Below are 144,179 nucleotides of genomic sequence, written 5' to 3' on the forward strand. Positions count from 1 at the left end.
CGTATTGGGATCAGTCAGATTCTAAGAAACTATATTGGGAAAATAGTGACAAATATTTCTTATGTTTTGTTGTAGTCATAGGTACTTAGGTAATTTTGGAAACTAAGCAAATGTTTTATAAGTTTGTATTTTTCTCTTTTTCTTTTATTCTTAAAGCTTTTACTTTGAGACATCATGGGAGAACCTTCCAGGTCCACATGGATAAGTTATGATCAGAGTGATCAGAGTGATGGCACTCAAAAACCTTGATGCCCATCAGATAATGTTCATTCTGAGGTTCTGGGAGTGTGACATGCTAGAGTTGAGTAATGAACAATTATTACTCCTCTCCGTTCTCACCCCCTTCTTCAACAGAATCTACTCCAACATTCCCATAATCCTTCTCTTGGGCAGCATGTCCTTCTGGGCCTCAGAAAACTCTCTCCTCCATATCCTCACCCATATACCAGTGCACAAAAGGCATGTTTGTCATACATCAGGTCAAACTTGTGGTCTAGGTGAATCTAGGCCTCTGCAATGGCCATGGGTGTTACTCAGTATGCATGCAGTTTGCTGTACCTTGGCCAGATCTCCATCAGATATCAGAGTGGGAGGCTGATAGTCAATGGCAGCCTTGAAGGCAGTGGGGTACCAGTCCACAAACTGGTTGCTATATTTGGTCTTGATGGTGGTAATGGCAGCCTTGATATCTTTGTAAACCACATCACCACAATATAGCAGGCAGCAAGGCATGTATTTACCATGGCAAGGGTGACATTTCAACATCTGGTTGGCTAGCTCAAAGCAGGCATTGGTGTGTTTTGCTACAGAAAGCTGCTCATGGTAGGCTTTCTCAGTGAAGATGACACACATGTGTCACATGTGGATGGCCACATGTGGCCAGAGGTAAGTGGATGCGGGGGTAGGGCACCATACTGGTACGGAATTCTGTCAGATCAACATTCAGGCCTTCATCAAACCTAAGGGAAGTGATGGAAGACACTATCTGGCTAATAAGGCAATTCAGGTTAATGTACATTGGATGCTCAATGTGTAGGTTTCTATGAGAGATGTCATACATAGCCTCATTGTCTACCATAAATACACAATCAGAGTGCTCCAGGGTGGTGTGAGTGGTGAGGATGGAGTTGTAGGGATCAACTACAGCAGTGGAAACCTGGGGGTCTGGGTAAATGGAGAACTCCAGCTTGGACTTCTTGCCATAATCAACAGAGAACCATTCCATTAGCAGGGAGGTGAATCCAGAGCCAGTCTCCCAAACAAGGCTTTGGAAAACCAAGAAGCCCAGAAGGACTGTGCACTGTTCAGCCAGCTTGAAATTTTGGTCCAAGCAAAGGTCAATGATTTCCTTGACAATGGTGCAGTGGCCATGGGCACAGTTATTGGTAGCATTTTCCTTGCCAGTGATGAACTGCTCAGTGTGGAACAGCTGGCGGTAGGTGCCAGTAAGAACTTCATCAATACCCATGGGTTCCAAGTATACAAACACTGCACATGGGCCTTAGTTAAAAGAGTTTTCAGTAGCATGAAAGCCACACTTTGTTTATTTACTTTATTATTATTTTTCAATTAAAAACATACTTTGTATGGATACATCATGTGTTAGTTCCATCTTCTTACTCTTCCCTGCCTCAGTTCTGCAGGGTACCCCCCTCAGTGGGGTTGCTGGTATTCCTCATGGGGTTGTGCATTGTGGGAGCAGCAGTCAGTTATAGGGGGAGGGCATGTCTCTGGGCATGGTATCCCATTATGTGGCTTTTACAATCTTTCTGTTCCTTCTTCTGCAAAATTCTCTGAGACTTAGGGGATGAGCTTTAAATCTACTTCAGTGATGAGATCTTAGAAGCCTCTGGATCTCTGCTTTAGTAGGTGTGAAATATCCTCAGGGTCTGACTCCACCCTGGCACTGGTTGGCAAGCTCACTATGGAAGCAGCATCCCTAAAGCCGCACTCAGAAGATATATTCCACATATGCAACTAATAAAGGATTTAAAGAACCACATCAAAGAAATACAAAAAGTAAATACCAAAGGATAATACCAAAGGTAAATACCACTGGTAAAGTATTGGCTGGCTAATAAATATATGGAAAGACATTTTTCTTCAGTAACAATTAGGATAATACAAAGTAGTAAAGTCTTTTCACTGAGGTGTATAATATCAATCATTAAGTGAGGAAAGGGGCAAATGGCTACTGAGTGCATTAGCCACTGCAGAGCATGAGCAATGCACAGTGAAGCAGCTGCAACTCTGCAGGATGTATAATACGTGCCCTAAGAAGGAGTGCCTACATGTGCTCAATGTAAATCACATCTCTTGAAGTATCCTTTTGCAAGTCCTGCATATACACTTTAAATCAAAAGAAAGAAAGTATAAATACCATTCTGGTTTAAATCAGAAATGTCTCCCTGAAGCACATATTTTCAAGGCTTGGTCCCCTGATACATGTGGGGCTAACAGTGATTGGATTAAGAAAGCTCTGACATATTAAATAAATTAATCTGCTGATTAATTCATAGCTGAATGGCTATTGGAAATGTCTAGAAATCGAACCCAATTAGAAGGCAGAAGTTATACTATTAGGTAAGTGCCTTAAAGGGCATATTTTGTCATTCTTATCTCCTCTTTCTCTCTTTCTCTCTTTCTGTCTCTATCCCTTCCCTGTTGGCCATGAAGTTAGGAGTTTTCTCTGCAAAACCTTATGTTTGTACTGCCTCCTCTTGGGTCCAAAAGAAACCAGGTCAGATGGCCATGACTGAACTTTTTGAAACTGTGAACCACAATTAATCTTTTACCCTTTGATTTTTTCAGGTACTTTGCTACTATAATGGAAAGATGACAAATGCATATGCATCATTTTATAAAGAAAATATGATACATGCACAGAAACAAGTCCCACGTTGTTTATAGTAGTATTTTGGAGGGGGGTGGAAATTGCTTTCAGTGGCTTATTAATAACAAATCAATTAACCAGTTGCTCATGAAATTAATTTGTTTAATATTTTCAAAAAATGAAATGAAGTAGATTTCAACACATTCATAGCCAAACCTCAGAAACAAAAATTTCATTGAAGAAACTTGTAAAAAATTATTTTTATGTAAATATTTGCAGTCCAATAAGATACATTTAAGAGATATATAAACATGCACACTAAAGATATAAGTGGACATACAAATACTTGTGATACTGATTTTCAACAAAGGGAGAAAAAGGTATTTATTAAGAAGGCTTTAAACTAGACACAAAACATTTCTTTTTTTAATTTTTTTTTGTTCATTTTTATTTTACTTGAGAATGACAGAGACAGAAAGAGGGAGAGAGAGAGAGAATGAATGGGTGCGCAAGGGCTTCCAGCCACTGCAAATGAACTCCAAACGGGTGTGCCTGCCTGTGCATCTGGCTAACGTGGGTACTGGAGAATTGAGCCTTGAACCGGGGTCCTTAGGCTTCACAGGCAAGCACTTAACTGCTAAGACATCTCTTCAGCCCAAAACATTTCTTTTTATATAATTATTTGAAACAAATACAGCAAAACTATTAATGGCAGAATGAAAGATAGGATATTTCATATTTGAACTTTTTAACTGAAATATTTTATAAAATAGAAAGAGTGAGAGAGAATGGATGCACCAGGACCTCTAGTCACTGCAAACAAAGTCCAGATACATGCGTCACACTGTACATGTGTCTTACGTGGGTACTGAGGAATAAAATCGGGGTCTTCAGGCTTCACAGGCAAGTGCCTTCACTGCTAAGCCATCTCTCCAGCCCCAGTGGTATGTATTTTTAATGTTAATTTTAGGATTCAGTTATGATATTGAATAGCGTAGCTACTACCTAGTTGTTACAGACGTTAACTACTTTATATGAGACATTACTAAATTGAATTAAATACATTTAATGCATCATAATAATCAAAATAATTGTTATAAAGTGTTGTGGTTGGTATATGAAATGTCTTTATTAGTCTTGTGTACTGAAGGCTTGATCATCCATAAGACAATGTTCACAAGTGTAGCCAAGAAGTAATTGGATTATAAGGGAACTGATTTCATGAATGGGTTAATTTGTTGAAGAGTGCACAGTGAGTGGGCTATTAGGAGATAGGGCCTCATTGGAGAATGTAGCCTATTGACTTGATTCCTGTGAATGACATATCTTGTCTGTGTCCTCTTGGTCTTATTCTCTGATTTCTGGCTGTGTCTATGTCTTTCTTTACCATGTGCCCAGGGCAATGGAGGAAGTCAACTATAGACTAAACCACTGAAATCATGAGCCCAAAATATCTTCCCTCCCTGTAGTTTGTTTTCTTTTTCAGGTATTTCATAACAAGGAAAAATCTTAGTGCACAATGGTATTTTGAAGTATATGTAACCCTGTTTGTGTGTGTGTACATGCATTTAGATATTCATCTTAGTATTTAACTACTATTTAATGTCTTGAAAATTAACTGTAAATGGATATTTGATAGGCAATTTAAATGATTTTTAATGAGATTAAATTTTATTATCATGTTAGTTTCAAATGATAAACAAATTTTAGTTCTATTTCCATTTCCCTATGAGCTACTGTGTTCTTCAGGGATTAAATATGAATGAGAATTGCTCTATGGCTTTCTCTCAGAGCACTTTAAGAGGCATGGAGCTGCAGAGCTCCTTTTACATCTGACATTGCTTAATGTGCTTTCAGTGTTAAGTAAGTGCTGGCACAGCAATGAAACACTAACTTGTTACATAGAAGTTATTTATGCTGATTTTTATTTTCTTGATATCATTGCCTTTCCTATGCTGCTTCATTGTGAAGTTCAATAGAGTCTATAAAATATTTTTTAAATTGAAGTGTTTTAAAGCACTATTTTTTTTTTTAAATTAAGACCATACTTTGTATAGATAAATCATGTGTTGGTACCATCTTTTCCCTTGTTCCACCTCCATTCTGATGAGGCCTTCCTCAGTGGGGTTGTAAAGCAACATTTCTTCTTATTAGTTATGTACACAGTGTGTATACAGACATGTTAGTACCATCATTATCCTCCTCCCAATTCTCCCCACTCCACAGGGACCTTCCTCGTTGGGGAATGTGGGTTATGTATTGTGAGGTTAGCCATAAGTTATGGGTAAGAGGCAATGTCTCTGAACATAATGACACAACATGTGGCTCTAACGATCTTTCTGTCCCGTCTTCCACAAATTTCCCTGAGCCATGAAGGGTTTGTTTTGGGTCTACTTCAGTGATGAGGTCTTGGGAGCCTCTGTGTCTCTGGATATCTGGTTTGGTAGGAAATGTGTGCAACATTTTGTTTGCTGAATATTTTTTCTTTTTAAATTTTAGTTGAGAATATCCTAAAACTTCTGTCTGTACTTCACAGTTTTTTTATTTTTTATTTTTAACTTAGAGACATAGCAATTTCATAGAATGAATCTGGTACCACTAGTATATTGGGCAATGCAGTAAAATCCCCTGTGGGAATTTGTTTAAAAAATGTAGGTTTCTAGATGATGATGATATCAGTTCTAATTCACTCTATATTAGGAAGGATCCAGAGTGCCATTTTTTACCCCAGTGTTGCCAGGATACAGTGGAAGTTATCTTCCATGGGAGGAAGCTCAGGGATCCCAGAGGGCCTAGGGGCAAATAACAAATGTTGCATGGCCACTCTGTTCTCACTCAAGGCCTCAGTCACTCTCTTACAGCCAATGCAGACTAAAACAGTTCCTTCTGTTGATTCTGTATCTCAATACCTTCCAGCCCACTGAACAAGAAGACCACTGAGCGGTGAGGAAGCTTGAGACTAGAGAGCATCAAGGATGACTCCACCTGCTTCACACAAGGTCCAGCTGCATCTGTCTGGGAAGGAGGGAAATAAGCTTCCTTTCTTTACCAGAGGCCATGCACCTGCATGCACATTGTTAGAAAAGACTTGGGTATCTTATGCTTCTTATCTCTTGACAGTTTCACTGCTGCCATTTGCCCCCCAGCTTATTCACATCACAGGAACTACTGTACTACCCTTGTGAAGTCTAGAAGCTTTTCCACTTTGGGTTTTTGAAGACAAGAATATGCAGAAAGGGGCAAAAAGTATGCTGCAGTTTCATGGGTTACAAGTGTCTCGTCCCTGACTTCTTAGTAAAGTAAATCCAGTTTAAGTCAAAGTATATGTAATTTGTCACACTCTCCACGCATCCTAATTCTGTGTACCGGATCATTACAAAATACTCTGCTATGTGCTAGACAAGGTATCAGCACACTGAGAACACCAACAAATGCCAGCATCATTGCAACATTATTCAGTAACATTTGCTAATGATTACTTACATTGTATTTAGCAAAAGCTGATGTATACATGCTGCAGGCACTTGACAAGCCAAACCTCATTAACATCATCAAAGTGGTCCTTTGAGACCCAGAAGAGTGGTTACTTGTACTCAGGAGCCTGAAGCCAGAGTATCATTGCAAGTTTGAGGCCAGCCTGAGATAGATAGTGAGTTTCTGGCTAGCTCTCATCTACAGAGTGAGGCTCTGTCTCAAAACAGACAAAACATAGTGATTATTCTATGAAGTAGGTTCAATGCTGCTGTACGTCAATTCAGGTATTTCTATCAGAAATTAGATCTGTTATAGATTAGTATTATTCCCATGTTACTAGTGGGGTAATGGAAGTTTGTATTAATTGTTTTCCCATCCCTTCTACTGCTGAACTGCTCTGATTAAATAGAAGACACACCTACTGCTTATGCACACATAAATATGACTACCAAAGGATTGCTTCTGGGTGACGGTCTGGAGGTACTAAATCAAAATGTTAACTGTGAACAAATTTTAATTTGCCATGGGTAAAGTAATAAAGGAATGGCTTGGATTAACTGAGAAACAAATTTATTATCTATACCAACAGTACCCTTTGCTCTACTTTGAAAATAATTTGGCTCCCTTTTAAACCACAGCATAGCCCTTTGATCTAGTTAGGGAGCCTGAGGGGGACAGGTATCAGGAAGAAATTCTGCCCCTTCAGTGGATGAAATTGTGCAAACAAATAGGAGAAAGGTACATCCCCAGTGGAGGAAAATAGCCCTAGAGAATGATGTATTCTAAGGAATATTGGATATATTTTGGATTCATTAAAATGTATATATATTCTGCCTTCTCAGATCTGAGGTGTGACATACCCCAGAGCTGTTGGACCACAGAGAATTTTCCCCACAAATTAGGCTGCTATTGTTCTCTGATACAGCAGAGATTTTAAATGAGTTTTAGTTGGATTAATTACTTTACTGCTTTGAGATATTCTTGTCAGGTTCTAAGAGTCTCTGTTCATCAGCTCAGACATGAATAAATATGTCATGGCCCTGTAATTATTGTACCAGAGACATTCTTCAGGGACAGAAAGATAAACTCTGCTTAGATTCTCCTCTCCTTTCTCCATTCTGCCCTCCCTTCCTCTCTTTTGGTTGTCTTTCCCAGGAGCTATTAGAATAACTTTTTCTAAGGTGAAATCATGCCAGAACATTATTGTTATCCTCATGTGTTCTGCCCATTCATCCTTAACACAAGTAGTTGAAAATTTACTACTGCGTCTATACTGATGAAATATTTTAAACCAGAATGGAGAATATAAAATAAAAACCCCAAAATTACTGTTAGTAGCAATATTCCCAGAAAATTGTCATACTTACAGAATCAATTGTACTCCTCACTATGGCTCTACATACTCTATGATCAGAGTAGTTGCACATGGAGGACACAGGATTCTCTTTTGCTCACCTGGGACAATAAATTACCTAATCCAGTTCAGCATATGCAATTAAGGGAGTGGGAGACCCAGTGGAGGAAATGGGGTTAATCAGGTTGCCTTGGAATATTGGAGGACAAATTTGGTAATGGCTGTCAAGCATATAGAAATGGTGACCTCCATCTCCCCTGAGGTTAAAGAGGAAAGAGGAGCCTTAAACCACAGCCTAAGAGGATTATGTTGGATATGTAATCACCACAGAGCAGATGTAGAAAAGGCTGTACAGTCATTTAGTTTAACTCTCTTTTTCCAAGGAAGAAATTGAACCCCACAAAGGGAAGGTCACAGTGTAAGTTTAAGAAAACCTGCTGGACTTGTCTCCTTCAGAGGAGGTAACTAGATTTGAGGACGTGTTGCTAAGACAGATGGGCTTTTCTTCTGGTAGTGACAAGACTTTACACTCCACAGAATAAGTTATTTATGTTTTGTGCTAATCAGCACACAGCACTTAAATATTTTTCAAATGGTCCCCATTTAAGGGAAAAAGTTAATATTTGTCTGATTTTTTTTCTTTAGGGGATGGATATTTGTTTGGATCATATAAACATTCAGTAAATATTTCTTGAGTATTATGTGCAACAGTCTGCTAAGGAGAAAAACCACAGTGAACATTCTCTAATACACATACAGGTTAGAGTAATGATTGGCAAAGCATCATAGAACCATTTGCTTAAGAAAAAGAATAATTATGGAGAAATAATAGTGTAACATAAAATTCATTGTATAAAATGAAGTCATCTTTATTATTTAATTAAATTTTTGTTTTGTTTTGTTTTCATTGTATTTTTCTTCTTATATAACCCAGGCTGGCCTTGAATTCACTATGTAACCAAGGCTGATCCACCCTTCGGCACATTCCAAGCCCAGTGACTACAGGCATGTCCTTCCACACCCAGCTCTTCTTCATGTTTTAAATTCTTATTTATTTCAGTGATTAAAAAGCCCAAAGTCAAATTAATCAGTAATAATTATGAAAAATATATAGTGAGAGCATTGTGGCAAGCCTAACAAAACTGTATGAAATTGAGCTACTTTGGGCAGAAAAGGCAGTTTGGAACAAAAGAGCTGTTTGGCTTTCCCAGTTTCAGCCAAGTTCCTGGCAATAAGAAGTAGGAATTGAAGAAGGGCATAACCCCTACCTGTAAGGGACATTATCCTGGAGTCATTGCATAAATAAGCTTGTAGTCCTAAGTTATTAAAGGTTGGTTCCAAACCAAACTCTTTTCTTAAGCAGCTAAATATACAACGAAAAAAGTGAAGATTAAATATAAGGATTTAGAATAGAAGAGGTAATGAGAGGCAGTCTTGATCTCTACTTTAGCAGTGATTCTACTAGAGCTCATGAACAAAAGTGTCCTATGGTGCAGCTGTGTATAAAGGCTGAAGACAAAGTTGTCAGAAACAACAATGATAGGAAACAAGAGAAAATAATGTTTCAGGAAGAATTTATTTTTAAAACATATTCATTGATGTATTTTGAAAGAGTGAGAACGAATAGGTACACTAGGGCCTCCTATCCCTGCAAACTCCAGACATATGCACTACTTTGTGCATCTGGCTTTATGTGGTACTGGGGAACTGAACCCTAGCCATCAGGCTTTGTAAGAAAGCACCTTTAACCGTTGAGCAATTTCTCCAGCTCTCCCCCTCAGGAAGATTTTAGATAGGATCTATTACTATTAGTAAAAATAGTAACAACATATGGTTTAAAAGAATTAGGATGAAAGAGGATGAGGGATAAACAGTTTAGATAATTGCTTTGAGAGCATCAGGAGAGCACCAAATCCTAACTACTAGACAACCCAGGAGTCCCAATTTCTTTGAATACTTCAAGAATTTCAGAACGTTTTCATAGCCTTAAGTATTCTTTAAAGGTTTTAAGCATATCAGTGATGGATGCTGTGGTCTCCTAATGACTTAGAAGGATCATTTTAGCTATTTCTTGCAGACTTGATGGACAGGACTGAAATCAGAACAATGGGCCATTAATCAATAATAATAATAAGCTTTCATGGATTAATCTAGAAAAATTGTTGCAATGGATCTAGCTGGTTGAAAGCAAAGTCCAGCTATTCAGACAACCAATTTGCCTTTTGACATACAATTAGATGTGGTGAATAAGAGATAGAGAATATGAAAAGGTAATACCTTACATTCTATTGAAGGTGACTAGATGAATAGGAGAAAGATTCTTTCAGGAAATATAAACACAATTGTAGGAGACACCAATTTCATTTTAGACTCACAATTTTAGAAACATAATAGATTTCTAATAGTCAAGTGAATATATCTAGTAGATTTGTATAAATGGAATATGGGCCCATGGTAGCGACTTGCATGGAGGTTTTATCTTTTTTTTTTTTTTTTTTTTTTGAGGTAGAGTCTTCTTGCTCTAGGCCAAGCTGGCTTGGAATTCACTACATAGTCCCAGCCTGGCCTTGAACTCACAGTGATCCTCATACCTCTGCCTCCCAAGTGCTGGGACTAAAGGTATGTGCCTCTACACCCAACATGTGGTTTTTATCTTGTATCTTACCACCTCCATATGGTAGTTGACACCTTTGAATAAGGAGTAGCGCATGCAAAGACAAAGCAGAATAAATATTAGAATTAAAATTTCAAGAAACATCAAAAAATTTCAAAATGGAGATAAGTAGGAATTAACGCATTAGATAATAAAAATAATGATTCATTTATGGGAGGCTAAAGTATGATTGGAAAAAAATAATATTTTAAGAAATTATTCCAAAGATCTTTTTGAACTAAAATGTACAATTTGCTCATAGACCTTACCAAGCAGCTCTTGTCAATTTGGTTAGAGCATGTCAGTAGAGTGTGGGGGTAGAATTCTCACTGGAATGAGTGAAGTTAATGAGTGTGCAAGCATGATAAGTATGTGTAAGCAAGTCAGAAGGACTATTATAGGAAAAGCAAAAACAGTGTGGGTAAGGAAAATATCAGGGGTATGGAATTGAGACAGGGTGTTAAAAAAAAGCCACTACAGAAAGAGTTTGAAGTTACAAGGGAAGAAATATAAACAGAGTAGAATTTCTGAAGATGTGGGAAGAGAAAAGATCCAGAGTACAAGTGGAAGAAACATTCTTTCATTTTAATTGAAAAGGAAAAATCATGTGTTCAATATGGATAAATTGTCATCTGGTGAGAAAATCGAGTGAGCTTGTCTATAATGTTCCTGTCTTCTGAAATGAAAATGAAAGTGAACTTGTGAGACAAAAGGCTTATTATAGGAAATAAATTTTGGGTGATATTTCAACATGCTTTTTAATCCCATTTATAATGACTTAAAATTAAATAATAAAACTGATTGATTTAATATTCCAATTTTGTGACTGGCATTTAGAAATGCCTCACTCCATACTTGCCTTTGCTTTCTTTGTTTCCTTTGCTTATATGAAAATTCATTTGAATCATATGTACACAACCTAAATTTATTGTAATAGGATGTTCACATTAGGGTAATTTGATGGTATCAGGTGGATTCCACAATTATAAAAATTGTATATCTAGATCCTCCATAATATCAGTAATTCTTTTGCAATCAATGGTAAGTATATATAAACAACTGTTAACATTGTGTGTGCATGTGTGTGAGAGAGAGAGGGAGACAGAGAATTAGTGTGTGAATTCCTCTGCTTGGGTTTTACATTCATAGTTCTAATACAGTAAACTGAATCTATGAATAACACAGTGTGGTAAGCTTCCAAGCTCTGACTTTGATCTCATGTTATGGGTCATTCAGATTACTTAAAGGTGAAATAGCAGTGAAGAAAGAGTCATTTTGTTTAAACTCCTCCACCTTTCTGTTTTTAGAGCATGACATACCTCCTCTGTCTTGCTTTGAGAGTAAATGCAGTTTGAAAGGCAGATCTATGTTTGGATTTCCTGCTGTAGCCAAAGGTTTACAAATGACTGCCACATAGAAAATTCAGCTTGTTGAAAAGTAACAAATAGCCATTGATTGTGAGATGAATAAAATATCATTTTTAGCCAGGTATTTACTACAGTAGAAAAAAAAAATTACAGTTTTAAAGATGTTTCCACACATGATTGCACAATTGTACATTCTTTAAGGATGATCTTTTTGTAACACTGCTATCTAATAGTTTGAATTTGAAAAAAAAATACTATATTTGAATAAGAGCTTACAAGTATTAAGAGCAATTTTAGAAGTTTTATTGATTTTATTTACTTATTTTTATTTGAAAGAGGAGAAAGAGGCAGATAGATGATGATGATGATGATAGATAGATAGATAGATAGATAGATAGATAGATAGATAGATAGATGAGAGAGAGAGAGAGAGAGAGAGAGAGAGAGAGAGGGAGAGAGGGAGAGAGAGAGAGAATGTATGTACCAGGGCCTCCAGCTACTCCAAATGAACTCCAGGTGCATGTGCCTCTTTGTGCATCTGGCTTATGTGGGCACTGGGGAATCAAATGGTTCCTTAGGCTTCACAGGTAGGCACCTTATTCACTAAGCCATTTTTCGAGCCTAAGAGCAATTTTTATTCAGTAATAAATACATATGATTGGAAAGAAAAACTGTAAAATATTCACAATAGGCCCTGTCTTGTACCTAAGTATTATCCACTTTATTCCTCCCATATTGTTTCATATTAACGTTTCTTACATAAGTCTTAGATGTTTCATAATATTTTACATAAAATGAAACGTCCACACCTCTTTTTATTTTTTAAGGGACAAGGTCTCAATTATGTAGGTCAGGCCAGCCTCAAACTTGCTATAATTCTTTTGCCTCTGTCTTCTGTGTACCAGAGTTTCAGACATGCACCATTATGTCCTTGATATTTTTCCTGAAGATAGTGTTTCTTTAATTCTTCAGGACTCAGCTCGTTGGCTGAGCTGTCCTCAGAAAAACTGATGGGACTATTCCATCCTCCCCAGTTTCACAGCACTGATTTCTGGCCAACTTGGTGTGAAAGAAGCAACTCCAGGTGAAGAGATTAATGCCACTTAGAAAAGAGCTCTCAGATGTGGGTTCACTCCCTTCTGCCTTGAGAGGACATATCACTCTTTCTCTGTGGAGAACGAGACAATAAAGCATCTTCTTGAAACCAGACAAGGAATCTTTCCTTAATCTTGGACTTCTTACTATCCTTAACTCTGAGAACAAAATTGTATTTGTTTTTATTGGTTACCTAGTTGTTGAGTGATGTTTCCTGTGGAGACATAAGCCAACATTCATTTTACACAGAGCAATTAAGACAGACAATAATGATTACAAATGTAGCTTGATGAACCCATCAGTTTAGTATCGCAACTTATGGGAACATTGATGACTTTCAAAGGCAAGTGCATTACTAAGAAGCCCATCCCAGCATGGTGTTACTTTGTAAAAGCTGTGTTTATGGATCTCCTTGTAGGCAGTTCCCATGGAAGTTTCTCCTCAGCAATTGTTTAATGTCTATATAACCTTATGCTGGGACTTTGTGACTCCTATAATTTTCTGAGCTTCCTTAGCCTTGTAAGCATGGTTAATTAGTTAAGTCTTATGAGTCTCTTTTTTCCCTCTTAAAGGGAATGTTACATTTTGCAGGAAGTAGCTATTCAATACCAGTCTCTTATATTCTGTTATAGCACCATAAGATGGACTACAATAGAGGAATCAAATTTTACTTTCTACTGAAAAAAATTCATTTGAAGCATTAAAGAATCATATACTTTATGTTTAATATTTAATTTTGTGTTATTTCTTAAATTCATACCATTGTGTCTTGTCTTTTTATTACTTGGTGAACACAGATAGAACTATAAAAGGATTTATCTTCTAAGCCTCAAGGACCATTGCAGAAGAGGTGGCAGAAAGAATATAAGAGCCAAAGGAAGGGTAGGACTCTTTACAATGTGCTCCTCCAAACACAAAATGCACTGGATATCCATGACCTCACAGTGCCTGATACTACCTACACAAGACCATCATACTAGGAGGAAAAGATCATGACATCAAAATAAAAGAGATTGAGAGTGGAAGGGGACATAAGGGAGAGTAGGATTTCAAAAGGGAAAGTAGGGGGAGGGAGGGAATTACCATGGGATATTGTTTACAATTATGGAAGTTGCCAATAAAAAAATAAAAATTAAGAATGAAGTAAAAAATGTTTATTATTAGACATTATTAAAGTTTTCCATTTAAACTTAATGACATGTTTTTAACATGGTTTTTAAGTTAATCCAAAGGAGGAAATGAAACTGGTATTAAGTGAATAAGAGTAAATTTTAGAACACTGAGTAAAGATAAAAATTAAGAGTAGACTTCAAAAGTATTACTGAAATGCTAATGAAAAGGTGTGTAAATGCTCTAAGTGGAAGATGGAGACAGAGTAGTGATAACTGTAATTTTCTTTTATGCATGCATTTTTTTTTTAAATTGTAGTTTCACATTTTCCAGCAGGCAGGTCTAACCATAGCACTGAAACCAAGTTTTCCCGTGTGCAATTGAATTATATCTACTTTAAATATCTCTTGTGTTGTGGGACATGACCTGGTCAGTGACCTTAGACTTTCACGGTGGGGACAGGACTACCTTGTAACACTGTCCAGCAGCCACTCCAGACCTCATGACAGTTTTTTTCTTCTTTCATTCCTTTGTTCTTTACTTTCTTCCTTTTGAATAACAAAGCAAAACAAAAAGAAATCTTGATAAATACTAACAACCCATACAAGATTGTCACAGGAAACCTTTTCCTGGGGAGACATGAACATGCATCTTTTCCTCAGAGAGGGCACAAACAACAGACCAAAGGATAATTACACCAAAGCCAGTTTTGATGAACCAGTGAACTTTTTGGGGTTACTTACAGAGCAAGGTAAGGTATTCCTTAGAGGAGCAATAGATAACTCAAACACAGCTGTACCCCGAAAGTCTAATTTCATCACGAATAATGGCCTCCCTATAACTTCTTTAACTCAAAGGCAGATGCATCCCAAGAAAGCTCACCTCAGCACAGGTGATGACTTATGGAACCTTTATCTCTGGAGCTCACTGAACAACCTGCAGGCAGCTCCACCAGAGATTCTCTTGAGCACACTCTCACTGGCAGGCAGCTTATTCAGAGTCTTTCCTGCCCAAGCGGCCTTTATATAGATTTAAGGTGATGTCTTGCAACCCTTTCCCAGACTTATTGACTGTGGAGCTTCCACCCTGATGTTTCAATTTCTCCTTCTTCTCTTCAAGAAAAAAAATATTTCAGTTTGAAGGAATCTGCTATGCAACAAGGATGCATACCTAAAATAATTAGTGTACTGAAAATCGTAGAACTTATTTTCAGTGTAGAAAATGGTACAAAATATTGTACATGTTGAATATTATTTGTAAAAAAAAAAGTAGTGGAGGTTGGGGAGACGGCTAAGTGGTTAAAGATACTTGCTTGCAAAATATGTCAGTCTGGGCTCAAACCTCAAGTAACCACAGTAAGACACTCATGGGCCAAACACATTTGCAACAGCAAGAGACCCTGGCTCAAAGAAAGTTAGGGTGGTTTGAATGCAAATGTATGTTCCCAGAGCCTCAGGTCTTTTCATTATTATTATTAAGATTAAGCTTCCTATTTAGTCTTCAACATGTAAAGGAGGGTTGTCACTGGAGGGCAGATCTTAATTCCAGCCCTAAAAGGTATGTAGAGAGCCAGTTTGAGCTTTGGCTATTCCATTTGCTGATGTTGATTCTCTCTGTCTGCTATGGATGTATAAGGAAGTGAGTTACCTTCTTCTGTGATGAAGCTTCCCACGGAATCTGAAGGCCTGGCATGAATCTTTCCTCCATATGCTACTTCTTTTTGGGTGTTTTTTTCCCCAGCAACTAAAATGTAAGTGCAACAGAAAATTGGTGGCAAGAACGGAGTCAATGCTGTGAATCTAACCATGCTGTTTTGGTCTTATGAAACATAGTTGCAGGAATAATATGGAAGAGTTTTGAACTTTGATTTGGAGAGATTTTTGGATGGTGAAGTCCGGCTTATTAACTTTTGAGGAAGGAGAGAATTTTGTTAGAACTGAGCTAGTGGCAGAAAGGCTGACTGCATTCTTCTGTTTGTGAATTTTATTAAAGTTGAGTTTAAAAGTGATAGACTGATGTGCTTGGAACAAGATATATATTAGGAAGATATAAAAGATGTTCAATTTTTCACAGGAAAAATTGAATAAAGTTTAAAGATTCAGGCACAGAGGCTAGTCTTAGGTCACTTAGGCTACAATTGTTATGAAGATTACCACCATCAAGGGTGGGCCAACTCATTCATTGCAACAATGAATGAAAACAATGCTCTGAGGGTAAACCATGGGTTTGGGGGTCACAGATAGAATGTAGTGGATTGAATGCAAATGTATATAGGCAGAACCCTGCTGGTCAAATTATGTCACTGTGGATGGGGAGGGGATAGATCATCTTTTTTTTTTTTTTTTTAATACCTTTTTTTGAGGTAGGGTCTTGCTGTGGATCAGGCTGACCTGGAATTAACTAGGTAGTCTTAGGCTGGCCTCAACCTCATGATGATTCTCCTACCTCAGTTTACTAAGTGTTGGGATTAAGGGTTTGAGCCACCACACCGGGCTAGGGGGACAGATCTTGAATCTAGACCTACTAGGTATGTAGACAGATAGCTTGAGCTCTGGCTGCTTGTGCTTGCTGGTGTTGATTCTGTCTCCTTGCTATGGATGTATGCTGATGTATGCTGAAGTAAGTCAGCTTCTTTTGCCATGATGAAACTTCCCCTGGGATCTGTAAGCCTGAATAAACCTTTTTCTCCCATAAACTGCTAATGGTTAGGTGTTTATTCCAGCAGCCAGAAGGAAACTACAGTAAAGACAGAGTACTGATAATCACTTGTGCACTGTAGCATGCATGTGACCATATACTATTGGCAGAAGTCTATGTTTTTGCATCCATTTCCCTCAAAATATTAGGAAAACTCCTATGAGAGGCATTTCATCTCAGTGTGTTGTGCAAATAACTGATGAATGAAAATCATGGCATCTATATAAAATGTTTTATGCTTTGCTGCAAGTTAATTTTACTACTTATCACAAGCCTTTATATTGCTTATGCTTTTTTGTGTGTGAAACTGTGCTTATTACTACTTTGTTTTTGCTAAGAGTTCAAGTAATTAGAACTTGAGCCCATTGAATATTGCCTGTGTAAATTGCTGCAAGACTACCTTTTAAATTTTATTTCTCTTTGTATGTGTAGTGGGGGTAAAAGAAGGAGACACACACACACACACACAGAGAGAGAGAGAGAGAGAGAGAGAGAGAGAGAGAGAGAGAGAGAGAGACACGAAGCGCGCGCAAATAGGCAGGCTAGGATGTCGTGTTGCTTCAAATGAACTCCAAATGCATACAGAACCTTGTGCATCTGGGTTTAGGTGAATACTGGGGAATCCACTTTAGGCTAGCCAATTTTGCAAACAATCATGTTTAATTGCTGAACCATCTCTCCAACCAAGACTGCTTTCTTGCTTTAATCTGCCTTGTTTTATTTTTATCCATCCACAGCCCCCTGTGATTATTATTCTTACTTGAACATTTTCTTTTTGTGTTTCTGCACATCTATATTAGTTAGTTATAGAAAATACACACTAATTTTCCATTATTTTCTCATATATATTTATATATTTCCATATTTTCTCATATATATTTATGCTCCTGTCATTATTTATTTCCTTATCACATCACATTTCATAATATACAGCTTTAAGTTTTATCTTTCATTTCTGTTGCACTTACTTGTTGCTAGCAGAAAGCACCTTATCAAAAGCTGCTGATGAGAGGAAAATTGTTTATATTCGCTTACAGAATTGGTGGTAAGCTCCATGATGGCAGAATAGACCATGGCATGAGCAGAGAGTGGACATCACCTTCTGGCTAAAATCAGGTGGACAACAGTAGCAACAGAGTGTTCCAAACACTGACAAGAGAAAGGTGGCTATAACACCCAGAAATCCAACCCCAATGACACACCTCCAGCAAGGTTCCAATTCCCAAATTACCATCAGATCAGGATCCAGCATTTGGAACACATATGTTTATAGGAGATACCTGAATTAAACCACCACACTTTCTTTAGTAATTTCCTCTATGTGCATCCAGCTTTCACAACCACCATTACCATGAAAACTTGCACAAGTCCCTATGTGAATCCAAGTGAGAATTTTGTTATCATTTTTCCAGCTTCTAGCATTCTCACCTTGTGGATTTCAGAAGTTCCATGGATAAATCACTGCTATGCATTTCATATTCTACCACCTTTGAGAGGAGGATGTTAATTGTGGCTCTCCTGATTTTGATCCACCAGAACTTATTGTTGGTGTGGGTGGTAATGTTTATGTAGGCTGTGCATCACTAGATTGAAAGGAAATACACCTGGCCCCAATGCAGTTACTACCCTATCTATGCTTGCTGTTCTGACTAGATGAGACATTTGGATAAAATGTAACTTGCCTCTAAACAGCAGAGTTGCTAAATGACTAGAAGAACAAACTATGGCCATCATTAATTAATATGGCTCCTGAAATAACTCTGGCTTTCTGACTTTTTCAGAAAGTGATGGTATGGGACTATTTGACAGAGGTGACCAGTGTCTTTTCTGGCTCAGTCACTAAATTGATGATGTGACAGTATCTGGAATATAATTTACACAATCACCAGCAATATGATTGGTCATTTTGGGCAGTGTATGTGTAGCTGTGAGGAAGTATAAAGATTTTTCTTTTTTTGTAAATTGTCTTTTAATAGTTTTTAATATTGTGATTATATTTTTTAACTTATTATAGTATCATAGTTGCTATTGTTTACCAAGAGGAAAATCATTAATCTTAGTAGGATGATCTGCTGCCTGTCACCATTTGTGAGTGTTCATTAATTATTTATGGAGTGGATCCTTTCCATGTAGGTGATAATAACATTACTGGTTCTCTTCTCTAATGTACACATTTGCCATTTTCTTGTGCTATTATGCAAATATAGCAGTTACTCAGTTCCCTATATTTAATGAGAATGATTATAAATGTTGTACATTAGGGATAATGATTATTTTAAGTAAAATTGACATGTTTCATTCCCATTTTTGGTAGTCATTTTAAATTTAAAATTAAGTGCTAATAATCTTCTTTCTCTAAATTCATTTATTAATATGATAAATTATATCTACAGAATTTAAGATGATATTGAAAATGTGTTTATGTAGTAAATTCTACCTACTTAAAGATAATAAATTATTTCTAAGATACTGTTGAACTTAATTATAGTTTTTTATCTAAAATTTCATTATCTACATTCCTAACTAAAAAGAACCCATCATTTTCTAATCTTACCTTTACAGTTTCATATAAGAGTTAAATTAGGTTCAAAATTTCTTAAACAAGGCATGGTGGCTATTGTAGTCGGCTCCAATGTTGCTGGGATGAACCTTCAAACCAGAGACAGTTTATAGGAGAAAGGGTTTATATGAAGCTTAGAGATCCAGGGAAAGTTCCATAATGGCAAAAGGAGCAGCCACCTTTCTCAGATCCACACACAGAGGGAAGAAACCACCCACCTCCATACCACAAAAAGCAAGCATACACCAGGAACCCCAAGCAGAGCTGACACACTCTGCATACCTTCAGGCTGGAATTCAGATCCATCCCCAGTAACACCTTAGGGTTGGTCCCTAGGATCTACCCACAATGACACCTCTTCCAGTCAGGTGGCTAGAAATCCATGTTACAGCTTTAATAAGACATTTGAGTCTATTGGGAGACATAAATTCAAACTACCACCTGCCTTTCATCCCAGCACTTGGAAGACAGAGGTTGGAGGATGTTGCAGTCCGGTTCGCATTGCTGGTAGAAATCACCCAAGAGCAGCTTCTGGGAAAAAGAGGTTTATTTGGCTTACAGTCTGGAGGGGAAGCTCCACGATGGCAGGGGAAAATGATGGCATGAGCAGAGGGTGGACATCACCCCCTGGCCAACAGAAGATGGACCACAGCAACAGGAGGGTGTGCCAAACACTGGGATGGGGAAACTGGCTATAAAGCCCATAAGCCCACCTCCAACAATACACTCCCTCCAGGAGGCATTAATTCCCAAATATCCATCAGCTGGGAACCTAGCATTCAGAACACCTAGGTTTATGGGGGACACCTGAATCAAACCACCACAGAGTATCATGGTGAGTTCAAGGCCAGCCTAGGACTAGAGTGAATTCTTGGTCAGCCTGGACTTGGGTGAGATTCTACCTTAAAAGAAAAAGTGTGTTAAATTGCTTTTGTTTTTTCTACAGCTCTTCATAATATCTGAATATGTTGGAAACAATTTGCCTATTAAATTACTGAAAAAACTCATTTGTAATATGTCAGTTATGGAGCCTTCTTTAAACTTAATTTTAACATTTTCTAAAGGATATTTGTCTACTCAAATTTCCCCTATTTATTGTGTTATATTGTATTTTCACATTTTCTAGGATTCTACTTATATGATATAGATTCTTGAATTTATTTGCATCCAATTGTTTTATATTATTCTGAAGCATTTTACTACCTAGTCTCTAAAGATATATTTTTCCCTTTTGCCATGTTGCTTATAGGCTTGGATCATCTGTGTTTAAAATTGTATTATTGGGCTGGAGAGATGGCTTAGCGGTTAAGCGCTTGCCTGTGAAGCCTAAGGACCCTGGTTCAAGGCTTGGTTCCCCAGGTCCCATGTTAGCCAGATGCACAAGGGGGCGCACGCATCTGGAGTTCGTTTGCAGAGGCTGGAAGCCTTGGCGTGCCCATTCTCTCTCTCTCCCTCTATCTGTGTCTTTCTCTCTGTGTCTATCGCTCTCAAATAAATAAATAAAATTAAAAAAAATTGTATTATTATTGCTATATGTTTATACTTATCTTTTTCTTAGTCTTGCCATATATTTCTTTTGTTCCTTATCTTTGTTTTCTCCTTTCTTCCTCCCTCCCTCCCTCCCTCCCTCCCTCCCTCCCTCTCTCCCTCCCTTCCTCCCTCCCTATCTCTCTCTATCCATTTATTCTTCCCTTTCTTTCTTTCTTGCCTGCTTTCTTCAAGTAGTATCACACTGCATAGTTCAGGCTATTCTTGAACTATGCATTCCAACCCAGACTATAATTTCTAATCTCATGCCTCTGCTTCTCAATCACTAGGTTTTCAGGCATGGACTATCCATCAAGCTTGATCCTTATCTTTAATTTTGTTTGTTTCTATAATTCTACTACCTTCTACCATGAACTACTCAATTTGAATGACTAAGATTTTGGAATTTGTTTGAGTTTTCAGATTTTTGACATACATTTATAAAATTATAAAAATCACATTTATTTATTTGATAGTGAGAGCAAAAGAAACTCAGATAGAGAGAGAATGGGCATGCCAAGACCTCTAGCCATTGCAAATGAACTCCAGATGCATGTGCCACCTTGTACATCTGGCTTTACATGGGTACTGGAGAATCGAACCCAGGTCCCTAGGCTTTGCAAGCAAGATCTCTAACTGCAGAGTCAACTCTCCAGGTCCTAAAATTCTAAGTATTGTTTAAAGCGTTTCTTTAGTGATACTCCACAATTTTGGTGAAAAATTTCTTTTGGATTATTTTGAACTATTTTCAAATTAATAATTTTCTTTTTAAGTAAAAATAAGTAGTATTTTATTTCTATAATGAACTTGTATAAGGTACTTGAAATACACACACACACACACACACACACACACACACACACATATGTATGTATGTATAAAAATTTCCTGAGTGTCCACTCTAATCTAGGACTGAAGTACACATGATGCATAAATCTGATGAAATACCAGTTTTCATAATGCTTACATTCATGTGTGAAATATAGAAAAACATCATCATTAAGTGTGGTGGTTTGATTCAGGTGTCCCCCATAAACTTAGTTGTTCTGAATTCTAGGTTTTCAGCTGACGGAGATTTGGGAACTAATGCCTCTTTGGAGGCAGTATATTTGGGGGTTTGTGCTTATGGGCATTATAGCCAGTTTCCGCTTGCCAGTGTTGTCATGCTCTTCTGTTGCTGTTGTCCATCTGATGTTGGTCAGGAGGTGATGTCCATCCTCAGCTCATGCCATCATTTCCCCCTGTCATCAGGGAGCTTCCCCTCAAGCCTGTAAGCCATAATAAGCACCTCCCCCAACCTGCTCTTGGTCAGGGGATTTCTGCCAGCATTGTGAACTTGACTGCAACATTAACATGATGTAGGCGTGTCTGAACACCAAGTACTGTTTTCTTGCTAGAGTAAGAAACCTTTTTCTCTGTCCTTGTGAGATTGAAGGACTGCATTACCTGTAAAGCTGACATAGCACATAAGTCACTAGAGAGAAATAGAAGTCCCTCATGTTTTGACATGTGGCAAGCTTTAGGACAACCAGGTTGTTGCTGAAAATAGCCTTCTAATGGGCTATCAAGTCTCATAGTTACAGGATCATTCTTCGAGAGTTGCATGAAGATGAAGAACTCAGATGAAGAAATGTGGCTGGTAGTCAGGGGGAGGGCAAAGGAAGAACTTATTGGGCCTCAGTTTTTTTTTTTTTGTTGTTGTTGTTTATTTTTATTTATTTATTTATTTGAGAGCAAAAGACAAAGAGGCAGATAGAGAGAGAGAGAGAATGGACGCACCAGGGCCTCCAGCTACTGAAAATGAACTCCAGATGCATGCACTCCCCTTGTGCCTCTGCTTAACCTGGGTCCTGGGGAATTGAGCCTCCACCCAGGGTCCCTAGGTTTCACAGGCAAGCACTTAACTGCCAAGCCTAGGCCTCAGTTTTGAGATGGTCCTTTAAGTGGTGGCAGGGCTTGCAGTCCAGGAGTTGTGCTGCACCTGGTGGCTAACTTCAGAGCTGCTGGCAGAGTCAGAAACAGATGAATAGGAAGATCTGTTGATTTTTAAAAATTTATTTACTTGACAGAAAAGAGGGAGTGGGGAGAGAGAGAAAGAGAGAGAGAGTGAGAGAGAGAATGGGTGAACCAGGGCTTCCAGCCACTGCAAACAAACTCCAGATGCTTGCACCCCTTTGTGTATCTGGCTAAGGTGGGTCGTGGGGAATTGAACCTGAGTCCTTTGGCTTTGCAGGCAAACACCTTAATTGCTAAGCCATCCCTCCAGCCCAGATCTGTTGATTTTTCTGAGCTATATCCATCTAGCATATGAATCAATTCCTCATTCTATTTCACTTCAAGACTGCCCATGGCAAATGATAATCATATTAGAGCACCTACCTAAAATTTTCTCAGGTATTAATTATCTCCAGAATACCATTAGATACTAATACTTATCATATATTTGCTGAAAAAGACACATAAATGTTATGTCAGGGGTTTTCTAAATTTTGGGATAGATTAAAATATGCTAAAGTGTAAAAATATATACACAGCAATGTTATAATATGAATTCATTCAGGTTCTATGATGTAATGTGAGTTCATTCAGGCTAGCATTTTACAGTTATAGTTTTTCTTGTTTTTAGTGTAACTTTTTTTTTAACTTTTGTGGAGATAATACTTCTTTCATAAAGCCTAACCATCTTTTAAATATTTTATTTTTATTTATGAGAGAGAGAGAGAGAGAGAGGGAGGGAGAGGGAGGAAGAATGGGTACACCAGGGCCTCTAGCGATTAGGAATGAACTTCAGACGTATGTGCCACCATGTGCACCTGGCTTGTATGGGTTTTGGTGAATTGAAACTGGGTCCTTAGGCTTCACAGGCAAGAGTCTTAGACACTAAGCCGTCTCTCCAGCCTTTATAAAGCCTATCCATCTTTAAAAAAATTGATTCCTGTCTTTGTGTGACCTAACACAAGGTTATCATTATTCTCTTAATGTACAGAAAAATGGCATATTGAGCTGTGCTTTTTTCCTAGTTTATCTGCTTAATGGATGCTATCTACATGATGATGATTCCTGCTTGTGAATAATACAATCTTTAATTTAAACCTGCAGAGAGCACATTTCATTTCAATATTTGCTTGCATTTTCTATACAATTTTGTCATGATGCATTTCTAAGATTTATTTACAGTAAATTTTGTTTTATATAATTAACAAAGACTATCTCTGTAGTTCATATCCATGTTAATTGCTTATATTTAGAATTGATTTGTATATATACAAATTTTAAGAAATATACAAATGATGAGTTTCATCTCATTTATGGTAGTTAATGGTGCTAAAGTGCCATCCATTTCTTTATATTATTGAAGAATATACCACACATACAGTTTGTTGATTACCAAGCAAGAAACCAAATATGGTCTTTGAGCAGATGTGACATATGAAAAACCATCAAACAATTTCATATCTCTATTATTAAGATACAGCTGTCCAAATGATGTTTGAATTCCCTTTTCTAGTAGACTATAATTGAGATGAAAACTAATTGGCATAATTTTAACATGTTCCAATTTTGCAAAACTAATTTCCAGTTATAGTAATAACCACTCATAAGCCTAGCCCATTAAATCCTTCTGCTTTATGATGGAGTTTAAGAATTTTTCTTAAGTTAAAATGTTACATGTAGCACTTAGAATATTATGGGTGTCAAAAGTGTAATTGTAAGCCAGGCATGGTGGCACATGCCTTTAATCCCAGCACTTGGGAGGCAGAGGTAGGAGGATCACGGTGAGTTTGAGGCCACCCTGAGAATGCAGAGTGAATTCCAGGTCAGCCTGAGCTAGAGTGAGACCCTACCTTGAAAAACCAAAAAAAAAAAAAAAAAAAAAAAAAAAAAAAAAAGTGTACTTGTAGGCTGGAGAGATGGCTTAGTGGTTAAGGTGCATGCCTGTGGAAGCCTAAGGACTCAGGTTTGATTCTCTAGGTCCCACGTAAACCAGATTCACATGGTAGCACATACATCTGGAATTCGTTTGCAGTGGCTAGAGTCCTTAGTGTGTCCATTCTCAGTCTCTCTCTCTGTCTCTAATAAATAAATAAATGAAAATAAAATCTTAAAAAAAGTAAAATTGCAAAAATACCTGTGAATTTCTCAACCTTTATTTTTGTCGAAAGATGCAAAATACTCAAGTGAATATTAGATGAAAAGTTTAGCATTGGAGTCATATTGATCCATAAAATCTTTTGTAGTTTAATTTTCATATCCTTTTTTAGAACAACTCAGCAAAATAAAATTCCAGTTTATTGGTGGACATTGTTTCACACTTATATTAAAGAGGCCAAAAATGAATAAGTAAACAAACAAACAAATTAATAAACAATAGCAACTACATAGACAAAAAGGAAAGAAGAAACCTTTTTTTTTTTTTTTAATTTGAGAGCAACAGAGAGAAGGAGGCAGAGAGAGAGAGAGAGACAGAGACAGAATGGGCGCGCCAGAGCTTCCAGCCTCTGTAAACGAACTCCAGATGTGTGCGCCCCCTCGTGCATCTGGCTAACGTGGGTCCTGGGGAATTGAGCCTCGAACCGGGGTCCTTAGGCTTCTTAGGCAAGCGCTGCACCGCTAAGCCATCTCTCCAGCCTAGAAGAAACCTTTTATCTTTGGACTTTTTAACCATTTTATACAAATCAACTACTTATAGTACAGCTGGGTACATATATACAAAAAAAGTACTGGAATGCTCAGAATAAGATTCTTCTTGTTATTTTTACAATTTTTTTTTTCCTCCTGTGAGATGATAATGACCATGATCTCACCACAAAGTCAGAAGTAGGACAGAGAATGCTGATCACCCTGACATCATTAAAAATGGTTGACCCCTATCAATATGTATAAAAATATAAAATGTAAATAAAAATGCAAACAACTGTCCCTTTTAAAGTACTTTTTGTTTGTTTGTTTGTTTTTCAAACAGGGTCTTGCTCTAGCCCAGGTTGACCTGGAATTCATTATGTAGTCTCAGGGTGGATTGAAACTCATGGTGATCCTCCTACCTCTGCCTCCCAAGGGCTTGGATTAAAGGCGTGCGCCACCATGCCTGTCTTCTTTTAAAGTGCTTTTAAGAAAAAAAAAAAAAAAAAAAAAATCAGGGCCTTGGAAGTTTGGTTTTCTCCTCATTGTTGCAAATTCTCCCTGTGGTTTTGGTGGAGTGGTGAAAAGGTGTGTCATCTGGTGGCAGTGCCCGTGGTGGTGGCCTGCCTCTCTACTCAAAATCGACCATGGTTAGATTCTAAGACTGAAGTGGAAGGTGAATAGGTCACAGTGGTCTTTTTTCAATAACTTTTTTTATTTTCTTCTGTCTTGTCCTCAATTGTCTTCTGCTTCTTGGTATCAATACCATAATCCTCTTCGTCAGCGGCATGCCTCCCCATAGCTGTCTCAGCCTCCTCGTCTTCATCTCCATCCTTCTCCTCCCCATCACCTTCTTCCTCTTTTCCCTCCCCACCTTCTTCTTCATCATCTACCTCATTGTCAGCCTTTTGTTCCCTAATTTCCTCATTAGCATTCCCATGCTCAGGGGCTTCTCTTTCATTTTCTGCCTCCTCAACAACTTCCTGTTTTTCCTGTAGATCCATTGTGGTAGTATCAGAGCTGGTGTCCACACCAGGCCTGATGAGGTGGTGGCTACGATGCCGATGCAGGAGGCGGCGGGTGAAAGAGATGGGAGAATTCCAGGACCCCACGGAATCTGAGGCCGGTGGAGCAGAAAGCAAGAGGCAAGGTGGCTGTGGCGAGTGGAGAGAAGAACCCAGAACGGTGTAAAGATGGTTTTCCCAAGCATCCTATGGGGTTATCTAATTTGCATATTTTAATTAGGAGAAATGATGTACCTAAACTTTTCTGGAGTGTTGATATAAGTGATGATATAAGCATCTTTAATGCTTAAACTGCAAACACAATATTATATGTATGTGTATATATATATATGTATATATGTGTATAATATGTATATATATTTCATATGTTAATTCTTTAGGACTTATATATGATTTAAAAAATTATCTTGTTTAAAAAAATTACAATATTTAAAATAATGTAAAATAATGGTCAATTTTCTCAAATTAAATTCTTTTTTTTTTATTTTTATTTTTTTAAATTTTTATTAACATTTTCCATGATTATAAAATATATCCCATGGTAATTCCCTCCCTCCCCACACTTTCCCATTTGAAATTCCATTCTCCATCATATTACCTCCCCATTACAATCATTGTAATTACATATATACAATATCAACCTATTAAGTATTCTCCTCCCTTCCTTTCTCCACCCTTTATGTCTCCTTTTCAACTTACTGGCCTCTGCTACTAAGTATTTTCATTCTCACACAGAAGCCCAGTCATCTGTAGCTAGGATCCACATATGAGAGAGAACATGTGGCGCTTGGCTTTCTGGGCCTGGGTTACCTCACTTAGTATAATACTTTCCAGGTCCATCCATTTTTCTGCAAATTTCATAACTTCATTTTTCTTTACCGCTGAGTAGAACTCCATTGTATAAATGTACCACATCTTCATTATCCACTCATCTGTTGAGGGACATCTAGGCTGGTTCCATTTCCCAGCTATTATAAATTGAGCAGCAATAAACATGGTTGAGCATGTACTTCTAAAGAAATGAGATGAGTCCTTTGGATATATGCCTAGGAGTGCTATAGCTGGGTCATATGGTAGATCAATCTCTAGCTGTTTTAGGTACCTCCACACTGTTTTCCACAATGGCTGGACCAGATTACATTCCCACCAGCAGTGCAGAAGGGTTCCTTTTTTTCCACATCCCCGCCAACATTTATGATCATTTGTTTTCATGATGGTGGCCAATCTGACAGGAGTGAGATGGAATCTCAATGTAGTTTTAATCTGCATTTCCCTGATGACTAGTGACGTAGAACATTTTTTTAGATGCTTATATGCCATTCGTATTTCTTCCTTTGAGAACTCTCTATTTATGTCCATAGCCCATTTTTTGATTGGCTTGTTTGATTCCTTATTATTTAACTTTTTGAGTTCTTTGTGTATCCTAGATATTAATCCTCTATCAGATATATAGCTGGCGAAGATTTTTTCCCATTCTGTAGGTTGCCTCCTTGCTTTTTTCACTGTGTCCTTTGCGGTGCAAAATCTTTGTAATTTCATTAGGTCCCAGTGGTTAATCTGTGGTTACAATATTTAAAATAATGTAAAATAATGGTCAATTTTCTCAAATTAAATTCTTTATAGCTTTTTTTTTTTTTTTTTTCTTTTTGGAGGTAGGATCTTGCTCTAGCCCAGGCTCTGACCTGGAATTCACTGTGTAGTCTTAGAGTGGCCTCAAACTAATGGATATCCTCCCAGCTCTGCCTCCTGAATTAAAGGAGTGTACCACTGAAACCAGCTCTTTTCAGCTCTTCTAGGGTAAATATAGCCCCATATTTTAGACTTCTAAATGGAAGTTTTCTTAACTTAGTACACTGAATAACAATATTTATAACATATCACAAGTGAGAACCAGAAGGATCCAAGGGACAGGATGACTTATTTGAAACTGATTCTTTTTTGACATTAGTCTTTAGTTTTTCATAACCCTTAGAATAAACATATAGAGACACCAATGCATTTTTGCATCTTGCATTGAATTTCTTACATCTGTATACATGAAATTCTACCATGACTGAATTGAGGTGAATTTCCCAGTCACAGTATATATCTTACAGGTTGCTCAGTATTGTACATGAGATAGTATATTACTTTCCCAGGGACAGAATAACAAGTTACTGTAAAGCAGGTGGCTTGGAACAATGGTAATGTACTGTCTCATAATTCAGGAGGCCAGCAGTACAAAACCAAGGTCTTGGCAAATTTCTTCACAGGACTTCAGGGGAAAAACATGCCATGATTGTTTATAGCTTCTGGTGTGGCCAGTCATGGTTAGCACTCTTTGGTTTGTAGACATTTTACTGTAATCCCTGCTTCCATATTCACATTGCTTTTTTCTTTGTGCCCTTGGATAAGGTCATTCCCATTGGTTTTATAGCTGCTTTAATCCAGTGTAATTGCCACTCTATCCTTGCCTTAATTCTATCAACAAAAAGATGCATTTAAATAACATGACATTCTCAGGCCCTTGATGGATATGATTTTCAAAGAGAGACACTATTCAACATGTAATAGATGATGGCAAATAATTTGTTACAGGGAATTCTTGCCACTTAAGACTTGAGATTATCTAAAATTTAAAGCCCTTACTACAGATCAGACAGTGCCTACATTATGCTTGGAAAGCCCTATGAGTTACTGATGATATTGTCATCTTAATTTGTAGTTGAACTCACTAAAGCATAAGTTGAAAATATTGCAAGTTAGTACAATGGTTAAATGCCAGAAGCATACTTAAATCCAAATTTTCTAACCCAGAAAATTGTCTTATTTTTAGTAAGGCTATATTCTTATATCCCTTCTCCCCATCCCCATTCCAATGAGGCCCCTCCTTGGTAGGGTTATTGGTATTCACTGTGGGCTCATTAAGGCTTCTGTGCATGTGTGTCATGGGGGTATGCTAAGGATTCCTTCCTACCCTGTGACTCTTAACAATCCATTCCTCTTCAGCAATGTTCTTGAGCCTTGATAGATGTGTTAGTAGTCTGATTTAGTGTTGAGCTCTCTGATGCCTCTAGATTTCTGTTTTGATGAGTTTTGAGTTATACTTGTTACCATCTCGCCTGAGCTGCATGTCAGGCTAGCAGTGAGAGAAGTGCTGTTTCCTTTTCCATTTTCCCAGGGTCCAGGCAGCTTGATAGAATAACATGTGTCTGTAAGTGTATGGCTATTTTTTCTTGGCATACTGATTATCCTTGAATCTTCTCATCTTCTCAGTATTCTGTGCCATCTGTAAAATAGAGCAGATCATACAACCCCAAGTGAAAGCATCTTAATTAAAAAGGATAATTGTAGTTATTTGAGAGGCTTCCCTGCCCCCCCCCAGAGGTAGTTTAATCTAGCTCAGGCGGACCTAGAATTCACTATGTAGTCTCAGGGTAGCCTTGAACTCAAAGCAATCCTCTTACTTCTGCCTCCTGAATGCTGGGATTAAAGGCATGTGCCACCACGCCTGGCTCTTGAGAGACATTTTGATGTGTGTGCCAACTCTTCGTAGCCAAAAAGCAGTGGAGGTTCCATCTGGAGTCTATGAGTTTCCTGTCTATGGGATTTGGACTTGGTTTCAAGCACCAGGTATGAGTTTTCAGAATGGCCTCATGTCCATTCTGAAAGCAGTTGGTTACCTGTGTGCTGTGTGCTGCTATTGCACAGGTTTGTTTTCTTGCCAGAATAGATGCTTTCATAGCTTGCAGGATCCTTTGCTTAATTATACCATTGTGACTATTATCTCCCAGCAGACCCATAACATTTTCCAGTGCTATGGGAGCTAGCTAGGGAGAAAGTTAACTCCCTCTCAGTCTCCCAGTGTTCTAACCTAGAACTTTTAACCACTAATACAATAGTAACCAGGGAAAAGGAGAAAGCAAAGAGAATACAAATAAAAATAAAAACAGACTTATAATTATGAATGACTCAATTGGCCAGGTGCATATGTTATGATTTTTAAACTTAGTAACAAATTCCTCTGGTATGTTTTTTTAATCATTATTGCCCATAATAATGTTCTTGATAAACAATGGCAGATAGGAAATTTCCACAAGCTTGCATAACTCAGAACGTGCAAATCTTGCTGTAGCTGTTTCCAGAACTTAGCCTTCTTTCTGTGTGTGTTGCTGTGTGTTCTATGAATAATAGAATTCACCAGCTTTCTCAGCAATAGTAAGGTATTTTTAGATGAGTCATCTTCCAAGTCCCTGAAAGTAATCTGTTGTGCAATTATTAAAATAGTTAACTTACTTTCCCCTTACTTGACAAAGAATTAATCCTATCTTCAAAAATGTGCCTGGCCATTAAACTTTATTGAAAAATACTGCAATGTAATTCTACTAATAATAGTAAGTAGAAAAGAAAAAAATAGCATTTGATACCTGTTGGAGAATACATAGTTATTAGAAATAAATGGATTTGGGAAAGTATGTATATGTATCAAATTTCAATGTTTTGATAATGTTCTCATTGCATATATACATACAGAGTCACTTTCCCTATCATCTATCTATATTGTTAAAGCATGGAGACATGTGTGGCTCAATTATAAAATTTTAAAGTAAGGATTTATATTTTTCAGTAGTGCAAAAAATTAATATGCAATGAAGCCAATTTCTACTTCCATTCCCATATGCTTAAATTTTTAAATAAGCATTCAAAGATATTTCCAGATTGACTATTTTAAAAGAGTTATGGAAAGTAAAACATATGACTTTTTGTAATGAGCTTTTTATTAGGGAAACATTGAAAACTAAAATAAAAATCCAATAATTTTTTTCTTTTAATTATTTGCACCTGTAATTTAGAAACAAAACCTTCCATCTTCTAAATTAGCCTGAAAGTTTTTTTTTTTTTTAATCCAGTTGACAGCATTACCATACAACATATAATCTTATCTTTGTATTCTTGGCATAAAAATACCATTCATATATTTTGTGGAGAATGGTTTAGTAGAAGCAGTGCAATTAATTTGAAAAAAGTTGGCCATTAATTTTGATTTGAAATTTCCCAGAGTTATGCCAATTACTACAAAAAGGAATGAGTAAAAAAACTAAATTTATGGAAATTGGAATAGCATATAAATAGTGCCTACTTTAATTTGGATATTTTCAAAGTAATGCATACTTGCATTACATGTTCCTGAATAAAACAAACACTTTGCCTTATAATCATTTCAATATTCAAAGGAATTAATAAAGCTATATGTAGTATTGTGGTCATTTATAGAAATAATGCAACCACTCAAAGTCTGTAGGGCATACTTCTACATAAAATTTAGTGCGCTTACTGAGAAGACCCTAATAAATTTAGAAGTGAATCCTCCTTGGTTATTTAATTGTTTTTAAAAGTCAGTGCTCTTCAAAGATTCATGTTACTATCACACTACCAAAATAAAACCAGACCTTCCCTGGTATTTTTCTGACTCATCCACTTCATTTTTCTCTTCAAATGTATTTACTTGGCAATGCCACTCTTCATTCTATTGGATATTTTTGAGCAATTTGGCCAGTGTTACAGTAAAAAATTATTCCTCAGAACAATACAGCCGTCACTAATTCATGCAAATTTAACCCCAATATAGAGTGAATATGCAAAATTAAATAGTATCTGGAATTAAATTAGACAAAATATAATTGATACAATAAATTCATGTGCTAAAATAGTAATTAATATTTATTCATAATCATGTTGTTTTTGATTTTCTGAGAAAATCAAGTTAAAAATTTGAAATTTGATTGCAATTTCATTCTACTTGTGAATGTTGATATTTAGATAGCTTACATTTTCCCCCATGCAAACAGAAATAAAATTAGAGGAAGTTTTGATTGCATTCACTTGAAGGCAGACTCTAGAAATTAGTCTATGGTATACTTGTTAAGAAGTTTCTGCAAGAGAAGCAGCAAGTTAGATCTGAATGACACAGGAGATGATGTTGTGCAGCCAGCCATCTATGTTTCTTGGCTGCTCCTGCAAAAAGCTCTGAGCGAAAATCAGCCTATTGATGTGGCCTAAGCTGGGCCTCCATTTTATTATTTTTCTTCCTTACATTGACATTCACATACACCTTCATTTGGCAGCTACAGAAGGAGAATAACCTTGAGGGAAGTGTTCTGGTTCAATGGAGGCAATCCTAAGAACAGTTTACCACACAGCTATGTGCCTGACCTCTTTGAACAAAGAGATGAAGTGTTCAAACCACTGATCATCAGGGAAATGCAAATTAAAACCAAGAGATGCCATCCCATCTGAGTGAGAATGGCCTTTATAAAACATGACCAAAGACCAGGATGTGAGATGTGGATGTGGCTGAAATGTGGATGAAAGGAGCTACTGTATACTACTGGTGGGAATGTATTTATATTTAATAAATTAGCTGCTAGAGTTCAATTAGTCACTATTTCTATCCCATTCTAGGAAAGCATTTCAATTTCAGACCTTACTGACACTTTTGGCTACATGACTGCTTTCCATGTGAAATTTTGCTGACCTATTTTGGTTTTCAGAAACAATGGCTGATTTGCCACACCCCCAAGCTTCATCAGCCTGAAGTAATAATAGCACACAGCAGCAGAGTCTCAGCAGCCTGTGATGCATATGGACAGTGAACAACAGTCAAATGTTGCTCCTGGAAATAACTGATTTTCAAATACTTAGTTATGATAGCATATCTTTATTCTTAAAAATGTCAAATATTTATGACACAAAACTAAATTATCTATATCATCAGAATGCCTGATTTTTTTGGCACTAGTTATCCCTTTCCATTATAGTTAATAGTGAATTTGTTCTCCAGTTGAACATGGTATTAGACAGCTTTTGGCTTGATAATGTCCTCTGCAGAAAAGCATACTGTGACCTTGCTCTAAGTCTTTTTATTTATTTATTTTTTGCCAAGTCAATCATTTTGTGCATCACGTGAATTTAATGTGTCTGAATATACAAAAACACACAAATATGTACAATTAGAGTAATAATATAAATCATTTTCATGAATAACACAAGTATGTCCTATCATTACTATGTAATGTTTTGTTGTAAATGTTAAATTGTTAACATATATGCAATCACAAACAACTCGTAAATACTAGAAAGTAAGAAGAAAAAGTCAATGTTTACAGTAGCTCTACAAATAAATTATAAGATTTATTAAAACCAGTATGAGATAACTAATGTTTGATATATAAAATCCTTTTTTAAAAAATTAATTAATTAATTTATTTGAGAGCGACAGACACAGAGAGAAAGACAGATAGAGGGAGAGAGAGAGAATGGGCGCGCCAGGGCTTCCAGCCTCTGCAAACGAGCTCCAGACGCGTGCGCCCCCTTGGGCATCTGGCTAACGTGGGTCCTGGGGAACCGAGCCTCGAACCGGGGTCCTTAGGCTTCACAGGAAGCGCTTAACCACTAAGCCATCTCTCCAGCCCCTGTGTCTTTCTCTCTGTGTCTGTCGCTCTCAAATAAATAAATTAATTAATTAAAAAAAATAAATCTATAAAGAAAAATATTATACTGGGAAGAGTACACAGGAAGTGGAATGGAGAGTGAAAGGTTAATATGGCTCATCTGGATAGGAGGAAAATCTAATATCCCATAGCTCTGTAGAATAACTGGTTGATAAAAAGTACATATTTCATGGTAGCTAATCAAGATAATTTTGATTATTTCCAAAGAAAGAATAAATCTTTAAAGAAATGTATGTGGCAAGTATCCTTACAGATCACTAGCTATTACATACATGTATTGGAATATCACATTGTACCCACAAATATGTACACTAATATGCCAAAAGTAAAAGGGAATTTTAGTGAAAAAGAAAGATAATTTTAAAGTAATACTATTCAAAATTCTTAAAGGAAACATTCAAAGACAATATACAGAATCTCTGTGAAGTACTCTAAAATAACACTGGGGATAATGAAAAACACACAAGATGTGCTATATTCTTCAAATAGTAAAGTTCTCTACAGTGAAGATCCTAATTAGCTGATTTATATATTTAACATAACTAAAATAAAGTCCAAATATTATTTAGGGGAATCATAAAATGATTTAAAATTTTTACAAAGTTCCATGATAATTCACCATGAAAGAACAGCCAGGAATGTTTTGAAGAGATAAAAAGACACTAAAGTCTGGCAAAGATAGGTAATCAAGTGAATGTGGTTTTATATTAGAAGATAAAACCATTAAACAAAAGAGAGATTCATACAAACTGGGGAATTTAACATCTTTTTAGTTGAGGATTTTTTTTTTTTTTAACAATGAACAAAGTGAGAAGTTTAGTATGATTTTTACATTCCCTGAGTTCCCTGAGAAAAAGAATTTGCAGGATGGAATCCATTACTTAATGTAAAATCAGGATCTGGGGCGATGGTTCGGTAATTACAGATGCTTGTTTGTGAAAGACTGCCTGCCTGGAGCCATTTGCCAAGCTATCCATGTAAAGCCAGACTGGTATCAGTTTGTAGCGGCTAGAGACCCTGGTGTCACCATAAATACACACTGAAAACGAACAAACAAACAAATATGTAGAAAATATGTAAAATCATCAAAACCTTATGACCAAATGCTATAACCACAGTTAAAAGAACAATGTTAATAAGATAGTATTCCTACTAAAGTACTCAAGTTTTCAATGTTAAGCATGAATAAAATAAATGAAAATAATGCACTCACAAAGAAAAATGATTGCAGTTCTGAGAAATCTCTCAGTATCTTTTAAAAAAACAAATTAACTGTTATGAAAGGGAGCCCATACTTGTTCATTTAACTGTATCTGCATAGCTGGATTGACTGGTTTAAATTACCACATTTGAAATTTTATCTCTCCATTCTGCTTCCTAATTTGTTGGCTTTATTTTCAGAAAAAGTCTCTTTCTCAAGGTGGTAAGGGTCTTGTGGCCAATTTCAGGAATGCATCACAGCCTTCTGCAAAGAAGCATGGCTTCCCAGCAGCATAATGTGATAAGCTCTAATTTGCTTTCACTAGATAATGCCCTCATTTTGGACCCATCACAGAAATGAGAGATGGTTTCTCTGACTAAGTTTTGGTTACAACCAAAGTGTACAGAATATGGCAGGAAGCGTCATTTCTCAAAGAAAATTAGAGTTGTGTTCTTAGGAAAATAAATGGTAGGCTAGACTACAAAGGACTCACCCTTGCACAAATGTGGGCAGGACTGATAACTTAGCAGAAATTTTCTTCATTTTAATTTATAACAAAACAACTCTAATTTTTCAAAGAACAATGGAGCTACCTAAAGCCTGCCTTGTTCCTTGTAGAGGCATGCTTGAAGTTTTATGTATAATGTTTCATTTGTGGCAATCTGCCAGAGCAAAGATTGTGAGTTTTAGGTCCAATATGAAAATTAAATTACTATTCTGATGCAGAAGACACCTGTGCATCCTTGGTACTACCGACTACTCTGTAAGGGAACTTTTGCTGCCTTACAGTTTCATACTCTGTGTTCTGTTTCTCAGTATGTCCTTTCTCTACCTTCAATATCAGCTGGATGCTGGGTATAAAAAGTATGTCATCTAACATAGAATAAAGAAAAGAAGAAAATATAAACAGATGAAAAATAATATTCATTAGTGCTTTTCATCAGTACTTTTAGGCTAATGAAATACTGAAGTATTTCCTCTTCTATTGTAATGATTTAAAAATTGATAAAGTTCTAATTGGCTGTGGATAGAGAAAAAATACCCTCAACTATAATTGCTTAAGTACTATAAATGGTTGATATTGTATAGGACAATTTGGCATGAAGTCACAAAACTTTTCAAAAACATGTGAATGCATGTTCATGTGTGTGAGTGTGTATGCCCATGTTCCATTGAACACAAGTGCAAGTCAGAGACAATTCTAGTGTAGTTCATTGCTTTCCACTTTGAGGCAAGATCTTTTGTTGATGAGCGCTGCATATGCCAGGAGCTAGCTTGCTAAAGGCTTCTTGGATTCTCCTCTCCATCTCCCATCTCATAATAGAATGGCCTGGATTAAAGATGCCCACTGCTGTGTCAGGCTCTCTGTGGGTCCTCTGGATCAGAAACCTAGTTGTCAAACTTGAATAGCAGATGCTATACACACTGAGCCATCTTTCTAATTCCAGAGTTTTAAGAGTAATTTTTCCTTAAAATATTAATATCTATTTCACAAAATGTCATTTTATTTAGAAAATTGAAGTCTTTAGAATCTTTGTATATGAATGTGCATCTATGCTTGAAAAAAATACTTGTACCAAAAATCTAGCAATTGATGAGAAGAATTAAATAAAGACATATTAAATACTTGATTGATCTTTTATATTTCCATGGCAGAGATTCTACTGGATTCTGAATTTTGAATATTTACATTTTGACTGTTGATATTTAGAGTTCTCTTTTGAGAATATTTGTCTGCAATTTTACTTTGATTTTGCCAAAAGTAGATCTTTTTAATATTCAAAATCTAGTCACTATTCAATTACAACTAGGATATTTTAAGAAAAACTACATTATCAAAAGGTTTTAAATGCATACTAAAAGAAGTGTGTTGCTAGGGGATTTCTTAATTTTGATAAAAAGGGACTCTATGTAAAGTAACATGTTCTACTTTTTAGGTCATAATATTGGAAATATAATTCATATTGAGGCCCATAAAATGTTGTAGTCATAGCTGGGTGTGGTAGCACACACCTTTAAGCTCAGCACTTGAGAAGCAGAGAGAGGAGGATTGCTCTGAGTTCAAGGCCACCCTGAGACTAGCATAGTGAATTCCAAATCAGCCTGAACTAGAGTGAGACCCTATCTTGAAACAACTCCAAAAACAAAACAAAACAAGGCTTCAGTCACCTATGTATTAATGAAACACATGTAAGACAGTTCATGTATATTTACAACTGGGTACCCATATGGTAGCCCCAAACCAACATTTTGTTTAGTATATTGAAAGGAAAATTTGAATTATACCAAGTTATTACAGAAGTATTAACCTATAAAACCATAATTTATAACATCCTAAATATTCCTGTATAACCAATGAACTGACAAACAAAAAACAAAAAAACTGAAAAATTAACAGATTCATACTGCATGCTTTTAGCTGATACTTAAAGCTGAAAACTTATAAATTTAAAATTAGTATGAAATCTATGGTATTTTCTATTTGACAAAATTTTCTTCCATGAATCTGAGAATCCTGACATATATTTTTTTTTCCTGGTGTATATGCAACTTCCTTTTTGTTCTAGGAGAACTAAAACATTTCATATCAACTTTAATTTAAAATATTTAAAATTATTTTAAAATAACCAGTTTTTCCAATCTGTACTTTAGAAATCTGATTACTATTAACATATATAGATTTTTTTTTTTTTTACATTTTCAGTGTCTTGACTGCTAAATAGTTGTTTTTGATCTAGTTGAGTTGTAGGATATGTTTTATATACAGTGTTCATTTAAATACATGAAAACCTCTGAAGAAAAAAAAAAAGGATTAACCTTATTCTTTGAAACAGTTTAGAAGAAATTGTTTATAAATACATATTTCCCTGTTCCCTCTCTAGTTTGTTTTTGTAATCTTTTCTAATTTCCTCCCTCCCATCTTCCTTTCTCCCTCCCTTCCATTCTGTCATAGGGATAGAACCTAGGGCCTCATGTGTGATAAGAAAGTGCTCCACTGTTGAGTTATAACTCACCTTTAGAATTTAGTATAAAAACAAATGCACTGCTCACCATGCACCAAATATTTTAAAAGAGCAATGATTTCTTAGGATAGCATTCTAGGATAGTTAAAATTTAACTTATGAATAGTAAGCCAGGGTATTTCAATATAAATGTGTATTATGAAGAATGATACAAGTGTATTTCACAAAGCATAATCAACAAAGAAAAATAAATTTTGTTTGTGGTAGGCTGTTATGGTTATTGGTTTTGCTTTCTCTGTCCTTGGGAATTAAAGTATCTGACGTACTTGTGGGTAACATTAATACCTAAGAATTACAATGTAACTTGAAAATCTAGAGTAAGTATGTTAAAAAGCAAGCAACCTTACCAAGAGAAGAAGCATTAACTCTTCCTTTAGGGTACTGAGGCATTTTGCAGATGTGTGGATATTTGGTTATTTCACTGCAGAATATTGGGAAAATGTGAGCCTCCTCAGGCATGCAGGTTAGGAACCTTTTAGATGGAGAGAATGCTTAAAAGTATCTCATGTGTTTGGGCCATTTGACATCTATTGGGTGGGAAGAGATGAAGATTGTCAGGTGGAATGCTATGGTAAGAAGCCCAGTGTTTGTGGAAGTAACATCAGATTAAATTTTAGAAGCTGTGAAAATGGGATTTGTGAGGTGATCGTTACAGTGGAGGAGGGAAGACAACTAGCTAACTATTCACTTGGTAGTGTAGAAGTGAGGTGGTGAATCGTTATTTTGCATGGGACTGAAGGAACTTGAAGCTGAGGGATGCCTGGACAGGGGAAAGTCTGGTTTCTATCCCAAATATGGAGAATGTAGTGTAAGCTCTGGCTGGGGTCCTGTTTGCTGCTAGTTTTTGTGTTTGCTGCTTCTGGTGTTTGCTGGCTGCAGGTGGTTTTTCTCTCTGCTTGGATTTATGAATGGGAGCCAGTTTCTTCCACCATCGTTGGAACTTCCCCCTGGATATGTAGCTGAAATAATCCCTTTCCTCCTAAATTACCTGGATTGTATGGTCATCCTAGCAACATAAAGCTGTCTGCCACACTTGGTTAAAGTTTATCCTAATGTAGCCTTAACTTGTTTAAAAATAGCCATAATCATTTTTTTTTCTCTCTGTGTTTGGTCCTGTGAAAGAAGGCTACTGTATTAGTCAGGGTTCTCTAGAGGAACAGAATTGCTCGAATGAATTATTTTAAAAAGGGAATTTATTGGATTAGTTTACAGTAGTCCAATAGCAGTTGCAGGCCCGAGAATCACCGAACCTGGTAGCTGCTCAGTCCACGTGGCCAGATGCCTCAGCAGTTCCGACCCGGCGCTGCAGATGGTGCCGGAAAGCCTGGAGGCTTCCTGAGGAGCCACTGGTTTCGATCCACGTGGGCCTTTAGTTGATGTTGGTCTTTAGTCCGTACTGGTCTTCAATCCATGCTAGAAGGTAGGGAGCAGCTCCTGCAGCCAAGTGGAAGGAAGGAAGGAAAAGGGAACTCTTCTACCCAGAGCTTCCTTATATCAAGTCCCTCTCTGAGCGGGGATGCCCATTCTGGGGGAAGGGCTCACCCTGGGAGAAAGTCCTCCTCCTTTAGTTGATCCTTCCTAGAAGCAGCCTGTGGGTTACTAAACAGATCAAGTTGACAACACCTTAACTATAACAGCTACCTTCTTCTGCCATTATGGAACTTCTCCTGGACCTGTAAGCTTCAATAAATCTTTTCCTTCCATAACTGTGCCTGGTCTGGAAGTTCATCACAGTGAACCTGAAGTTGTCTGCTAAAGAAAATGGTACCAGAATGGGGGGTGAGATGAAACTGACCATGCGGATTTTGATCTTTTGGAACTTTTGTTTTGGAGCAATGGGAATGGACTGTGTGCTTGCAACTGAAGATGCCTTCTGGAATGGTAAGTCCAGTAGTATGAGCTATTCTTGGGAGAGTTTGAAAATGCTAAGTGCAAAGAGTATTGAATTTCAAGGCTTGGCTTATGAGCTTTCTAAGGGGAAGAAAAGACTGCAGAAGACTTTGATGGAACTGGACTATTGGCATAAGGACTGGCTGTATCCTGCTGCCCAGGTCCAGAGAGTGTGATCAAGGTTAAATTTGTAATGGACTGATGTGATTAGCTAAAGATATTACACTGAGAGATTTAAGGTTTTAAGTTGGAAAACCTCAAGCAAGTTAAAATTACAGGCACTGAGATGGGTTTTAGGTTGTTGAAGCCACTATTATGAAACACATTAGCAATGTTAAGGAAGAAGGCCCAACTGCTTTACATTAAAACAATGGAGATGATGCTTGAGGAAAGACTATGATAGAAATGCAGTCTTTTTGGAAAGAGTTGACTGGAGAAGGAACCACTTTTGAAGGTTATGATTTATTTGGTCCCTGAGTTAAGAATATGGCTGTGTCCTACACACCCGACACTGGTTTTTGAAGCATGAAAAATGCATGGAGTGGTAGTGAATTTCACTTGGTTCCAGGAGCTGCTACAGAGATGCAGCATGAGGCAGGGCATGATGACCCTGATAGGTTGGAAGAGCCTTTGGAAGATGGACAGTGGTTTCCATGGAGACCCAAAGATGTTTTGGATACACCAGGACTTTGCAAGGCCTACCATGGAGTACACTGTTAGCCTGAGATGGAAGTGTTCCCTGGCTACTCTGCCCAGCTGGAAGAGTGGAATTGGAAAATCTGGAGTATATCAGTTTCTGATTATATTAGATTTGAACTGCAGAAGTTTAATGTTTGCTTGATGATAGTTAAGTTTACATTGTTCTAGTCTCTCCTTGCTATGTCATATACCAGTTGAAAATGTGCTTTACTATGTTAAAAGTATTTAACTTGTTTGATTTTACAGGACTCACAGCTAAGAGAAAATCCTAAATCTCAGAGGAGACTTGGTATTTTGGAACTATCTTAAGTTGATCTAGACTGTGTAAGGCTCAGGAATGACCAAGATCACAAAAACCACTCTGAGGCAAAGATGGAAGCTTTTACTCAGGAAAAGCACAAGCTGCCAGGACTGCCTCTCAAGAGTGGAACACAGCCATCTTGAGATTCCAGATAGTGGGCTACACAGGGCTCTTCAGTTGTGGGGAAGGTGAGTAATGGAAAAGAACTCCTTTGTTCTTTATTTTTTTTTTAAATTATTTATTTATTTATTTGAGAGCGACAAACACAGAGAGAGACAGATAGAGGGAGAGAGAGGGAATGGGTGCACCAGGGCTTCCAGCCTCTGCAAATGGACTCCAGATGCGTGCGCCCCCTTGTGCATCTGGCTAACGTGGGACCTGGGGAACCGAGCCTTGAACCAGGGTCCTTAGGCTTCACAGGCAAGAGCTTAACCACTAAGCCATCTCTCCAGCCCTCCTTTGTTCTTTATATTAGCCATTTCAAATAGTTAGGGTGTGAAACCAGAAGTGACCAGGTGACCTGGGAGATAGGGGGCAGGAAACTTAGACCTGGGACATTGTTAGGCAAGGAAGGGGTAATGGCTGGGTGGTTTCTTGAGGAATGTGGATAGCCTACTTCCTGTGTCTCTGTCACCCTCCTGCTGTCCTTGGTGACTCCATTTTGGGAGCCTGCCGACCTAACATACCAGCCTTTTGTTAATGATAAGAAATGACAGTTATTTTTGTTCATGCTGACCCTAGGGGTGATGAATTCTTATGAGTGGTTGGATAATGAAGTCAATGGGTCTCCCTTCAGGGCAGTTGATGAGGAGGCAGTTTTAGAGTGGGTAAAGGTGGCAGAGTGGTGAGATTGATTGCCAGTGTAGCATGTTGTTATGACTTTGTCCTGAATGAAACAGAGACTTCTTTTGTATCATTCCTGTATTGGGTTGGCATCAGGGAAGTCACTGGCAGACACCTGCTATAGAGAAAGTGGGGGCGGTGGCTCTGTGCACCCCATGAGAAGACAGAAGTAAGAATAAAGGAGTTTGTTATGACAGCTATGATATCAAAATGCCAGGTGTAAAGGGAGGATGAGCATTCAGAGGTGAGGGAAAGAGGGCTTGGGGAAAGAGAGAGGAGGAGGCAGAGGGTCATTTTAGGATCAGGAGAAGAAGAGAAACACAAGAGACTTTAAGTTTTTTACTTATTCTTTGGGGTGGCAATATAATTATCCCTGAATGAGATAGGGCTAAGGAAGGAGGCTGCATGAATAATGACACTGATTTTGGCTGAAGCAAGTGTGAGGAGCTGGGGTCAGGGTAGGTGAAGTTAACCAGGGACAGGCAGAGGCAGAAGGCATGAGTTAGTGTTAGAGTTTAGTATTATAAGTCAGCATCAGACAGGGGAGCCTATTAGTGTGACTCATTATATATATTGTAGTTATTTTGTAGTTATAGTTTTCTCACTGGGTGATTAAGACCATGTAGGATGCCAGAATTAACTGAATATTTTTGAAGTCCATAATGGTGTTGTAAGATGGGCCTATGAGGAGTTCTATGACTCTTGGCTTGGTCAGCTGCTAGGATAAATCAAGGCCATGCTGACCAAGTGGACCTCCTTCTTTTGGGAAGCCTGGAAGACTGATTTTCCTCCAGTGTGACTCTCTATTCCAGGTACACATCTCTAGGTCTCCATATCCTCTTTGATCAAGAAGACAGGTAACTTAACAGAAGCTAGAAGCTAGTACATTCCATCATCTCCTATGGCTTTCTGACCCAGGAGGATGAACCAAAATATTGGTTATCCTTTTTAACTCCAGTGTTTCCAGTTGATTTTGGCTTTTGTGTATGGTTATTAATCACTCAGAGGGACTGTACATACCTGATTAGAAAAACAGATTAGAAAATGACATAATAGTTTAAAATCATTTTGATTAAAGTTTAGTTGTTAGGTGACAACTAACTAGTGTTAGTATAAGCTATATTTGGAACATATAAAGCATATACATCCTATCTTTAAGTATCTGTCAGTTATAAGTATAGGCAGAACATTTTAGTAGCACTGAAAAAAATATTTTGTCAATAACTCTAAGGCAATTGATTTTAATCTAGAAATTGCATGCCAGGGAAAGCAGACAGTGGAAAAACTTAGCTTCTGTGTTTGAAAACAACTTTGGCTTGTCTGTATATCAATGTAAGTAGTAATTACTCACCCAAACTGGAAGAACAGCAATTTAAGATTATTTTTCTAGGGCAGGAAACATGTCTTCAGTAGCAATATCTCTACAAGCAATGAACTTAAGATACCAGAAATAAGACAGTTAATTAAATGAAATCTTCTCTGAGAATGATTTTACATTGCCCAAGAATAAAATAAAACTTGGCCATTGTTAAGTTACATTAGATACAATATGAGAGGCACAAAATAATTTCCTAAATAAGTACCTTTTACCATTGAACAATTTTAAGGTTTAACTAAAATATTTATGACTGTTACATTAAACATAGACAAACTATATTAACATTTTATACAGTGGATTTTCCTAAGACATGGGAAGATTTTTCATTTTTCCTAAGAACAAAATTGCAATAAGTCACCTTTCATAACACTTAGATTATAATTTCAGTGATAATCATCCAGCAAGACCCACATGAACAAGACAAGAACCACCGTAAAATTACAGAGTTTTAGCCAGGCATGGCGATGCATGCTTATTGAAAGCCAAATATTATGTACTTTCTATAAACCAAATTACAATATTCTGATATCTGGAAATGTCCAATATTAACAAAAAGTACAGTTTACATATTTAAGGTGCACGAGGTAACAGAGAGTAAAGTATGAACAAAAGATCTGTTGGCAGAATTTAAAATAAAAAAGAAATCTATTTTATGTAGTAACATGAAAAATTGTATAATTTTTAAGTTCATAAGTTGGATACCTTTACATAATATATACACCTATTTTTTTTTTCAATAGGAGAGTTAGCACTTTTAAAAGCTAAACAAGATGTCCCATCCAATCTATAAGCAAGTTTCAGAAATTAATTTAGGTCTACTTAACATACCCAAAGAACAGAGGAACTGGATTAAACTGCCATGATCTAATGAAAAATGGGGACAAGTCTCATGGAAAAGAGACGGAATGAGCAGCCAGGGCCACTTGCCACTGCAAACAAATTCCAAATGTGTGCTCCACTAATATGTATCTGCCTTTGCAAAGAAACACCTTTAACTGCTGAGCCAAAAAGAAATATTTTCAATCTCTCCAAATCAAGTTTATAGAACTATATTGAATTCCAAACATACATAAAATTTCATGGCACAATCTATAACTACTCAAACCTTAACCAACTATAATTCTGCCTGTGATATTTTGGTAAACTTGTTTGTAATGACATAAGTTAAAACTAAAGATTGATTGTTGGAAGAATTGAGGAATTGCATCTTAAATCACAATCTTACTTTGTTTAGAATTTCCTTTTACTGTTCACCATGAAGAAAATAGTTTTCAAGTGTGTGACAGATGAACACTGTTTAGTGTTTCAAATGTGGTCTATTTACACTATAAAATATATATGGGAGGAAAGAGTAAATAGTTCCTCTGTGAGAGGTTTTTTTTTTTTTTTTTTTTTTTTTTTTTTTTTTTTTTTTTTTTTTAGACAGGGCTTTAGGTATAATAACCTTAGGAGAAAATTTACTATTAATGAGTCAATTTTAACCTCAAGATTTAGTTAAAAGGTTGACAAACAGGAATCTAGTTAACTTGGATGGTACTCTAAATTCAGTCTTTTATGACCATTATTATGACCACATTAACATCAATGAGTTAAAGTTAAGCTTACAACCTGAATACCATAGCAATCTGCTACCAGCCAGGACCATACTTTGTTAGTCTGATGTCAACCCTAGGCTAATAGTCATTTTATACCTCAAGAAGTCTGTAATCTGATTAAAAACTTTGTCTTTAACCTTCTTTTTAAGCTTACTCATACCTTCATTTACATACTTTTGCTTTACAATCTATGTAACCACTCTGAAACAACCTTTTTCATCAAGAATTTAACATCCAATATTTACAGTTTCTTCTCCAGTTTATCTTCTTTAACATTTCATCTCATAACTACCAACAAAATCTTTTATTGTCCTTACCATAAGACTTTTAATGTGATCATTTAATTTTTTTTTCTCAAAAGGCTATTTGAAATAACTTTTGTGAAAGAGTAGACCAGATTTAACTTATACTATTTACCCAGAATACACATACAAATTTTAGAACTTAGTTTTTTAAAATTAATTAATTAATTAATTTTTTATTAAATAGTTTTGTATTCAGTAATTACAGTCAGTTTTGGTACCATTATTAGGCTCACCCGTGACCTATCTCCTCTCCTTGGCCCCTCCTTGTTGAGGTATATGGGTCATGCACTGTTATGGGTAAGATAAATGTCTCTGCATATCATGACCCAACATGTAGCTCTGGCATTCTTTAGTTTCTTATAACTTTCCTGTAACACGTTTAAAAATATATGAAAGCAGATTCTAATATTATTAGAAATTTTTTTATAAATTCAGTATTGAGTACTTCTGACCCCCTGCCTGCTAACAAAGTTTGATTTTAGTCTCCAGAGTTGTAAATAGAATAGAAATTTTTAAATGGGAATGCATAACTTCTGCATAAATAAATGAATGGATGAATGTACAAAGGGGAAATGGTTATCTAATGTCTAAATGAAAAGTTCACTTAAAATGAATGTGTGTATATGAGTATGTATGTGGCTCACAGCCCTAAAGCTACAGAATAATTTCTGTTCTGAGCAGTGCCATTGCATTGTGAAAGCTGGTACCAGGTAGAGATGCTCTGAAGCCTTCAGAGTGTCAAATGGCAGCTCAGTAATTTGGTCAGGGGAAAAGGAGGTCTGGCCACCCAAGAGGGCAACCAGGAGCCTCCGCTGAGTCATGGACACCAGATGTAAGGTTCAGGAGTGATCAAGATCATGGAAACCACTCTGAGGCAAAGATAGAAGCTTTTATTCAGGAAAAGCACAAGCTGCCAGGACTGACTCTCAAGAGAGGAGCACAGCCAAATTGAGATTCCAGATAGTGAGCTACATAGGGCTCTTCAGTTGGGGGAAGGTGAGGGAGGGAAAAGAACGCCTTTGTGCTTTACATTAGCCATTTCAAATAGCTAGGGTGTGAGACCAGAAGTGACCAGGTGACCTGGGAGATAAGGGGGCAGGAAACCTAGACCTGGGGCATTGTTAGGCAAGGAAGGGGTAATGGCTGGTCAGTTCCTTGAGGAATGTGGATGACCTATTTCCTTTTGTCTCTTTCTTTCACTCCTGCTGTCCTCAGTGATGCCATTTTGGGAGCCTGCCTGACATAACAGGCTGTGGGGACCTTTGTGATTGGACTGAATACAATTTACATGGTTTTGAATCTGTTGGAGGCCAGGGTGGAATGTGGTAGTTTGAATAGATGGCCCCCAATATATTCAGTGTTTTATTAGCTTGTAATTTGACATCTACTATTACTCTCTGACATTGCCAAAGAAAGTATTTACATAAAACCATTTCTAGTTTCTGAAGAATTATACTTTTTTATAAAATTTAGTTCAAAGTCAGAAAATGAGCTTGTTTGTAATTTCTTCCTTAAAAATAGAAATTGCTGCTAAGGTAAATCTTTTTTTAAAATTTTTATTAACATTTTCCATGATTATAAAAAAAATCCCATGATAATACCCCCCCTCTTTCCCCTTTGAAATTCCATTCTCCATCATATTACCTCCGTGTCTCAATCATTGTGCTTACATATATACAATACCAACCTATTAAGTACCCTCCTCCCTTTCTCTTCCCTTTATATCTCCTTTCTTACTTACTGGCCTCTGCTACTAAGTATTTTTAAGGTAAATCTTAAGTGGTTTGATTTCATCTCACTGCATTACTAAGGCAGTAGAAGTTATTTTTTTTTTAATTTTCTTCAAAACATGTTGAAATCTAATTAAAATAAAATTTTAATTTTCATTAAAAGTGAGACAAAGATAGACATGGGTTGAGCTGGGGAGATGGCTTAGGAGTTGAAGGCACTTGCTTGCAAAACCTGTTAGGCCTTGGTTTGAATTTCCATTACCCTTGTAAATCCAGATACATAAATTGTTGCATGAATCTGGAGCTCCTTTGCACTGGAAGGAGGCCCTATTGTACCCGTTCATTCTCTCTCTCCCCTTGCAAATAAATAGATTACTTTTTAAAAGTAGATTTGGATAAGAGTCCATGCATAATGTTTTCTATAAGGTTAATTATTTGATTGGATTCTGATTGCAGTTCATATTAAAAGGTTACGTTTCTCCCAGAAAATAATGTATACCTAAAATTTATTCTAGCTGTGTCAGAAGAGGATGGCATAATTTTCATTGATTTAGCACACAGAGAAAGCCCACTAGAACATAAAATATCTTATTTAAATAAAGAATAGAAGACTCACACTGAATATCTGTCCACTGGGATTCTGAAATCCCACTGAGATACTGCAAAAGTCTCCAACCACACACATGGGAGCTTGGATGTACTTGTACTAAACTCTAAGTTATTTCCTTTAATAAGTGATTGTATGTATACAATTTCTACTAAGGGTCCTTTAATTCATAACCTATAATCCCTCCCTCATCATTTGTTCTCCTTGGCCAAAACTGGATAGTATTAGAACAAATGTATTCTGTGGGCTGAAGAACCTTCTCCTTCATGCTGCTGGGAAATTGAGTTTTCTAGATTTAATATTATTAGTAGTTTAGTTGCTTTAGATCTGAAATACTTAAAGGCTAATTTAATTCAACTTTCTGTTTTTTTGATTGCTGACTTATTTTATTCTACTGTGCATGTACCAGTAGTCACATACTCTAAGTTCTTGGCCAGATGTAGCTCTGCCTCTTTGTTATTTCATTGCGTTTCACCAACTTGTTTCTTTTTATATGTAATAGTGAAAGCTGTTTAGTAAAGTGAGTGGAAAGGTCACACATACCCTTACTGATTTTGGCTTTGATTTATTATGTTTGTTGGAGACATTTCTGTATTCAATCCTTTTTTTTTTTTAAATTTAATTTATTAGTTTTCATTTCAGTGAATACAGGCAGTTTGGTACCATTATTTAGGCTCATCTGTGATCTACCCCCTCCCATTAGACCCTCCTTGTTAATGAAAATGGGTCGTGCATTGTGGAGATAGCCCCCAGTTATTAGTATGATAAATGTCTCTGCAAATCATGACCCAACATGTAACTCTGACATTCTTTCCACCCCCTCTTCCGCAAGATTTCCCTGAGCCATGTTGGGTTCATTTTGGTCTGCTTCAGTGCTGAGGTGTTGGGGACCTCTGAGGCTTTGGCTCTCTGATTTGCTAGGAGTTGATTTTTCTCTGCGTTGATCTCCTTCCCCTTTGTGCTGGTATCCAGTTCATAGGAAAACATCACCCTTGCTTATTTCACCAGTTGTCCTTAGTTTCAGTTGGGCCCCTTTTGAGGTATGTTGGGGCAGCTCTCTTCTTAGGATCTGCATCTATCTGGAAAAGAGAAGCAGATTCTCCAACGGAGAGTAAGTTAGCACCCGGAAAATTGAGATAACACTTACTTTTTTGATAGACAGTTTGATAGGTGTAGGCCCTCTTATACCCCGTGATTGATGGTAGCTTGATATTGTAGAGTGGGCTTGTGTTTGGGTATGGTTCTGACTTGTTTCCCAGCTCCAGCTAAGGGTCTAGTACCACTGAGTGGATCAGTTAGACAAATCAAGAGCAATTGATTCCTCACCATGGCTGTGTACCACTATTGCACTTGTGTGGGCATCACATCCGGTTATTTGTTGCTAATTAGGTTAAACAATGAGTTGCTTGGACAGATCTTGGTCATTTCCCCCAGTCGCCTATGTAGCGCCTTCTGGCACTAGACATGCTGACTGTCTGGGGACTGACTCTCTCCTGGCTTCCAGCCATGTCATTCCATTTTACGCGTCAGCTGTGTATGGAGTCTTCAGCAATAGGGTCTTATCACTGGCCTTTGGTGGGTCATCAAGTACTCTGACAGAAATCTGTCACTGTTTTGGGAAACCTTGTAGGTTTCTCTGATCAAAAGCTCATTGTGGATGGTAGGCCCAAGCTGGAAGTGGGGGTTACAGGTCAGTGTCCAGTAAGAAATTGAGGAAAAAGATAACTAATATACAAGAGTTAGAGAGGAGAGAGATAGAGGGGAGAGGGGGAGAGGGAGGGAGGGAAGATGTAGGAGATTTAGGTCAGTCTTGATCCTACCCTCTCCAGTGTCTTGTGGTTCAGGTGTTTCCTGTAAGGGTCTAGTGAAGGTTCAGCCATTTGGTCTGTCTTTTAGGAAGTAGAATTTTATGGTACCATTGCCGTTTGTGTCCAGATTACTGTTTTCCACTCTTTGATTCCCTACCCGCCCTCCCATCCATCTTATTGTCTAGTCCATGAGGTGCTTGCTGGGTATGTAAGGCATCTTGGGCAGATTCAGTTTAGGTGTGGCAGATGAGTGAGACTATGTGTCGATTTTTTTTCTGTGATTGGGTAAGTTCGCTGAGAATGATCTGTTCCAGGTTCAACCATTTTTCCTCAAATTTCTTTATGTCGTTTTTTCTTACTGCTGTATAGAATTCCATTGTGTAGATATACCACATCTTTGTTATCCATTCTTCTAATGATGGACATCTGGGTTGATTCCAGCTTTTAGCTATTACGAATTGAGCTGTTACAAACATGGTTGAGCAAATCTCTCTGGCTTTTGGTTTGAAGGTTTTAGGGTACATGCCCAGTAATGGTATAACTGGGTCTGTTGGTATTTCTATAGTCAGCTTTTTCAGGAGTCTCCATATTGCTTTCCAAAGTGGTTGTACCATCCTGCATTCCCACCAACAGTGAATGAGTGTCCCTGCTTCTCCACTTCCTCGCCAGCATTTATTTTCATTTGACCTTTTGATGTTGGCCATCCTTATTGGGGTAAGGTGGAATCTCATCGTTGTTTTAATTTGCATTTCTCTGATGATTAGGGAAGATGAACATTTTCTTAGGTGTGTGTTTGCCATTTGTATTCCTTCCTCTGTGAATTGCCTGTTTAACTCTGTGCCCCATTTTGTGAGTGGGGTATTTGTCTTCTTATTGTTTAGACTTTTGAGTTCTTTGTAAATTCTAGAGATAAGGCCTCTATCAGTTGGATAACCTACAAATATTTTCTCCCATTCTGTGGGTATTCTATTGGCTTTGCTTATTATATGCTTGTCTGTAAAGAAACTCTTCAGCTTCATATGATCCCAATGATTGAGTGACTGTTTAAGAACTTGAGCCACTGGGGTTTTATTCAGGAAGTCTTTTTCCATTCCTATATCATGGAAGGTACTTACTAAATTTTCTTCCAGTAGTTTTTCAGTTTCTGGTCTTATGTTGAGGTCTTTCATCCATTTGGATTTGAGTGTTGTGCATGGTGAAATGTGTGGATCAAGTTTTAGTTTCCTGCATGTGGTTATCCAGTTTGTCCAGCACCATTTGTTGAAGATGCTATCTTTTTTCCAGTCTATATTGTTTGGGCCTTTGTCGAATATCAAGTAGCTATAGTTGCTTGGCCCAAAATCCAGGTCCTCAAGTCTATTCCATTAGTCTATACTCCTGTTTTTATGCCAGTACCATGCTGTTTTTATTACTATGGCTTTGTAGTATAACTTTATATCGGGTATGGTGATGCCACCAGAGGTATTTCTTTTGCTGAGGATATGTTTGGATATGCGAGGCCTTCTGCCTTTCCATATGAAATTTGAGATCATTTTCTCTATGTCTGTGAAGAACACTGTAGGGATTTTAATTGGAATTGCGTTAAATCTATATATTGCCTTTGGTAAGATTGTCATCTTCACAATGTTAATTCTGCCTATCCAGGAGCATGGGAGGTCTTTCCATCGTTTCAAGTCCTCCTCAATTTCTTTTTTGAGAGTTTTTATATTTTCGTTGTATAGATCTTTTACTTCCTTGGTTAACCTTATTCCAAGGTATTTTATTTTTTTTGTTGCTATTGAAAATGGGACTATGTCCTTTATTTCTTTTTCTGTGTCTTTGTCATTTGCATACAGAAATGCTTCCGATTTTTGTGCATTGATTTTGTATCCTGCTACTTTGCTATAGGAGTTAATCACCTTCAGGAGTTTTGGGATGGAGTCTCTCGGGTCTCTTACATATACAATCATGTCATCGGCGAATAGCGCTAACTTAACTTCTTCCTTTCCAAATTGTATCCCTTTTATTTCCTTCTCCTGCCTTATTGCTTGGGCTAGGACTTCCAGAACTATATTGAAAAGCAGAGGTGAGAGAGGACATCCCTGTCTTGTTCCTTATCTCAATGGGAATTCCTCCAGTCTCTCTCCATTAAGTATTATTTGGGCCTTTGGAGCTTTGTATATTGCCTTTATTATATTAAGATGTGAACCAGCCATGCCGATTCTCTCCAATGTTTTGATCATGAAGTGATGTTGTATCTTGTCAAAGGCCTTTTCTGCATCTATCGAAATGATCATGTGATTTTTATGTTTAAGGTTGTTTATGTGGTGTATTACATTGACAGATTTTTGTATGTTGAACCACCCTTGTGTTCCTGGGTTAAATCCCACTTGGTCAAGGTGGATAATGCTTTTGATGTGTTGTTGGATTCGGTTTGCGAGAATTTTGTTGAGGATCTTTGCGTCTATGTTCATTAGGGAAATAGGCCGATAGTTTTCTTTTCTTGTGGCATCTCTGCCTGGTTTTGGGATTAGGGTGATACTAGCTTCATAGAAGGAGTTGGGTAGTTTTCCCTGTTCTTCAATTGTGTGGCACAGTTTTAGGAAGATTGGTTTGAGTTCTTCCTTGAAGGTTTGATAAAATTCGGCTGGGAATCCATCTGGTCCTGGACTCTTCTTTTTTGGGAGGTTTTTTATTACTTTTTCAATCTCCATGAGCGTGATGGGTTCATTGAGGTGATTGATCTGCTCTGAGTTTAGCTTTGATAGATGATATGCATCCAGGAATTTATCCATCTCCTCCACATTTTCCAGTTTTGTGGAGTAGAGGTTTTTGAAATAAGTCCTGATGATTCTGCCGATTTCACTGATGTCTGTTGTGATCTCTCCTTTTTCATTTTGAATTTTGTTAATTTGGAGTCTTTCTTTTTTTTGCTTGATCAAATTGGCCAGAGGTTTGTCAATCTTGTTTATTTTTTCAAAGAACCAGCTCTTTGTTTTGTCAATTGCCTTAATTGTTTCCTTGGTTTCCAATTCATTAATTTCTGCTCTGATTTTAATTATTTCTTTCCTTCTGGAGCTCTTTGGGTTGGATTTTTCTTGTTTTTCCAATGCCTTTAGGTGGATGGTTAGACTATTGATTTGGGATCTTTCTGTTTTTTTTTAATGAAGGCATTGAGTGCTATGAATTTTCCCCTGAGGACTGCCTTCATTGTGTCCCACAAGTTTTGGTATGATGTGTTCTCATTGTCATTCAATTCCAGGAATTTTGTGATTTCATTTTTTATTTCATCCACTATCCATTTATTGTTTAAGAGTGTGCTATTCAGTTTCCAGTTGCCATTGGGGCTCTTGTTGGTTTTTTTGTTGTTGATTTCTAGGACTATAGCATTATGATCTGATATTATGCAGTGAATTATGTAGATTTTCCTAAATATGTGGAGGCTGTCTTTGTGACCCAGTATATGGTCTATTTTAGAGAATGTTCCATGGGCTGCTGAGAAGAATGTGTAGTCTTTGGATTTGGGATGGAAAGTTCTGTAGATGTCTGTTAGGTCTAAGTGCTCTATGGTTTTGTTCAGCTCTCTTACTTCCCTGTTGAGCTTCTGTTTGGATGATCTGTCTATTACTGATAATGGTGTGTTAAAGTCCCCAGCTATTATGGTGTTGGTGGTTATTTCTGTTTTATTGTCAAGTAGGTTTTGTTTTATGAACTGCGGTGCCCCTGTGTTTGGTGCATACAGATTTATGATTGTAATATCCTCTTGATGCATTGTTCCCTTTACAAGTAGGAAGTAGCCTTCTTTGTCTTCTTTGATTGTTTTTGGTTTGAAGTCAACTTTATCTGATATTAATATAGCTAACCTGCTTGTTTCTTATTCCCATTTGCTTGGAATATTGTTTTCCACCCTTTCACCCTGAGGAGGTTTCTGTCTTTAGTGGTAAGGTGGGTTTCTTGAAGGCAGCAGATTGAGGGGTCTAATTTTTTGATCCACCCTGTTAGCCTGTGTCTCTTGATGGGTGAATTAAGGCCATTAATGTTTAGGGTGATGACTGTGAGATTTGATTTGATCCCTGTCATGTTGTGGTGGTAGAGGTGTGTTGGCATTTTCATGGGATTTAATTTTTTTTTTTTTTCTATCTACTCTGGGTTTGGTTGCTGTGATCTTCTTCTTGTAGGCATTTGTGTTTGGTTATTTGTTTCTTCTCTGTGGAGAATTTCCTGGAGTACTTTCTGTAGGTTTGGTTTTGTGTTCATATAATTGTAAAGCTGAGTTTTGTCATGGAAAGTTTTCCTTTCACCATCTATTATAAGGGAGACTTTTGCCGGGTAGAGTAGTTTGGGTTGAAAGCCCTAGTTTCTTAGAGTTTGGAGAGTTTCATTCCAGGCCCTTCTAGCTTTCAGGGTTTCCATTGAGAAGTCTGAAGTAATTCTGATGGGGTTTCCTTTGAAAGTGGTGTGCTGTTTTTCCCTAGCTGCTTTTAGGATTTTTTCCTTGGTGTCAATGTTTAGAGTCTTAATGATAATATGCCTAGGGGAGTTTCTCCTTTGGTCTAGTCGGTTAGGAGTTCTGTTTGCTTCTTTAATCTTGATGGGCCTTTCTTTTAAGAGATGGGGGAAGTTTTCTTCAATTATTGTGTTAAATAAGTTCTCCATGCCTTTGGTCTGAAATTCTTCTCCTTCTGGTATTCCAATGATTCTGATATTAGGATGCTTAAGTGTATCCCACAATTCTCTCATGTTCTGTTCACAGGAACTTTTGAACTTACTGAAATTTTTGGATTCTCGAACTGTTTCTTCCATCCTGTCTTCCAGATCAGAATTTCTATCTTCCACTTCGCTGACTGTATTCTTGAGAGCCTCTAGTGAGTTTTGGACTTGTTCAATTAAGTTTGCATTTTCTACTACTTTCCTATGTATCACTTCCATTGCTCTGTCCAGCTCCCTTTTTGTCTCATTTTCTGATTTTCTTGATGATTCTTGGAAATCATCCTTGCATTTCTTTATGTTTTCATTTAGTGTGGCCAGCTGATTTTTAAGGTCCTCTTTTTTTTCACTCTCCCTCAACTCTCTTAGCTCTCTTTTAATTCCTTCCAGTGTCTTATCATATTGCTCTAGCTTAGTGATGGTAGCATCCATACGATTATCTATCCTTTGTAGCTTTCCTGTCAGTTCTAGCAGTAGTTTGGTCAGGGTTGCATTGTTCATTGCTTCCACTTGATGTTTTGATCCTAAACACTCTTCTATGTTTTGATTAGTTGTGATCCTTGTTGGACTGGGTGATCTGTCTGGATTTTCTTCCATTTTATTTTTTGTGTTATTTCTTTTGCGCTGTGGTCTACCCATGTCAGTGTATGGGCAGGTAAGTGGGTGGAGCAGCCTGGGATCTAGCTTAATGCGAATCCAAGGCAGCCTGGGGCAGTTGTAAGCAGCCTGGGTTTTTGCTCAGTCTTGCTAAAGCCGCCTACCTATAGCCTGGCAGGGGCACCAAAGTTGCCTGAATTCTCACCCAGTAATGCACCTAAGCTGCCTGCCTTTGAACTTGAAAGGGGACTGAGGTAGCAAGCCCTGAAGGTGCCTAGATTCGGGCTGGGTACACTGGGGTCTGTAAACAGTCTGTGCTCTTCCGCCTCAGGGGAGTGGGGGCTGGGTGACGATGTACAGGTAGGGGATGGCAGCTGCGCTGGCACTAGTGACTCAGTGTGGACTTATATGGCTCTTGCTGTGGGGTGGGTCCGCTGCACGTGCAATTATAGTGCAGAGGCAGATGATGTGGGTACGTAATCAGGACACAGCAGAAGCTGACCGGCGTCAAGTGATGTGAGCACAGCAGCAGGGGATCTGTCAGCCACCTATTCACGGCAGGGGTGGCCCCCACAGGCCTGTGAACCGAGCACCACGTGGCTGGTCTATTCGAGGATCAGAGAACAAGGGCGAGGTAGGAGGTCTCAGCTTCAGTGCAGCAGGGTGGCAGGTGTGACTGGTGGGTGCCCGATCAGAGCACAGCCACGCGGGATGTGCAGAGGGTGTGTGGGCGGGTGGGCAGAAGGGGGCACGGGGTGCGATGGTGTGTATGGAGCGAGTGGGGCACGCGGCGGGGAGGGGGTCGGGGTGTGCCGGGGCACCGGGCAATCAGGGTGGGTTGTGCGGGAGGTGGCAGGGCTCAGGGGGTGCGGGGTGGTGTGCCCTGGAGGGGCGGGGGGCGTGGTGCACTCTGATCAGTTAGGGGGCAAGGGGCGCGCTGTTGGTGCGGGGGGGTGCGCATGTAGGGGGGGTGTGCGGGGCACGGCACGGTGCAGGGCACCTGGGGGGCGTGAGGGGGGAGCGCGGGGCACGCGGAGGGTCATGGGGTGCGCAGGGGGGCGCGGAGGAGCTTGCGGGAGGCGCGGGGGGCTAGGGACACAGGGCACGTGGGGGGTGCGCAGGGTGCGCGTGTGGGGAGGGGGTGCGGGGCACACCGGGGTGCGGGTTGCCAAGGGACACCGCAGGGTGCTCTGGACGCGCGGGGCTTGTGGGGGGGTTGAGGGGGTCGCACGTGGGGCGTGGGACGTGGAGGGGGGGGCGGGGTAGAGGCACTCTGGGGCACAGGACTCGTGGGGGTGGGGCACAGGGGGCACGGGGCACGCCTGGGCACGCAGGGGCGCCCGGGCCGCCTGCGGTGGGGGGGGACGAGGGGCCTGCGGGGTGGGGGGAGGGAGGCGCCGGGGCGGGGTGCAGGGGGGGGCAGGGAGCACTTTAGGGCGCACCGGGCTCAGGGCGCCGATGCTCCAGGGCACGTGGGGGTGGGGGCGCAGAGCGCGTGGGGAGGGTGGACGGCTAGGAGCGGGGGGGGGGGGGGCGCTGAAGCCGCAGGGTGCTCTAGCCTTGGGGGGGAGGGGCGGGTCGTGTGGGGGAGGGGGTCAAGGGAGTCGCGGGTCTTGCAGGGGGTGTGGAGCACGCTGAGGTAAGATGGAGCGTGGGACGCTGGGGGACGCTGCAAGACACCGCGGGGCACTCTGGACGCGCGGCGGGGGTGGGGCGCACGGGGGGCAGGGTCTCGAGGAGCTCGGGGGTGGGGCGCGGGGGTGTCAGGGCACGCGGGGGACGCGGGGCGCACCTGGGCGCCCAGGGCACGGGATGCTCAGGGGCGCTTGGAGCACGCCTGTCGTGAGTGGGTAGGGAGCGTTGGGCGCACGGGGGGGGGAGGGGCTCGAGGCGCATGGGGGTGGGGCGCGGGGTCTCGGGGTGCATGGCTGCGGGGCACACCTGGGCGCCCGGGGCGTGGGGCGCTTGGGGCGCGCCTGCTGAGTGTGGATAGGGAGCGTGGGTCGCGCGGGGGCGTGGGGTGGGCGGGGTGGGGGGGTGTCTCGAGGCGCATGGGGCTGGAGCGCGGGGGGTCTGGGGCTTGCGGGGGGTGGGTGTGGGGGCGCGGGAAGCTTAGGTTCACTCCGGCTGCGCCTCTGCGTGTGGATAGGGAGCGTGGGGTGCGCTGGGGGGGAGGGGCGCGCTTGGGGGGGCGGGGGTGCGCGGGTGTGGGGCGCAGGGGTTGTGGGGCGCTCGCGGGTCGCCGGGCCGCGTGGGGCTTGGTGCGCACGGGGCGCCGGGTGGCTGAGGCGCCGGGCCGAGCCCAATGCGGCGATTCGCGGCGGGCGGGGTGGCGGGGCGTGGGTTGCGGGGTGTGTGCTTCCCTCTTTTACCCAGATCTGTGCCCTCCCTCTTCAGAAAGTTCCTAATTTCCCTTGAATACTTACCGTTTTTTCCCCTTGTTGTTTGTAGTGCAGCTAGGCGGTCGCCATCTTGACCGGAAGTCCTGTATTCAATCCTTTTAACATTCTGGCACTAGTTTATTAGAGCCTTTAAGCAGCTAGCTTTCACGGCTCTGGAAGGCTGGGACTTCAGTACTCTAGTCCATTTTACTTCTGTTGGAAATGGTCTATTTATTCCTTAGTTACTTTCTTTGATGTCTATTCTTTGCTAAAATGATCAATAATTTTAAGTGCATGCAATATAAACACATGAAAAATGTGACAATTCTTGGAATGAGACTGTTGGGGAGATAATTTAGCCCTGACAGGAGAGTCCTTAGGAATGCATCAGTGCCTTTGTAAGAATTCAGAGATCTAGCTTGCTCCTTTTCTACCATTTGAGGATACAAACAACATGTTTAGAGTCTGCAGCCCTGAAGAAGTCTCTCCCCATGATGTTGGTACAATGATCTGTTTTCTATCATGTAGAAGTATGAGACATATTCTCTTGGGTATAAACAACTTAGCCCATGGTACATTGTTGGAACAGCCTAAAGTTCTTATAATGCTTTATGTTCAAGCAAGTACTTTAGAGATTCACTCTCAAAGAGTATCCTGAAGAGGATAGAAAATACATCTTTTATTTGTTTAAAAGATTTTATTTACTTATTCCAAAGAGATAATGAAAATAGGCATGCCAAAGACTCCAGCTACTGCAAATGAACTCCAGATGCATGTGCCACTTTGTTCATCTGGCTATACAAGGCTGCTGGGGATTTGAACCCTGGTAGTTAGGCTTTGTAGGCAAGCACCTTAACTATGAACTATTTCTCCAAACCTACATCTTTTATTTTCACCCACTTCTGCTGGTTGGAACAAGAAACATGTATTCAACCAAGCTTCATGGCTGCTATCATTTCTGGAAAAAGAATTTGATGCACCTAATGTCTACTTAACATGCAACAAATTGCCTACTCTTATATTTCAATATAATAATAAAGATATCTAAACACATAGTGTGGAAAAATATTTATTCACTACCATTACATTATTATATTTTGGAAAATAGTCCTCTTTTTTTTTGTCCACATGTTTTTATTGAAATGGTGTCATTCTCTTCCAGTTTTCTAAAAGGGAGGCTTTTTTTCTTCTGACAACAATTTTAATAGTTTGTTTTTCTCTTTTTAAACTTATCGTCTTGTATATTTATAATGGTCTTATTGTCTAATTAATTACATTTCATCTTAGGAGAAAATATTCTATTATATTCTTTTCAATTAAATTTGAGTCTTTGCAATAAAAAAATTTCCCAAGAATGGTTGCAAAAATAAATTCACCTTCCCAAATATTAAATCCTATGGCCTCATGATTCTTTCATTTCATTATAGGAATGATAAACTTTAGAATAGCATAGCAGTGATCATAATTATTCCAATTTTCTAAATCTAAAACACCTACTGGACAACATTGAGGCTCCAAGGTTTAGAGAAATATGAGAAGATCGTGAAGATATGAGAGTTGGGTTTATCTTGCTTCCAATAGTCTGTGGTCTGGGAAATGACAATCCACTGGTTGTCAATTAGTCAAATTATTAATATGAGGACATGAATGCTTATCAATTCTATGGAATCCCAAAAGTCACCTGGACAAGTTTGGTGCTCTTAGTTGCAAGTTACTAATGTACCTGTAGTGCAGGGCCCCAGATAGGCTCACAACTGGGGGAATTATTTTGGCTTTGACTGTGCACAAGCTTTTGGGTTCCAGGTTCAACCATTTTATAAACACTCATACTTCTAGATTCTGGCTTTTGAAAGAGAGTGTCCATGCATTTCTGATCTTCTGGTAGCCATTCCTTGAAGCCAGCAGGGCTAAACCTGCCTACTTGCAGATCTCAGGTAAGAGCCAGGTGATCAGATTTCCGCCACTGACACAGGTCAGAGAATTAGAACAGTTGTAGCTGTATTTTTTTTTCCCTTCCCAAAGCACTCTGCTTATACAACACTACTACTACAATATTGGTCTGAAAGATAATCTCGTTTGATTTTGTACAGATAATGTATTGATGCCATTAATCCACAGCTCATAATTTTGATTTTTTTTCTTTTTTGAAGTTGACACAATCTGCACACATACGTTTACATTATTTTTTTGCTAGTTTCATAACTGTAACTTTAATGTCAACCAATTTCTCTTTGCTGTTTTAACATTATTCCTATAATCACAATAACTCATTATTTTAACCATATACACACATACATTTATATGTACACATTTCTCAAAAATATTGAAAATCATAGTAAAAGCATACTCAGCTTAGATCTGAAGTTTTCATTTAATCTTACACATAATATTAGACATGAAATCCTAGATAATGCCAATATATAAGAAAATAATTATTTTAAAAGTGAAATAAATATATGAATACAGTCACAAATCAAGGATCTCTGTTATTTAGTTTTAACTTAATAAAATATTAACAATAAATTCAACAGTGGTCATCTTTAATCCTATTTGTTAAAAAAAAAGTGATAAATGGGGCTGGAGGGTTGGCTCATGCTTAAAAGCACTTGCTTGTGGTTAACATTCACAATGAGCTATTGATCAGAGAGACCTAAAAGGTTTCCCAAAAGAATACAGATTTCTGTCAGAGTACTTGATGAGCCACCAAAGGTTAGTGTTAAGACCCTACTGCCAAAGACACCATATACTATTGGTAGGGAACATGGAGTGACCTGGCTAGAATCTAGAAGAGAGTCAGTCCCCAGACAGCTTGTCTAGTGCCAGAAGGTGCTATGTGAGTAACTGGGGAAAACAGCCAACATCTGTCCAAGCAACTCATGGTCTAAGCTACTCAGCAGGAAACAACCTGATGTGTTGTGGGTCTTCCCACACATCCGCATCCCAAGTCATAGGGTTCCACTCTTCTAATCAGTGCTCTCATTTTAACTTCTTATAGCCTGTGAGGCTGGGAATTGAGCTTACATTGCAAGTTAGCCAACCTTATAATGAGAGCTTGGGTACATCTATGATATACATATATCTCATGGAGTTCTTTAAATAGTTCACACCATGGATTATTAGTGGCCTCCTTATTATCAGTAAATGCACTCTCCTTATTACCAGTAGAGCCTGTAGTGGCACCAAAGTTGGAGAACCAGCTCCAGAGAGCACCAAGCCCAGTAGGAAAGTCCATCCTTATAATTCTGTTTGTCTAGAACCACTTCTGGTATCGCAGATTTGTATGAGTCAGTGTCCTCTAGAGGAACAGAACCTATAGAATGAATTGTATTAAAAGGGAGATTATTGGATTAGTTTATGACAGTCCAACAACAGCAGATTATAGGCCTGAGAGTCAAGGAACCTGGTAGCTGCTCAGTCCATGAGGCTGGATGCTTCAGCAGTCCCAATCTGGTACTGAAGGCCTGGAGGTGTCCTGGAGAGACATGGCTCTTCAGTCCAAGCTAGTCTTAGAACCACACTTGAATGCAGCAAAACAGCAAAAAGCAAGCAACAAGCAGCACCTGCAGCTAGGTGGGAGGGGAGGAGAATACCTTTCTTCTCAGAGCTTCTTTTGACAAAGTCTCTCCTCTGAGAGGGGCTGCCCACTCTGGGGGAAGGGCTTACCCTGGGGGAAGGATTCTTCCTTTAGGTAATCCTTCCTGAAAGCAATTTCAGAGTCCCACTTATGAGGAATGTTTGTGGATTCCTATACAGATCAAGTTGACACAAACTTAACCATCACAGTGAGTAACCAACTGATCTTGATTTAGCTAATGGATCTGCTCAGTGGAATGGAACCCATGGCTGGTTCTGGGAAACATAGAACCATGTGCAAAAAGAGTGCATTCTCTGTTATCAAGATCCCACCAATCATGGGCTACAGGAGCGCCTATACTTATTAAATTCTCTCTAAAATAATAATGGGTATTCCATTTATCTAGTGCTAACTTCACTCTCCATTAGAGAATGTGCTTCTCTGTCAGATGGACACAGATCCTGAGGAGAGAATTAGCCCATCACACTTCACCAGGGCCCCAGCTGAAACCATATAATAATTGGTGAAATGAGCAAGAGTGCTGCTTTCTTGGTGAACCTAGTACCAGCACAAAGGTGAAGGAGACAGACACAGAAAATTCACCTCTTACTAAACCAGATATCCAGAGACACAGAGGCTCCCAAGACCTCATCACTGATTTAGACCTAAAATGAGCCCAACATTGCTCAGGGAAATTTGCGGAAGAGGGAGCAGAAAGATTGTTAGAGCCACATGTTGGAACATTATGCACGGAGACACTGCCTCTTACCCATAACTGATGACTAACCCCACAATGCACAACCCAATGAGGAGGGTTCCTGGAGAGGGGAGGACAGGGAGGAGGAAACAATGGTACCAACATGGCTGTATACACACTGTGTATACACACTGTGTACATAACTACTACTAATAAAAATAATTTTTTAAAAAGCACTTGCTTGCAAAACCTGACATCTGGGATTTGATTCCCAATGCCCACATAAAGCCAGATACGAATAGTGGCACATGTATCTGGAATTTGTTTGTAGTTGCTAAAGGCCCTGGTGGGCCCATACTCACTCTTTTTCTTTCTTCATTTTTTTTTTTTTTAACTCTCTATCTGCCTTTTTATGTTTCTCAAAGAAATAAATAAGTAATTTGTTTTAAAGAGGTGGTTAATGGAAAATCTCTACTAACTGGAGTCTTAAAGAATGAAAGCAGACACATTGTGTTTTTGGATATATAATTATTTCCTTTTCAAAGCTAGAATGTTTTTATGCATTAAGGCAAGGGTATTTTTCTTTCCCATTTTCACTTTTATAATGCTTAAATCATGTTATACACTTTAACCACATCACCTTACAGTGCATAATTGAGAAAAATGTTTGGGAACTATAAGGACTTTTAAGCATAATTTAAAAAATATTATATATATATTATATATATATATACATATATATATATATATATATATATATATATATATATATATAATATATATATACACATACACACACATACTTGCCATGAAAGAGAGAAAGAGGGAAAGAGAAAATATGAGAATGGGAACGCCAGAGCCTCTAGCCTCAAACTCCAAATGCCTGTGTCACTTTGTGCATCTGTCTTTACATGGGTATTGAGAAATCAAACCCAGGTTATTAGGATTTGAAACCACTTTAACTGCTGAGTCATCTCCCCAGCCTTCAAACCTACTTTTATTAGTGATCTTAATTCTTTAGTGATCAAGAATAGTATATAAGAAATAAAATTGCTGCAAATGGTGGCTTGTTCCTGTAATCCCAGAACTCACGAGGATGAGGCAGGAGGACTTCTATGACTTAGAGGATAGCCTGGGGAACAGAGTGAGTTCCAGTTCAGCCTGGGCTAGAGTGAGACCCTAGTTCAACAAAACCCTAAGCCTTCCCTATTTTTTTAAAATAGCAAGGTATACAGTAATTGCATGTATCATTTTATCTATTAAAAACAGATAGAAGGGCTGGAGAGATGGCTTAGCGGTTAAGCGCTTACCTGTGAAGCCTAAGGACCCTGGTTCGAGGCTCGGTTCCCCAGGTCCCACGTTAGCCAGATGCACAAGGGGGCGCATGCGTCTGGAGTTCGTTTGCAGAGGCTGGAAGCCCTGGCGCGCCCATTCTCTCTCTCCTTCTATCTGTCTTTCTCTCTGTGTCTATCACCCTTAAATAAATAAAAATAAAAAATTAAAAAAAAACAGGTTGAAAACAATAGTATGACATTCTACTGTTAATATCTTGCCAGATTAGTGAGAAGTGAAAGTGCAAGAAACAGTGTCACCATAGTCAGAGATAGTGGAGATCTTCTACATCTATGAATGCAGTGGTCACCATCAACAGCCCGTCTTTACACAAGCCCTCCTTCCATAGCATAAATTTAACAGTAGCTTCTCTTTAATACCATTAAATCTAATTATAGCAAAGGTGATTTTCATTGGTCACATATACTGCATTTTAGAAGAATAGTGATGTTGAAAGCAATGTATTCACTAAGGAAGCACCTTTCACTGGGCAAGTGTGGGCATGGCATAAGAGTTAATGTTAATATTTTTCTTTTGAGTCTTTCTAACTTATATAAACATGACTTTTTATTGACCCTTTTGAGAGTGGAAATCTAGTTCATGCTACAATAACTGATCTTTAGGGATTCAAGTGGGCAGTTATTCAACTAAATAAAGTGATTGCTTTTCTAATCTGTTCTTATATTGTTTAGTTAACTTGTTCAAAAGAAAGCACATGGTGACACTAAGGCTAGTTTCCTTTTCCTTATAAGTCATGTGGGACTATCAGTGAATTCCTGCAGTGCCATTCTAAGTTGGATCTTAGAACTACATTATATTTGAAGATCTGTGCAAATATCACAATGTGAATAAAAGAACAAAATTGGAAAACATTATTTTAATATTCCAATTGGCAGACCACTGTTTTTTGAGACTGAGAAGGAACATATTTCCCTCACAATCTGAGTTATAACTACAAGCTAGGCTTTCCCTCCTATACCAAGAAAGTATATAATACTCAATTAGGTAACTAACCCATTTCAGATATTATTCACAGATAATCGAGAAAATGACATATTCTTAAGACTACAAGCATTATTAGTATTGAGTGTGGATTTTTAAAAAATTCTGCTTCATCTGTTTTACTCTTTTTCCATGGTTTTGTGATTATCCATGTATAGCAGAAACCAACAGTACCCTTACTCATTCTTCCATTCTAGAAGTTCTTATTTACTCTACTGGCTTGGAAACATTCACCTTATATTGATTTATCTGTGATTCAGATCCTTCTTCTAAGCCAGTCCACTTTTCCCTCATATTTCATCAGAACCCTTTGTTATTATAGGTGTATCTGATCATACTAGTGCCTTCATTTTTCCAATTTCTGTTTCTCTCCCTACTTATTTCACAATATCCATTTCTTCCTTTTCTTTGATCCCATCATCGTAAGCATACTAATGTTCCTCTTCTAGTCTTTTGTATATATATATAATATCCCTTCTCCATTGGCATCATGAGTACCGATATTGATGTTTACTTCTCTATCAAAACTCAGAATAATGGTTAGTTCTTAGAAAAGTTATATTACCTGCTTAGTCAAACATCATCAAAGCTTCTATTATATTTTATATTCTTTTACAACTGTGTTTTCTTAGCCCATGTTGTTACACACTTACTAAGTAAAAAGGCAGGTACAACCTCTGTCATGTTTACAATTATAGCTTTAGTGTCTGTCCTATAGTGAATTTTCAGTACTGAATACTTAATAAATAAATAATCAAAAAAAAGATGGCATGCTATAAACATAAAGTTAATTAAATGACATTACTACATGTTTAGAAGTTGAGTTATGGGAATATTCCATAATGGAACAGCTGATAACCAAAATCACAGAAGGGTCAGGAAGCATTCATAAGTATAGGTGACACCCATGACTGTAACACACCCTTGTCAGTACATGTGCAGTTTCTTTTCCTGAAATCCAGTTTCTTTTACTGTCATTTTTCATTGGTAATACAAAAAAAAAAAAATCACAAGAGAATAGTAAGAAAAACAATCCTATTAAAATGACTGTTTTGTATCTCTTTTCTCTTTATCTCTGTGTCTTCTGCCGACCTCAGCTACACAAAATCAGCTACCCTGCTCTTTAGCTGTGTTTGCCCTACTTAATTGATGACATTTATTTGGAACTTACTGGAGCTTTCAAGTCCAGTTTATTTTATATAAATTACTATTTATTGGCCACTTAAAATATAATTGGATAAAATATGAATTTATACTAAAAAGCAGAGATTTTAAAACATTCAAAATAATTCAGTTCTACTTTTTCTAATATTATAATGCATTTTAATCAATTCTGGAGGTGTTTTCTGTAGCATTTATTAATAAGAAATATAGTTTTAATTATTATTTATTCTAATTTTGAGTGTTAAAATTTAAAATGTATAGTTGTAGCTTCCCATAATTTAACCAATTTGATCTTAATTAAAGCCACATAGGATAAATAGGGCTAAAATTCATACATATTCCAGTGGTTTTGACATACAGATGATAAAATTTCCTGATATTCTATGGAGGTGAACAAATTGTCTCCATTAATTAACACAGTTATAAGAAGAAAAATCCTTCATCTTCAAATAAAATAATGAAACACAGTGAAATGTGTGTGACCAAAACAGAAAGACTTTAGAATGCCAAATTAAATGCACATTTAGTTATGACCACTAATTTTGTATTATTGCTAGCCCATAAGGATCATTTTAAAGTCCTCTTAAGTACAAGCTATAATGACTCATGACTCACCGAAGAAAACTTTCTGAAAAATATCAAACTCAGTTCTTGAAAGAGAGCAAATGAAAAATAAGAGAGCGTTTTCCTTTCTCTCATTGCATCTTTCCCTTTTTAAGAAGTAGTTTTAAAATAAGGAGTGAATTTAGGAGAAAAAGCTAACTTGAGCATAAAAAGACATTTAGGCTGAAACATTTTCAACCTGCTTCAAAAGTTTTCTAATTTACATTCTTTTCCCTTATTTGGTGACTTTCCTATTTAACTACTAAAGAAAAATCTTTCACAAGTGTAATAAGCAATAAGAAACTATGACTAAACCCTTCAAAAGCTATTAGAACCTCTTTGTTTCCCTTTTGAAGTTGTGGTATTGTTTGATTTTTCACAAAGTATTTTCTGTTGGTTCTATAAGTAGTGTAAATAGGGGTTTCCTTTTTTTTCCTCTCATTTTTCTCATTGCTTTTCTTCCTCCTCACTTCTGCTGTTCTTATTTTTTCCTCACCCTCATGAACAGTGCAGCATATGCCTATTTCCACACCACATGCTGGTTCTTTGTGAGGATATTAACATCACAAGCTATAGTTGCCCACTCTGCAATCCCCATGGATAGACCATGACAACTTCATCCCCGAATTTCTGACTCCATAGTCTTCCACTTCTGAGATTGCTAGAGATTCCCCAACACCTTATATCATGAGTTTCACCTGTGTAATTAAACAACATACAGTCTCCTAGATTTGTTTCTTATTTTCTTTGATCTTATTAAAGTTTGTAGACAGAGAGAGGGGGAGAGAAACACCATGAAGATGGGAGTCTAGGAAAACACAAGAAATCCTCTCAAACCAGCACATGCTCATGGCTACTTTTGGAGAGCAATCTTCATGAAGGACAAGCAAACTGAATCCTGGTAGATCCCATGACTACACTTGGGAGGATTTCTGCAGTGCTGGAGGTCAGTGAGAGTAGTTTTATCTTCAAATTGGTACTCTTAACTAGCAAAATCATTCTGCCAGGTTGTCTGGGAAGCAGACAGTCTCCTATCAGTGTAAGCAAATAAGAACAAAAGAAATATAGGTGATGGGAACTCACCAACTGACTTGAATTGAGAATGACTTTCAGTGGTTGAGGGTGACTGAAGAATTTTATGCAATTAATTTTACTTTCTAGTTCAGATTATGGCTAATCAACAAAATATGTAGGGAGAAGGGGCAATGACAAAAGTTCATCTGTGCCATCTAACTGATGGTAATCACTTTCTTTATAGTCATATGGACAAGCCTTCTTACTGTGACTATTTGTAACTGGAAAGCAATAGAACTTTATGTGAGAATGATTGCTTGTAGATACTTGAGATGATAATATTTATTCTAATCTATGTGAAATGCTTCCAAACACTGCTCACTGAATAAATTTGCACCAATATGGGTATCCATATAACCTGATATTTTATTTTTTTTTGAAGTTCTGATTAGAGAACATATGTTCATATATTTTAATCTACCGATACCTGGACATGGAAATTAACTGAAGATTATAATTATCATTTTGATGCCCTCATAGCCTATACTAATAAATAAGTCCTGTTCTAATGTCCTACATTAAATCACAACAGTATATTCACATCTTCTGGCTATTCATAGATTCAATTTTTTAAAATAGTTTTGTACTCAGTGAATATGATCAAGTTTGTACTCCTTGTTGAGGTATATGGGTCATGCATTGTGGAGTTAGCCCACAGTTATGGGTAGGAAAAATATCTCTGCATATCATGTCCCAACATATGGCACTGACATTCTTTCTGCCCCCTCTTCCATAAAATTTCCCTGAGCTATGTTGGGTTCATTTTGCGTCTGCTTCAGTGATGAGGTGCTGGGGGCCTCTGGGTCTCTGGATATCTGATTTGGGAGGAGTTGTTTGTTCTCTGTGTCAAACTCCTTCACCCATGTGCTGGTGCCCATTTCACCAAGAGAACAGCACCCTTGCTTGTTTCACCCATTGTTCTTAATTTCCTCTGGTGCTCTTTTGAGGTATGATGGGATGGTTCTTTCCATAGGATCTATATCCATCTGAAAAAGAGAAGCAGATTCTCCAATGGAGAGTAAAGTTAGCACCAAACAAATGGGATAATCCTTTTTTTTTGAATATACAGAGAATGTAATAGGTGTAGGCCTGCTTGTAGTCTACAGTTGGTGGTAGTTTGATAATGGAGAGTGGACTCATGTTTGGATATGGTTGTGACTTGTTTCCCAGCTCCAGCTATGGGTCCTGTATCACTTAGAGGATCAGTTAGCCAAGTCAATAGTGGCTGTAAACCACTATTGCACTTGTTTGAGCATCACAACAGGTTATTTGCTACTAAGTCAGTTAGACCATGAATTGCTTGGACAGATATTGGTCATTTTCCCCCAGTTGCCCATGTAGCACCTTCTGGCACTAGATGAACTGCCTGAGGAGTGAATCTCTTAGAGCTTCCAGCCATGGCATCCCATTTTATGTGTCAACTGCATATGGTGTCTTCAGCAGTAAGGTCTTACCACTAACCGTTGGTGGGTCATCAAGTACTCTGACAGAAATCTGTCTTTCTTTTAGGAAAACTTGTAGGACTCTCTGACTAAAAGCTCATTGTGGATAAAAGCCATATGCTGGTACTGGGAGTTACAGGTCAGTGCCCACTGAGAAAAGGAAGAAAAAGATTAATAATATAAAAGAGTTACCGAGAAAAGAGAGAGAGAGAGAAAGAGAGAGAGAGAGAGAGAGAGAGAGAAAGGGAGAGAAGCTGTAGAATATTAAGGTTAGTCTTCATCATAGCCTCTCCAGTGTCTTGTGGCTCAGGTGTTCCTGCTAAGGGACTGGTGAAGGTTCAACCATTTGGTCTGCCTTTTAGGATGTAGACTTTTATGGTACCATTGCTGTTTGGGTCTACCCTTACCCTCACCTCCCTGCCCACCCACCCTATTGTGTACTCCTTGAGATGCTTGCTGGGTATGTCAGCATATTGGGTAGATTCAGTTTAGGTACTATAGATGAGTCAGACTATGTGGTGATTTTCTTTCTGTGATTGGGTGAGTTCACTGAGAGTGATCTGTTCCAGGTTCAACCATTTTCCCTCTAATTTCATTGTGTCATTCTTCTTACTGGTGTGTAGAATTCCATTGTGTAGATATACCACATCTTAGTTATCCATTCTTCTAGCAATGGACATCTGGGTTGATTCCAGCTCTTTGCTAATATGAACTGAGCTGCTACAAACATGGTTGAACATATCTCTCTGGACTGTGATTTAAAGGTTTTAGGGCACATGCCCTGTAAGGGAATAACTGGGTCTGTTGGTAATTCCATAGTCAGCTTTTTCAGGAGTTTCCATATTGATTTCCAAAGAGGTTGTACCATGTTACATTCCCACCAACAGTGGATGAGGGTTCCTAATTCCCCACATCCTCACCAGCATTTATTTTCATGTGATTTTTTTGATGTTTGCTATCCTTACTGGGGTAAGGTAGAACCTCATAGTTGTTTTAATTTGCATTTCTCTGATGACTAAGTGTGTGTTTGCCATTTGTATTTCTTCATCTGTGAACTCCCTATCCAGCTCTTGCCCCATTTTGAGAGTGGGCTGTTTGACTTTTTATTCATTAGGTTTTTGAGTTCTTTGTATATTGTAGAGATTAGGCCCCTGTTAGTTGGATATTCAGCAAATATTTTCTCCCACTCTGTGGGAAATCTATTGGCTTTGCTTCTTGTATGCTTGTCTGTAAAGAAACTCTTCAACATTATGTGATCCCATTGGTTGAGTGACTGTGTAAGATCCTGTGGTGCTGGGGTTTTGTTTAGGAAGTCTTTTTCCATTCCATATCATGGAAGCTTCTTCCTATATTTTCTTCAGTAGTAGCTGAGTTTCTGGTCTTATATTGAGGTCTTTGATCCATTTGGACTTGAGTGTCATGCATGGTGAGATGTGTGGATCAAGTTTCAATTTCCTGCATATGGTTATCCCATTTGTCCAGCACCATTTGTTGAAGATGTTGTCTTTTTTCCCGATTATATTGTTATGGCCTTTGTCAAATATCAAGTACCTGTAGTTGCTTGACCCAAAGTCTGGGTCCTCAAGTCTATTCCATTGGTTTATACTTCTTTTTTTATGCCAGTACCATGCTGTTTTTATTACTATGGCTTTGTAATATAGCTTTAGATCATGCATGGTGACGCTTCCTGATGTATTTCTTTTGCTGAGGATATGCTTGGATATCCGAATCCTTCTGCCTTTCTATATGAAATTTGAGATCATTTTTCTATCTCTGTGAAGAACGCTATAGGGATTTTAATTGGAATTGCATTAAATTTGTATATTGCCTTTGGTAGGATTGCCATCTTCACAATGTTAATTCTGCCTATCCAGGAGCAAGGGAGGACATTCCATTTTCTCAAGTCCTCCTCGATTTCTTTTTTGAGTGTTTTCATTGTATAGATCTTTCACTTCCTTCATTAACATTATCCCAAGGTATTTTATTTTTTTGTTGTTGTTGCTATTGAAAATGGCACCATGTCCCTTATTTGTTTATCTGTATCTTTGTCATTTGCATATAAAAAGGCTACTGATTTTTGTGCATTGATTTTGTGTCCTGCTACTTTGCTATAGGTGTTAATCACCTTCAGGAGTTTTGGGATGGATTCTCTCAGGACTCTTACACATATAATCATGTCATCAGCAAATAGAGCTAAGTTAACTTCTTCCTTTCCATATTGTTTCCCTTTTATTTCTTTCTCCTGACTTATTGCTTGAGCTAGGACTTCCAGTACTATACTGAAGAGCAGAGATGAGAGTGGACAATTCTGTCTTGTTCCTGATCTAATGGGAATTCCTCCAGTCTCTCTCCATTAAGTATTATTTGGGCCTTAGGAGCTTTGTATATTGCCTTTATTATGTTAAGATATGAACCAACCATGCCAATTCTCTCCAGTGTTTTGAACATAAAGTGATATTGTATTTTGTCAAAGGCCTTTTCTGCATCTATCAAAATGATCATGTGGTTTTGTGTCTAACTTTGGTTATGTGGTGTATTACATTGACAGATTTCCATATGTTGAACCATCCCTGCTTTTATGGGGTGAATCCCACTTGATCAAGGTGGATAATGCTTTTGCTGTGTTGTTGGATTCAGTTTGTGAGGATTTTTTTCAGGATCTTCATCTAAGTTCATCAGGGAAATAGTCTGGTAGTTTTCTTTTTTTATGGCACCTCAGCCTGGTTTTAGAATTAGGGTAATACTAGCTTCATAGAAAGAGTTGGGTAGCATTTCCTGTTCTGCAATTGTGTGGCACAGTTTGAGGAAGATTGGTTTGAGTTCTTCCATGAAGTTTTGATAGAATTCAGCTGTGAAGCCATCTGGTCCTGGACTCTTCTTTTAGGGGAAGTTTTTTTTTTTTTTTATTAATTTTTCAATCTCAATGAGTGTAATAGGTTTGTTTAGGAGATTAATCTGCTCTGAGTTTAGCTTTGACAGATGGTATGTGTCCAGGAATTTATACATCTCCTCCAGATTATCCTGTTTTGTGGAGTAGAGGTTTTTGAATTCAGTCCTGATGATTCTCCCAATCTCATTTATGTCTGTTGTGATCTCTCCTTTTTCATTTCAAATTTTTGTTAATTTGATGCATCTCTTTTTTTTTCTTGATTAAATTGGCCAGGGGTTGGTCAATCTTGTTTAATTTTTCAAAGAGCCAGCTCTTTATTTTGTCAATTGTCTTAATTGTTTTCTTAGTTTCCAATTCATTGATTTATGCTCTGATCTTAATTATTTCTTTCCTTCTGGAACTTTTTGGGTTGGATTTTTCTTGCTTTTCCAGTACCTTTAGGTGGATGGTTAAGTTATTGATTTGGGATTTCTCTGTCTTTGTTATGAAGGCATTTAGTGCTATGAACTTTCCCCTGAGGACCACCTTCATTGTGTCCCATATGTTTTGGTACAATATGTTTTCATCGTCATTCATTTCTAAAAATTTTGCAGTTTCATCTTTTATTTTGACCACTATCTATTCATTGTTTAAAAGTGTGCTGTTCAGCTTCCAAGAGCCCATGGGATTCTTGGTGGGTCTTTTGTAGTTGATTTCTAGCAATATAGCACTGTGATCTGATATCATGCAAGGAATTATGTCAATCTTCCTGACTATATGGAGGCAGGCTTTGTGACCTAGTATATGATCTATTTTGGAGAATGTTCCATGGGCTGCTGAGAAGAATGTGCAGACTGTGGATTTAGGATGGAGTGTTCTGTAGATGTCCATTAGGTCCAAGTGATTTATGGTTTTGTTGAGCTCTCTTACTTCCCTGTTGAGTTTCTGTTCGGATGATCTGTCTATCACTGATTATGGTGTATTGAAGTCCCCAGCTATGATGGTGTTGGTTAATTGTGTTTCATTGTTAAGTAGGTTTTGCTTTATGAACTGTGGTACCCCTGTCTTTGTCACATACAGATTTATGATTGTAATGCCCTCTTGATGGATCATTACCTTGATGATTAGGAAGTGCCCTTCTTTGCCTTTTTTGATTATTTGTGGTTTGAAGCCTATTTTATCCGATATTAATATAGCTACGCCTGCTTCATTTTGGTGGTCTGATCCTAATTACTCTTCTGTTTTTTGTTGTTGTTGTTGTTGTTTGTTTGTTTTTATTTTTATTTATTTGAGGGAAAGTGGCAGAGAGAGAGAGAGAGAGAGAGAGAATGGGCATACCAGGGCCTCCAGCCACTGCAAACAAACTCCAGACACGTGTGCCCTCTTTTGCATCTTGCTAACGTGGGTCCTGGGGAATTGAGCCTCAGTCCAGGGTCCTTAGGCTTCACAAGCAAGTGCTTAACTGCTAAGCCTTCTCCCCAGTCCTCTTCTATGTTTTGATTAGAGATGTTCATTGTAGAACTGGGTTATCTAAGTGGATTTTCTTGCATTTGATTTGTCATGTTATTTCTTTGGCTCTGTGGTTGCCCCATCACAGTTTATGGGCACGGAGAGTAGGACTGTGGTCTTGATGGGCAGGAGAAGTGGTGCCTCTTGGGGAGCTTTCCTGGGCTAGCTTGCCGGCAAGCATAAGGGCTATATGGTCTTGAGCTAGCACCTAGGTGGGTGGATCAGCCTGAGCTGATGTGCAGTAGGAAGCTGAAGCCACCTGAAGTGGATGCCAAGCCATCTGAGCTTGCACTTAGTAGGATGCAAAAGCAACCTGAGCTCTCTCGCAGTGATGTACCCAAGTTGTCTACACTGGCAGTTGGAGGGACACTGAAGCACCAAGCACAGCAGACTAAACTCATGCATGTGGCTGAACACTGGGATCTAGAAGCAGTCTGAGCTCGCCTGTAACAGGACAGTGGCAGTCAACTGGCATGGCAGATGGGGAGGGGCTTGCACCTGAGCTGGCGCAGGGGCACAGGCAGAGTGAGTGGGTGGAATGGGTCTGGGTTGGCATGTGAATTGCTGGTGGCCAGAGTTGTAAGTGAGCAAATGGGCAGAGAGAGCAGGCTAAGCTTGCATAAGTGGGTATCAGTGGTGTGCCTATGGTGGGGAAATGGAGCCTGAGCTCCAGCAGGCCAACAGGCAAAGCCTGCCCAAGGTCATGCATGGGCCAGGGGGAGTGGGGGAGAAGGCAGATCACCTCTGTGCAGAGAGACAAGTGGAACTATGCAGGCCTGGGTCCCCTTTCCTACAGTAATGTAGGGGTATTCCGAAGCCGGGACTGTGGGTACTGTGGCTGCTTGGGGTTTTGCGGGACTTGGGCTAGCTGTGAGCAAGGATATCAGCGATTCCCTGTTTTATGTCCCCCTCTGTGTCCTCCCACTGGCAATCTATGAGAGATTGCTCTCCCGTAAAAGACCCAGTGAACCCTTAATGCCTTGCCTTTCTTTCCCGGGGATGTGTGGTGCAGTTAGGTAGTCGCCATCCGGCCGGAAGTCCATAGATTCAATTTTATTTCAAAATTACTCTATATTTATCACTGTTAAAAGAAAATAACATCATATTAATGTTAATAAGTGTTGCCTATGATACCCAAAACTGTCACATAAAGTACCTCACTCACTGCAGATCTTCTGTTTACTGAGAGGAAACAAATTCAGTATTTATAGTGGCATACTGTCAGGTATGTGAAGACAATGTTTAGTGAATGTTGGGGATCCATATTTGTTGAGGCTCAGATAAAGCCTGAAGTTCCGAGTAAGAAATGGATTCAGTAGCCTTGGCTGGTTGTGAGGTGATTACTGGGCAAAGAAGACTAGGATGTGAGTCTGAAGACAGAGCAAAATAGGATGGTGGTACGCTTGGATGAAAGCTATGGAGTAGATTCAGAAAGAGATATAGATGCTTTTATTTAAAGAGGATTAAATGTGCCCACATGGTTACTAAATAGTGAATGCTTATATATAACATAATGGGGTATTAGGCCCTATTCAGATGCTTCATATAGATTTAGCCTTCTTTGTTTTTAGTTATTAGTCATAATAATCCTATAAATTAGAAAATGTATTTCCATTATATGGAGGAGGAAGCTGAAGATGATGAGGTAAAATAGCTTGCTCCATATCACTCAGCAACCTTTGCACAGCAAAGAATAGAAAGCTGCTTTCTTGGGTTGGTGAGCCTGACTCAGGTGCTGTGTTAGGCTTTATTTTGAAAAAAGAGGAGATGTTTTTGATCCTGCTGTAAGGTTGGCACATGATGAAAACAGAGAGTTCTCTCAGCATACCTTGTGTCAAGGGCATATTCACACAAAGGGGAGATCCAGACAGGAGATCTTTGAGCTTAGTTTTGTGCCAGATAGTTTGCTATAGACTCAAAAACAATCAACACATTGTTTCTTCTAAAACAATTTTAAACTTGCCATTGGTTTCATCATGTTATATGTTTGAAAAAACTCATGTTATATCTGCAGCAAGCTTCTGAGCACATATAGCTTTCAAACAGTGGATTACATTGTAAGAGTTGGAACCTGACCCTTCTTGGTACATTTCTCTTTATTATTGAATTAACTTATATTTGGAGGAAAGCACATTAAGGGCTAATTACTTTTAGGGGATACTTATGGCCATGATATTTACTTATAATATGTGGCTGTGATCATTTTAGTCTTTATGATAGAAATCTGAGAATACACTATAATTATCTCCTGGGATTTAATATACAAACATGTGTTTATATGTACTTCTTAGATTCCCTAGGGATCATAATTACAGACAATTCTCAACAATCCTTCTTTCTTACAAACAAATACCAGACTTTCAAAGCTGTTCTCACAGATATGTATTTTGGTAGATTAGACTGTTAAATAAGTACACTACAGAATTCTATAATTGTTCTAGGTTGGTTTCTGGGGTTATTTTTATATGCTGTTTCCTCTTATTTTTTCTTGATCCCTTCCTTTTTCTATTGGTTAACTCACTAAATATGATATGATGTAGACAAGTTAATTTTTTCTCTTGGGAAACAAACTTTCTCTTTCCCAATCTGAAGGGATGTTTCAAAAATCACTAGCACTGGAGAACAAACCCAGAGGAAACACCATTCTAAATGGCTGCTAAATGGATTCAATGTAATTGGCTAGCAGATGTTGGGAGTAAATCATTGAGATATATTCCATCAGCCACCTGAGTATTTTTTCATTTGGCAATGAAGAGCCATAAATTAGCAAGAGTGCTGACAAGTCTGTCAAGCATATCACATGCCTATAGTGACCAGGCTTTCATCTTTTCTAAGACAAAGTAAAGAACAATCTTAACATGATCAATAGTTTATAAGGGCTACTTCATTTTTTAACATGCAAAGTAAATGGGGGCTGGTTTTATCAAAATATTATAATTAAATATCCTAAGTCTGCTAAAATGATATCAGCCTTATACAAAATAATATATAAATGAATGAAATAATTGTAATTGTTTAAATGTCAGATTACTGGCCAAGGTAAATTTATCCAGTAGAGAAAAAACAGCATACATTTGTAAACTTTATGCTTTAATTATGAAAATCTAAAATGTAAACTGGGTTTTTAAGATAAGAAAACACAATGAAGACTGATGTTGCTACCTAATTCTTATTCAACCTTCTAAGGGGTTCCAGACCTTAGCTGCAATTCCAGCATACAATAGCAAAAGGTGTTATTTTCATTCTTTTACCTCCTTGGACAGGTAGGAGTTTGTTTTTTAATTTTTATAGCTCAAGGCATACTTATACTGCTCCTCATATAAGTAACCTTAACATATTATGGTCATAAAATGAGTCTGTTGGGACCCAGTTATTCCCTGACTGGGCAACTACCCTAAAACCTTCAAACCACAAGCCACAGAGATTGTCTCAACCATATTTGTAGTGGCTCAATTCGTAATAGCTAAGAGCTGGAATCAATTCAGATGTCCATCACTAGAAGAATGGATAACTAAGATGTGGTATATCTACACAATGGAATTCTATACAGCAGTAAGAAAAAATGACACAAAGAAATTTGATGAAAAATGGTTCAACCTGGAACAGATCATTCTCAGGGAACTTACCCAATCACAGAAAAAAATCGCCACATAGTCTCACTTATCTACAGCACCTAACCTGAATCTACCCAAGATACCTTACATACCCAGCAAGCATCTCATGGACTAGACACTAAGATGGATGAGGAGGGAGAGGAGGGCATCGAAGGGGTGGGAAACACTAATCTAGATCCAGACAGCAATGGTACTATAAAATTCTACTTCCTAAAAGGCAGACCAAATGGCTGAACCTTCACCAGGCCCTTACAGGAAACACATGAACCACAAGACACTGGAGGGGGTAAGATCAAGTGTAACCTGAATCTTCTACATCTTCCCTCCCTCCCACCCTCTCCCTCTCCCTCTGTCTCTCTTATCTCTCTAACTCTAGTATATTAGTTATCTTTTTCTTCATTTTCTTAGGGGGCACTGACCTGTAACTCCCAGTACCAGCATGGAGCTGTCACCCACAATGAGCTTTTGATCAGAGAAACCCACAAGGTTTCCTAAAAGAATGACAGATTTCTGCCAGAGTACTTGATGACCCGCCAAAGGTTAGTGGTAAGACCCTATTGCTGAAGACTCCATGTAAAATGGAACGGCATGGCTGGAAGCCAGGAGAGAGTCAGTTCCCAGACAGTCAGCGTGTCTAGTGCCAGAAGGTGCTACATGGCGACTAGGGGAAACAACCAATATCTGTCCAAGCAACCCATGGTCTAACCTACATAGCAGCAAATAACCTGATGTGATGCCCACACAAGTGCAATAGTGGCACACAGCCATGGTGGGGAACCAACAGCTCTTGATTTGGCTAACTGATCCCCTCAGTGGTACGGGACCCATAGCTGGAACCGGGAAACAAGTCAGAATCATATCCAAACATAAGCCCACTCTCCAATATCAAGCTACCATCAGTCATGGGCTACAAGAGGGCCTACACCTATTAAACCCTCTATAGAAAAAGTAAGGGCTATCTCATTTGTCCTGGTGCTAACTTACTCTCTGTTGGAGAATCTGCTTCTTTTTTTCAGATAGATACAGATCCTCAGGGGAAAGCCACCCCATCATACCTCAAAAGGGCCCTGGCTGAAACTAAGGAAAATTGTTGAAACAAGCAAGGGTGCTCTTTTCCTGATGAACTGGATACCAGCACAAGGGGGAAGGAGACCAACACAGAGAAAAATCAACTCCTACCAAATCAGAGCCAGAGCCCCAGAGGCCCACAACACCTCTTCACTGAAGCAGACCAAAAATGAACCGAACATGGCTCAGGGAAATTTTGTGGAAGAGGGGGTAGAAAGAATGTCAGAGCCACAAGTTGGGTCATGATATGCAAAGACATTTATCATACCAATAAATGTGGGCTAACTCCACAATGCATGACCCATTTACCTCAACAAGGTGGGGCCAATGAGGAGGTGGTAGGTCATAGATGAGCCTAATAATGGTGCCAGACTACCTGTATTTGCTGAATAGAAAACAAAACAAAAAAAAAAAAAAAAAGAAGAAGAAAAAAAAAATGAGTCTGTTGGTTGGAATTTGGTTCCTGAGACTATCTAAATACTAAGTTTCAGAGTTTGCTGAGTAGGAGTGTAGGTGCTCCTTTACCTCCATTTCTTTCCTCTCTTTCACTCCCTTTCTGCTCCTCTAATAGCTTTGTGGGAATAATCTCAAAGGCCCAATAATGGCATTAAGGGACAGAAAAATATTTCAGCCATCACATTTGCTTATGATAGGCTTGATTCTGTTTAGTGTTCTTGATGGCTGCCCTGTCCACGAAAAATTCCCGCTGGGCCAGGAAAATGCTCTTTAGGTAGCATAATTCATTGTTCTGTTTCTAGCTGCTGTTTATGTGCTGAGATTTGCTTGGCATTGAACTCCATTCCACTCCCCACAGTGTTTTACTCATGTTCCCCTTGCAGCTCTTACCTGACCTTTGCCTTGTTCTTGTACTTGTTAAAGTCACACAAAGAAAATAGCAAATTTCACTGCATCTCTAATTTCTGTACATTCATTCCATGAACAAAATGTTTGTGACTTCATTCAAGTCTTGCTTTGGCTGTTAAGTGCAATTTTTATAATTCCAATTTATGTATTCATTGATTTTTACTGATTTTTGATTACTGGCTTATTTTCTTTCCTTGTACCCCTTTACAACACTATTACTTGATTCCCCAATTTTGAGGTTAATATTTTGTAAAAACAACCTGGTAAAAGTGTATTCCAAGGTTTAATACATGGTCTACATGTGAAAGTGACCTTACATCATGCTACTCCTACTTTAAAGGATAGTATAATGATTTTTTTCCCAACAATCTTGCAATAACCAAGATTATGTGTTGTGGGACAGAGTAAGGAACACTGCAGAGTCAGAAGTGTAGCAGGATTCTTACACTTCATAGGAGATTAGACATGAAGAACTAGTCTGTCCTCATATAGAACTCACATGCAATTAGCCCCTGAGAGAGCCATCTTGGTTATGTGGAATGCTGAGCCCTGTTGGCAAACAGAACTTCCCTTCAGCAAGTACAGTAAGGGAGAGTAAAAGCATCCTCTTTCTCTTCTACACAAATTACTATAATGGTAAATACCTGAGGCAAATGATGGTACCAACATATGATGTGTCCATACAAAGTTTTTACTTAATAATAATAAAACATATTATTGTAAGAATTCAAGAAGAATGATTGTTTCAAGCATTGATTGAGATTCTATCACATGGTAGGCTCCATTTGGATCATTATCAAAACCATTGTTACCAGTTATCAGTTAAACTTGGAACAGAAACAAATAAGAAAGTAGAGACAAGTAAAGATAATAGAGTATCCACTGATAAAAGCTCTGAAAACAGCTCTGATAAAATCAGTTGTTTAAAGGTGTGCTAGTTATTGTTTGGCTAGTTCCTAGTTTTGGTGGATTAGAATCCTCTTTTCTGGTTAATAAATATTCATTATAAGAAAGGTCTTCACAATAATAGGAGATGTCCAGGAAAGAGTACATAGATGGATAAGTATCTATGTATTGCTAATATAACAGATATAGAATGTTACAAAATGAGGAAAAGAATTTTAAAATGAAAGTTTTTATGTGTATATTTGGTACACACACAGTTTTCAATAACAACAACAAACTTCTAATTCTCCCTGGACCAAGTGGGTTCCAATAACTTAATTCAGTTGTGATGCTAAATATTCAGAGTTAGCAGAGACCTCAGAAATTAAAGTCTCTGTTCTCAAGATATTTTAACTTCAGATGTCTGTTTCCAAACTTCTCTGTCCTCCAGTACTTCTCACAACTGGTTATAAACCACCACACAATCCTCAGGCTCAAGTTGTTAGAACATCTCACACAATGCAAGAACACACAATGCTCATTATTCCTGGTGTATTATGATGACTACCACTCATGAACAACCAAACCAAATAGATCCCCAGTGCAAGTAGGTGGCGGTGTGGGCGGCGGGGGCGAGGCGGGGACAGAGAGAGAAGTGCATTGCTTCCATGCTGCCCCTATGTGCCATATGCAGCATCTTGTTCTCAACCCAGAAGCTCTAACACTATTCTTAGGAGGTTATATCAAAGTTATGTGTTATAGGTATGATTAATTATTAACTCAACTTTAAGCTCCGTTTGTCTCCCTGAGGTTTGGAAGGATGGAAACAATGATAACTGATGCTGAAAGTCACAAGCTTTCTTGAAGGTTAACTAGCCACATCCTAAAACAATCTAGGGGCCTAGGATGATGTTTCTTGGAAGAACAAACTAAATCACTTCCATCCAGGAAATCTCAAAGAATTTAGGAGCATCAGGAAGCAGACACCAAGATCAAGGGCACATTCTTTCAATTATACCACACCTACATACACAATCACATAGGCTGTTCTTGTTAGAACAGGTTAGTTACAAATGTCACAGAAGCTCACCTTGAAGTGTAGAAAATAAAAACATCTATCTGGATTCATGTGGATAAGCAGTGAGTAAATTCTTATAAATTTCTGTATGGTTCTGTATGTGGATGATTAAATTTTCCTAAATAGCTTGCTATTTAACATCACACATCTTACAGTGCATTAGTAATATCAGAGGAAATGAAATGCAGCATGTGACTTCTAATGCTAGATGATACAAAGAATACAGCTTATTCTTGGCTTGCTCATTTGTTTGAAGCCCTCAAAAATGAAATGGGGAGGCTCAAACAAGATCATGTAAGAAACTCATGTGGAGAAACCTACTCACAGAGGAGCTAGGTCTCACGGTTGATAGCCAGGAACAATAGTGCATGAATTTTATAAACATATTTTATTTATTTATTTGGAGTAGGAAAACAGAGAGAGAGAGAGAAAATATGATATGGATACATCAGGGCCCCCTGCTAACGCAAATAAACACCAGATGCATGGCCTTATATGGATAATGGGGCACTGGATTTGAACTGACAACCTTTGACCTCTTAACTGTCATTCCAGCTCCCAGACTGTTTTGTTGTTTTGTTTGTTTGTTTATTTGTATTTTTTTCTCCACACTTTTCATAACTTCCATTTTAGTCTCAAGACATTTCAAAATTTAGGACAACTATCCTTCCTGTGCTCTGTGTAAATTTCTGATCCATAGATTCAGTTATAATACAGTATTATGTTTTAGCAACAAGCTTCGGGGAAAAGTTATTACTGAGTTCATAGCAACAGATGCAACACTTGCCCACAAGGATAGATTTCTGGAAAACTTAAATTAATTCAAAAGTTAATTTCTATGTCCAACATAGTGTATGGTGATTCTGAATATCTATTAACTAGTCACAATAGATGTCTTGTGGGAGAAGGCAGAGTGTGCAAGAAAGCAGATTTGTTTAGAGACTATTAAAATCCAAAAGAGAGAGGGTTATTCAAGACAGGTAACAATGATAAGTGGTGAGATGGAGATTTGGTTATGTGGTAGAAGCAAAACTTTTGTAAATACATTAAATCCAATTTATATCCCATGAAAAGTCTGTAATCCTTTAATCACAAACACTATTCACCCTCTCTCATTTTTATATGGCAGAAATCAAGCTTAGTGTGTTAGCTTTTCTTATGAGTATGAACAAGTTGGATTAAAAAGCCAGGACACAGCTGGAGAGATGGCTTAGCAGTTAAAGCACTTTCCTGCAAAGCCAAATGACACAGGTTTGATTCTTTAGGACCCACATAAGCAAGATGTACAAGGTGGCACATGCATCTGAGGTTTGTTTGCAGTGGCTAAGAGGCCCATGTGTGCCCATTCTCTCTCTCTCTCTCCAGCTTCCTCTTGCCAGTGTTTGGCACAATTTCCTTTTGCTGTTGTCCACCTTATGTTGCCAAAAAGGTGATTTCTACCCTCTCCTCATGCCATCATTTTCCCCTGCCATCATGGAACTTCCCCTCAAGTCTGTAAACCAAATCAACCCTTTTGTATATCAAGCTCCTCTTGATTGTGTGTTTTCTGCCAGCAATGTGAACCTGATATGTGAATATTGTCCAAATATATACTCAAATTCCCTTAGATATTGAGGATATAGGACCAGGCATATTCATTTATTTTTTTGTTCTATATTTCTGTATGTTCATGCAATGGTTTCACAAATGTTTATATTCACTTAATCCCAAAAGAAAAATTTCCATACATTTTTTCCTAACTGCTTCCTACTACATGAAATTATAACTCCGCCAGTACACAACAGTTATACATATACTACGGTGTTTTGAAGGCCATAAGCCATTGTGCTATCTAAAGTTTTAAAAAAATATTTTATTTACTTACTGGGGAGAGAGAGAGAAAGACGAAGAGAGGGAGAGAGAGACCATGAGCATGCCAGGGCCTCCAGCCACTGCAAATGAACTAGACTCACACACCACCTTGTGCATTTGGCTTTCCATAGGGACTAGGGAATTGAACCTGTGTCCTTTTGATTTACTGGAAAGTGCCTAAATGGCTAAGCCAATTCTCCAGTCCCATACCCCTTTTTAAAATTCTACCTAAGATGCAAGTTCATCTAAACGTGAAATCTAAAGATGTATCTCAATGTGATGTTTCTTTTTATATTCATTTACTACAACTATATTTTCTTGAATAAGATTAATTTGTTATTTTGTAGAAAGATTCCTTTAGGGAAAATGCTCTGACAACATGTATCCATGCTCCATGTCCTATTTTTCAATATATTTTCCATCAGAACTATATTCACTGAGGATTTCTCAGTAGATTTTCAAAGTAATTTAATACCTTATTAGTGTTCCTGATTCATGCACACTTAGCCAGTTTCCATGTTTCTCGGGGGCCCAGAGTCATGGTTTTGTATCATCATGGTTTAATCCCTAGCAATAAAATATGATCCATGAACAGCTGCTTAAATTACTAGGCCTCCTGGCATACATTTCAATTTTTCTAGTACCATAAATCTATAATCATTTGTATCCTCATTCACACCAGATGTGGGTGGGTAAATAGAATGGACACTAGGAAAGTATAGATATATATAGATAAATAAAATAATTGTCTGCTGTTGGCCTTTTATCTTTCTTTACTTTCCCTTTGTTTCTTTACAAATTGATGACAGTGTATCTTTTTTTAAAAAATCATTTATTTTTATTTATTTATTTGAGAGAGAAAGAGGGAGAGAGAGAGAGGGAATGGGTGCACCAGGGCTTTCAGCCACTGCAAACAAACTCCAGATGCATGTGCCACCTTGTGCATCTGGCTAACGTGTGTCCTGGGGAATCGAGCTCCAAACCAGGGTCCTTAGGCTTCACAGGCGAGCACTTAACTGCTAAGCCATCTCTCCAGCCCAACAGTGCATCTTTTAGCAAATAAAGTAATACTGTGTTTTGTAAATCAATACATTTTGGAACTGTTCATATGTATATGTGTTTATATTTAGAATGTCTTTCAAGTACATAGATGTGCAAAAAATGTATATCTGTATATATATTTATATATAGCAATATATTATTTAATATTGCATATTGTTGATATATTGTTAACATACAATGTTAAATAATATATTAATTGTGTTTGAAAAAATATATATATATGCATAGAGAAAGAGAGAGAGAAAGAGGTTTCTGTAGCCAAGTATGAGAACCTGCAGGTCTTACAACAGAAACTTACCTTGGGTCAGAGAAGCTTCTCTTTGCAGATGGTAATCACTACTGGGGAGACTGAAAATTCCTCAGATTTTTCAGATTAAGTGTGGCTAAATGTTTGGGGCTAAATGAGACATGTTTATCATCTCCTCTAAGGCTCAGGAAGGTTTGAAGAACAGGGACTGGTGAGATTGTAGGCATCAGAATGTATGGTAGAGAAATTTGGAACACTGTCTTCCAGAGACAAAGTGGCTATTACTTAATGACATTACAACAACAGTCGTTATGTCTACAAGACCTGAACATTATTGAGCACATTAACACTTTGACATAGATGATGGAGGACTGAAAAAAATTCATCAAAACAGAAGAGAGAATAGTTGGAAATAAGGAGTTTGGTTAAAGGGGGAGGTGGACATAAGGCACTGGGAGGGGATTGTGAACAAATTTGTATGCTCCTGCATGAAATTTTTCAATGAAAAGGAAACATAGAAAAGAAATTTAGTTTCTCACAATTTTAGAGGCTTGAAGTCTAAGTTTGGTATGATAAACTTTGCTTTGTGTGGAGGCCTTTCCATTTCTTGAGGAGAGCTACTTTCTCACTGGGCCCTCACATGGCCTTTTTTTTTTAAGGGGCAAGCATTTCTTGTGTCTCTCTTAATGAAGAAAATACTATTGTACTAATGATCTGCATTCCTTACCTCATTTAACCCTATGTCTCCTTTAAGGTTTTTGCTCTAAATATAGTCTCATTGGATGTTAATACTTCAACATGAGTTTGTAGGAGAACTCAATGCCCTCTACTGATTTAAATCCATGACATATATATAATCACTTTGAGTTACTTTATATATACACCATAGTCATCCTAAAATAAAATAATAAATTCATATATAAGGACCTTAATATTAATTTATGTGTTGACTATCCATTAAGTTCTCACTATAAAATGTGTACTAATAATAGGACCATCAGAAAGATGAAACCATATTACTGGCTTATTGTTATACCATTGCTGTAGCTTTCCAAGAGCAGGTATAATGTTTTTTAGTGGGAACAGTTATAGGAACTGAAGAGGAGGTCAAGAACTGGTGACACACGTTCACCAGCTAAGCACATTCTCCTGTACTTCATTGCCTAGCTGTTGATCAGAAAATGCCAAAGAAGTCAAATTTTTCTTGATGTCAGTATTGGAAGCAAATTTTATGCAACACCGGTAATCAGTGCCAGAGTACTATTTTAGTACTTAGATTTGTTGTTTTATCTTAAATTTAGAATTTAACTTCCTCTGTCTTCTCTTTCAAAAAAACTTCTAAAACAAAATTTCAGCATGGCGACAATGTAACATATTACTCCCAATCAGTGGTTTAGGACTGCTGTATCTGATTTCATTTAAGCTAAAGCTGAAGTAGCAGAAATACAGCCTCAATCATGGACATTAGTATGTAGCCATGTATTGCCTCTCACGCACATTAAACAGCCGTTTTTCCAGTTTCCACTCTAATTTTATGTTGTAACTTCCTGCTTTGTGGGTCAATATACTTTTTAAACTTTTTATTAACAGTTTCCTTAAACCATGATGATTCCCTCCCCCACCCATATTGTCCACTCAAATCGACCCTCCATTGAATCCCTTCTTCTAATTGCTCTCTTTTTTATACTGATGCCATCATCTTTTCCTCTTATAATGAAGGTCCTGTGTAAGTAGTATCAGACATGATGAAGTCATGAATACCAGAGCCATTTTGTGTGTAGATGATTGCATTGTAAGAAGTCCTACACTTCCTTGAGCTCGTATATTCTTTCCACCACCTCTTCCGCTCTGAGCCTTGAAAAGTGTGATAGAGATGTCTTAGTCCTGAACACTCCACTGACACTTCTCAGTACTGTGATGACTTTTGAATGACTTCAGTGGTCACTGCCATCAAAAAAGAGAAGTTTCTCTGACCCAAAGTGATAGTAGCATTATTATATGGGTATAAACATAAAAGTGCTTTGAGGGCAGTTCAGTGGGCATAATATATGCACTTAGACAGATAGTAGCAGGTGTTACTCCCTAGGGTTAATGACCTCTCTAGACATAGGCTTTTGACTGGGTTTTCAGCCCCAGGCATGTATTTCCTCCTGTGGAGTGGGCCTCCAGTCCAATTGCAGAGCAGTTGGTTTCACCCATAACAGTTGTGGATCATTTTTTTTTAATTATCTCATTATTATTGCAGTAGCTGAATAATAAAAAATATTACATGTCTTATTTATTTTCTATACTAATTATTATTATTTCTCACTTTGGGTAATCCAAATAATGTTGCAATAAATACTACTGAAATATATATTCTATTTAAAAATATTATTTACACACATGTTTGTGGTATCATGTGTGTTATGTATAGTGTGTGTGTGTGTGTGTGTGATGTTTGATGTATGCATGCATATATGTTGGTACATGTGTCCCATGTACATGTATGTGGAAGCCAGAGTAGAATGGGGGGGGTTCCTTATTGCTCATTCATGCATTTGGCAAGAATGGGGTCTCTCTTAACTTCAACCTACTGTCAGTCAGTGATCCCTAATGAGCCTCAGAAATTCTCTTCTCTCCACTACCAGGGACTGGGGTTACAGATATGAATTGTCACACTCAGCTTATTACATGGATTCTGGAACATCAAACACAGTATCTCCAGCCTATGAGATCATCATCCCTAAGTGGCAAGCCCTCTTAATTCAAGAGCCCTTCTTTTTTCATTTAGTATTTTTATTATTTACTTGTGGATATATGTACATGTATGTGTGTGTTTGTGTGTATGTGTTTGACATGTGTTCATGTTCATGTATATATGATCACATACACATACACGTGTGTATGCATGGGTATGTGCATGACATGGTGTGTGTGTGAAGATCAGAGGACAATCTTGGGCTAGTTTTCCTCTTCTTCCACCTTCTTTTTTTTTAATTAGAAAATATTTATTAAAAAATAAAAGTAGTGGCTTCCTTGGTCTGGGTCTCTCAGTACATTACTCTAGCAGTTTGCTGCCCTCCCAGGTTCAGGTGTAGACAGGCTGCTGTAGAGGGAGGGGGGATTCACCTGCAGGCAGCTCAAGCCTCCCATGAGGGACACCACAGCAGCTCCACCAGCCATTGCTGGGAATTGGGCTCTCGCTCCTTGAGGCCCATTAGAAGAAGGAGGGGTCTGTGTCTCTCCTGTCTCTCTAGGTAGGCATAGAGGAGGAACTCAGGGAGGCTGGCTGGCATGGCCATGTTATGATTTCAGTGGTCTGCCACCCTCCCCTCCCTGGGGGAAATAGCCCAAAGTGGCAGTCAGGGTCATTCAACACTGACCACTCACTTGCAGAACGAAGATGGTACCTACACGGATTTCATCAAAGTTCATTTGAAACTTCGACATCCAGTGACAGTGCCCACGGGGATCCTGCCCCAGTCCATCTATGACTCCCTCAAGGAAGTGAACCCGGCAGCCACCACAGACAAGCACACGTCCTTCTACCTCGCATTGGATGCCATCAAGCAGCTGCACATTAGCAGCACCACCACCGTCAGCGAGGTCATCCAGGGGCTCAAGAAGTTCATGGTCGTGGACAACCCCCAGAAGTTTTTTCTCTTTAAGTGGATCCACAGGATGGACAAGGTATGAGAGCTCCTGACCGTCCCTGTGCCCATCTGGGTCCACATGCACTCCATCCCCTGCCAACACTGGGTGGGGAAGCGGGCTTTAGCTCTGTAGGGATGCAGCCGGTCACATGGTGTCCAGACCTATTAAAGAGCCATGCATATGGAATCTGGGTGGAGATGAGCCTGAGCCTGCCTGGGCAGCCTATGTCCACTACTGTGTCCATCCCCATGCACATACAGCAAAGGCACACCCTGGGGCTCCCGTCTCCTAATCTGTGTAATGGAACAGAGTCCACCTACCATTCCTCACCTTTTGGGATATGATGTGAATGGAAATATGTTTTGAACTCTGAACAGAAACACAAGATGAAATTCCATTGCAGTGTGTGCACGTTTTAACTTGAACTGAGGCGATTCAGGGCCGTGCACATGCTAGGAAAGTGTTAGCTACTGCCGTCTGTTGTTGGCAGGTTCTTTTCATTAAGCTAAGAGACCATGTGTCCACTTCCACTTCTACGGCCCTACCTCACTTCCAAGCCCAGCGCAGGCCCCATCCTTAGGTTTCGAAAGGCACACTCAGTCCCCTTTTTCGGTTTGTAGTACTCTTCCAGAAACTCTCCATTGCTGACTGTCCTCTCTACTGCGCCTGCTTGTCGGGCCGACACAGATGTCCTCAGCTTTGTGCTAAAGGAGAATGAAACTGGAGAGGTAGAGGTAGGTCTGGATCCTTTGCACAAACCCAGTGTTGTGTGAGTGGACAAACCCCAACTGGGTGGGTGCAGATGGGCATTGTTGTCATAACTACCCAGTGTGGGCAGGGGCCATGCATCAGTGGTGGAAAGCGGGGTTAAGCTCGAGGCTTAGTATTTAACCCAGGATTGTGAGCCTTTCCTCCGGAGCAAGTCCCAGCCTGTGTGTAGCAAGGCCTGTGGAACAGATTTCATTTGCTTTGTTCCTGCAAACCAGAAACAAAGTGGACGGGCACACACAGGACACTGAGAAACTGGCTGGGTTTGGCCCAAGCAGTTCTTGCTTGAGGAGGGCCTAAGGCCCAGCAAACTCCACCTTTGGGTTCCACTGGGTAGAGACATTTTTAAGCCATTTGTCTCTTTCTTTCCCCAGGACAGGCTAACCAGTGTCGTCAGTCTTCTGGCATAAATGGAGCAAGATCAGGCTGGGGTTCCCCGAGGCCTGGGGCTGAAAAATCTGTTTCCTTTTCTTTTTTAAGTTTTATTTATTCGAGACAGTCAGAGGGAAAGAAAGAGAGACAGGAAGAATGGGTGTGCCAGGGCCTCCAGATGCATGTAACACCTTGTACATCTGGTTTATGTGGGTCCCGGGAAATTGAACCAGGGTCCTTTGGCTTTGCAGGCAAATGCCTTAACTGCTAAGCCATCCCTACAGCTCAAAAGATGTTTTATTAATTAATTGGGCTTTTTTTCTTTTTTAAAAGATTTTATTCATTTTTATTTATTTGAGAATGACAGAGAGACAAAAAGGCAGATAGAGAGAGAGAGAATGGGCACGCCAGGGCCTCCAGCCACTGCAAATGAACTCCAGATGCATGCGCCTCCTTGGGCATCTGGCTAAAGTGGGTCTTGGGGAATGCTTAGGCTTCACAGGCAAGCGCTTAACTGCTAGGCCATCTCTCCAGCCCAAGCTAAAGATTTTAGTGCATAGTAAATACAAAAAGTACATTATGTATGTGTGTGTCTGTCAATTACTGTTTTGATTATACCACTCTATAGGACAATTCAAAAGTTATATTAATAGCCTATGATAATAGAACTTTTTAGTGCCAAAGAGAATAAAAAAGTATTCATCTATCTGGATGACTTATTAAAATGCACTAATATGGTATCCTTGACTTTCAATATAAATACTGAATTTAATAGGTTTACATCAGTACTTACTTACTCAGCATAACAAATAAGGAAGTCTTTCCTTTAAATATTTTCTATAATGACATTGTGAAAATTGCTACATTTTATTACACAAATAGGTACATTTAAGTAAAAATACTTTTATATTTTGACACAGATTAAATCTCTGCATATTTGGCCAGATATTTTAAAAACAAATATGTGCATGACAAAATAAATTTAGACAAGCAAAAATCCCCTTCAGAATGTCATGAAAAGGAACACTCTTCTTTTCCCAGAGAGAACAGCTGTCATGTCAGAGGCACCTTGTTCTGGTGAGGAATCTGATGATGGCTTTAAAAACCTTAAAGTTTCCAAAGCCATTTAAATATGATCTTTAATGACATTGGAGTAGATTAGCCCTTGACCTTTCTGTTCCCATGGCATTTCCCTCATCTGGTTTTGACACATGTAACAGAAAAGTGTGCTCTTCAGATCACTTTGAAACTTCCAATTATGTCAAGAGGCTTAACTTGATTTTTGATTGACTGAAAGTGGCAGGTTCTGATCTCTGGGGGGGGGGGGGTCACAGAGGACATTAGCATATTTGGGGCCTCTATACTATTAGCTGCATTTGTGCTCATAATAAAAGGAGACATGTAAAATATTACATTCTGATATGATTTGTGTATGTAGGGTAGAGAACATGTAATTGGTACAAATTTGATTACTTCATTGGGTTCTTGTTCCCATCACATTTAAGCATCTTCCATTTGCTTTCACATTCAATTCAAAAGTTTTAAAAAATACAAAAACTACAGTGTGTCATGAACATAATTTGAAATGATAAACTTTTTTTAACAACTCCAGTTTGGAAAATCCAGTTATAAGATAAAAAACATGCATTCAAAACTGAGAGGCAACTGGTTTAAACTTGAGTAACTGAACCAGTGAAACTCGAATGAAGGAAGGAAGGCTTGAATCACAGAAAGAAGGCAGGCACTGAGAATGAACTCAGAAAATAGTAAGATGGTCAAGAGAAACAACTAACATATCCAATAAAATTCTCTATCTAAGCTGCCTTAAGCAGGTTAATGTCAGCTTTACTACACTTGACCTTAAGCAAAAGGCCAGAAAGTGATGTCAGTGCTAAACAAACATGTTTAAGGAAGGGAAATGGACATTTGGAGAAAATATATTTAAATATTTTTTAAATACATGAAAATTTATATAGGAAGACAGTGTAGATTCTGAAAATGAATAATTCATATTAAAATGAGGAACGTGCAGACATTAATAATGAATATTCATGTTTAAGTTCATATGTTGATTATGATCATAAATTCCAATTAGTTAAATAACCATATAGTTACAGGTTGGCTGTGAAAAATTTGGCAACAACGAAACATTTTTGAAGGGCCCAGTGACACAAATTTAATTCAAAATAAAATCAACAATGAATCCCAGGTGTCCCTGGCAGTGCTTTCAGTGCTGCATTGCACAACTTAACCATAGCCTGCGCTCTCAACACGTGACAGGCACACTTTGTCCTGCACATGCCCTCATGCCATGAAAGACAACAGACCCTGAAATGTTTAAGCTCAGATTCATGGCTATTTTATGTGATGGTTTACTGCAGTTTTACTGTACATACAAGGATTTCTGCTCTTATAAAAACTTAAGAGTTTCTGGGGCTTGGAGATGTGGTTAAAGTGGTTAAAGGCTCTTACTTGCAAAACCTGAAGCCTGGGCTTGATTCTCTGGTATACATGTAAAGCCAGAAGCACACTCTGGAGTTATTGTGCAACAGTAAGACACACTGGGAAGCCAGTTCTCCCTCTCTCTATCTCTCTAAAATAAATAAATAAATATTTTATAAAAAAATAACATATGGGTTTCATTATAATCAAGAACACTTTGGATTTCCTATCAGCATTCTCCAACATTTTAAGTGTAAAATAAATAAATATTTGGATTGTGCTGTATCACAGTCAGATTTTTAAATTTTTATTTGAGTTTCTGATGAGAGTTTCAAAAAAAATTGTTTTGTGAATTTTGGTTTTAGATTAGGAGAAAGTTCAGTGATTTTTGAAATGGCCCTTACTATACTTTTGCAATTTTATACTACATAATTATGTGACATGAAATTCTCAGCATGGCTGATTATATATCAAAATATCAGGGCTGGAGAGATGGTCTAGTGGTTAAGCGCTTGCCTGTGAAGCCTAAGGACCCCAGTTCGAGGCTCGATTCCCCAGGACCCATGTTATCCAGATATGCACAAGGGGGTGCATGCATTTGGAGTTCGTTTGCAGTGGCTGGAGGCCCTAGTGTGCCCATTCTCTCTTTCTCTCTCTCTGCCTCTTTCTCTCTCTGTCTGTTGCTTTCAAATAAATAAATAAATAAATAAATAAATAAATAAATAAATAAATATCAACAAACTCTGCACTGGAGAGATGGCTAAGTGGTTAAGCCACTTGCCTGCCAAGCCTACGGACCCAAGGTCAATTCCCCAGTACCCTCATAAGCCATATGTACAAGGCATTTTGAGTTCATATGCAGTGGTTAGAGGTCCTGGCATGCACATTCTCTCTCTCTCTCTCTCTGCATCTTCCTCTCTCTGTCTCTCATATAAATGAATAACTGTTTTAAAGATATTAACACACACTCAAAAGCACTGAAGATGCTTCATGCACTGCATCATCAAATATTCAGCCAATATTTCATTCTTTATGTAAAAATAAGCATATCCTTTATCTTCAGCTCACATTGTATTTGAGACAATACATTTCATTGTTTAAACAACTCAATTTGTGTGTCTTTGTTACAACATTCTGTCTTTGTCTACCTTGCATTTCTGTAACACAATAACTCAGACTGGATAATTTATCATGAACCCTTTCATTGTTATAAAGTCAAAGTCCAAGATTGAGGGGTTGAGTCAGGTGAGGTTCTTCTGGCTATATTATCCCATGGTAGGAAGGAAAGGCAGGAGGAGAGGGAGGGCAAGATGGATGAAGGGAGAGATCAAGATAGTGGAGAGAATGAGAGAGAAAGATTGGAGGGAGAAGAAGAAGAGGAAGGAGAAGAGAAGGGGAGGGAGAAAAAGAGAGTAGAGGACAGAAGACAGAGAGAGTGCAGGAAAAAGAGCACCAAACTCACCTCTATAAGAAGCTCACCTTTATGATAATAAACCTTAATAAATACAAATTAATTAATCAAACAATAAACATTAATCCTTTAAAGATGTAAAAATTTTTTGGTCTAATCATATTTCAAAAATCCCATTTCTCAGTATTAGGAATTAAGTTTCCAATACTTGAACTTTGAGAGACCTGTTTAAATCACATCTGAGCCCCAGTGAATTAATATAATATAATATAAATGCTATTTTTCATGATGCAGCTAAAACCAGTGAAATAGAAAAAGCAATGAATGAGTCACAAACCTTAATAGAGAGAAAGCATGAGCATTAGTCTCAGTGAAAGAGAAGACTTATTTATTTTAAATATTTCATACAACTATTAGGGTTTTTTTGTTGTTAAAAAAAGAGATAATTCCCCAACTACTGTGTTCTCAAAGAAATACAAAATCACAATTCTTTGGTTCCTCAGCTGGTCAGTAAAATTGCATCAATTCCATAAATGCATACCATTTCTCAGTTGTGCTTATACAAGATCTTCAGTACATCATAATTCATCCATTCATCTCTAGTTACTATATTTATTCACTGAAAATAATAAATTATGCTACACTTTGAACAGTTACAGATGCCTTACTCTAACCTAGTAATTCAAGTGTTATAGAACGAAATAATTTCACCTCAAAGAAATGAAGGAAGGAAGAAGGAAGAGAGAGGGGGAGGGAAGGATTTGAAATCTTTTGAAAAATAAAATTTCACTGCCATTATTTTTTTGTAATTTATATGAGAGAAAGACTGAGTGTCAGCATGCCAGGGCCTCCAGGCACTGCAACCAAACTCCAGATGCATGCACCACCTTGTGCACATGTGTGATCTTACACTAGCATCATCGTGTGCATCTGGCTTATGTGGGATCTGGAGAGTTGAACCTGGGTCCTTAGGCTCCACAGAAAACCACCTTACCCATTAAGCAATCTCTCTATCCCTGCCATCTCTTTTGAATTAAGTAAAATTTAAAAATCACATTTCCAAGCCAGGCGTGGTAGTGCATGCCTTTAATCCCAGCACTTGGGAGGCAGAGGTAGGAGGATTGCCATGAGTTCGAGGCCACCCTGAGACTCCATAGTGAATTCCAGGTCAGCCTGGGCTAGAGTGAGACCCTACCTCAAAAAACAAACAAACAAAAAACAACAACAACAACAACAACAAAAAATCATATTTCCGAACATCTAGCTATTGTTTTTAAATATTGGGTGTGTTCAGGTATTGAGATACAGGTTTAAACCTCTTGTTTAAATTTTCCAAGGGTAGGGGAAGAAAACAAACATCTGGAGAATGAAAGGCTGGTATTATTGGCCAGCTTATTCAGTTTACACCATTATATCAGAAATGACACCAGAGCACCAGGACCTTCTTCTTAAGGTCACTTAATGTTACATTGACCTTTATTTTCATAAACCAGCTTAAATTCTGAAGTGTTGAACATATCTTGTAACATGACTTGTTTAACCCTCAAGCTTCTTAGGTTATGTAGGAAGACGTGCTCCATTATAACAAATAACTAAAGCAAATGAACATGCCTCATTAAAAATTTTTATAGCTATATAAGTTTGAAATGAATTTTCTAATTTATATAGTTATAATAATAAAACACATTTTACATTTAAAATTAAGGACAAACAATTGTTAAAACTAATAACAACACCAAGGCATCATCCCATCTACTTAGAGTATGCTACACCATCTTCTTGAAAATTTAAGACTTCAAAAGGGAAAGTCAAATTACCTCACACACAGGATATGAAGGTTTCACTAAATTTCTGTGTAATTTTAAAAACACACAATTATTTTTAGTTCTACAGGGAAGTAGCATTTGATTGAGTTAGTACTCTCCTGTGGTTTCTTTTCCACTTCATGGAATTCATTATTATTTTCTAATGAATTACCATTGACTTGGGAGAGGGTTTAATGGAACAACTTTTCTTTCTGTAAAATGACTATACTACCTATATTATTTAGTGGCTATGAAGAGAAACTGATAAGATAATGCATGTGATTTTCTTTATTACGAGAAACTCAGACTTTCATGCACTCACTGGCCTGGGGCTACACAGGGTTTGCGATCATGACTATCACTGTCTTCCACCTCTACTTCTTGTCCTACTGAATGTCTTCAGGGGAAGCAGCTGTATTCGTAAGTGGTGTCTCTTGGGGAAACAAGCCTTCCAGAATCCCTTCTGAAAGACCTAGCTGAGGCTTGTGGTAGCAGCACTCTTCCCCGATGTTTATGTGGTGTGCTTGATTTGTTTCTTGCTCTATCACAGATTCAATAGTAGATGATGTGCCATGAACATTGTTTTATGAAAATGAAAATTTTACAGGTATATTTCTTTGAACATTTGAAGGAGCTTGTTCTTAACAGCTTCTTCTAACCCCTTCATTGTGAATTCTCTACAGAATTTGCCTCTTTCCTTCTCCTCAGTTTCCTACTCTTTTGCATATTTCCTCAGCTTTAAGCTCCCATTCCAGTTCCAACAGCTATTCCTCCATCCATCCCACAGAAATGTCCTGGAGAAGCTCCCCATGGTCATTCTTAACCACATCCAGGTTAAAGCTGTCTCACTATGGCTTTGCTAAATTTTGGAACCTCCTCACCTGTAGCTGATGCTTTAAGGACATGGAATGTCTCCACTGTCTTCCAGATGCCATTCAGGCACCCCAAACCTAGGCAAGGTTTGGGATGCAGTTGTATGAATGAGTTAAGATTTTGAGAGACACGTATCAATTTAATATTAGGACAAAGATCACTGGTGACCGGAGTATATGACAGAGGAGTATCAGCACTAAGCCAGATCTTGAATAGAATGATATTCTTAAGGAGTTCTTCTGATTCTTCCATGGCTTCCTATGAATTTGTAAGCCACTGGCTTCATGTTCATACTAATGTTTGGAGTCTCTGGGATGCTCAGCAACCTGTATCCTTATCGCAAAGCATGATTTGGCATCAATTTGGTCTCCTCATGGTTGAAAGTTGTTTCAGATGTTTGTTTTTAAGAATTTTACCCTTAAAGATGCTTTGCTCTAGCAAATAATTTTCCTCCATAATCAGCTTATGTAAAGCTAATTTTTTCCATTGATTTTATATCAACACATCATATGGAATGTTTTACATTTTTTCTGTGTTATATTTAAAGCAGTATATGATAAATATATTTAGTTTTGTTTTTTTATTTATTTGAAAGTGACAGACAGAGAAAGAGGCAAAGAGGCAAAGAGAGAGAAAGAGAGGGGGGGGGGAGAGAGAGAAAGAGAGAGAATGGGCATGCCAGGGCGTCCAGCCACTGCAAATGAACTCCAGACACATGCGCCCCCCTGTGCATCTGACTAATGTGGTTCCTGGGGAATCGAGCCTTGCACTGGGGTCCTTAGGCTTCACAGGCAAGCACTTAGTCACTAAGCCATTTCTCCAGCCCATATATTCCATTTTAATATAGATCTTACTCTTTATTCAGTGTCACTTTTTCATTTGCCATTATTATATGCATAGTCTTCTTACATAAATTCAAGACCTAATAATGAAATGATTTAAAATTTTAAAATTAACCAGACAATATTCCAAGCACATGTGTATGTAATATGGCATGGCCATACAACTTTGATGGTGAATTGCAACAATTTCAGGTAGGTAATATAGCAGTACTTACTAAACTAAGAGATTTCCTTCCCTGAAAACAATACTTATTCTCCAGACAAATTCCTGGTTTGGGGACATGAACAATTTAGTGTGCTAATAGTTGAAGAAATAGATATGTGCTTCTCCAGTTGACCTTGAAACATGATCATCTACATGCTCTAGTGTATGGTAGTTAATATCGGGGTTTACTTTCAACCAATACAGATCTTCCAAACCTGTGGATATAACATTAGTCATCCTTTCCTTGTTTGAAATTTGATTAAAGAAAAATTGTAGCAAAGATTGAAAAAATGCTTTCAAACTTTACATAGAATAGTATGCCAGAGATACAGATTCAGAGCTGATGAGAATGAGCTGAAGGAGGGCAGAATAGTTGTGGCCATGCTGAAACTGAAGGTTGGAAAAGGGTAGATATATTGATATTGGTGATGATGAATACAGTAATGAAAGAAGGCATGGGTACTTTTGTATATGTTGAAACATGCTTTAAATTAAATTATTTATTGTTTATTTATTTGCATGCATTTGTGTGTGTGTGTGCACATGCAAACTCTTGCCAGGGTCCATTGCCTCTGCAAATGAATATTCATTTGGCTTTTTGTAGGTGGCTGGGGACTGAGGGCTGGGGAATAAACTCTAGCCAGTAGGCTTCATAAGCAAGCTAGAAAGGTCTTTAACTACTGGGCAATCTCCCCAGCTCTTGTTAAAATATTTTGTCATTATAGGTACTGTGAGGAAATATTAACCACACTTTGTTTTTAAAGTAGAAAGTTTGTATGCATACAAAACATGTTGGTACCATCATTTCCCTCCTCCCTGTCTCCACTCCACTGAGGGCCCTCATCAGTATGATTACTGGTATTCACCATGAAGTTGTGGATGATGAGATGTGAGAACAGTGCTTAGTCTTTTTGGGGAGAGGGATCACAGCTTCAAGAATTTACCTTCCACCCTGAGGCTCTTATATTCTTTCTGCCTACTCTGAACCTTGGTGGTGGTGCATGTCTCCTTTATTGTTGAGCTCTCAGTAGCTTCTAGATTTCTGCTTTGGTATTTTGGATTACCCTCAGTGTCTGTTTCCATCACCCTGGCCCAGGTTGTCAGACTCACTGTGGAAGTAGCACTCTTGCTCCTCTCACCAATTCCTGTGTGGTTTCACTTGGATCCTAGCTGATGTACTAGGGGTGGTTCTTCTACTGATAGGGAGTCAGCTATCTATTATTGTCCTGTTGATAGATTTTGGTTAATCACCTTTTTTTTTTTCCAAGCAGAAAATGTTAGTCTTTAATACTCTCTCATAACTCAGTGGGAATGACAGTATTGGAAGTAAATTGTACTTCCTTATCAAATTATATCACTGTGGGAAATATTGTTGTTTAGATGCATATACTTCTTCCCAGAACACTGTTTAAATTTGAAACAAATATTTGTGATTTCTTCCAATCTGACATTGTATATCTTTTTGTGATCTTTCATTTGTTAATAATAAATGGTTACCCAATTGTCCTTAACACCTGGTTGATAAAGCTATGGTTGACAAATATGTATCTTGATATATATTTTGAAGACATAAATTTTTTAGGTAAAAGTACAAAAACAGAAATAGAAAGTCTGGGAGTAAAATGGATACTGAAATTGATGCTGATCTTTCCATCTGTCAATATCTGAATTGATTAGACTCTGATAAGTATAGTAATATTCCTCTGAACCATAGAAATACCTTCTTTATTTTTCTTGTATTGCCTGGATTACACATTACACTCAAATGTATTTATAGATTCAAATACTTTTAAATAAATAATAAAATTATTTTCCTTTCAATTCAAATCTCTTAGTTTTAAAAGTTATTATTGACAATTTAACTGATTAAGTAGTTATACTTCATATGATACAAAACTCAAAGCAATTTATTTGCCAAACAATATACTACAGCCATGAAACATACAAGGGAATCTTACATTTTCTACAGCACACCTTTTAATGGGCGTGGTGGCTCACCCCTTTAATCCCAGAAATTGGGAGGCAGAAGTAGGAGGATCAATGTGAATTTGAGGCCAGCCTGGGACTAGAGTGATTTCCAGGTCAGCCTGGGCTACAATGCAAACAACAACAACAACAACAACAAAAATAAAATAAAAGGAAAGAAAGAAAGAAAAATAAAAAAGAAAAAAATTCAAGGAAAAAAATCAAATCAAGATTTTGAAACAGTGTGCTTATTTTTTTACACCCAAGTAGCTTTCTCATTACTGCTGCTTGCTACTCACTTCTGAGAACAATATTTTTCATTTTATTTATGAACTTACAATCATCCAAGGATACCTTTAAAATGGCCAGGTGGCACAATGAGTAAAGAAAGCACTTGCTGTCTGAGTGTGAAAACATGAGTTTGGATGCCCAGAACCCATGAATTGGTAGCATAGGTGTCTGTAACCCTAGTTCACCTAGAGAGAGAAAAGAGAAGGAGACTGAAGATCATAAGGCTGACAGTCCAGATATTCTGGTGAACACTGCTGTGAACAAAAAAGTCCTTGCCTCAAAATCAGGTAGACAGCAAAAACTAACACTCACAGTTGTCCCCTGACCTACGTACACATACCACATTCACACACACACACACACATTATTCACATACATTAAATAAAATTAATAGAAAAATATAGTGTGACATTATGTCTTATTTGAACTAGGAAAAGGATGGTTTCCATTCTCATTTCTGATTTGAACTAGATCCTAATGAGAATGTGAAAAAATTACAAAGTCTCTATTTTGTTTTTAGAAAGGTTGGGATTACATATTGGGCATTCGGGGTAATAAAGACAGTAATCTTCATTTGCTGGGAACTTACTCTACACTAAGCCACACCCCACTCCCCTTGGTGATGTTGCTTATTGCAAGATATTTCTGATTTTGTAGTTAATAGTCAACAAAACAGTAAATGACTAGAAAAAATTCATTCTGATTTAAAGATTAGTGTTTATTATCCTGAAAGAAGTGTGTGCATCATGACTTAAGAAAGTGCTCAGTTTTATGAGACAGGTCAAGCATGGGAACCTAACTAGTGTCTCTTTCTTCTCTATTCTCTCTTAAATCTACTCTAATCAAGCCAACAGCATGCCACTGAAATTTATTTTAGTAAGGGAACCAATGACTTTCCTGAATACAATCCAAGTCTCAGTCCATGATCCTTTTTATGTTGCTGTCAGACACAATTTCCATTTGCTTTTAAAATACTCGTGTATTTCACATTTCGTAGTGTATGTTGAGTCTATGTTCCCTCCCCTGTGGAAGAGCTCACATTGACAGATTCTGGCTCCAAATGTTGAGGCACAGTGTCTTTCCTTATGTTCCTTCTTGAAGCTGGGAGTCACCCAGTGATAGGTCTAATGATGCTAAGACTGCTACTCTGTAGGTGTCATTTGTGTATGCCTACCCTCCAGGATGATATCTTTCTAGACACATGAGCTACCTCTGCTGAGAAGTCAAACATATGAAGGAAGTGGATTTTACTTGGTGATCATCCCTCTACCAGTTTTATGCCACACTTAACCTAGAACAAAGTCATGAGGAGAAAAGTAATTGTTCAGACAAGTCCTGTTTAATTCTTGATCCATAGATTATGACATACAATGATAAAATGATGATTATTATACTTCCCTTAACTTGCTCTCTTAAGGTGACTTGGCTCACAGGGCTTAGAGTTAAATGCTTCTTTTATCTAATTTCTTCTCATTACTTTCAGAATAGCAACATTTTCTTGAGCTTCCTCCTATCTCAATGATAATTTATTTTATGTCTCATAACTCAGGTCTTTATATTCAATTCTTGACCTTTCTCTCTCCTTTAATAATCTACTATAGTCTCATTGCTTTAAAGAGCATCTGAATGGTAGTGAGTTCAAAAGGAGATAAAAAAAAGAGCATATTAACTTCCACCAAAATTTCCTATAAACAAAATTAAGGTGGAGTATAGACTCTACAGTTTTCAGCAATGAACATAGGCCTGAACTCTATTCTCGCCTATTTTGTAAATGGATGGACCAATTTTCCAAGTGATAATTCCATGAAATTTTGAATCAGGAGTTAGACTTTATATTTAATTTAGAATAAATGAAATCATATGGTGATTCAATTAGCTTTACTAGTTTATTGATTGTGATCATAGACAAAGTTTAAGCTCACAGATGATGTCTGCTTTAAATTTTTTTACATTGACTAATTAAAATATGTTGTGATAAAATATAATCACTTTCTTTGTATCACCCTTACACAAGTCTCTGAAATATTTTGTCCCACAAAAACTGATTTTAAAATAGTTCTAACTCACTTCAAGTGCCTTTTCAGAAAGTATTTTTATTTACTTATTTGCAAGCAGAGAGACAAAGCGAGAGAGCTGGAGAGTGAGAAATGAAGAATATGGTTTGCCAACACCTTTAGCCGCTGCAAATTAACTCCAGATACATGCACCACTTTGTGCATCTCACTTTACATGGGTGCTGGAGATTCAAACCTGGCCATTAGCTTTACAGGAAAACACTTTAACCATAGAGCCAATCTCTCCTGCCACCAAAATCCTTTTTCAAAATTGACAACTTTATTCTATGACCACATTGCAAATTGATCATATTCCCACTGGGTTGTATGTTCTCTTTCTCCACCTTTTACATTTGTTCTGCCCCTGTAGCAGACAGCTTCAGATTCTCTGAGATGAACTTCCAGACCAGACACAGTTATGGAGGAAGGGGTTTATTGAAGCTTACAGATTCAAGGGAAGTTCCATAATTGGGAAAAAATTTGGTCCCCTCTTAAAGGACCAGGCAAAGAGAGGAAAAGCCAAAAGCCACACAGCACAACACTTCAGGAAATCTAGCTGGTACACTTTGCATATCTTTAGATTGACATCTCAAACCTGCCACCACACCTTAACATCTGCCTAGTGACACTGCCTCCAGCCAGGTGGCTGGAGATGCAAACTACAAACTAATAAAACACTGAATTTATTGGGGGCCATCTATTCAAACTACCACATTCCACCACTGGCCCCCAATAGATTTACAACCATCACACATTATAAATTGTACTCAGTTCAATTTTAAAGGTCCCCACAATCTTGACCAATTTAAGATAGTCCTGTAAAATCAAACAAGTTAAATACTTCCATCATATAAAGGCACAGAGTAAACATTTTCAACTTGTATAATGCATAGCAAGGAGAGACTAAAACAATGCAAACTGAACCACAATCAAACAGACATCAAACTTCTGCAGTTCAGTATAACCAGAGACTGACAGTCTGCAGATTTTCCAATTCTGCCTCTCCAGCTGGGCAGAGTAGCCAGGGAACACATCCATCCCAGGCCAACAGTGCACTCTATGGTAGCCCTTGAACAGTCCTGGTATATCCAAAACATCTTCAGGTCTTCATGCAAACCACAGTCCATCTTCCAAAGGCTCTTCCAGCCAATCAGAGCACCAAGCCCTGCCTCATGCCATCAGTGGCTCCTGGAACTGTGTGCACTTCACGACCACTTCATGCATTTTTCATGCTTTCAAAACTAACAGCAGGTGTGCAGGACACAGTCATATTCTTAATTTAGGGACAAAATAAATCATAACCTTGAAAGTCGTTTCCTTCTTCAGTCAACTCTTTCCAAGAGTATTCATTTTTATGATAGTCCTTCCTCAGGCATCCTTTCCATTGTTTTAATGTAATGCAGTTAGGCCATCGTCCTTAAATTGCTAATGTGTTGATAATAGCAGCTTCGGTAACCTAAAACCAGTCTCAGTGCCTGTAATTTTAACTTGCTTGAGGTTTTCAACTTAAAATCTTTTTTTTTTTGTTTTTTTTTGTTTTGTTTTTTTGAGGTAGGGTCTCACTCTAGCTCAGGCTGACCTGGAATTCACTATGTAGTCTCAGGGTGGCCTCGAACTCATGATGATCCTCCTACCTCTGCCTTCTGAGTACTGGGATTAAAGGTGTGCACAACCATGCCCGGCTCAACTTAAAATCTTAAGTGACTCAGTTCAATATCTTTAGCCAAGCACATCAGTTAATTACAAATTTAACCTTGATCCAACTCTATGGGCCTGGGCAGCAAAACACAGCCAGCCTTTATGCCAGTAGCCTAGTTCCAACAAAATTCTCTGTAGTCTTTCCTTCCCCTTAGAAAACTCATAAGCCAAGCCTCAAAGTTCAATACTGTCTGCACTTAGCATCTTCAAACTCTCAAATCAGAATAGTCCATAAAACTTGGCTTACCACTCCAGAAGGTATCTTCAGTTGCAAGCACCAAGTCTATGTCCATTCCTCCAAAACAAAGGCTCCAAAAGACCAACATCCACATGGTCAGGTACATCTCACTCCACTCTTGGTATCAACTTCTGTAGCAGACAGCTTCTGGTTCACTAAGATGAACTTCCAGACCAAGCACAGTTATGGAGGAAGGGGTTTATTGAAGCTTATAGATCCAATGGAAATTCCATAATGGTAGAAAAAAGTTGTCCCCCTCTTTAAAGGACCAGACAAAGAGAGAAAAAGCCAAAGCCAAAAGCCACACAGCACAACACACTTCAGGAACTCCAGCTAGGCATGCTTTGCATATTTTTATATTGAAATCTCAAACACACCATCACACCTTAAGATCCACCCATTAACACTGCCTCCAGCCAGGTGGCTACAGATGAATACTACAAACAAATGAAACACTGAATATATTGGGGGCAAACTATTCAAACTACCACAGCCCCTCTTTTTTTGCATGTATATGATATGTGCATGTTCACATGTGTATGGGTATGTTTGTACATGTATGTGGTTGAAATCAGGTGGCTTCCTCAATTACTCTATTTACTGAATCAGGGTCTCTCATTTGGACCCAGAACTCACTGATTTAGCTAATGTATCTAGGCTGCTTGCCCCTTGTATCTCTTGATCCATTTCTTTTTTTTTTTTTTTTAATTTAACTTATTAGTTTTCTTTTCAGCAAATACAGGCAGTTTGGTACCATTGTTTAGGCTCATCCATGATCTAACCCTCCCAATGGACCCTCCTTGTTGATGTAAACGGGTAGTGCATTGTGGAGTTAGCCCACAGTTATTGGTACGATAAATGTCTCTGCATATCATGACCCAACATGTGACTCTGACATTCTTTCCGCCCCCTCCTGCCATTTATGTGGTTGCTCCAACACTAGTCCTCAACTTTTACCAACTGAGCTAATTTCCAACTTACCATAAAATATGTGACAAGTAACTATTCCTTATTTTTTATTGAAGTGTCCAGCTAAATAGAAGGTAATTTTCTTATTTTTTTTTAATGCTCAGAAAAAAATATATATGTAGGTATGTGTATATACTTATTATGGACATTCAAGTAGTGGGTTAAGGACAGTATTTAAATTTATAAAAGACAATTTTTGGATCTCTGTATTGTAAGTTTAGACAGGTGCACAATATGTACATGGGTATATGGTTACATACATGATATAAGGAACAATTTCAAAATAAATAATGCACCAGTTTCTTTTGTTTTATTCATCAAGAAACATGAGAATTAAACTTCACAGCAAGCATTTTTGATTTAAAAAACTTTATGTACAATAATAAGAACAATGTCTGTCTGGAACACTTTTATTTTGCATATAGAATGCACTTATATTTTGAATTTTATTATTGGTTAAAACAAAATGTTACAATGGTATGAGAATCTGAATAATTACAAAAAGTGAAACATATTGTTCTATAATCCAACATTGGCTCATTATGTATCATATTTTTATAAGTTGCCTTTTAAATTTTCTTAACTGTTTAAATTTTATAGTTTTCAATTTCTTAGTATTTAAAACAAACCAAGTTTAATTTATGAACTCAGCTAATCATAGTAAAACTATCATTTTCAAATGTAAAATAGATAGTTCTGTAGCAAATAATGATGCCAAACGTTATTAATAAATGATTGAAATGTTATATCTGAGTTGTCCTCTATTATTTCATTGATTTAGAAAAGCTTACCTTATAAGTTATAAAATGGGCAGGAAGTGTTATTCTAATACTTTTCTGTTATTAATGTCTTTCATAAGTAATTGTTCCATGTTTTCCATAGTATCTAAATTCCAGGAAGTAATGATATGCACTATAGGAAAGTAGATCTACATTTTGATGAGGCATATTTTTCACTGGAGAGCAGTATTCATTGCAGTATATATTGTAATGTGAAGCCAGGCCCATATGGTAAGAAGAGGTTTTGTTAATACTCATATTTACAATAAAGAAGGACTTCCCGTTGTACTCAGAGAGTAATTACTCAGAACTCACAACAGCTAAACTACTTGTAACACTTATTGTATTTATACTATACTAGATGTTTTACTAGAAGAAAGATAATTTGGTTTATTCATCATTTTAACTCTCTCAAATAAGATTAGCACACCTTCATGTATAAATATTTAGTGTGGAAAGTTGCCAAATGTATGAGTTATATATTTTAGTTCTATGGAAATCTGTAAACTTTTCTTAAAAATATTTAAATAGGTAGAGTCTATGTTTTTCTAAGTAGAATTACAATGCATATATATTGCTGGTGCTAAGAGAGTTGATTCTATCTGAGATTGTCCATGGATTCTATTTGATGTGATATATTTTAAATTGATTGTTTTAATGATAGGTCATCCTTGCATTCACTTGACAAAGTATATTCAGACAGTCATTAACACATTTTCAGATAGTAAGACAAAAGTGTAAATGGATTCAACACAATTTCAGATTGTAAGGCAAATGTGTAAACAGATGAAAAAATATGATCTTGTGATTGTGTTGCTAAAGGGCCTCAGAATATTTTCATGTCAGAGTTTTTTTTTTTTTCATTTTTTAAGTAGGCATAAAAAGGTATCCTTAGGGCTGGAGAGACGGCTTAGTGGTTACGCGCTTGCCTGTGAAGCCTAAGGACCCTGGTTCGAGGCTCAGTTCCCCAGGTCCCACGTTAGTCAGATGCACAAGGGGGCGCACGCGTCTGGAGTTCGTTTGCAGTGGCTGGAAGCCCTGGCGCGCCCATTCTCTCTCTCTCCCTCTATCTGTCTTTCTCTCTGTGTCTGTCGCTCTCAAATAAATAAATAAAAAATGAACAAAAAAAAATTTAAAAAAAGGTATCCTTAATCATACAATTTTCTCACTTAAGTAAATTAAAATATAAAATATCTTAAGAGTATTTATAATTTACAGACTAATTTCTTAGTAAATTTGAGTTTCCTCTGCTTATCAATTGACCAAAAAGAAAAAAAAAAGATGAAAATATTAAAAAGAATAACAGGCAAACAAATCTCAAAGCATAAACAGTTTTAGATGTTTTAAAAAACATTTGCAAGTCACAATAGGGACTTTTCATATATTCCCAAATATAAATTGTAAATCTTTTTCTTGAAAGAAGTAACTGCCAGCCATTTTAAACAATATACTTGTTAAGAAACAATTCAAGTAAATGCTTAGGTGAATTATTTTGAACCCAGGCCCAGACCTCAGGGTATGAATTGACATTATGCTGTTTGTGTTTTCAGTTCTCATTCTGGGAACAGCATCCTAAGACCCTGGCTATGATGTTCTTCCAGTCGCTAATTGTCAGTTGACCCACTCTCTGTAATGTCTATCAGAGTCATCATACAAAATGTGTGTTGTGTCATTTTCAATTAGCATTTATATCCTTTGTGCCTTGAAGATGAAAGCACTGCTTAAGTATTGGACTTCTATTATATACAAAGCACATTTGACTGAAGTTAACTGTTCTGGAGTTTAGTGCTGTTAAGCACCTTTAACAATGTATGTTTAAGCTTAAAACTTTCCCAAATCCTCCTTGAGATTTAACCACAAACAAAACTGATCTTAACTTTAAGAAAACTACTTTAAGTTACATTTTACAGTGAGTGGAGGCTCAGACCAGAACATTTACTCTAAATAACCAGTTGGATGTGATGATCCCAGAGAATAGTTTCCTGACTTATTTAAATCTCTCCCAATGTATCAGCAAGGACCATAACTGCCAGGGCAAAATGAGTGAGCTTTTATCTTTCTGTGTTTGTTTTTGCTTGAATTTCCTCCCTAGATTAGAGCCTATTCTTTCAGATAAATGGCTTGGACCCTTGACAAATACTTAATTCACATTTAGTCTTATTACTAAAAATACAATTTGCTTCACCTCTTCACTTCTCCCTCCTTCCCTGGGTCCCTGCAACTGTCCCCTCATTATTCTATCTCTGAGTATTCTGCCACTTATGGATGCCAGCCACTGATCTGGCTTTACTGTCAAATCTGTTTTCCAAAAGACTTTGGAGTATTGGATATTTAAAATTGGCTGACAAGGGAATCATCCAGGAAGGTTTACAACCTACTGCTGTTTAGTCACAAGCACCGGCATTTGGATTTAAGTGTTATGCATGTGTAGTGGAAATTTTAAAAGCTCCCCAGGTAATTCTCATAGTCAGTCAAGACTGATTTAGTCTAGCCTTTGCTGATGCTTCAACTGCCCCCTTTCCTGTCTTGCTTCCAATTCCTCTTGTCTATCTGATGCATCCCTGTTGGTTGTATAGAGAGTCATTTGAGAAGTAATAAAAGCAGTTTCTGGATCTACATTGCTATTGTTATTACTAGTTTTTGGTAAAATTTTTTATCTTTGCAAGGTTATTGTGTGGTTGGTATCAAGAAGACCTGAACTATTTCAAGAGCTATAATCAAAAATTCATTCTTACTTCTAAGCTGAAGATGAAGGTAAAATGAGACTCAGTTCATTAGTAAACCTCAAAGTAACATGCATGGAAGTAGTTTATCAGCTTGTGTCTGAAAATATTAGAAATTCTGCTGGGTATAGAGGCGGATGTCTTTAATCCCAGCACTAGGGAGGCAGAGGTAGGTGGATCGCAGTGAGTTTGAGGCCACCCTGAGATTACATAGTTATTTCCAGGTCAGCCTGGACTAGAGTGAGACCCTAACTTGAAAAAACATATATATTAGAAATTCTATTTTCATTGATATTTGGATTAAAAAAAGGAACTTTAATGATAGCTAGCAGTGAAAAAATTGATGTTTTTGCTCTCACTTAGCTCTTTATTTCCTTGATCAAATGCCATGCAAGTTACATGAGTAAAGACTTGTCATACCTTGCAGCTTTTGTGTTTCTGAATAAATGTGTCAGGATGATTTGCAACATTTTGAAAAAGGCCCCTCAAGATGAACATGGCTTTCAATAAACCCCTCCTATAAGTTGCAGTTTAAATTAAGCTGTGGTTTGAAATGACAATAAGTAAAACAGGAACAGATCTAATTTTGATCTGTAGAAAGGATATCAAGAAGTTAATTTAATAATTCAATATTTTAAAAGATTAAAATAAGACAGGTTCATAAAAGTTGCAAATATTTTAAATTGCTAAATTTAAAGAGAAAATGAGAAAGAGAGAGAATGGGTGCACCAGGGCCTCTAGCCACTGTAAATATACTCCACATGCATGTGCCATCTTGTGCATTTGACTTTACGTGGGTACTATGGAATTGAACCTGGGTCCTTTGGCTTTGCCAGCAAATGCCTTAACCACTAAGCAATCTCTCTAGTCCTTGCTGAATTTCTTAATATTCTGTTACTCAATAATGACAGAAATTATTGCTTATTGGATACTAATAAATGAAATGTACTCTGACAAAATGCTTAATATCTTATCTCAGTATACATATTTAATTTCCAAATTTCAGAGGAATATTTTGGTTACTCTCTTGAGAAGCCCGTGTTCCATCTATGTTATTTACTACTGTATTTTTACATGTCTGTCTGTCCTCTCATATGTACCAGTTTTAATTTGTTTTAAAACTGTTTGGGGGATATGGCAATGGCTCAGTTGGTAAAGCACATGCTGTGCAATCAAGAGGCCCTGAGTACACATCCTTAGTACTTAACATGAATTCTAGATGGGTGTGGAGATCCCTCAGTAATACTGGTGCTTGGAAGGCAGAGACAAGGAATCTGCCCAGTAAGCTAGCTACCTAGACTAGCTGAATCAGTGAGCTTGGACCTTAAATGAGTGATGCTGTTTCCATAAACAAGATTAAGAAGACCTTTGATGTTGACCTTTGGCCTCCACATACCCATGCACACGTGAATACACATGTACACATACATACCATGCTCACATGCACATACAAAATTCTTTTCTTCATAATCACCAAATTTATTTATAAAGAAAAATGAGAGTAGAAAAATGTTATATTTCAGTTTAATCATCTCAATATGAGGCACACAGCTTCCTAGATCATAACAAGTAGATCCTGCCTCCTAGAAATCATATCCTGTTGTAGGTCTGTGTCTCATTGTACAGAAGGATCAGGTCTAGTACCTATACATTACTGCGGAAGTGATGGAATGACACTTCCAGGTTTAGGTTATAAAGGACTGGGGCTTTTCTTAGGCATGTTGCCACATCTATGCAGATGTCCATGCAACACGAAACTGAGGAAGGCCTCTAGCATAGGAATCTGCAAGAAACTGAAGGCTTTATTTGACATCTTCTAAGGGCTTGAGGCCTACAGACAAACACAAACATGAGCTTGGGGATGAGTCCTGGTTTGCTGCAGTGCCAAACAATAGGAAGCTTGACCATGATCTTTAGAGAAGTATAGCACAGGTTCTTTGTGTTTTCTTTCTAAGAGATGGCTGAAAATATATAATTTGTGTTTCTAAGGAGTGACAATTTTTAACTTTTTATTTTTTTTTTTTGCTCATCTGGATTAGACCCTAAATGATTTGGGAAATGTGCCTTTTGATAAGTCATGTTATACAATGTTTGTACTTGCTTTTTTTGGTAAGAGAGTCATGATGAGAGCTGTCAATCACATGACTTTTCTAAAGCACCTACTAAGTATGATCTTATTTATGCTGACAAGAACACTCTATAATCACTATTATTTATCTAACTTTTAATTTAAAAGACCTAAGGCTTGAATATTACTTATAATATTTGGTCTAAGTTGAGATTTAAATTCATCTAAGCTGAGGTCCCACTTTGTTTTACATCATGTAACCTTCCTTCATTGGGTATACATATTGAGATAACATGTGTTTTGTTGAGAAAATTTGGAGGAATGAAAAGATGGCTTAGCAGTTAAGGTGCTAGCCTGTGAAGCCTAAGGATCCAGGTTCAATTCAACATTATCCAAGTAAACCAGATGCACAAGATGCCCCTGTATCTGTAGATCATTTGTAGTGGTAAGAGGCTCTGGTGTGCCCATTCTCTCTTTGTCTACCTCTTCTCTCTGTCATAAATAATAAATAAATAATTAAAAATTGAAATTTGTATAATGACTTAAGTTTTCTATCTTCCAGGAAGAGAACACTTGCTCTGCAGAACTGGAAAGCAAATGCCTCTCTCAAAAGAAGTCCATTTGGCTTCTCAGGGATGGAGCATAATGTTACTGCAGTCAAGAAACCCATGTAATATCAGTATAGGCATAATGCATTATACAAATGTGGTAGCTTCTGTTTGCCTAATACTGTGGGAGAAAGGTTAGGGCATTTACTTCCTTTCAACTTGACAATACACGAACACTTCCCACTGCCCCTTGGCTCTTCTTCACTGGGGCAGCTTGTGTTCACCCAAAGCTCACATGTTGAACTGAGTCAAATATGGCTTGAATCATAAAGTAGAATATAATCACCAAAACTCCATTTCCTTACCAACAAAATGAGTATATTAATCCTAGTATTCACGACTGTTTTGAGTATTCTATGGTAATTTAGATGGGAAACAATTGTCTGTATCAAGGACATTCATTATAAGTCTGCCATTCTAAAATCAAAAGTGTTATTTTTAAAAAATAATCCGCTTCTCTTTTTCAGTTGAGAGCTGGACCTAAATAGATAAATGACCCACTGCACTCCACACTGGCCCCAGCTGAAACCTCAGAGGAACTGGAAAAATGAGCAAGAGTGCTGCTTTCCTAGTGAATCTGATATCAGCCCAAGAGTTATGAAGATAGACACTGAGGACACTCAACACCTACCAAACCAGAGATCCAGAGGATCCTAAGTGCCCATCACTGAAGTAGACTTAATATGCACCCAACATGGCTCAGGGACTTGTGGAAGAGGGGGCAGAAAGAAGGTTAGAGCCACAAACTGAGACATTTTCCACAGAGACGTCAGCTCTCCCCCGCATAATGCATGACTCACAATCCCCATACGGTTGACCTGCACCCCAAACGAGGAAGGCCTCTCCAGAAAAGGGGCAGGGAGGAGGGAAAGGATGATACCAACATATGTTGTTTGCATACTAAATATGTCCATATCTAATAAAAAATTAGTCATTTAAGCTAAATTAATATAGTTACTACTGTAGTCTTTTTTAAATGAGTTTCATTATGAATTATAACTATGGCACATATATCACTTAATTATCTTTAAAAATCTTTAAACTACTGAATTAAGAAAAATATAGTTGTAAAGTTTCAGAAAAAGTACATGCCCATAATATTCATGTTAAATATAATTAAAATCTGGTTTCAGCTCCTATATAAACAGAAGCCCTTATATGTCATGATCCTATTTGTTCATTGTACATTGAGTTCTCAAGGCTTATATGAAAACGGCATTGAGTTGAAATGAAAAATTATAAGTGGCAGTTTACAAAATTAATATGACCTTTTTAAAGCTTAGAGAAATTGAATTTCATAAAGATATGTGTAATTTAGGTGAAACAGTTAATAATTAAGATCATAGTTAGGATTAAGAATCCTTAATTCACTTGCTTTGTACTTAGCTCCTTGATTAGACACTGTCGTTCTACAGCTCAAGTGCTGTGGGCAACGAACAGTGGGAAGAGCTTCTCCACAGTAATGAGAAAGTAGCAACGCGCATTTCTGTGCATTCTTTCAACATTAAGAAGGTGAAACTATCATTTTAGGAGGTAGGGGAGGCAATAAGTACATATGACATTTATGTTTGCAACTTCCTCATATGAATTTTCTGAAGGAGACCACTTAAAATTGAATATTATGGGAAAAATATAAATATCCACAGTAATGCATTACCTGTATTTGTTGGCTTGTTTACGGTTTTGAAATACATTCATTGCAAGTGTAGAAAATATTATGGTACTGTAACTGATTTATGGACTTTTAGAACTTAAATTATAGTCTTTTAGAATATACATATGAACATTCAAATGAATTTTAAAATCATTCCATTTATGAATATTGCTCCTAAGTGAATTTTTATGAACTGCTTTCTCATTTTACACCTGACATTCAATTGACATAATCAAAACTTTTAAACGCAAGGTTTTTCTTTGATTTACTTCTACTCTACATGGTCATTTGTGTTAGGATACACAAAAGATTAGGTCCTTTGGTTTTGTGCTAGAAGACTTGTCTAACTATATTTTGTGACATTTCACAAATATATATTAAAATATCAAACATAAGAAATATGTGTAATATTTTCCTTTCTGGAGCTCTAAGTTGGAGCAGACTTAGTTGAGATGCATGCGATCTTATTTTATTTCTTTATTAACAATATAACATTTTTTTTAATTGTTAGTTGTGTACACAGTGTGTATACAGCCATGTTGGTACCATTGTTAGCCTCTTCCCTGTCCTTCTCCCTCCACAGGGACCCTCCTCATTGGGGAATATGGATTGTGCATTGTGGGGTTAGCCATCAGTTATTTTCTATCTCTTTTTTATTATTAGATATGGACACATTGTGTATGTAAACATCACATGTTATAATCCTTTATCTCCTCCCTGCCCATTTTCTGAAGAGGCCTTCCTCAATGGGGATGCAGGCCAACCCCACAGGGATTGTGGGTCATGAATTGAGGGGGCAGCAGTCAGTTGCGGGGAAGAGGCAATGACCCTGCGCAGAATGTCCCAACTTTTGGTTCTAACAAACTTTCTGCACCCTCTTCTGCAAAATTCCCTGAGCCATGTTGGGAGCATTTTTAGTCCATTTCAGTGATGGGCACTTAGGAGCATAAGAATCTCTGGTTTGGTAGGTGTTGAATGTCCTCATTATCTTTCTCCATCGCCCTTGTGCTGATATCACCTTAACTAAGAGAGCATCATTCTTGTTCATTTCTCCAACTACTTTATGGTTTTGGGGTGAAATGCACTAGATTGTTTATCTCCTCAAGTCCAGTTCCCATCTGAAAGAGAGAAGCAGATTCTCTAATGAAGAGTGAAATCAGTGCCAGTTAAATGGGATAACCATTATTTACTTAGAGAGAGCTAAAAGGGTTTAAACACTTTTATAGTCTAAGGTTAGTGGGAGTTTAACAATGAAAAGCAGAATCATTATCTGGATACGACTTATTTCTCAGTTACAGATATGGTTTCCTTTCCACTGAGCAGATCTGATAGCCAATCCAAGAGCAGTTGGTTATACACCATGGCTGTGTGCCACTATTGCACTTGTGTGAGCATCACATCAGGTTGTTTACTTCTGAGTTGCCTAAACATTGAGTTGATTAGACAGATGTTGGCCATTTTTCTCTGGTAGCTCATGTAGTGCCTTCTAGCACTAGATGGGCTAATTATTAGGGACTGGCTCTCCTCTGGATTCCAACCAGGTTTCTCCATGGTCTGTGCCAACCATGTTTGGTGTCTTCAGCAGTAGGGTCTTACCATTAACCTCTGATGGTAATCAAGGTTTTTGACAGAGGTCTGTCTTGTTTGTTTGAAGAGATCTAATAGGTCTCTCTGATCAACAGCTGATTGTGGCTGTAGACCACATCCTGCTACAGGGAAGTATAGGTCAGTTTCAAGGGAAAAGAAAAAGACAGAGAGGAAAGGAAACATGAGAAATTTGAGGTTAGTTTCATCTCATTCTTTCCAGGGCCCTTTATTTAAGGTATTCCCTCTAAGGTCCTCTTAAAGTCCACCTTTTAGTCTGATTTCCAGGATAAAGGATTGTATGATATCAGTTCAATTTGGGCTCAGATTTTGTGTCTACCCCCTCAGCCATTTCCCTTCCCCCAAGCCCTATCCTCCCTATTGTCCAAGCCTCAAGATGCTATTCAGTTATGTCAGCAACTTGGGCTGATCCAGGTTTGGAACCACAGACAAGTGGGATCATATGATGGATTTCTTTCTGTGATTGTGTGAGTTCACTTAGAATAATCTTGCCAAGTTCAACCATTTTTCTACAAATTTCAATGTTTTTTTTTTTTTTTTAACTGCTGAGTAGAATGCCATCATGTAGATAAACCACATCTTGGTTATCTATTCATCCAATGATGGGTACCTGGGATGATTTCAATTTTTAGCTACTATGAATGAACAGCTATAACATGGCTGAGCAAATATCTCTGAACTGAGATGTGGAGATTTTAGGGTAAATGCCCAGTAGAATAACAGAGACTATTGGTAAGTATATATTCATCCTTTTCAGGAGTCTCCAAATTTATTCCCACAGTGGTAGTACCAGATATCATTTGCACCAAAAGTGAATGAAGGTTCCTATTTCTCCACATTGTCACCAACATTTGTTTTCATTTGGTTTTTTGATGTTTGCTATCTACCTTATTATGGTAAGGTAGAATCTCATAGTTGTTGTAATTTGCATTTCCTTAATAATTAGGGATGTTGAATATTTTCTTAAGTGTGTGTCATCCATTTGCAATCATTCTTCTGAGGACTTTCTATTTAGTTCTGTGCCCCATTTTGAAGTGGGTGATTTGAATTTTTATTGTTTTGTTTTTTGAGTTCCCTATAGATTCTAGATATTAGGCTTCTGTCAGTGGTATATCTGGCAAAGATTTTCTCCCATTCAGTGAGTAATTTATTGACTCTGTTTATGGTGTGTTTCTCTGTGCAAAGGTTTTTTTTTTTTTTTTAATTCATGGATTTCATTAATTGTTTGCTTGTTTAATTTCCTTGGCTACTGGGGTTTCATTCAGGAAAACTTTTCCCAGTCCTGTATCACGGAGAGTGTTTTTTTCTTTTTTCTTCCAGTAGTTGAAGTGTTTCAGGTTTTATTTTGAGATCTTTAAACCATTTGTACTTGATTTTTGTATATGGTGAAATGAGAGGGACTAATTTCATTTTTCTACATATGGTTATCCAATATGTCCAACACCATTTTTGAAGATACTGTCTTTTCTCCAGTCTACATTATTAACAATTTTGTCAATGATCAAGCAGCTACAGTTGCTTGCCCTAAAGACTGGACTTCAATTCTGTTTCAATAGCATGTTTTTGTTTTTATTCCAGAACCATTCTGATTTTGTCACTGTAAGCCACCAGTTATGGGAAAGAGGCAATGTCTCTGTACATAATGTCCCAACATGTGGCTCTAACAATCTTTCCACCCCCTTTTTTGCAAATTTTCCTGAGGTGTGATGGGTTCATTTTAGAGATACTTCAGTGATGAGGTCTTGGGAGCCTCAGCCTCTGGATATCGGGTTTGTTAGGAGGTGAATGTTCTCTGTGCCTATCTCCTTCATGATTGTTCTGGTACCAGGTTCACCAAGAAAGTAGCACTCTTTCTCATTTCCCCAACTACTCATGTTTTCAGCTGGGGCCCTGGTGTGTGTGATGGACTGATTCTCTCCTCAGGCACTGAGTCCATCTAAAAAGAAGAAGTAAATTTCCAGCGGAGAGTGGAGTCAGCACCAGATAAATGGGATAACCATTATTATTTTAGAGAGAATTTAATAGATACAGGCACTCTTGTAGCCCATGATTGGTAAGAGATTGATAATGGAGAGCAGACTCACTTTTTACATATGGTTCTGACTTTATTCCCAGCTTTAGCTATTCACTCCATTCCACTGAGCAGATCAGTTAGCCAAATCAAAAGCAGTTGGTTACCCATCATGGCTGTGTGCTGCTATTGCACTTGTGTGAGCATCACGTCAGGTTGTTTGTTGCTGAGTAGCTTAGACCATGAGTTGCTTGGACAGAGGTTGGTCGTTTTCCCCCAGTCACTCATGTAGCATCTTCTGGCACTAGATGAGCTAACTGTCTGTTGACTGACTCTCTTCCAGATTCCATCCAGGTCACTCTATGAAGTAGATGTCTTCATCAGTAGGGTATTACCACTAGCCTTTGGTGCAACATAAAATTCTCTGAAAGAAATTTGTGTTCTTTTGAGAAACCTTGTAGGTCTCTCTGATCAACAACTCATTGTGGATGTTAACTGCATGCTAGTGCTGGGAGTTATAGTCCATCATCAAGGAAAAGAAAGAAGTAAAAGATATATAATATAAAAGAGATAGAGAAAAGAGAGAGACGAGGGAAAGAGAGAGAGAGAAATGGGAGAAGATTAAGGTTAGTCTTCATCATACTCTTTCCAGGAACCCGTGACTCAGGTATTCTCTCTAAGGACCTAATGAAGGTTCAACAATTTAGTTTGTCTTTAGGATGTAGAATATCAATGTTCCATTGCCATTTGGGTCCAGTTTTGTGCCTCCCACTCTCACCCTTACCCTCTCCTCTTGCCTTTTATTCCTCCCTATTGTCTGGTCCTCAAGATGCTTATTAGGTATATCAGCATTTTAGGGCAGATTCAGGTTAGGAGACACAGATGAGTGAGAATATGCATGGATTATCTTTCTGTGATTGGGTGAGTTCACTGAGAATGATCTCTTCCAGGTTCAACTATTTTCTTCAAATTTCCTTATGTTATTTTTCCTTACTTCTGTGTAGAATTCTATCATATAGATATCACATCATAGTTATCCATTTGTCTAATAATGGACATCTGGGTTGATTCCAGCTCTTAGCTATCATGAATTGAGCATATGTAAACATGGTTGAGCAAATCTGAACTGAGGCATGGAGCTTTAGGGTAAATGCCCAGGAAGGGAATAACTGGGTCTGTTGGTAACACTATAGTCAGCCTTTTTAGGGGTCTCCATATAGCTTTCTGTAGTGGTTGTACCATCTTACATTCCTACCAACAGTAAATGAATGTTCTTATTTCTTCATATCCTCACCAGCATTTTTTTTCATTGGATTTTTTAATGTTTGCTATCTTTACTGGGGTAAGGTGGAATCTCATGTTTGCTTTAATTTGCATTTCTCTGATGATTAGGGCTGATGAATATTTTCTTAAGTGTGTTTCCCATTTGCATTTCTTCCTCTGAGAACTGCCTGTCCAGTTCTTTGCCCCATTTTGTGGGTGGTTGGTTTGTCTCTTTAGGTTGTTTGTCTCTTTATTGTTTAGGTTTTTGTGTTCTTTGTAGATTCTAGAAATTAGGCCTCTGTCAGTTGTATAGCAAGCAAAAATTTTCTACCATTCTATTGGCTCTGTTTAATGTATGTTTGTCTGTGAAGAATATTTTCAGCTTCATGAGATCCCAATGATTGAGTGATTGTTTAAGGTCCTGAGCTACTGGAGTTTTGTTTAGGAAGTCTTTTCCCATTCTTATATCAATGAAAAGTTCCTCCTATTTTTTTTCTTCTCAAGATAGCCAATTTTCTGATCTTATATTGAGGTCTTTGATCCATTTGGACTTGATTTTTGTGCACAGTGAGATATATGGCTCAACTTTCATTTTCCTTTATATGGTTATCCAGTTTGTCCTATATCATTTGTTGAAGATGTTGGTTTTTCTAGCCTACATTGTTAGGGCCTTTGTAAAATATCAAGTAGTTGTAGGTACTTGTCCTAAAGTCTGGATCCTCTATTCTCTTCCTTGGACTATAATCCTGTGTTTTCATTGTCGTTCATTTCTAGAAGTTTCACAATTTCAATTGTTATTTTATATACTACCCATTTATTGTTTTAAAGTGTGTTTTTCAGTTTGCAGGAGGTGATGAAATTCCTTGTATTTTTTTTATGTCTTAATTGAGATTAGCCAGCTGCTTATTGATGTCCTCTTTTTTCACTCTCCTTCAGATCATTTAAATATCATTTGCACCCTTGATGTTGGGCCTTGAAAGGCCCAGACACGAGGCCTAGTGGAACTTCCTGAGCCTAGCTAAAGTTTGGCGATCTGCCTCTGGCCAGCTATGACTCAGCAAGATGCCTAAAGGCCTCTGGCCTGTTACTTCCACATAGGAGTTGGAATTCCTGTGTGCACACGTGCTTAGAACCAATCATTTCAAAATTCTCAGTATACTATTGGCCCTTACCTCTCCCCCATCCTACAATCCCCACCTTAGTTGTCAGCACTATATAGGCAACTGCCTGTAACAATAAAGGGAGTTCCTGCTTCGACAAGACTCCTGGCTTGGTGGTGTGTTCCTGGCCATCGACACTCATTCTCCTCCTGAACCCATTGGGAGGAACCAGCAGGCCTGGCCCTTCCTCAGCACTACCTGCCAGGGGAGCCTGGCAGTCTGGCATCCAATGTGGGGCTCGAACCCACAACCCTGAGATTAGGAGTCTCATGCTCTACCAACTGAGCTAGCTGGCAGTCTTCATATTTAATTTGCTAAACTTTGCATGTATAACCTGTACTTGCTTGTCAACATCTCTTTGTTCTTTTTCTCTTTCCTTTCACTTTCAGTTTACCAGCAAGCTGCATCTGCGGCCTTTGTATTTCTGGATGGGTCATACACCTCTACTGAACACACCATGTGGGGAGACCTGGAGGAGACTCAAGGCGTATTGCCCCCCTCATGTTAGTGAGGGCTCTGTCCTGGAAGATGAAACAAGTCTGCTGGGGAGACATGCTTCCATCTGTATCATGTTTGGTATCATTGAATCATCCCCTAAGGACACAGATTTTCCATCAACCTTGTACAACCCAATTAGAAAAATCTGGTCACAGCTGTCTTGTTGGGTCCCCTATACATTAAGTGGTGTGCCTTTTTAAAAGATGAATGCCATACACAGGCAGAGCAAAACCAAAGTCAACAGCCCCCTGTGCCAATAACTTTTGGGATGCTCTCCAGTACCTCTGATCAATATGCTACAGGCACTCAAGGCTATACCTGACCTGTATAGGGACCAGATCAGGACACTGGGCTTGGTGGCATGGAAAAGGCTTGATGCGGGACCCTCTGAACCCACCCTTATGGGTATTACTCAAAAAACATCTAAGGACTGGGCTACCTTTATAGATAGGGTGGGAAAAAGTCTCCAGAGAAAATTTCCCCCATGGGCATTATGGGATCAGTTTATTAAAATATTGGTCTGGGAAGGGATGACGGCCTATCACCACCTCACCTGTGTGTGTCTCAAAGACAACTCCACGAGTAGATGGGTTGTAGCTGCTAAGGACATTGGCACTATCTCCCATCAGGCTAGGACCATGGCTTCTGCCCTTTAGTAAAATAAACAGATTTGGCCACTATGACCTGTGCATTACAGTTAAATCCTAAACATGTTTCGGGTGTGGAGATGAGGGCCATTTTAAAAAGGAGTGCCCAAACAAGACAAAGCCTCCCCACCCTCTGGGGGGATGACCATCGCCCCTCAAAACCACTGCCTTAAATGCAAGAAGGGGTTTCATTGTGCTAGAGAGTGTCGGTTGAAGTTTAACATACAGAGAAAGCCTTTAAACTCCTCCTGGGGCTCCCCCCAGCCCTATTAAATAAGGGGAAAGAGACAAACAAAGCCCAATGGACTGTCCCTCTAGTCCCCAGCCTTAGACCCCAAATTATTTTAAATGTTGGCAATAAAAGATTCAAACTTCTCGTCAACACTGGAGCGGACTGAACGGTCCTGAGAAAGGAGGAAGTGCCCCCCTCCTGGCAGCTTGTGCCCGGCCCTCCCCTACTGGGAGTTTGTGGCCAGTCCACCTCCTGGGAGACTGCCACGTAGCTCCCTTGGACTGACCCAGGTGGGGGAAGGGGAGAATTCTGCCCTCTCATGGTGACTGGGCTCACTGCTAACTTACTGGGGCAAGACATCCTTGGAGATGCTGAGGCTTTCATCACTACTGATCATAAGGCTTTTTATGTATGTATTTATTTATTTTTTTAATTAAAAATTTTTATTAACATTCTCCATGATTATAAAATATATCCCATGGTAATTCCCTCCCTCCCCACCCCCACACTTTCCCATTTGAAATTCCATTCTCCATCATGTTACCTCCCCATTACAATCATTGTAATTACATATATACAATATCAACCTATTAAGTATCCTCCTCCCTTCCTTTCTCTACCTTTTATGTCTCCTTTCTACCTTACTGGCCTATGCTACTAAGTATTTTCATTCTCACGCAGAAGCCCAATCATCTGTAGCTAGGATCCACATATGAGGGAGAACATGTGGCTCTTGGCTTTCTGGGCCTGGGTTACCTCACTTAGTATAATACTTTCCATGTCCATGCATTTTTCTGCAAATTTCATAACTTCATTTTTCTTTACCGCTGAGTAGAACTCCATTGTATAAATGTGCCACATCTTCATTATCCATTCATCTGTTGAGGGACATCTAGGCTGGTTCCATTTCCCAGCTAGTATAAATTGAGCAGCAATAAACATGGTTGAGCATGTACTTCTAAGGAAATGAGATGAGTCCTTTGGATATATGCCTAGGAGTGCTATAGCTGGGTCATATGGGAGATCAATATTTAGCTGTTTTAGGAACCTCCACACTGTTTTCCACAATGGCTGGACCAGATTGCATTACCACCAGCAGTGTAGAAGGGTTCCTTTTTTTCCATATCCCTGCCAACATTTATGATCATTTGTTTTCATGATGGTGGCCAATCTGACAGGAGTGAGATGGAATCTCAATGTAGTTTTAATCTGCATTTACCTGATGACTAGTGACATAGAACATTTTTTTAGATGCTTATATGCCATTCGTATTTCTTCCTTTGAGAACTCTCTATTTAGCTCCATAGCCCATTTTTTGATTGGCTTGTTTGATTCCTTATTATTTAACTTTTTGAGTTCTTTGTATATCCTAGATATTAATCCTCTATCAGATATATAGCTGGCGAAGATTTTTTCCCATTCTGTAGGTTGCCTCTTTGTTTTATTCACAGTGTCCTTTACAGTGCAAAATCTTTTTAATTTCATGAGGTCCCAGTGATTAATCTGTGGTTTTATTGCCTGAGCAATTGGGGTTGTATTCAGAAAGTCTTCGCCAAGACCAATATGTTGAAGGGTTTCCCCTACTTTTTCCTCTAGCAGTTTCAGAGTTTCAGGTCTGATGTTAAGGTCTTTAATCCATTTGGACTTAATTCTTGTGCATGGCGAGAGAGAAGAATCTATTTTCATCCTTCTGCAGATATATATCCAGTTTTCAAAACACCATTTGTTGAAGAGGCTGTCTCTTCTCCAGTGCGTATTTTTGGCATTTTTATCGAATATCAGGTGGCTATAGATACTTGGGCTTACATCTGGGTCCTCTATTCTGTTCCACTGATCTACATGTCTGTTTTTGTGCCAGTACCATGCGGTTTTTGTTACTATGGCTCTGTAGTATAGGTTAAAATCAGGTATGGTGATACCACCAGCCTCATTTTTGTTGCTCAGTATTATTTTAGATATTCGAGGTTTTTTGTGATTCCAAATGAATTTTTGGATTGTTTTTTCTATTTCCATGAAGAAAGCCTTTGGAATTTTGATAGGGATTGCATTAAATGTGTAGATTACTTTTGGTAAGATTGCCATTTTCACAATATTGACTCTTCCAATCCAGGAACAAGGGATGTTTCTCCACTTTCTAGTGTCTTCTGCAATTTCTGGCTTGAGTGTTTTAAAGTTCTCATTGTAGAGATTCTTTTTACTTCCTTGGTTAGGTTTATTCCAAGGTACTTTATTATTATTTTTTTTTTTGATGCAATTGTGAACGGGAATGATTCTCTGATTTCATCCTCTGTGTGTTTGTTGTTAGCATATATGAAGGCTACTGATTTCTGTGTGTTTATTTTGTATCCTGCTACATTGCTGTAGGTTTTGATCAGCTCTAACAGTTTGCTAGTAGAGTATTTAGGGTCCTTTATGTATAGAATCATGTCATCTGCAAATAATGATAACTTAATCTCTTCCTTTCCAATTTGTATCCCTTTTATGTGTGTCTCTTGCCTTTTTGCTATGGCTAAGACTTCCAAAACTATATTAAATAAAAGTGGGAACAGTGGACACCCTTGTCTTGTTCCTGATTTTAGTGGAAAAGCTTCCAGTTTTTCCCCATTTAGTAATATGTTGGCTGTAGGCTTGTCATAAATAGCCTTTATTATATTGAGATATATTCCTTCTATTCCCAGTCTCTGTAGGGCTTTTATTATGAAGGGATGTTGGATTTTTGTCAAATGCTTTCTCTGCGTCTAATGAGGTGATCATGTGATTTTTGTCCTTCAACCCATTTATGTAATGTATTACATTTATAGATTTGCGTATGTTGAACCATCCCTGCATCTCTGGGATAAAGCCTACTTGGTCAGGGTGAATGATCTTTTTGATATATTCTTGTATTCTGTTTGCCAATATTTTGTTGAGAATTTTTGCATCTATGTTCATGAGGGAGAATGGTCTGTAATTTTCTTTTTTTTGTTCTCTCTTTGCCTGGTTTTGGTATCAGGGTGATGCTGGCCTCATAGAAGGAGTTTGGTAGAATTCTCTCTTTTCTATTTCCTGGAAAAGCTTAAGAAGCAATGGTGTTAGCTCTTCCTTAAAAGTCTGGTAAAATTCAGCAGTGAATCCATCTGGGCCTGGGCTTTTTTTAGTTGGGAGACTATTGATAACCGTTCGGATCTCCATGTTTGTTATAGGTCTATTTAAGTGATTAATCTCATCTTGATTTAATTATGTAGGTCATATAGATCAAGGAAGTCATCCATTTCTTTCAGATTTTCATACTTTGTGGAGTATATGCTTTTATAGTATGTCCCTATGAGTTTTTGAATTTCTCTGGAATCTGTTGTGATGTTACCTTGTTCATCTCTGATTTTATTAATTTGTGTCTCTTCTTTCTTTCTTTTGGTCAGATTTGCTAAGGGTTTATCAATCTTGTTTATCCTTTGAAAGAACCAACTATTTGTTTCATTAATTCTTTGGATTGTTCTTTTTGTTTCTATTTCATTCATTTCTGCCCTAATCTTTATTATTTCTTCCCGTCTACTGATTGTTGGTTTGCCTTGTTCTTCTTTTTCAAAGCTTTAAGGCAAAGCATTAGGTCGTTTACTTGCGACCTTTCTAATTTCTTAATATAGGCACTTTAGGCTATAAATTTACCTCTTAGAACTGCCTTCATTGTGTCCCAGAGATTTTGGTATGTTGTGTTCTTATTATCATTTGACTCTATAAATTTTTTGATTTCCTTTTTGATTTCTTCATTGACCCATTCATCATTTAGTACTGTATTGTTTAGTTTCCATGATTTTGTGTATGCTCTATAGCCTTTCTTGCTACTGATTTGTAGTTTAATTCCATTTGGGGTCAGATAGAATGCAAGGAATTATTTCAATTTTCCTGAATTTTTTAAGATTTGCTTTGTGTCCTAATATATGGTCTATTTTAGAGAATGTTCCATGTGCTGCTGAAAAGTATGTACATTCTGCAGCCTTTGGATGAAATGTCCTGTATATATCTGTTAGGTCCATTCCTTCTATGACCTCATTTAGTCCAGATGCCTCTCTGTTTATTTTTTCCCGGGATGACCTGTCAATTGATGAGAGTGGGGTGTTAAAGTCACCCACCACCACTGTGTTTGGTGTTATCTGTGACCTTAGTTCTAATAGTGTTTGTTTGACGAATTTGGGAGCCCCCATGTTAGGTGCATATATGTTTAGGATTATAATGTCCTCCTGTTGGAGTGTGCCCTTAATAAATATAAAGTGACCTTCCTTATCTTTCTTCACTAACGCTGGACTAAAGTCTACCCTGTCCGATATTAGGATAGCAACCCCTGCTTGTTTTCTAGGCCCATTTGTTTGAAACACCATCTTCCAACCTTTCACCCTAAGGTAATGTCTATCCTTTGTAGAAAGGTGAGTTTCTTGGAGACAACAAATTGTAGGATCCTGCTTTTTTACCCAGTCTGCGAATCTATGTCTTTTCTTTGGGGCATTGAGGCCATTGATATTAAGAGATATTATTGAAAGGTGTGTATTTATGTTTGCCTTTTTTTTGGGGGGGGGGTTCTAGTTCTACCTGTGCTCTCTTGTGTTAACTAGTATTTGAGTATTGCTTGTTTTTTCTAGGTTCCTTATATGTGTGCTTTTCCTTTTCTTCAGCATGGAGGATTCTATCAAGTATTTTCTGTAGAGCTGGTTTTGTCTTCAAATACTTCTTTAACCTGCTTTTGTCATGGAATGTCCTTATTTCTCCATCTATTTGAATGGATAGCTTTGCAGGATAAAGTAACCTTGGTTGACTGTTGTTATCTTTCAGAATTTGGAATATATCACCCCAAGCCCTTTTGGCTTTAAAAGTTTGTGTTGAATAATCTGCTGTAATCCTGATGGGCTTACTTTTGTAGGTAACTTGATTTTTCTCTCTAACTGCTTTCAATATTTTTTTCTTTGGTTAGTGTGTTTGGATATTTGATTATAATATGGCTAGGAGAGGTTCTTTCTAGGTTTTGTCTGGCTGGGGTCTAAAGGCTTCCTGTATCTGCATTGGCACCTCTTTCCCAATTTGGGGGAAATTTTCTTCTATGATTTTGTTGAAGACACATACTATGCCTTTTGAGTGAAATTCTTCTCCTTCTACTATGCCCTGAATTCTAATATTTGATCTTTTCATAGTGTCCTGAATATCTTGAAATTCCCACTCATACTTTTCTATAAGTTTGTCTTTCTCTTTGTTGACCTGTATTAGATCTGCCACCTGGTCTTCTAGCTTAGATATTCTGTCCTCTCCTTCATCCATTCTACTGGTGACATTTTCTACAGAGTTTTTTATTTCATTAACTGTGTTTTTCATTGATAGTAAATCTGACTGCTTTTTCTTTATTATTTCTATTTCCTTATTTATGCCTTGTATTGCCTTCTTTATTTCATGAAATTGGTGTCCTGCATCTTTTTTGATTCCTTTGATTTCCTCTTTAAGTTACTCTTTGACTCCTTTGATTTGTTCTCTGACTTCTTTGAACATATTTACAATCATTCTTTTGAAATCTTTTTCAGGCATTTCCTCTAACTCGTTCTCACTGAAAGTAATTTCTGATGCATTAATACTTTTAGGTGGATTTATATCGTCTTGCTTTTTAGTGTTTCTTGTGTTATAATGTATATATTTTTGCATCTTGGATTATGTTAGTGCTTGGATTTTCTAGCTAGCTGGGTATTCTTAGCTGTATCAATTGATTTGATGTTATATATTTTCAGGGTAGGAGCTTAAGGTGTTAGATGTGGCTCTTAAGACTCTGAGAGTATCTACAAAGGTGCTCCTAGGGGTTGAGTTTCCCTGATATGGGAGTATTCAAGTAGGGTGAGTGGAATAAAACACCGGTAGATTCTAAAAGATAACTAAACACTGTACCCATTCAGTCAAAAACAGCCCCAAGTATGTATGCCAGGGTAGTTATTATAACAACCAGATCCTCTATCAACACAGAGGTTAAGATTTCTGGTCTGTTGAGGGATCTCAGTCAGCTTGTGACCAACTGAGATCCTTCCCTGGTGCAAACCCAGTTACCTTGGATGATTTTGGTCTCAGTCAAGTTGCTGCCTGGGTCATCGGGCTGCTGTTCTGATTTCTGGAGTTGGGCACTGGCTTTTCCTGCGGGGCAAACTAAGCCTGGCAACTGTGGCCCTGCAGATCAGCACCCCCACTGCTGGAACTGCTGCTGCTTCTGGGTCTGCTGTTGTTGCCACTCCTGGGTCTGCTGCTGCTGCCGCTCCTGGGTCTGCTGCTGCTGGGATTGCTGGTACCAGTTCCAGTGCTGCTGATGTTGCTGCTGAACTCTGTTCCTGCTTGGGTCCCGCTGTCGGCTCAAGTTGGCATGGTCAGGTCCCGGGACGCTGCTCTGTTCGCTGGAGCTGGGCTCAGGCAGTTGGGGAGGGGAGGGAGCCGCAGCTGTTCCAGTTCTCTCACTGCTCCACATGTTGTTTTACCTTGCGGTCTGCTCCTCTGCTGCTCACTGCCACACTCCCTTCACGTTTCCTGAGTTGCGGAGAGCGCGGTGTGAGGGGAAAATCCTGCTCCCGGCTTTTCCTGTGGCTGGAGCCAAGTCTGGCAGCTTTCTGGTGTGCCCCGCCACCGCAGCGGTTGGTGGAGCTACTGCGGCGCTTTTGCCGGCCTGTACGGGCTCTGGATGCTCTGGATCTCTCCTACTTCTTCGCTGCTGCTTCAGTTTCCTATACACCTCACTTTTTAGCAAAAGTGTGTATTTTGCTGAGGTTTTTTGTTCTTTTCCCCCCCAGTCTGCTTTGGCATGGTACCTAGGCCGCCGTCTTAACCAGAAGTCCCATAAGCCTTTTTATAATGATTTGTTAGATGAAGAATATTAACAACAGTTTGAGGAAGGGAGGGGATGCCATCCCAATTAGAGAGGTGACCCTTACTTTGAGCAACTCAGACAAATGTACTCCAATGAACACCCCCAATTCTAAGGGCCACTGCACAGTCCCCCCCCCATTTAAAATCCAGTGGAGACCGGGGGTTCCTATATGGGTTGAACAGTGGCCTCTCCCTTCTTCTAAGTTACACCAACTCTACATATTTACTGATCAACAGCTGGAGGCCAGACATATCTGTCCCTCCACTAGTCCCTGGAACTGTCCTGTCTTTGTCATAAAAAAGCCTAATGGTTCCTGGAGATTTGTACATGATTTAAGGAAAATCAATGAACACATGATCCCCTCTAGAATACCCCAGAAGGGACTCCGATGGATCCCAGCTATTCCTAATATATACCATCTTACTATCATTGACATTAAAGATCGCTTCTTCTCTATCCCTCTCCATCCAGGAGACATGGAAAAATTTGCATTCTCTGTACCTGCTGTTAATTTTTGTGGCCCAGATAGGATATTTGAGTGGACTTTCTTACCTCAGGGCATGGCTAATAGCCCATCCATTTGTCAATATTACCTGTCATCCATTTTCTCTTCTCTTATCAATCTCTCCAATACCCTGTTTTATATTTACATGGATGATAATATTGGGTGCCTAGATTCCTCCACACTCCAGGACCTTACCCACCAATGTCTAGCTATCCTTCATACTCACAGCTTTAAAGTAACCCCTGGGAAAGTTCAAACTGTGCCTCCCTTTAAGATCTTGGGCTCAATCCTTACCCTAGGTACAGTTTCACTTGTTAAACCACAACTTTATATTCAGGATTCTTACACTTTGCCTCAACTCCAGAAGATCTTGGGAGAAATTAACTAGGTGAGGCCCTGGATACCTATAACCACTGAGGAATTTTCCTCCTTGTTCGACCTGCTAAGGGGCCTTGATTTTTCATCCCACGTAACCCTAGCACCTGGGCAGAGACAAGTCCTCCATAGAATCCAGGAGGCCGTAGATAACGCTAATCTCAAGCGATTCGACCCTGATCTTCCTCTTTCCTTCTATCTTTACCCTGGGGAGACCCTGACCACTGCCCTCTTGGCTCAAAGTGTGAGCCTATTCGGGGATTCACCTCTCAAATGGTGGGGCCCCGAGGGTTTATACTTTAAGTAACCAAGTAGCTGATTGCACCATTAAAGGAAAGGAAACTGCCATTAGACTCTTTGGTATTGAGCCTTACTCCATTATTACCCCGTATAAGATAATTGATTTTACTTGGTTCCAAAGAAATAATATAAGGGTCACTATGGTTCTTGAAGTGTTCCTGGGTACCATTGACTGCCATTATGGCCCTCACAAGTGGATGAGCTCTTTTACCAGGTTTGAGTTGAAACCCTCCATGCTTTTCCTACCTCAGCCCAACCCTGACTTCCTCATTGCCTTTACAGATGGGGGATGCCTGGGGTCTTCCCTCATTGTGTCTCCCCCCCTTTAAATTGGGAGTCAAACCTGAGCCCATCAAGTATATCTCTCTGGAAATAGAGGGACCAGCACAGTACAAAGAGCTTTTTGCAGTTGTTCTGGCTCTACATACTATTCAGGAGCCATTCAACTTATGTTCTGACAGCCTCTATGTGGTAAACCTACTGCCCAATCTTATTGAAGCTCACATTAGACTTGATTCGAACCCTACATCCCCCTTAATGATCTAGGCTCACACCCTACTCAAACAAAGAGTCCACCCTATCTTCATAGAACATCTTCGAGGCAATCAGAATTTACCAGGTTTCCTGTCTGAAGGAAATAAAGGAAATAGCTTGGCCAATCAATTTCACTCTGCAGTTCACTGTCACATTGTCTCAGAGGCTATCCAATTTCAGTCCCTAACCCACACCAACTGGAGAGGCCTTAAACAAAGATTCCCCCAAATACCAAATAAAAGTCTTAAAAAGATTTTTAGGACATGCAAGTCTTGCCTACCCTTCCTCCATGTCCCCCTTCCCCCCCAAACTTCTGGGATTAACCATCGGGGCCTTCTCCCCAACCATCTTTGGCAAATAGATGTTACTCAACATTCTCCCTTTGGAAAACTTAAATATATCTTCTTATCAGTTGATACTTTCTCCCATGCCTGTTGGGCATCTGCACATGCCGGGCAGAAATCTAAACATGCCATGAGTCATATGCTTCAATGTTTTGCCACTCTTGGGATACCTGATCAAGTAAAAACAGATAATGGCCCCTGCTTTGTAAGTAAAAACTTTACAAGTTTCCTCCAGATGTGGCAAATTACACATGCCACAGGCATTCCATATAACCCTTGAGGCCAAGCCATCGTGGAAAGATATAACCAGACACTTAAATCACAATTACCAAAACAATAGGGGGAATCATTACCCACCCCCCATGATCAGCTAAAGAAAGCATTATTCACCTTAAATATTTTAAATTTTTCTAGAAATGAAAAAATGTCTCCATTCCAAAAACATTGGTCATCCTCTGTCACATACAGCTTGATTAAGGTCAGATGGAGAGACTCATTGACTGGGGCCTGGAGAGAACCAGACCCACTCCTCACAGCAGGGAGAGGGTTTGGATGCATCTTCCCTCAAGATAAATAAAGACCCATTTGGACACCAGTGAGGGTCCTAAAATATTTACCCCAGCAAGGGGACACTGATAATCACCCCTCCAGGGAGTGTTTCACCCCTGAAGATTGTTCCTCTGTTTTTTTTCCCCAGAAATGACTGGAGATGTGGATGCTACCACACTTCTTGATGCTGGTGACATTTACTCTGCCCAGTGATGAAGGGTTTGGAAACCCACATGACACCAGAGCTATCTTAGCCAAATAGATGGAAAACCCTTGTGAATGTCGGGGAGGAACACATAAAACACTTCCTTATAACGGATGCTGTTTCTATGCCAATAGATTGGGAATCGTTGAAGACAAAATCAAAAGACTTCAAGAAACCTGAAGAAGAGATGGCAGGACCTCCAGGACAACCCACTGTGGACAGGCCTACATGGCTTCTTACCTTACTTCCTCCCTCTACTTGGGCCCCTCCTCCTTCACCTTCTCCTCACTGTTGGGCCTTGTGTAATTAACAAAATTACATAATTCATTCACCAGCAGTTAGAGGCAATAAAAATCCATCAGGTTGAGATACATTAGCACAGGCTGGCAACTCAGAAATTAAGTTCCTCAGATGACCCACTGCCACCTCCTCTGCCCTCCATGTTACCAATGACAGGTCAGATCTCAGACTGACTGAGACAACCTAAGACAGGTGCTTAGAACCAATCATTTCAACAGTCCCGGTATACTATTGGCCCTTACCTCTCCCCATCCTAGAATCCCCACCCTTGTTCTCAACACTATATAGGCAACCACCTGTAACAATAAAGGAAGTTCCTGCTTTGACAAGACTCCTGGCTTGGTGGTATGCTCCTGGCCATTGACACTCCTCCTCCTCCTCAATGCCTTGGGAGGAACCAGCGGGCCTGGTCCTTCCTCAGCACTACCTGCTGGGGGAGCCAGGCACTTCCTGGTTCTATTAAATTAGGTCTGATCTGCTGTGGGTCAGGTGATGTGTGAGGCAGGGTGTGGAGGTCCCCTGTGGTTGGAGAGCCTTGGGAAGAGGGAACCCTAGCCATCTGGCCTGGGTCTACATACAGAGGGGCAGTGGTGTGTGGAGGTCCCTGGTGGCAGTAGTGGGAGTGCTAGCCTGCTGACTTGGGTCATGGTACAGAGGTGGGGATTGGTGGTGAGTGGAAGGGCAATTGCAGGTGGAGGTCACCTGGGGAAATGATAGCCTGCTGGCCTGGATCCATGCATGGGGTTGTGGGGCCAGCCGAGTACTTGAGTGGAGCTCTGTTGTGGTGGGAATGTCTGGAGGGGGGAGCTAGCCTGCTGGTGTGGGTCCATGCACAGGGGTGGAGGGGTGGCAGCAAGTGGGATATCATTCACATTTGGCGGTACTTTGGGGGAACATTAGCCTACTGGACTGGTGTACAGGGGTGGGGGATGGTGGAGAGTGGGATGGTGGTCTTGCATAGAGGTCCCCTGGAAGACCCCTAACCTTATTGCATGGGTCCATGCATAAGGTGGGGGCAGCAGTGTCCTTTGGGGGAACACTAGCCTGCTTACCTAGGTATGCACATGGAGTTGGGGGGTGGAAGTGAGTGAGATTGCATTTGTGTGCTTGAAGGCATGCATGGAGCTATGTTAGCCCTCTGGCCTGGGTCCCAATGCCTGTGGTTAGTGCAGGAGGAACCTGTGGCTGAGACTATGGCTAGGACAGCTCCTTGAGGGGATTGTGGGACTGGTGGCCTACCCTAGAGTGTGGGAATGAGCAGATTTTCTACTTTCCTCCTCCACACCCACCTACTGGAGGTCTATTAGAGTCTTCTTACCCCTAGAAGACCCAGTGAAGCCTAAACATTTTGCCTGTCCTTCCCTGGTGCAGCATGGTTAGGTGGACACCATCTTAACCAGAAATCAAGAACATACTTGTTATGAATACATCATGTGTTGTTATCTTCCTTTCCTTCCTCCACCCCTACAGAGCAAGGGGCCCTCTTCTGTGGGGTTGCTATTATTCCTCATGGGATTGTGGATTATGCATTGTGGGAGTAGCAGTTACTGGGGGATGCAAAGCCTTTGGGAAAGACATCCAAAGCTATGTCTCTAACAATATTTCTACCCCATTTTCCCAAAAATTCCCTGAGCCTTGGTGGGTTTGCATTAAGTCTACTTCAGTGATGAGTTCTTAGGAGCCCTGGATTTCTGCTTTTATATGTTGTGTATCCTCAGCATCTGTCTCTTTCACCCTGGCACTGACTTTCAGGCTCACCATGGAAGCAGCACTCTTGCTTTTCTCCGCGATCTCTCTGTGGTTGTGCTTGGGCCTTAACTGGGGTATAAGGGGTGCTTTATTTCCTTAACTCTTGCTACCATCTGCAAAAGAAAAACAGATTCTCCAATAGATAGTGAAGTCAGCATAGGTTAAATTTGATAAGTGTTTTTAATTGAGAGATAGAAAATATCTGTGTAGTAAAGCATGGAGCATTTAAATGCCTAGTAACAGAATAACTGGTTCTGTTGCTAGTTCTATCTTCATCGTTTTCAGGAATCTCCATATTGATTTCTGCAGTGCATGTAAAAGCTTACATTCCCACCAACAGTGAATTAGGATTCCTCTTTCCTCACATCCTAGATAACATTTTTTGTCATTTGATTTTCAAGGTAGGGTTTCACTCTTGCTCAGGCTGACATGGAATTCACTATGTAGCCTCAGGGTGGCCTTGAACTCACAGCAATTCTTCTACCTCTGTCTTCCAAGTTCTGGGGTTAAAGATGTATGCCAACATGCTCTGCTTCATTTGATATTTTTAATGATTGCCATCCTTACTGGAATAAGGTGGAATTTCATAGTTGCTTTAACTTGTATTTCCCTGATGGTTAGGAATGTTGAACATTTTCTTAAGTGTGTGTTAGGCATTTGTATTTCTTCTTCTAAGAACTCTCTGTTAAGTTCTCTACCCCATTTTTGGAGCAGGTTGTTTGATTTTTTATTGTTTAGTTATTTTAGTTCTTTGTGGACTCTAGATATTAGGCCTCTGTCAATGGCATAGCTGGTAAAACATTTCTGCCATTCTGTGGCTAATCTATTGATGCTGCTTATGGTAAGTTTGTCTATGCAAAAGCTTTTTAACTTCATGAGATTGCATTGGAATGATTTTTTTTTTTAATTTTTATTTATTTATTTATTTATTTATTTGAGAGCAACAGACACAGAGAGAAAGACCGATAGAGGGAGAGAGAGAATGGGCGCGCCAGGGCTTCCAGCCTCTGCAAATGAACTCCAGACGCATGCGCCCCCTTGCGCATCTGGTTAACGTGGGACCTGGGGAACAGAGCCTCGAACCGGGGTCCTTAGGCTTCACAGGCAAGCGCTTAACCGCTAAGCCATCTCTCCAGCCCTGGAATGATTTTTTAATTTCCTGGGCTACTGGGGTATAGTTCAGGAAGTCCATAGCCACTCCTATATTGTGGTTCCTCCTATTTTTTTCTCCCAGTATTTTAAGACTTTCAGGTCTTATACTGAGGTATTTATTCCATTTGGAGTCATTTTTTGTGTATGGTGAGATGAGTGGGTCTAGTTCATTTTTCTACATGTGGTTGTTTAATTTGTCCAGCACTTTTTGTTGAAGATGCTGTCTTTTCTCCAGACTACATTATTGGGACCTTCATCAAAGATCAAGTAGCTGTAGCTACTGTGCCTAAGGTTTGAGTCTTCAATTCTTTTTCATTGGTCTATATTTTTGTTTTTATACCAGTACCATGCTGGTTTTGTTACTACGGATTTTTAATATAGCTTTAGATTAGGTATGGTGATACCTCCCTAATTGTTTCTTTTCCTGAAAATACGTTGGGTTATCTGAAGTTTGCTGCCATTTCATATGAATTTTGAGGTCTGTTTTGCTATCTCTTTGAAAAATGATGCTGGAATTTTTGTTGGTATTGCATTAAATCTGAATAGTGCTTTTGGTAGAATTGGCATTTTCCCAATATTAATTATACCTATCCGGGAGCATGGGAAGTCTTTCCATCTTCTCATGTACTCCTAATTTATTTCATGAGTGTTTTTAATGTTTCCATTACATAGGTCTTTCACATCCAAGGTTAGTGTTATTTTAAGGTATTGAACTTATTTTTTTTCCTTTTTGGGTATTGAAAATGGGAAAGCCTCACTGATTTATTTCTCTATATATTTCTCCTTTGCACATAGAAAGACTAGTGATTTTTATGTGTTGACTTTGTATACTACCATTTGATGAAGGAAATAATGACCTTTAAAAATTTTGAGATGTAAACTTTCAGGTCATCTGCAAATAAAGCTAACTTGACTTCTATCTTTCCAATTTGTATCCCTTTTATTCCTTTCTCCTGTGTTACAGCTTGGGCTAGAACATCTACTACTATTTTGAAGAGCAGTGGTGAGAGTGGACGCTTCTGTCATGTTCCAGATTTCAATGAGAACTCCTTTAGTCATTCCCCATTAAGTATTATTTTGATTTTCCATGCTTTATATATAGTATCTATTTTGTTGAGATATAAATACTCCATGCCTATTGTTTCCCGAATTTTGATCATGAAATGATTTTGACTTTTGCCAAGGGCTTTCTCTGCATCTATTGAAATCATCATGTCATTCTTGTGATTAATTTTATTTATGCTGTTATATTATGTTGACTGATTTCCAAGTGTTTTACCATCCCTGCATCCCTAGGATGAATTCTGCTTGATCAAGGAGGATAATGCTTTTGATGTATTGTTGAATTTGGTTTGCAAGGATTTTTTTCAGGACCTTTGTATCTGTGATCATTCAGAATATAGGCCTATAGTTTTCTTTGCTTGTTGTATATCTGCCTGGTTTTGACATTGTCGTGATGGTAATTCAAAAATGCAATTTCAGCAGATACCCTGTTCTCTGAGTATGTGAAACAGTTTGAGACATATTGGTTTTAGTTCTTCAATGACGACTTGATAGAATTTGACCAAGAAACCAACTGATCCTGGACTTTTTCTTTTGAGTAGGTTTTTGATGACCTTGTCAATCTTGATGAATATGATAGGTTTGTTGAGGAGAGTAATTTTGGAAGGGAGTAATTATCTATTAATTCATCCATTTCTTCTGTATTACCCAATTTTATGGAGTAAAAGTTTTAGAAGGATGTCCTACTGATTCTCTACATTGATGTCTATTGTAATCACTCCTTTTTCATTTCTGGTTTTGTTATTTTGAGACGTATTTTTGCTTTATCAAATTGGCCAAGGTTTTATCAATATTGTTTATTTCTTCAAATAACTATCTCTTCATTTCATAAATTTTTAAAATTGTTTTCTTAGTTTCCAGTTCATTAATTTCTTCTCTGATCTTCATTATTTATTTCCATCTATAGCTCTTAGGGTTAACTTCTTCTTGTTTTCTCAATACCTTTAAGTGGACAGTTAGGTTATAATTTGGGGGCTCTCTTTCTTTGTTATGAAGGCAATTAGCATGATAAATAATCCCCTGAGGATGGCCTTCATTGTGCCCCATAAGTTTTGCTAAGTTGTGTTTTCATTATAACTCAATTCTAGAAATTTTACAATTTCTTTTTTGATTTCTTCCACAATCAATTCATTGTTTAAAAGTGTGTTGTTTAGTCTCCAGAATCTGGTGGAGTTCCTTGTGCTTCTCTTGTTATCAATTTCTAGCTTTAAAGCATTGTGATCTAACATGATGGAGGAAGTTATGTCAATTTTCCTGAATTTATGGAGGCATGCTTTATGGCCTAATAGATGGCTTATTTTGGAGAAGGTTCCATGGGCTGCTTAGAAGAATATGTGCTTTGTAGAATTCACACACACAAAAAATTTCTATAGGTGTCCATTAGGTGTAGTTGATCTATGGTGTTGTGTTGGTCCCTGGTTCCTCATGGCCAGCCGTGGTTCCTGAAGGCATGCAGGCAACTGGGCTATAATGCAATAATAAAATAAAGAACCACTTTTGGGAGATGGTTTCTGTGAACAGCTCAGTTAAATTAATAGTGAAATGGGTTTATAAGCAGTTGAGGGTCCTAAGGGGAATAGATGTACAAGGTTGCTTGCTGATGCCGAATCAGCATTCAGGGACACACATTCCAGCACATAAGCAATGGCAGGGAGAAGGTATAGGGTGCAGGGATGTGGGTTGTGCAAAGTTTGCTGGCTGATACCATATAAGGAGTTTCCTAGGCAACTGGCCAAAGGTCACAGGGCAAAGCCCAAGTTCAGGTCAGCCAGGCTTAGAGAAAAAGTGGCTTCCTATAGCTGGGTGGTCCTTAAACTTACCTGGCAGGTAAGGCCTGTCTACTGAAGGCTCCAGCCTCTGCCTTTCAGTGACCAACATTGTTTTAGCTTTACTACTTCCATGTTCATTTTCTCCTTGGATGATCTATTGATCATAGTGGAGTATTGAAGTATTGAAGTCTCTGACTATGTTGGTGTTGATGTTTATTTCTGATTTGTTGTCAAGTGTGTTTTGTTTTATAAACTGTGGTACACCTGTGTTTCATACCTATAGATTTATGATTGTGATGTACTCTTGTTGGATCATTCCCTTGATGAGTAAGAAGTGGCCTTCTTTGTCCTTTTTGATTGCTTTTGGTTTGAAGTCTATATTTATAAGATATTAATATAGCAATACCTGCTTATTTTTTCATTCCATTTGCTTATAATATTATTTTCCATCCTTTCACTCTGAGGAGGTTTCTGTTGTTAGTGATGAGGTGGGTTTCTTGAAGACAGCAGATATAAGTGTCCATTTTTCTGATCTACTCTGTTAACTTGTGTCTTTTGGTGGATGAGTTAAGATCATTAATATTTAAGGTTCTAACTGTGAGGCTTGACTTATTCCCTGCCATGAAGTGGTACTTTATGGAGTTTGGTGCTTTATTGGGCTTTGTGCTTTTTTGAGTCTGCTGTAATTTTGATTATCATGATCTTCTTCTTGTAGGCTCTTGAGATTTCTTTTTTCACTCTTCTATGTGGATAATTCCCTAAAGTATTCTCTGTAGGTTTTGCTTTGTGTTCATATCTTGATAGAACTGCCTTTTTTGAGGAAAGTTTTCCTTTTACTATATATTATAAGAGATACCTTTACTGGGTACAGTATTTTGGCTTGGATTCCATATGTTTTATACTTTGAAGTGTTACATTCTTGGCCCTTCTGGCTTTCAGGGTTTCTATTGAGAAAAATGAGGTAATTCTTATGGGATTGCCTTTGCATGTAGTGCGTTACTTCTCTCTTGTTGCTTTTAACATTATCTCTCTCTTTTTTTTTTCATTTTCAGAATTTCAAGTATGATGTGCCTTTGACAGTTTCTTCTTTGGTCCTGACTCTTTGGAATTCTGTGACCATCTTACATGATGCATGAGCCTCTCTTTCTCATGATATTTTAAAGTTATCCAAGTTTTTAGACTCCTGATCAATATGTTCTGTCTTGTCTTCAAGCTGAGAAGTTCTGTCTTCCACATGAGTGATTCTGTTAGTGAGTGGTTCTAGAGAGGTTTTTTAAAGCTCTATTTGATCTTTGCTTTCTGATTTTTTTTTTTTTTTTAGTATGCTATCCATCTCTCTTTTAAGTATGATTTCAGTTTGAGGTCTAATTTTCTTAATGCTTCCTGGAGTTCATTCTTGAATTAGACCATGTTTTCATTAAGCTTAATCAGCTAACATGCTACTTTTTGACTTACTTTCTTTTCACTTACTGCTCTTTTGAGGCTTCTTTGGTTTTCTTTAGTTAACTTAAGCCTAGTAACAAAAACTGAATGCTCTATGAGATAATTATGCTTAATTTCATTTATATGATTGTTGGGTTTTTGATGGCTTACTTCCACTTCAGCAATTCTTTTTCTGAGGTTCGCATAGCTTGTTTTGTTTTCATTTTTTTTTCTTTTTTCTTTTTTTGAGAACGACAGACACAGAGAGAAAGACAGATAGAGGGAGAGGGAGAGAATGGGCACGCCAGGGCTTCCAGCCTCTGCAAATGAACTCCAGACACGTGCGCCCCCTTGTGCATCTGGCTAACGTGGGACCTGGAGAACCGAGCCTTGAACCGGGGTCCTTAGGCTTCACAGACAAGCGCTTAACCACTAAGCCATCTCTCCAGCCCTTGTTTTCATTTTTGGATTCAAGTTTTTCTGTTTCTGTATGATTTAACTGAATGCTTCCATTGTGGGACCAGGCATCCTTGGTGAAGGTCTCTTAGTTTCCTTTCTTTCTTTCTTTCTTTCTTTCTTTCTTTCTTTCTTTCTTTCTTTCTTTCTTTCTTTCTTTTCTTTTTTTGCATACTGGTCTACCCATCTCTGGGTAGAAGTCTTATTTTATTGAGGAGGAAGCAAGTGTTTTTTTTCTTGTAAGATCTTTAGTCAGTGTTCTGTTTTAAATGTCAACCAGGTTGGAGTAGGATGGGGTTATAATTACAGGTGTGCAGATTGTGAGGACTGCAAGTACATCAAAGATACCTGGGGAACTGGGAGGTAGGGAGCTGGGTGCTCAGGCCTATTCATTCCACTTGCTCACACTCTCCAGCACAGGGTAACCTGGGGTTGGGAAACCAGGAACCAGGAATCTGGGGAGCCAGGGGCAAGAGGCCATCACCCAGAGTGGCCTGTATTCCTTCTGGATCAGTGGAACATGTATCCAGAAAAATACAGAAAGAAAAATTTCAAGTAATCCTCTTGGACGGAATGGCCTACTTCTGTCAAAATGTGAGATTCTTTATATAATTACTGAAATTGAAAAGAATAAAGAGAAAATTTGTAACAACTCCAAGATTTTGTAGCAAAAGAAAAATAAAAATTGTATGCCTTTCAAATGGATTGGAATAACTTTGGACATGATTTGTTAATTATAGAAAGTTAATATTGTCAGTAGCATAATGATTGGCAGAAGGCAGAGTTACAAGGTTTTCAATGCTGTGTGCTCCTGCTGAGCTAATTAGACAACATCTAGGATTTACCCTTGGATGTAATTTTAGCAGCAGGACAGGGCAAGGCCCTTGTACTATTTGATTTCTCAGTGTGCACACATCTGAATGCAGAGCTCAGCATTGTGCTAATTGAGTTGACAGCCTCAGTTTCTATTCCTCACATCCTCTTCCATTAAACATCATAGTTTCTTAAACTGAATATTAGAGTGACAGTTGGTGACAGATTGTCAGTGCTATCATTTGGGCATTAAAATAATAAACCAATTTATCAACTTTATTAGCTTTTTTTGTACTGTAATATCAACTGAAACTTGGAATATAATAAAAATGATCCTACTGCAGCATGGTAGGATCTGTCTCTTTCCCTCCTTGGTGAATTGAGCTGTTGGAAACAGGTTCTTCATAGTAATGCATTGATTAAAAATGAAATTAAGTTTAAAAAATTATCATTGAGTATTTTCTTATATAACTGAAGTAAGAATGCATAATTAAATTGTGAATTTAATTCCCTGGGAACATTGGGGCAGGAAAGAAGGTACAGTTACAGTTAAGACTAAGTGATTCCTGAGGTGATTTCTGGTTTGCAAAGTCAGGAATTTCCTTTTTGATGTTATTCTTTTCATTTATATGAATTTCATCCTTGAACTAGTTTGTGTTACTGATTTTACTACCTTTTTTTATTTTACTTTTTTAATTTTTTCTCTGAACACAGGTGCCAAACCAGTTGGTAACCAAAATATGAAATATTTATATACATCAAATATACATCAAATGCTCAAAATATTTCAAGAATTATCCACAATGGAGTTCCCACAAGTTAAATACAGTATGAGATCTAAAAAAGTATTACAAACAAACCAGGTAGTTTTCTACTTTTGAAAAAAAAATCAATAATTAATACATTTTTTCTTTTGTACATTGTGATGATCACTAATGTCATTGTGTTTTATTTATTTTACTATAAAATATTATTGTGTGTGGTGCACAAGTTGGCACATGTATCTGGAGTTTTTTTTTTTTTTCTTTGTTTTGTTTTGCAGTGGTGGAGCCCTGGCATGCCCAGTTCCCTCTCTTTCCCCCCATCTAGTAAATAAGTAAAAATAAAAAATAAAAAAAGTATCAGGCTGGAGGAATTACTTAGAAGTTAAGTGCTTGCCTGTGAAACCTAAGGACCTCAGTTCGAGGCTCAATTACACAGGACCCATGTTAACAAGATGCACAAGGGGGTACACACATCTGGAGTTTGTTTGCAGTAGCTGGAGGCCCCTGCATGCCCATTCTCTCTCTCTCTCTCTCAAATCAATCAATCAATCAATCAATCAATCAATCAATAAATAAAAGTATATTCTGATGTCAGTATCCTTTGGTTTCCTTATGCCTCAATGTTGTGTTGTAATGCATAATACATTACCTCATGGCCATTGACTTCTCTCTCTCTACATAGGTAAAATGGAAATAGTGAGAGTAAATGAATTGTGTAAATCATGTCAATAATTTTATATGAAGGGAGGATACATTTGATGCATATTACATGGTATGTAATAGTCATTTTAATAGTTAATGCATTAATCTTTGAAGATTTCAATATACAAAATGCATTCACAGTTGATCCTTCCAATACTGTGGCCTCTGAATTTGTGGAATTCTTTAATCATCTTTTCCTCCAATCTACTTCAGTCACAGTGTCTCAGCGACACTACAGTCTCCTATGTAGTAGACACATGTGGCTATTTGTATTTCAGTTAAATACATGGAATTAAACAACCTTATAATTTGTTCTTCAGTAATTCTAACCACTTTTTTCTGGGCTCATTAGCCACTTGTGGAAGACACTATTCTGTTTGCTAGCAACAATATACAGCACATCTTTCATCACTGGAGGACACAGCTGTCCAGTTCTCATTCAGTAACTTTAATTGTCCCTGTCTCAATTTTATGCACTCAGTGTGTCCAACAAACATTGAATGGATTTCACTGATAATTTTTATAAATGCATCTTTGATAAGCAAAGAAAAAGAATAAAACTTTTCAATGTTTTTTTCTGTGATTTTTCTTTATTCTCAGAATACCCAAATTAAAGTCTGATGTTACAACCCTATACAATACTACTGTGGTGGTTTGATTCAAGTGTCTCCCATAAACTTAGGTGTTCTGAATGCTAGGTTCCCAGCTGATGGAGATTTAGGGATTAATGCTTCCTGGAAGCAGTGTATTGTTGGGGGCAGGCCTATGGTGTTATAGCCAGCTTCCCCTTGCTAGTATTTGGCACACTCTCTTGTTGCTATAGTCCACCTTATGTTGGCCAGGGGGTGATGTCCACCCTCTGCTCATGTTCTCATTTTCTCGGCCAGTGTGGAGCTTCCCCTTGAGACTGTATCCCAAAATGAACCTCTTTTTCCCACAAGCTGCTCTTAGTTGTGTGATTTCCACCAGAAATTCAACCTGACTGCAACAGTAATGTGGTACCAGAAGTGGGGTTGCTGCTAGACATTTGACTGTGTGGCTTTAGCCTTTTGGAGCTGATTTTCAAGATGAATGTGGAAGGATTTGAAACCTTGGCCTAAGAGATGCCTTGTAGTTCTGTAAGTACAGCTTGATGGACTATTCTGGTCAGAATTGAAAGTCCTGAATGCAGTAAAAACTTGGACTGTGAGGTTTTGCTTATGAGGGTGAGAAAGAGCTTTGCTTAGACTGGGTTGGCAGTTTGTGTGAGAAGCTTGCTGTCATTCCTTTGTCCTGAGAACTTGTGCAGTGTTGCTTTACATAGAAGTGAACTTGTATGAGCAGAGGGACATGGCACAGAAAGAAAAATCTTTTGGTGAACTGTTGCCTGTTCAGCTGTAATTGAGAGATTACAACCTTTGAGACTGGGCTAGCTGACCTGTGTTGGGACAACAGGAAGAATGTAGACTCTTTTGAAGGGCCTGAGTGCTCAAGGAGTGTCCTATTCTTCAAAGTCTGCTTTATACCCCCCCCCCCCCCGCAAGGATGAACCTTGGGTTGCAGTGGAGACCCAGTGGAGATGCTGGGACCACGAGATGGCTGCTAAGGAAAGTTGCCAGTCCCCATGAAGTTTCCCAGGACTGTGAGTAGCCTAGCTGGAGGGGTGGAATTGGAATGCCAGAAATTTATTGCTGGTTACAATTATTGAACCTGGAGATTTGTCACTGGCTAGAGTTGCTACACTTGAAGTTACAAAGTTTGATGTTTGCCCTGTTTGTTTTAAATCTTGTATTGGTTGAATATTTCCTTGCTATGTCCAATGCCACCTTTTGCAGTATGAATATTTATTCTGTGCCATTATGGGTTTTTTGGGGATTTTTGTGTTATTATAACTCAGTTAAAAGATTGTGGATTATGGGGTTGTTTAAACCTCACTGGAATTGATAAATACTATGGGGACTTTTAAGTTGAACTGAATACATTGTATTTTATATCATGTATGGATATCACTTTAAGGGTCCCAGGGGTGGAATGTCATGGTTTGATTCAGGTGTCCTCCATAAACTTAGGTGTTCTGAATGCTATGTTTCCAGCTGATGGAGATTTGGTAATTAACGCTTCCTGCAGACAGTGTGTTGTTGGGGGAGGACTTATGGGTCTTATAGCCAGTTTCCCCTTGCCAGTGTTTGACACAATCTCCTGTCGCTATGTTCCACCTTATGTTGGTCACAGGGTGATGTCCACCCTCTGCTCATGTGGTCATTTCCCCTGCCATTGTGGAGCTTCCCACTTGAGACTATAAGCCAAAATAAACCTCTTTTTCCCACAAGCTGCTCTTGGTCAGGTGATTTCTACCAGCAATGTGAACCTGACCGTAACAACCATCTGCAATCACTTTGCTCAAAACATAACCTCAAGTGTCTGAAATTCCCATATTAATTTTTGCCCTAACATTTTCTTTTGCACACAGATATTACTTTCATGAAAAAGTGTTCTGTTATCCACTATTGTACACAATCTGATAATGTTCTCTTAATAGCTGGAGAAAAACTAAATTTTTATAATTAATTTTAGCCAGAAGGCCAATAAGTGGTCGATACTAAAAGTTTAGGTCACAATGATGACTTTTGACTTTGGATAGCTTTCTCTGACAAGAATATTATTGATCTTGGAATTTATGGTTCCCATAGTTTTGTCTGGAAATACATATCTTACCTAGAACTACTGGATGGAATAACATGTAATTTTACCAAAATAAACTTCCTTAGTAACAGATTGCAAAAATATATTCCACAGAGTAATAGGTGCACAAATATTTGATTTTTATGAGATATATTTCTTTTTATAATTTTTTGTTTATTTATATTTGAGTGTGACAGATATACAGAGAAAGAGGCAGAGAGAGAGAGAGGGAGAGAGAGATTGAGAATGGGCGCGCCAGGGCCTTCAGCCAGCACAAACAAACTCCAGGCACATGCGCCCCTTTGTGCATTTGGCTAACGTGGGTCCTGGGGAACTGCACCTCAAACCTGTGACCGTAGGCTTCACAGGCAAGCTCTTAACTGCTAAGCCATGTCTCCAGCCCAATATATTACTTTTTTGTGATTGTAATATTTTTTAGCTTACCTTCACTATTTATTCTTTGCTAATATTTGAAAGATTAATGATTAGCATTGTCTTGGAGGAAAAAGTTAAAATAATGGTTTAAAAATTCAATAATTTTTATAAAATTCTAGTTATATTTATTTTATTTTTTTGTTAAAGCTTATGCTCTTAGGACCCTAAACATTAAGGGCTCTGCCTCTTACATTATTTTTACATACAAATATATAAATTTTATATGTGTATTATGTATTCATCTACATTACACTTTGTCTATCATCTATTTCACATTCATCTCTCTTTCTTCCCCTTCTTTTTCTACAGTAGACTCATTTTACAGTTATGAAAAACATCCAGGGCTGGAGAGATGGCATAGTGGTTATAGAACTTGCCAGAAAAGCTGAAGGACTCAGGTTAAATTTCTTAGTCTCCACCTAAAGCCATATGCACGAAGTGGCAGATGCATCCGGAGTTCATTTGCAGTGGCTGGAGGCCCTGTTGTGCCAATATTCCCTTTTTCTTTCTCTCTCAGATAAGAAAATAAAATATTCTTTTACAAAAGAAAAGCATCCATCCATGACCCATTCTTTGATTATATTCAGCATCAGATTCATAATAACTTGTACAAAATGTGGATTACTTTCTGTTGGAGACCAAATTAACAGACCACTTATTTTAACAAAAACAATTTAAAGATTCTCAAATGTAAAGTCCCTTCAAGAATGATCACATCTTCTGGGATATAATTTATCCTTATTAAAATAAAATTCACTGGTACTGAAAGCAAACCAGCTTTTACTTTACAACTTACTTAACTTATACTTCATATTGAGACAAAAAGCACTTTATTCTATTTTCCTGTTCCTTAATGACATTTTTAAAGTTTATACTCTTAAATATTTTAAAATATTTTATCTATTTGAGAGAAGAAGAGAGAAAGGCAGGTAAAGAGAAAGAGAATAGGCATGTCAGGGCTTCCAGCCATTGCAAGGAACTCCAGAAGTATGGGCCATCTGTGCAGCCAGTTTACATGGGTAGTGGGAATCGAACCTGGTTCCTAAGTCTTCACAATCAAGTGCCTTAATGGCTGAGCCATGTCTCCAGTCCCATAAAGATTATTTTTAATATGTACTTGCTCAGAGAGTAATATCACCTTTATAATGCTATCATGTTCAATTCCTGCTTAATTAAAAAAATTAACTGCTATTCCATAATCCATAGTAATTAGCTTTGTTGTATTTCTAGATACTAGCCAGCATAACAGGTTCTTCACTCATGTTTAGAATGAAATCTTTGATTGATGTTGATATGATGGTACTGCTGAGCTGGTAAATATTACAAAGCAGAATCCTTGCTTGCTTTGGAGCATAAGTTTTACAGCAATAACTCTTTCCTAAACTTCATTGTCCATCTGCTCACTAAGTAAATGGAAACATTTGGCCTTGCTTTAGACTTACCCTGAATAAAACTTAAAAAAGAAATTTTAAAGTTTGTATTTATTTGTTATTTGTATAAACAAATGAAGAGACTCAAGGTTTTATTGAAGCACATGTGTTTATAAGGCTAAGTTGGAATTTACCAAAACTTTTCCTATGAATTTTAAAAATTATTGCAATCCCTCATCACAATGAATTAAGAAAGCTTAGAATTAGAATATTTGTTATGTTTATTCAAAACCTGATCAAAGCAAATACGAATAAGTCCATGTTATAGATGAGAGAACGTTGGAGCCTCATGGTTATTTTTGATATTATAAGTAGTATGTTCAAACTAGAGTGTATTACAAAAAAGTGGCAAGGACAATGACAAGACTGTGAATGAACTGAACTTATGCATTTACTTCTTTAAGGGCCTCTCATCTGTTTCACTCCATGACTCTAGAGGTCACATGTATAGATATATGTAAGAGGTACATTTCAAACAGAAGAAATAAACAAGGGCAAGAGGAGGTGGAAAATATGAAACAAATATTTTGTGATGAAATTTTAATGTTGATGTGATGGATACTTCATCTTGAGAGCTCTAGAGTTTCTAAGCATCAAGTTGGAATATACAGTTATTAGTCTGACTCACATTATTTTAAAATTTAAATGAATTGTATGCAAAGGATTCACAGTATTCCTAGTATGAAGTTTGAAAGGAGTTAGTCACATGGTTCCTTATGTTTAAAACACTGAGTAATGTAGAAAACAGCATCTTCAACAACATCTCCAATAAATAAGATAATGAGGTCCATGTGCTACTTCATATGTCAAGAATTTAAGAAACCAAGTCCATGCTCTATGAAAGTGCTATTTTCTGGGATTTTACCTGGCACTATAAACAAAAGTCTAACTATCAGCTCATGCATGACTTGAGACTAAGTCACTGGGGATGTTAGGGAGACTTTGATGGTGGTAGTGGTGGTATGGGAGAAATTGTGAGTTGTACTTTAGAGTGTTCCACTGAACAAACTTTGGGGAGGTGGCTTGGGCTTGTCTCTAGGCCACTTAATAGCTTGGTACCATGAACATCTATTAAAACCCTTACTGCCTGATTTATTCCTTTTAAAGGTAGAAAATGATCATATTTCTCCTTTGTACAACTATTGTGAGAATTGAATGAGCAAATTCACATAAAATCCTAAGAAAAAGAATTGACACTTGTCAATTACTTGATAAGCATTCAATATTTAATTGACAAGTATGAGAAGTACTAATGTGCAAATGAAGATGTAAACTCAATTGATTATACCCTAAACACTGGAATTAGAAAGAAAAATATGCCTCAGAATTCATTCGTAGATTTAGCATTTCTTAATTCTTCTCACTAAAACATATTTGAATATCAAAGTCAATAGTTAACTTGTTTTTTGTGCTCATTTATAAATTCTTTCAGACAGCCAAAAAAACTATTTCAACTTCTGATTCCCACTGTCATTTATAATCAAATGGCTTTCCATGTTCTAATTACATTTTTCACACATTTTTCTCTTTATTGGTGATTTTGCTACTCCAGGAGACAGTTAGGAAAATGTAGTTTAGAAGTGCTATCTACTTTTCCAAAGAACAAGAAAGTTGAAATGTATTTCTGGAAGAGAGGCCCAAGAGTGATAAAAGAATTGGAGATAACAAGAGTCTGAGCCTTGGAGACTTCAGGTACTCATGGGCCCATAGTTGAGATGTTCAAACACACATTGAATAGCCATTTATTTCTAATCATGTGGGAAGTGAGCAAGATTTACATTTGAAGAATGAATCTTGTTACTGTGAAAAAAATCAACAATTTAAAAGAAGAAAAAAAGCAAGTATCAATTTATCAGAGTAAAAGTACTGGGGAAAGCAAGAATTTTTGATTCTTAATTTACTTAATATTTTTCTGTTTGGTCATTATTACTTCATAGAGTTTTCATGTACTTATGCTCTTGTTTATGTTACAGCAAGTGGCCTTATCTGGCATTTTATAGAACATCTACAGTATGATAAGCTTTAAATTAATGAAACTTTGATCAACGAGTATTAATTTTGCTTAAGCAAACCTATGGTATTTACCAAAGCCATGAAGTCAAACTAAGTTTACAGAGCTTGCTATGGAACCTTTCCTGGTAGACCCCATACTGGTTTTGCAGATCAGGAAGGATTATCAAAGTATATAAACATGT

General features: G+C 38.3%; 1 protein-coding gene, 1 non-coding gene and 2 pseudogenes across 2 annotated transcripts; 1 reads left to right on the plus strand and 3 right to left on the minus strand.

The window, feature by feature from the left end:
• Positions 1-409: 409 nt before the first annotated feature.
• Positions 410-17,639, minus strand: LOC101600551 (annotated as a pseudogene).
• Positions 17,640-25,991: 8,352 nt separating this feature from the next.
• On the minus strand, positions 25,992-39,683 carry LOC101600253 (neurofilament light polypeptide-like). The gene is made up of 3 exons (XM_004662234.2): positions 39,671-39,683; positions 35,794-35,879; positions 25,992-26,501 (listed from the first exon to the last, which is right to left on the minus strand). The coding sequence occupies exons 1-3, from the start codon at positions 39,681-39,683 to the stop codon at positions 25,992-25,994; spliced, it is 609 nt and encodes a 202-aa protein (XP_004662291.2).
• A 142-nt stretch (positions 39,684-39,825) lies between these two features.
• LOC101599966 lies at positions 39,826-87,598 on the plus strand (annotated as a pseudogene).
• A 28,846-nt stretch (positions 87,599-116,444) lies between these two features.
• On the minus strand, positions 116,445-116,519 carry Trnar-ccu. Its single transcript has one exon. It is a non-coding gene; the product is annotated as a tRNA-Arg (tRNA).
• Positions 116,520-144,179: the final 27,660 nt, after the last annotated feature.

Source organism: Jaculus jaculus, chromosome 10 (assembly GCF_020740685.1).
Source record: "Jaculus jaculus isolate mJacJac1 chromosome 10, mJacJac1.mat.Y.cur, whole genome shotgun sequence".
Taxonomy (NCBI): domain Eukaryota; kingdom Metazoa; phylum Chordata; class Mammalia; order Rodentia; family Dipodidae; genus Jaculus; species Jaculus jaculus.

Coding starts and splice junctions, on each gene's coding strand:
- LOC101600253 (XM_004662234.2), bottom strand. Junction 26,502..35,793: donor AGAACACAGAGTATGAAACT/GTAAGGCAGCAA, acceptor ATAACCCCATAG/GATGCTTGGGAAAACCATCT.